At 52.2% G+C, this 141,555-nt stretch overlaps 2 protein-coding genes, 1 pseudogene and 7 gene segments (V, D, J or C); 8 read left to right on the plus strand and 2 right to left on the minus strand.

The window, feature by feature from the left end:
• Positions 1 to 32,935: 32,935 nt before the first annotated feature.
• On the minus strand, positions 32,936 to 33,922 carry LOC120380423 (olfactory receptor 10A4-like). Its single transcript, XM_039498180.1, has one exon. The coding sequence runs from the start codon at positions 33,920 to 33,922 to the stop codon at positions 32,936 to 32,938; it is 987 nt and encodes a 328-aa protein (XP_039354114.1).
• A 12,722-nt stretch (positions 33,923 to 46,644) lies between these two features.
• LOC120380424 (olfactory receptor 6X1-like) lies at positions 46,645 to 47,618 on the minus strand. Its single transcript, XM_039498181.1, is given in 2 exon segments — positions 46,645 to 47,096; positions 47,099 to 47,618. Coding segments are annotated over 2 exon segments (972 nt in total).
• Positions 47,619 to 61,260: 13,642 nt separating this feature from the next.
• Positions 61,261 to 62,321, plus strand: LOC120380425. The segment is given in 2 exon segments: positions 61,261 to 61,334; positions 61,797 to 62,321. Coding segments are annotated over 2 exon segments (474 nt in total).
• A 1,104-nt stretch (positions 62,322 to 63,425) lies between these two features.
• Positions 63,426 to 64,192, plus strand: LOC120380768 (annotated as a pseudogene).
• Positions 64,193 to 71,040: 6,848 nt separating this feature from the next.
• LOC120380769 lies at positions 71,041 to 71,617 on the plus strand. The segment is given in 2 exon segments: positions 71,041 to 71,124; positions 71,208 to 71,617. Coding segments are annotated over 2 exon segments (456 nt in total).
• Positions 71,618 to 78,677: 7,060 nt separating this feature from the next.
• On the plus strand, positions 78,678 to 79,565 carry LOC120380770. The segment is given in 2 exon segments: positions 78,678 to 78,769; positions 79,147 to 79,565. Coding segments are annotated over 2 exon segments (468 nt in total).
• Positions 79,566 to 92,460: 12,895 nt separating this feature from the next.
• On the plus strand, positions 92,461 to 102,756 carry LOC120380771. The segment is given in 3 exon segments: positions 92,461 to 92,548; positions 93,001 to 93,110; positions 102,448 to 102,756. Coding segments are annotated over 3 exon segments (462 nt in total).
• A 27,985-nt stretch (positions 102,757 to 130,741) lies between these two features.
• Positions 130,742 to 133,746, plus strand: LOC120380772. The segment is given in 3 exon segments: positions 130,742 to 130,853; positions 130,947 to 131,257; positions 133,627 to 133,746. Coding segments are annotated over 3 exon segments (477 nt in total).
• A 2,378-nt stretch (positions 133,747 to 136,124) lies between these two features.
• Positions 136,125 to 138,968, plus strand: LOC120380773. The segment is given in 4 exon segments: positions 136,125 to 136,170; positions 136,259 to 136,418; positions 136,822 to 136,957; positions 138,948 to 138,968. Coding segments are annotated over 4 exon segments (363 nt in total).
• Positions 138,969 to 139,277: 309 nt separating this feature from the next.
• Positions 139,278 to 139,938, plus strand: LOC120380469. The segment is given in 2 exon segments: positions 139,278 to 139,399; positions 139,495 to 139,938. Coding segments are annotated over 2 exon segments (387 nt in total).
• Positions 139,939 to 141,555: the final 1,617 nt, after the last annotated feature.

A 141,555-nucleotide genomic window follows, 5' to 3' on the forward strand; every position in this document is an offset into this window, starting at 1 on the left:
CGTTCAGAAGCCGGGAGGGGAGAGAAGCACCAGAGCCCTGACCCTGGTCCATGCAGAAGCTGGGAAGGGAGAGAAGCACCAGAGCCCTGACCCTGGTCCCTGCAGAAGCTGGGAGGGGAGAGAAGCACCAGAGCCCTGACCCTGGTCCCTGCAGAAGCCGGGCGGGGAGAGAAGCACTGGGGCCCTGACCCTTTGTTGTGTATGTGGTTGTCATGGTTTTTGTTCCTATGACAACTGAGATAGTTTATTAGGGGATAGCCTGGCTGGCTTCGGCCGGTTGGGTGAGCTCTGTATATGTAAATAAAATGGTAGTTTTGTCAGCTGTCTGCTCTCTGGTCTCAAGTGATTTCTCCTAAACCGGCTGCCCCGAGGGATATAACACCCTGGTCCCTGCAGAAGTTGGGAGGGGAGAGAAGCACCTGGGCCCCGACACTGGTCCCTGCAGAAGTGGGGAGGGGAGAGAAGCACATGGGCCCTGACCCTGGTCCGTGCAGAAGCCGGGATGGGAGAGAAGGACCAGAGCCCTGACCCTGGTCCCTGCAGAAGCTGGGAGGGGAGAGAAGCACCAGAGCCCTGACCCTGGTCCGTGCAGAAGCCGGGATGGGAGAGAAGGACCAGAGCCCTGACCCTGGTCACTGCAGAAGCCGGGAGGGGAGAGAAGCACCAGAGCCCTGACCCTGGTCCGTGCAGAAGCGGGAAGGCGAGAGAAGCACCAGAGCCCTGACCCTGGTCCCTGCAGAAGCTGGGAGGGGAGAGAAGCACCAGAGCCCTGACCCTGGTCACTGCAGAAGCTGGGAAGGGAGAGAAGCACCAGGGCCCTGACCCTGGTTCCGTGTAGAAGCCGAGAGGGTAGAGAAGCACCAGGGCCCGGACCCTGGTTCCATGCAGAAGCCGTGAGGGGAGAGAAGCACCAGCGCCCTGACCCTGGTCCCTGCAGAAGCTGGGAAGGAGAGAAGCACCAGGCCCTGACCCTGGTTCCTGCAGAAGCCGAGAGGATAGAAGCACCAGGGACATGACCATGGTCCCTGCAGAAGCTGGGAGGGGAGAGAAGCACCAGAGCCCTGACCCTGGTCACTGCAGAAGCTGGGAAGAGAGAGAAGCACCAGGGCCCTGACCCTGGTCCCTGCAGAAGCTGGGAGGGGAGAGAAGCACCAGGGCCCTGACCCTGGTCCATGCAGAAGCCGGGAGGGGAGAGAAGCACCAGGGCCCTGACCCTGGTCACTGCAGAAGCTGGGACGGGAGAGAAGCACCAGGGCCCTGACCCTGGTCGCCGCAGAAGCCGGGATGGGAGAGAAGGACCAGAGCCCTGACCCTGGTCCATGCAGAAGCCGGGAGGGGAGAGAAGCACCAGGGCCCTGACCCTGGTTACGTTCAGAAGCCGAGAGGGGAGAGAAGCACCAGGGCCCTGACCCTGGTCCCTGCAGAAGCCGGGAGGGGAGAGAAGCACCAGAGCCCTGACCCTGGTCCATGCAGAAGCCGGGAGGGGAGAGAAGCACCAGAGCCCTGACCCTGGTCACTGCAGAAGCTGGGAAGGGAGAGAAGCACCAGGGCCCTGACCCTGGTTCCGTTCAGAAGCCGAGATGGGAGAGAAGCACCAGGGCCCCGACCCTGGTCCCTGCAGAAGCCGGGAGGGGAGAGAAGCACCAGAGCCCTGACCCTGGTCCATGCAGAAGCTGGGAAGGGAGAGAAGCACCAGGGCCCTGACCCTGGTCCGTGCAGAAGCTGGGAGGGGAGAGAAGCACCAGAGCCCTGACCCTGGTCCATGAAGAAGCCGGGAGGGGAGAGAAGCACCAGAGCCCTGACCCTGGTCCCTGCAGAAGCCGGGAGGGGAGAGAAGCACCAGAGCCCTGACCCTGGTCCATGCAGAAGCTGGGAAGGGAGAGAAGCACCAGGGCCCTGACCCTGGTTCCGTTCAGAAGCCGAGAGGAGAGAGAAGCACCAGAGCCCTGACCCTGGTCCCTGCAAAAGCTGGGAGGGGAGAGAAGCACCAGAGCCCTGACCCTGGTCCATGCAGAAGCTGGGAAAGGAGAGAAGCACCAGGGCCCTGACCCTGCTTCCGTTCAGAAGCCGAGATGGGAGAGAAGCACCAGGGCCCTGACCCTGGTCCCTGCAGAAGCCGGGAGGGGAGAGAAGCACCAGAGCCCTGACCCTGGTTCCGTGTAGAAGCCGAGAGGGGAGAGAAGCACCAGAGCCCTGACCCTGGTCCGTGCAGTAGCCGGGTTCGGAGAGAAGCACCAGAGCCCTGACCCTGGTCCGTGCAGAAGCCGGGTTGGGAGAGAAGCACCAGAGCCCTGACCCTGGTCCGTGCAGAAGCCGGGACGGGAGAGAAGCACCAGGGCCCTGACCCTGGTTCCTGCAGAAGCCGGGAGGGGAGAGAAGCACCAGAGCCCTGACCCTGGTCCGTGCAGAAGCCGGGAGGGGAGAGAAGCACCAGAGCCCTGACCCTGGTCACTGCAGAAGCCGGGAGGGGAGAGAAGCACCAGAGCCAAGACCCTGGTCCCTGCAGAAGCTGGGAGGGGAGAGAATCACCAGAGCCCTGACCCTGGTCCATGCAGAAGATGGGAAGGGAGAGAAGCACCAGGGCCCTGACCCTGGTCCATGCAGAAGCCGGGAGGGGAGAGAAGCACCAGAGCCCTGACCCTGGTCACTGCAGAAGCTGCGAAGGGAGAGAAGCACCAGGGCCCTGACCCTGGTTCCGTTCAGAAGCCGAGATGGGAGAGAAGCACCAGGGCCCTGACCCTGGTCCATGCAGAAGCTGGGAAAGGAGAGAAGCACCAGGGCCCTGACCCTGGTCCCTGCAGAAGCCGGGAGGGGAGAGAAGCACCAGAGCCCTGACCCTGGTCCCTGCAGAAGCCGGGAGGGGAGAGAAGCACCAGAGCCCTGACCCTGGTCCATGCAGAAGCTGGGAAAGGAGAGAAGCACCAGGGCCCCGACCCTAGTCCCTGCAGAAGCCGGGAGGGGAGAGAAGCACCAGAGCCCTGACCCTGGTTCCGTGTAGAAGCCGAGAGGGGAGAGAAGCACCAGTGCCCCGACCCTGGTCCGTGCAGAAGCCGGGTTGGGAGAGAAGCACCAGAGCCCTGACCCTGGTTCCTGCAGAAGCCGGGAGGGGAGAGAAGCACCAGAGCCCTGACCCTGGTCCCTGCAGAAGCTGGGAAGGGAGAGAAGCACCAGGGCCCTGGCCCTGGTTCCGTTCAGAAGCCGAGATGGGAGAGAAGCACCAGAGCCCTGACCCTGGTCACTGCAGAAGCCGGGACGGGAGAGAAGCACCAGAGCCAAGACCCTGGTCCATGCAGAAGCTGGGAGGGGAGAGAAGCACCAGAGCCCTGACCCTGGTCCATGCAGAAGCCGGGAGGGGAGAGAAGCACCAGAGCCCTGACCCTGGTCCGAGGAGAAGCCGGAAGGCGAGAGAAGCACCAGAGCCCTGACCCTGGTCCGTGCAGAAGCAGGGAGGGGAGAGAAGCACCAGGGCCCTGACCCTGGTCCCTGCAGTAGCCGGGAGGGGAGAGAAGCACTGGGGCCCTGACCCTTTGTAGTGTATGTGGTTGTCATGGTTTTTGTTCCTATGACAACTGAGATAGTTTATTAGGGGACAGCCTGGCTGGCTTAGGCCAGTTGGGTGAGCTCTGTATATGTAAATAAAATGGTAGTTTTGTCAGCTGTCTGCTCTCTGGTCTCAAGTGTTTTCTCCTAAACCGGCTGCCCCGAGGGATATAAGACCCTGGTCCCTGCAGAAGTGGGGAGGGGAGAGAAGCACCAGGGCCCTGACCCTGGTTCCATGCAGAAGCCGGGAGGGGAGAAAAGCACCAGAGCCCTGACCCTGGTCCCTGCAGAAGCTGGGAAAGGAGAGAAGCACGAGGGCCCTGACCCTGGTCACTTAAGAAGCTGGGAAGGGAGAGAAGCACCAGGGCTCTGACCCCGGTTCCGTGTAGAAGCCGAAAGGGGAGAGAAGCACCAGGGCTCTGACCCTGGTCCCTGCAAAAGCTGGGAGGGGAGAAAAGCACCAGAGCCCTGACCCTGGTCACTGCAGAAACTGGGAAGGGAGAGAAGCACCAGGGCCCTGACCCTGGTTCCATGCAGAAGCCGGGAGGGGAGAAAAGCACCAGAGCCCTGACCCTGGTTCCGTGTAGAAGCCGAGAGGGGAGAGAAGCACCAGGGCCCTGACCCTGGTCCCTGCAGAAGCTGGGAGGGGAGAGAAGCACCAGAGCCCTGACCCTGGTCCATGCAGAAGGTGGGAAAGGAGAGAAGCACGAGGGCCCTGACCCTGGTCACTTAAGAAGCTGGGAAGGGAGAGAAGCACCAGGGCCCCAACACTGGTCCCTGCAGAAGTGGGGAGGGGAGAGAAGGACCTGGGCCCTGACCCTGGTCCGTGCAGAAGCCGGGATGGGAGAGAAGGACCAGAGCCCTGACCCTGGTCCCTGCAGAAGCCGGGAGGGGAGAGAAGGACCAGAGCCCTGACCCTGGACCCTGCAGAAGCCGGGATGGAAGAGAAGTACCAGAGCCCTGACCCTGGTCCGTGCAGAAGCCGGGATGGGAGAGAAGTACCAGAGCCCTGACCCTGGTCCGTGCAGAATCCGGGAGGGGAGAGAAGTACCAGAGCCCTGACCCTGGTCCGTGCAGAAGCGGGAAGGCGAGAGAAGAACCAGAGCCCTGACCCTGGTCCCTGGAGAAGCTGGGAGGGGAGAGAAGCAGCAGAGCCCTGTCCCTGGTCCCTGCAGAAGCCGGGAGGGGAGAGAAGCACCAGAGCCCTTACCCTGGTCCGTGCAGAAGCGGGAAGGCGAGAGAAGCACCAGAGCCCTGACCCTGGTCCCTGCAGAAGCTGGGAGGGGAGAGAAGCACCAGAGCCCTGACCCTGGTCCATGCAGAAGCTGGGAAGGGAGAGAAGCACCAGTGCCCTGACCCTGGTCCATGCAGAAGCCGGGAAGGGAGAGAAGCAACAGGGCCCTGACCCTGGTTCCGTTCAGAAGCCGAGATGGGAGAGAAGCAAAAGGGCCCCGACCCTGGTCCCTGCAGAAGCCGGGAGGGGAGAGAAGCACCAGAGCTCTGACCCTGGTCCGTGCAGAAGCCGGGTTGGGAGAGAAGCACCAGAGCCCTGACCCTGGTACCTGCAGAAGCCGGGAGGGGAGAGAAGCACCAGAGCCCTGACCCTGGTCCGTGCAGAAGCCGGGATGGGAGAGAAGCACCAGAGCACTGACCCTGGTCACTGCAGAAGCCGGGAGGGGAGAGAAGCACCAGGGCCCTGACCCTGGTCCGTGCAGAATCCGGGAGGGGAGAGAAGCACCAGAGCCCTGACCCTGCTCACTGCAGAAGCCGGGAGGGGAGAGAAGCACCAGGGCCCTGACCCTGGTTCCGTGTAGAAGCCGAGACGGGAGAGAAGCACCAGGGCCCTGACCCTGGTCCCTGCAGAAGCTGGGAGGGGAGAGAAGCACCAGAGCCCTGACCCTGGTCCATGCAGAAGCCGGGAGGGGAGAGAAGCACCAGAGCCCTGTCCCTGGTCACTGCAGAAGCCGGGTTGGGAGAGAAGCACCAGGGCCCTGACCCTGGTTCCGTGTAGAAGCCGAGAGGGGAGAGAAGCACCAGGGCCCTGACCCTGGTCCGTGCAGAATCCGGGAGGGGAGAGAAGCACCAGAGCCCTGACCCTGGTCACTGCAGAAGCCGGGAGGGGAGAGAAGCACCAGGGCCCTGACCCTGGTTCCGTGTAGAAGCCGAGAGGGGAGAGAAGCACCAGGGCCCTGACCCTGGTCCCTGCAGAAGCTGGGAAGGGAGAGAAGCACCAGGGCCCTGGCCCTGGTTCCGTTCAGAAGCCGAGATGGGAGAGAAGCACCAGGGCCCTGACCCTGGTCCCTGCAGAAGCCGGGAGGGGAGAGAAGCACCAGAGCCCTGACCCTGGTCACTGCAGAAGCCGGGAGGGGAGAGAAGCACCAGGGCCCTGACCCTGGTTCCGTGTAGAAGCCGAGAGGGGAGAGAAGCACCAGGGCCCTGACCCTGGTCCCTGCAGAAGCTGGGAGGGGAGAGAAGCACCAGAGCCCTGACCCTGGTCCATGCAGAAGCCGGGAGGGGAGAGAAGCACCAGAGCCCTGACCCTGGTCCGTGCAGAAGCGGGAAGGCGAGAGAAGCACCAGAGCCCTGACCCTGGTCCGTGCAGAAGCTGGGAGGGGAGAGAAGCACCAGGGCCCTGACCCTGGTCCCTGCAGAAGCCGGGCGGGGAGAGAAGCACTGGGGCCCTGACCCTTTGTTGTGTATGTGGTTGTCATGGTTTTTGTTCCTATGACAACTGAGATAGTTTATTAGGGGATAGCCTGGCTGGCTTAGGCCGGTTGGGTGAGCTCTGTATATGTAAATAAAATGGTAGTTTTGTTAGCTGTCTGGTCTCAAGTGATTTCTCCTAAACCGGCTGCCCGAGGGATATAAGACCCTGGTCCGAGGAGAAGTTGGGAGGGGAGAGAAGCACCTGGGCCCCGACACTGGTCCCTGCAGAAGCCGGGAGGAGAGAAGCACCAGAGCCCTGACCCTGGTCCGTGCAGAAGCGGAAGGCGAGAAGCACCAGGGCTCTGACCCCGGTTCCGTGTAGAAGCCGAGAGGGGAGAGAAGTACCAGGGCTCTGACCCTGGTCCCTGCAAAAGCTGGGAGGGGAGAAAAGCACCAGAGCCCTGACCCTGGTCACTGCAGAAACTGGGAAGGGAGAGAAGCACCAGGGCCCTGACCCTGGTTCCATGCAGAATCCGAGAGGGGAGAGAAGCACCAGGGCCCTGACCCTGGTCCCTGCAGAAGCTGGGAGGGGAGAGAAGCACCAGAGCCCTGACCCTGGTCCGTGCAGAAGCCGGGATGGGAGAGAAGCACCAGAGCCCTGACCCTGGTCCGTGCAGAAGCCGGGAGGGGAGAAGTACCAGAGCCCTGACCCTGGTCCGTGCAGAGGCGGGAAGGCGAGAGAAGAACCAGAGCCCTGACCCTGGTCCCTGGAGAAGCTGGGAGGGGAGAGAAGCAGCAGAGCCCTGTCCCTGGTCCATGCAGAAGCTGGGAAAGGAGAGAAGCACCAGGGCCCTGACCCTGGTCACTGCAGAAGCTGGGAAGGGAGAGAAGCACCAGGGCCCTGACCCTGGTTCCGTGTAGAAGCCGAGAGGGGAGAGAAGCACCAGGGCCCTGACCCTGGTCCCTGCAGAAGCTGGGAGGGGAGAAAAGCACCAGAGCCCTGACCCTGGTCCATGCAGAAGCCGGGAGGGGAGAGAAGCACCAGAGCCCTGACCCTGGTCACTGCAGAAGCTGGGAAGGGAGAGAAGCACCAGGGCCCTGACCCTGGTCCCTGCAGAAGCCGGGAGGGGAGAGAAGCACCAGGGCCCTGACCCTGGTTCCGTGTAGAAGCCGAGAGGGGAGAGAAGCACCAGGGCCCTGACCCTGGTCCCTGCAGAAGCTGGGAGGGGAGAGAAGCACCAGAGCCCTGACCCTGGTCCCTGCAGAAGCCAGGCGGGGAGAGAAGCACTGGGGCCCTGACCCTTTGTTGTGTATGTGGTTGTCATGGTTTTTGTTCCTATGACAACTGAGATAGTTTATTAGGGGATAGCCTGGCTGGCTTCGGCTGGTTGGGTGAGCCCTGTATATGTAAATAAAATGGTAGTTTTGTTAGCTGTCTGCTCTCCGGTCTCAAGTGATTTCTCCTAAACCGGCTGCCCCGAGGGATATAAGACCCTGGTCCCTGCAAAAGCTGGGAGGGGAGAAAAGCACCAGAGCCCTGACCCTGGTCACTGCAGAAACTGGGAAGGGAGAGAAGCACCAGGGCCCTGACCCTGGTTCCATGCAGAAGCCGGGAGGGGAGAAAAGCACCAGAGCCCTGACCCTGGTTCCGTGTAGAAGCCGAGAGGGGAGAGAAGCACCAGGGCCCTGACCCTGGTCCCTGCAGAAGCTGGGAGGGGAGAGAAGCACCAGAGCCCTGACCCTGGTCCATGCAGAAGGTGGGAAAGGAGAGAAGCACGAGGGCCCTGACCCTGGTCACTTAAGAAGCTGGGAAGGGAGAGAAGCACCAGGGCCCCAACACTGGTCCCTGCAGAAGTGGGGAGGGGAGAGAAGGACCTGGGCCCTGACCCTGGTCCGTGCAGAAGCCGGGATGGGAGAGAAGGACCAGAGCCCTGACCCTGGTCCCTGCAGAAGCCGGGATGGGAGAGAAGGACCAGAGCCCTGACCCTGGACCCTGCAGAAGCCGGGATGGAAGAGAAGTACCAGAGCCCTGACCCTGGTCCGTGCAGAAGCCGGGATGGGAGAGAAGTACCAGAGCCCTGACCCTGGTCCGTGCAGAATCCGGGAGGGGAGAGAAGTACCAGAGCCCTGACCCTGGTCCGTGCAGAAGCGGGAAGGCGAGAGAAGAACCAGAGCCCTGACCCTGGTCCCTGGAGAAGCTGGGAGGGGAGAGAAGCAGCAGAGCCCTGTCCCTGGTCCCTGCAGAAGCCGGGAGGGGAGAGAAGCACCAGAGCCCTGACCCTGGTCCGTGCAGAAGCGGGAAGGCGAGAGAAGCACCAGAGCCCTGACCCTGGTCCCTGCAGAAGCTGGGAGGGGAGAGAAGCACCAGAGCCCTGACCCTGGTCCATGCAGAAGCTGGGAAGGGAGAGAAGCACCAGGGCCCTGACCCTGGTCCATGCAGAAGCCGGGAAGGGAGAGAAGCAACAGGGCCCTGACCCTGGTTCCGTTCAGAAGCCGAGATGGGAGAGAAGCAAAAGGGCCCCGACCCTGGTCCCTGCAGAAGCCGGGAGGGGAGAGAAGCACCAGAGCTCTGACCCTGGTCCGTGCAGAAGCCGGGTTGGGAGAGAAGCACCAGAGCCCTGACCCTGGTTCCTGCAGAAGCCGGGAGGGGAGAGAAGCACCAGAGCCCTGACCCTGGTCCGTGCAGAAGCCGGGATGGGAGAGAAGCACCAGAGCACTGACCCTGGTCACTGCAGAAGCCGGGAGGGGAGAGAAGCACCAGGGCCCTGACCCTGGTCCGTGCAGAATCCGGGAGGGGAGGGTAGCCCCAGAGCCCTGACCCTGGTCACTGCAGAAGCCGGGAGGGGAGAAGCACCAGGGCCCTGACCCTGGTTCCGTGTAGAAGCCGAGACGGGAGAGAAGCACCAGGGCCCTGACCCTGGTCCCTGCAGAAGCTGGGAGGGGAGAGAAGCACCAGAGCCCTGACCCTGGTCCATGCAGAAGCCGGGAGGGGAGAGAAGCACCAGAGCCCTGACCCTGGTCACTGCAGAAGCCGGGATGGGAGAGAAGCACCAGGGCCCTGACCCTGGTTCCGTGTAGAAGCCGAGAGGGGAGAGAAGCACCAGGGCCCTGACCCTGGTCCGTGCAGAATCCGGGAGGGGAGAGAAGCACCAGAGCCCTGACCCTGGTCACTGCAGAAGCCGGGAGGGGAGACAAGCACCAGGGCCCTGACCCTGGTTCCGTGTAGAAGCCGAGAGGGGAGAGAAGCAGCAGGGCCCTGACCCTGTTCACTGCAGAAGCTGGGAAGGGAGAGAAGCACCAGGGCCCTGGCCCTGGTTCCGTTCAGAAGCCGAGATGGGAGAGAAGCACCAGGGCCCCGACCCTGGTCCCTGCAGAAGCCGGGAGGGGAGAGAAGCACCAGAGCCCTGACCCTGGTCACTGCAGAAGCCGGGAGGGGAGAGAAGCACCAGGGCCCTGACCCTGGTTCCGTGTAGAAGCCGAGAGGTGTGAGAAGCACAAGGGCCCTGACCCTGGTCCCTGCAGAAGCTGGGAGGGGAGAGAAGCACCAGAGCCCTGACCCTGGTCCATGCAGAAGCCGGGAGGGGAGAGAAGCACCAGAGCCCTGACCCTGGTCCGCGGAGAAGCGGGAAGGCGAGAGAAGCACCAGAGCCCTGACCCTGGTCCGTGCAGAAGCAGGGAGGGGAGAGAAGCACCAGGGCCCTGACCCTGGCCCCTGCAGTAGCCGGGAGGGGAGAGAAGCACTGGGGCCCTGACCCTTTGTTGTGTATGTGGTTGTCATGGTTTTTGTTCCTATGACAACTGAGATAGTTTATTAGGGGATAGCCTGGCTGGCTTAGGCCAGTTGGGTGAGCTCTGTATATGTAAATAAAATGGTAGTTTTGTTAGCTGTCTGGTCTCAAGTGATTTCTCCTAAACCGGCTGCCCCGAGGGATATAAGACCCTGGTCCCTGGAGAAGTTGGGAGGGGAGAGAAGCACCTGGGTCCCGACACTGGTCCCTGCAGAAGCCGGGAGGGGAGAGAAGCACCAGAGCCCTGACCCTGGTCCGTGCAGAAGCGGGAAGGCGAGAGAAGCACCAGGGCTCTGACCCCGGTTCCGTGTAGAAGCCGAAAGGGGAGAGAAGCACCAGGGCTCTGACCCTGGTCCCTGCAAAAGCTGGGAGGGGAGAAAAGCACCAGAGCCCTGACCCTGGTCACTGCAGAAACTGGGAAGGGAGAGAAGCACCAGGGCCCTGACCCTGGTTCCATGCAGAATCCGAGAGGGGAGAGAAGCACCAGGGCCCTGACCCTGGTCCCTGCAGAAGCTGGGAGGGGAGAGAAGTACCAGAGCCCTGACCCTTGTCCGTGCAGAAGCCGGGATGGGAGAGAAGTACCAGAGCCCTGACCCTGGTCCGTGCAGAATCCGGGAGGGGAGAGAAGTACCAGAGCCCTGACCCTGGTCCGTGCAGAGGCGGGAAGGCGAGAGAAGAACCAGAGCCCTGACCCTGGTCCCTGGAGAAGCTGGGAGGGGAGAGAAGCAGCAGAGCCCTGTCCCTGGTCCATGCAGAAGCTGGGAAAGGAGAGAAGCACCAGGGCTCTGACCCTGGTCACTGCAGAAGCTGGGAAGGGAGAGAAGCACCAGGGCCCTGACCCTGGTTCCGTGTAGAAGCCGAGAGGGGAGAGAAGCACCAGGGCCCTGACCCTGGTCCCTGCAGAAGCTGGGAGGGAAGAAAAGCACCAGAGCCCTGACCCTGGTCCATGCAGAAGCCGGGAGGGGAGAGAAGCACCAGAGCGCTGACCCTGGTCCATGCAGAAGCTGGGAAGGGAGAGAAGCACCAGGGCCCTGACCCTGGTCCCTGCAGAAGCCGGGAGGGGAGAGAAGCACCAGGGCCCTGACCCTGGTTCCGTGTAGAAGCCGAGAGGGGAGAGAAGCACAAGGGCCCTGACCCTGGTCCATGCAGAAGCTGGGAAGGGAGAGAAGCTCAAGGGCCCTGACCCTGGTCCCTGCAGAAGCTGGGAGGGGAGAGAAGCACCAGAGCCCTGACCCTGGTCCCTGCAGAAGCCAGGCGGGGAGAGAAGCACTGGGGCCCTGACCCTTTGTTGTGTATGTGGTTGTCATGGTTTTTGTTCCTATGACAACTGAGATAGTTTATTAGGGGATAGCCTGGCTGGCTTCGGCTGGTTGGGTGAGCCCTGTATATGTAAATAAAATGGTAGTTTTGTTAGCTGTCTGCTCTCCGGTCTCAAGTGATTTCTCCTAAACCGGCTGCCCCGAGGGATATAAGACCCTGGTCCCTGCAGAAGTTGGGAGGGGAGAGAAGCACCTGGGTCCCGACATTGGTCCCTGAAGAAGTGGGGAGGGGAGAGAAGCACCTGGGCCATGACCCTGGTCCGTGCAGAAGCCGGGATGGGAGAGAAGGACCAGAGCCCTGACCCTGGTCCGTGCAGAAGCTGGGAGGGGAGAGAAGCACCAGAGCCCTGACCCTGGTCCGTGCAGAAGAGGGAAGGGGAGAGAAGCACCAGAGCCCTGACCCTGGTCCCTGCAGAAACTGGGAAAGGAGAGAAGCACCAGGGCCCTGACCCTGGTCGCTGCGGAAGCCGGGAGGGGAGAGAAGCACCAGGGCCCTGACCTTGATTCCGTGTAAGAGCCGAGAAGGGAGAGAAGCACCAGAGCCCTGACCCTGGTCCCTGCAGAAGCCGGGACGGGAGAGAAGCACCAGAGCCCTGAGCCTGGTCCCTGCAGAAGCTGGGAGGGGAGAGAAGCACCAGGGCTCTGACCCTGGTCCGTGCAGAAGCGGGAAGGCGAGAGAAGCACCAGAGCCCTGACTCTGGTCACTGCAGAAGCTGGGAAGGGAGAGAAGCACCAGAGCCCTGACCCTGGTCCCTGCAGAAGCTGGGAAAGGAGAGAAGCACCAGGGCCCTGACCCTGGTCGCCGCGGAAGCCGGGAGGGGAGAGAAGCACCAGGGCCCTGACCTTGGTTCCGTGTAGGAGCCGAGAAGGGAGAGAAGCACCAGAGCCCTGACCTTGGTCCCTGCAGAAGCCGGGACGGGAGAGAAGCACCAGAGCCCTGAGCCTGGTCCCTGCAGAAGCTGGGAGGGGATAGAAGCACCAGGGCTCTGACCCTGGTCCGTGCAGAAGCGGGAAGGCGAGAGAAGCACCAGAGCCCTGACTCTGGTCACTGCAGAAGCTGGGAAAGGAGAGAAGCACCAGGGCCCTGACCCTGGTCACTGCAGAAGCTGGGAAAGGAGAGAAGCACCAGAGCCCTGACCCTGGTCCATGCAGAAGCTGGGAAGGGAGAGAAGCACCACGGCCCTGGCCCTGGTTCCGTTCAGAAGCCGAGATGGGAGAGAAGCACCAGGGCCCCGACCCTGGTCCCTGCAGAAGCCGGGAGGGGAGAGAAGCACTGGGGCCCTGACCCTTTGTTGTGTATGTGGTTGTAATGGTTTTTGTTCCTATGACAACTGAGATAGTTTATTAGGGGACAGCCTGGCTGGCTTAGGCCAGTTGGGTGAGCTCTGTATATGTAAATAAAATGGTAGTTTTGTCAGCTGTCTGCTCTCTGGTCTCAAGTGATTTCTCCTAAACCGGCTGCCCCGAGGGATATAAGACCCTGGTCCCTGCAGAAGTTGGGAGGGGAGAGAAGCACCTGGGCCCTGACCCTGGTCCGTGCAGAAGCGGGAAGGCGAGAGAAGCACCAGAGCCCTGACCCTGGTCCCTGCAGAAGCTGGGAGGGGAGAGAAGCACCAGAGCCCTGACCCTGGTCCCTGCAGAAGATGGGAAAGGAGAGAAGTACCAGAGCCCTGACCCTGGTCCCAGCAGAAGCTGGGAGGGGAGAGAAACACCAGAGCCCTGTCCCTGGTCGCTGCAGAAGCCGGGAGGGGAGAGAAGCACCAGAGCCCTGACCCTGGTCCGTGCAGAAGCGGGAAGGCGAGAGAAGCACCAGAGCCCTGACCCTGGTCCCTGCAGAAGCTGGGAGGGGAGAGAAGCACCAGAGCCCTGACCCTGGTCCCTGCAGAAGCTGGGAAAGGAGAGAAGCACCAGGGCCCTGACCCTGGTCACTGCAGAAGCTGGGAAGGGAGAGAAGCACCAGGGCCCTGACCCTGGTCCATGCAGAAGCCGGGAAGGGAGAGAAGCACCAGGGCCCTGACCCTGGTTCCGTTCAGAAGCCGAGATGGGAGAGAAGCACCAGGGCCCTGACCCTGGTCCCTGCAGAAGCTGGGAAGGGAGAGAAGCACCAGGGCCCTGACCCTGGTTCCGTGTAGAAGCCGAGAGGGGAGAGAAGCACCAGGGCCCTGACCCTGGTCCCTGCAGAAGCTGGGAGGGGAGAGAAGCACCAGAGCCCTGACCCTGGTCCGTGCAGAAGCTGGGAGGGGAGAGAAGCACCAGAGCCCTGACCCTGGTCCGTGCAGAAGCCGGGTTGGGAGAGAAGCACCAGAGCCCTGACCCTGGTCCGTGCAGAAGCCGGGATGGGAGAGAAGCACCAGGGCCCTGACCCTGGTTCCTGCAGAAGCCGGGAGGGGAGAGAAGCACCAGAGCCCTGACCCTGGTCCGTGCAGAAGCCGGGATGGGAGAGAAGCACCAGAGCCCTGACCCTGGTCCATGCAGAAGCCGGGAGGGGAGAGAAGCACCAGGGCCCTGACCCTGGTCACTGCAGAAGCCGGGAGGGGAGAGAAGCACAAGGGCCCTGACCCTGGTCCCTGCAGAAGCTGGGAGGGGAGAGAAGCACCAGAGCCCTGACCCTGGTCCATGCAGAAGCCGGGAGGGGAGAGAAGCACCAGAGCCCTGACCCTGGTCCGCGGAGAAGCCGGAAGGCGAGAGAAGCACCAGAGCCCTGACCCTGGTCCGTGCAGAAGCAGGGAGGGGAGAGAAGCACCAGGGCCCTGACCCTGGTCCCTGCAGAAGCCGGGCGGGGAGAGAAGCACTGGGGCCCTGACCCTTTGTTGTGTATGTGGTTGTCATGGTTTTTGTTCCTATGACAACTGAGATAGTTTATTAGGGGATAGCCTGGCTGGCTTAGGCCAGTTGGGTGAGCTCTGTATATGTAAATAAAATGGTAGTTTTGTTAGCTGTCTGCTCTCTAGTCTCAAGTGATTTCTCCTAAACCGGCTGCCCCGAGGGATATAAGACCCTGGTCCCTGCAGAAGTTGGGAGGGGAGAGAAGCACCAGAGCCCTGACCCTGGTCCGTGCAGAAGCGGGAAGGCGAGAGAAGCACCAGAGCCCTGACCCTGGTCCATGCAGAAGCTGGGAAAGGAGAGAAGCACCAGGGCCCTGACCCTGGTTCCGTGTAGAAGCGGGAAGGCGAGAGAAGCACCAGAGCCCTGACCCTGGTCCCTGCAGAAGCTGGGAGGGGAGAGAAGCACCAGAGCCCTGACCCTGGTCCCTGCAGAAGCCGGGAGGGGAGAGAAGCACCAGAGCCCTGACCCTGGTCCGTGCAGAAGCGGGAAGGCGAGAGAAGCACCAGAGCCCTGACCCTGGTCCCTGCAGAAGCTGGGAAAGGAGAGAAGCACCAGGGCCCTGACCCTGGTTCCGTGTAGAAGCCGAGAGGGGAGAGAAGCACCAGGGCCCTGACCCTGGTCCCTGCAGAAGCTGGGAGGGGAGAGAAGCACCAGAGCCCTGACCCTGGTCCGTGCAGAAGCCGGGTTGGGAGAGAAGCACCAGAGCCTTGACCCTGGTCCGTGCAGAAGCCGGGATGGGAGAGAAGCACCAGGGCCCCGACCCTGGTCCGTGCAGAAGCCGGGATGGGAGAGAAGCACCAGAGCCCTGACCCTGGTCCGTGCAGAAGCCGGGAGGAGAGAAGCACCAGGCCCTGGTCCCTGCGGAAGCTGGGAGGGGAGAGAAGCACCAGGGCCCTGACCCTGGTTCCGTGTAGAAGCCGAGAGGGGAGAGAAGCACCAGGGCCCTGACCCTGGTCCCTGCAGAAGCTGGGAGGGGAGAAAAGCACCAGAGCCCTGACCCTGGTCCATGCAGAAGCCGGGAGGGGAGAGAAGCACCAGAGCCCTGACCCTGGTCACTGCAGAAGCTGGGAAGGGAGAGAAGCACCAGGGCCCTGACCCTGGTCCCTGCAGAAGCTGGGAGGGGAGAGAAGCACCAGAGCCCTGACCCTGGTCCGTGCAGAAGCCGGGTTGGGAGAGAAGCACCAGGGCCCTGACCCTGGTTCCTGCAGAAGCCGGGAGGGGAGAGAAGCACCAGAGCCATGACCCTGGTCCGTGCAGAAGCCGGGATGGGAGAGAAGCACCAGAGCCCTGACACTGGTCCGTGCAGAAGCCGGGAGGGGAGAGAAGCACCAGGGCCCTGACCCTGGTCGGTGCAGTAGCGGGCAGGGGTGAGAAGCACCAGGGCCCTGACCCTGGTTCCGTGTAGAAGCCGCGAGGGGAGAGAAGCACTAGGGCCCTGACCCTGGTCCCTGCAGAAGCTGGGAGGGGAGAAAAGCACCAGAGCCCTTACCCTGGTCCATGCAGAAGCCGGGAGGGGAGAGAAGCACCAGAGCCCTGACCCTGGTCACTGCAGAAGCTGGGAAGGGAGAGAAGCACCAGGGCCCTGACCCTGGTTCCGTGTAGAAGCCGAGAGGGTAGAGAAGCACCAGGGCTTCTGACCCTGGCCCCTGCGGAAGCTGGGAAGGGAGAGAAGCACCAGGGCCCTGACCCTGGTTCCGTGTAGAAGCCGAGAGGGGAGAGAAGCACCAGGGCCCCGACCCTGGTCCCTGCAGAAGCCGGGAGGGGTGAGAAGCACCAGAGCCCTGACCCTGGTTCCGTGTAGAAGCCGGGATGGGAGAGAAGCACCAGAGCCCTGACCCTGGTCCGTGCAGATTTCGGGAGGGGAGAGAAGCACCAGAGCCCTGACCCTGGTCCGTGCAGAAGCCGGGATGGGAGAGAAGCACCAGAGCCCTGACCCTGGTCCGTGCAGATTTCGAGAGGGGAGAGAAGCACCAGAGCCCTGACCCTGGTCACTGCAGAAGCTGGGAGGAGAGAGAAGCACCAGAGCCATGACCCTGGTCCGTGCAGAAGCGGGAAGGCGAGTGAAGCACCAGAGCCCTGACTCTGGTCCGTGCAGAAGCCGGGAGGGGAGAGAAGCACCAGGGCCCTGACCCTGGTCCCTGCGGAAGCTGGGAGGGGAGAGAAGCACCAGGGCCCTGACCCTGGTTCCGTGTAGAAGCCGCGAGGGGAGAGAAGCACCAGGGCCCTGACCCTGGTCCATGCAGAAGCCGGGAGGGGAGAGAAGCACCAGAGCCCTGACCCTGGTCACTGCAGAAGCCGGGTTGGGAGAGAAGCACCAGAGCCCTGACCCTGGTCCGTGCAGAAGCCGGGATGGGAGAGAAGCACCAGGGCCCCGACCCTGGTCCGTGCAGAAGCCGGGATGGGAGAGAAGCACCAGAGCCCCGACCCTGGTCCGTGCAGAAGCCGGGAGGGGAGAGAAGCACCAGGGCCCTGACCCTGGTCCCTGCGGAAGCTGGGAGGGGAGAGAAGCACCAGGGCCCTGACCCTGGTTCCGTGTAGAAGCCGCGAGGGGAGAAGCACCCGGGCCCGGACCCTGGTCCCTGCAGAAGCTGGGAGGGGAGAGAAGCACCAGAGCCCTGACCCTGGTCCATGCAGAAGCCGGGAGGGGAGAGAAGCACCAGAGCCCTGACCCTGGTCACTGCAGAAGCTGGGAAGGGAGAGAAGCACCAGGGCCCTGACCCTGGTCCCTGCAGAAGCTGGGAGGGGAGAGAAGTACCAGAGCCCTTACCCTGGTCCGTGCAGAAGCCGGGTTGGGAGAGAAGCACCAGGGCCCTGACCCTGGTTCCTGCAGAAGCCGGGAGGGGAGAGAAGCACCAGAGCCCTGACCCTGGTCCGTGCAGAAGCCGGGATGGGAGAGAAGCACAGAGCCTTGACTCTGGTCCATGCAGAAGCCGGGAGGGGAGAGAAGCACCAGGGCCCTGACCCTGGTCCCTGCGGAAGCTGGGAGGGGAGAGAAGCACCAGGGCCCTGACCCTGGTTCCGTGTAGAAGCCGCGAGGGGAGAGAAGCACTAGGGCCCTGACCCTGGTCCCTGCAGAAGCCGGGAGGGGAGAAAAGGACCAGGGCCTTGACCCTGGTCCGTGCAGAAGCCGGGAGGGGAGAAAAGGACCAGAGCCCTGACCCTGGTCACTGCAGAAGCTGGGAAGGGAGAGAAGCACCAGGGCCCTGACCCTGGTTCCGTGTAGAAGCCGAGAGGGTAGAGAAGCACCAGGGCTTCTGACCCTGGCCCCTGCGGAAGCTGGGAAGGGAGAGAAGCACCAGGGCCCTGACCCTGGTTCCGTGTAGAAGCCGAGAGGGGAGAGAAGCACCAGGGCCCTGACCCTGGTCCCTGCAGAAGCCGGGAGGGGAGAGAAGCACCAGAGCCCTGACCCTGGTTCCGTGTAGAAGCCGGGATGGGAGAGAAGCACCAGAGCCCTGACCCTGGTCCGTGCAGAAGCCGGGATGGGAGAGAAGCACCAGAGCCCTGACCCTGGTCCGTGCAGATTTCGAGAGGGGAGAGAAGCACCAGAGCCCTGACCCTGGTCACTGCAGAAGCTGGGAGGAGAGAGAAGCACCAGAGCCATGACCCTGGTCCGTGCAGAAGCGGGAAGGCGAGTGAAGCACCAGAGCCCTGACTCTGGTCCGTGCAGAAGCCGGGAGGGGAGAGAAGCACCAGGGCCCTGACCCTGGTCCCTGCGGAAGCTGGGAGGGGAGAGAAGCACCAGGGCCCTGACCCTGGTTCCGTGTAGAAGCCGCGAGGGGAGAGAAGCACTAGGGCCCTGACCCTGGTCCATGCAGAAGCCGGGAGGGGAGAGAAGCACCAGAGCCCTGACCCTGGTCACTGCAGAAGCTGGGAAGGGAGAGAAGCACCAGGGCCCTGACCCTGGTTCCGTGTAGAAGCCGAGAGGGTAGAGAAGCACCAGGGCCCTGACCCTGGTCCCTGCGGAAGCTGGGAAGGGAGAGAAGCACCAGGGCCCTGACCCTGGTTCCGTGTAGAAGCCGAGAGGGGAGAGAAGCACCAGGGCCCCGACCCTGGTCCCTGCAGAAGCCGGGAGGGGTGAGAAGCACCAGAGCCCTGACCCTGGTTCCGTGTAGAAGCCGGGATGGGAGAGAAGCACCAGAGCCCTGACCCTGGTCCGTGCAGATTTCGGGAGGGGAGTGAAGCACCAGAGCCCTGACCCTGGTCCGTGCAGAAGCCGGGATGGGAGAGAAGCACCAGAGCCCTGACCCTGGTCCGTGCAGATTTCGGGAGGGGAGAGAAGCACCAGAGCCCTGACCCTGGTCACTGCAGAAGCTGGGAGGAGAGAGAAGCACCAGAGCCATGACCCTGGTCCGTGCAGAAGCGGGAAGGCGAGAGAAGCACCAGAGCCCTGACCCTGGTCCCTGCAGAAGCTGGGAAAGGAGAGAAGCACCAGGGCCCTGACCCTGGTCCCTGCGGAAGCTGGGAAGGGAGAGAAGCACCAGGGCCCTGACCCTGGTCGCCTCAGAAGCCAGGAGGGGAGAGAAGCACCAGGGCCCTGACCCTGGTTCCGTGTAGAAGCCGAGAGGGGAGAGAAGCACCAGGGCCCTGACCCTGGTCCCTGCAGAAGCCGGGAGGGGAGAGAAGCACCAGAGCCCTGACCCTGGTCCGAGCAGAAGCCGGGAGGGGAGAGAAGGACCAGGGCCCTGACCCTGGTCCCTGCAGAAGCTGGGAAGGGAGAGAAGCACCAGGGCCCTGTGGGAGAGAAGCACGAGGGCCCTGACCCTGGTCCCTGCAGAAGCATGGAGTGGAGAGAAGCACCAGAGCCCTGACCCTGGTCCCTGCAGGAGCCGAGAGGGGCGATAAGCACCAGAGCCCAGACCCTGGTCCCTGAAGAAGCCGAGAGGGGAGAGAAGGACCAGAGCCCTGACCCTGGTCCCTGCAGAAGCCGAGAGGGGAGAGAAGCACCAGGGCCCTGACCCTGGTCCCTTCAGAAGCCGGGAGGGGAGAGAAGCACCAGAGCCCTGACTCTGGTTCCGTGTAGAAGCCGAGAGGGGAGAGAAGCACAAGGGCCCTGACCCTGGTCCCTGCAGAAGCTGGGAGGGGAGAGAAGCACCAGAGCCCTGACCCTGGTTCCGTGTAGAAGCCGGGAGGGGAGAGAAGCACCAGAGCCCTGACTCTGGTCCGCGGAGAAGCCGGAAGGCGAGAGAAGCAGCAGAGCCCTGACCCTGGTCCGTGCAGAAGCAGGGAGGGGAGAGAAGCACTGGGGCCCTGACCCTTTGTTGTGTATGTGGTTGTCATGGTTTTTGTTCCTATGACAACTGAGATAGTTTATTAGGGGACAGCCTGGCTGGCTTCGGCCGGTTGGGTGAGCTCTGTATATGTAAATAAAATGGTAGTTTTGTTAGCTGTCTGCTATCTGGTCTCAAGTGATTTCTCCTAAACCGGCTGCCCCAAGGGATATAAGACCCTTGTTCCCGCAGAAGCCGGGAGGGGAGAGAAGCACCTGGGCCCCGACACTGGTCCCTGCAGAAGTGGGGAGGGGAGAGAAGCACCTGGGCCCTCACCCTGGTCCGTGCAGAAGCGGGAAGGCGAGAGAAGCACCAGAGCCCTGACCCTGGTCCCTGCAGAAGCTTGGAAGGGAGAGAAGCACCAGGGCCCTGACCCTGGTCCATGCAGAAGCCGGGTGGGGAGAGAAGCACCAGGGCCCTGACCCTGGTTCCGTGTAGAAGCCGAGAGGGGAGAGAAGCACCAGGGCCCTGACCCTGGTCCCTGCAGAAGCCGGGAGGGGAGAGAAGCACCAGAGCCCTGACCCTGGTCCCTGCAGAAGCCGGGAGGGGAGAGAAGCACCAGGGCCCTGACCCTGGTCCGTGCAGAAGCGGGAAGGCGAGAGAAGCACCAGAGCCCTGACCCTGGTCCCTGCAGAAGCTGGGAGGGGAGAGAAGCACCAGGGCCCTGACCCTGGTCCATGCAGAAGCTGGGAAAGGAGAGAAGCACCAGGGCCCTGACCCTGGTCACTGTAGAAGCTGGGAAGGGAGAGAAGCACCAGAGCCCTGACCCTGGTTCCTGTAGAAGCTGGGAAGGGAGAGAAGCACCAGGGCCCTGACCCTGGTCCCTGCAGAAGCCGGGCGGGGAGAGAAGCACTGGGCCCTTTGTGTTGTTTGTGTGTTGTTGGTTTTCATGGTTTATGACTATGACAACTGAGATAGGGGGATAGCCTGGCTGGGGCGGGCGGGGCGGTGAGGGTGAGCTATGTATATGTAAATGTAGTTTTTGTTTTCTGCTCTCTCTGCTCTCTGGTCTACTCCTACCTAAACCCGGCTGCCTGGAGGATATAACCCCCCTGGCTGAAGAATTTGGGGGATGAAGCACACCAGGCCCCGACCCATGTCCCTGCAGGAGAGGAGAGAAGCACCAGAGCCCTGACCCTGGTCCGTGCAGAAGCTGGGAAGGCGAGAGAAGCACCAGAGCCCTGACTCTGGTCACTGCAGAAGCTGGGAAGGGAGAGAAGCACCAGAGCCCAGACCCTGGTCCCTGCAGAAGCCGGGACGGGAGAGAAGCACCAGCGCCCTGACCCTGGCCCCTGCAGAAGCTGGGACGTGAGAGTAGCACCAGAGCCCTGACCCTGGTCCGTGCAGAAGCTGGGAGGGGAGAGAAGCACCAGAGCCCTGACCCTGGTCCATGCAGAAGCTGGGAAAGGAGATAAGCACCAGGGCTCTGACCCTGGTCACTGCAGAAAATGGGAAAGGAGAGAAGCACCAGAGCCCTGACCCTGGTCCATGCAGAAGCTGGGAAGGGAGAGAAGCACCAGGGCCCTGACCCTGGTCCCTGCAGAAGCCGGGAGGGGAGAGATGTACCAGGGCCCTGACCCTGGTCCCTGCAGAAGCCGGGAGGGGAGAGAAACACTGGGGCCCTGACCCTTTGTTGTGTATGTAGTTGTCATGGTTTTTGTTCCTATGACAACTGAGATAGTTTATTAGGGGATAGCCTGGATGGCTTAGGCCGGTTGGGTGAGCTCTGTATATGTAAATAAATTGGTAGGTTTGTTAGCTGTCTGCTCTCTGGTCTCAAGTGATTTCTCCTAAACCGGCTGCCCCGAGGGATATAACACCCTGGTCCCTGCAGAAGTTGGGAGGGGAGAGAGAAGCACCTTTCCTGACCCTGGTCCAGAGAAGCACCAGAGCCCTGACCCTGGTCCATGCAGAAGCTGGGAAAGGAGAGAAGCACCTGGGCCCTGACCTTGGTCCTTGCAGAAGCCAGGATGGGAGAGAAGGACCAGAGCCCAGACCCTGGTCCCTGCAGAAACTGGGAAGGGAGAGAAGCACCAGAGCCCTGACCCTGGTCCCTGCAGAAGCCGAGAGGGGAGAGAAGCACCAGAGCCCTGACCCTGGTCCATGCAGAAGCCGGGAGGGGAGAGAAGCACCAGAGCCCTGATCCTGGTCCATGCAGAAGCCGGGAGGGGAGAGAAGCACCAGAGCCCTGACCCTGGTCCATGCAGAAGCCGGGAGGGGAGAGAAGCACCAGAGCCCTGACCCTGGTCCATGCAGAAGCTGGGAAGGGAGAGAAGCACCAGGGCCCTGACCCTGGTTCCGAGTAGAAGCCGAGAGGGGAGAGAAGCACCAGGGCCCTGACCCTGGTCCCTGAAGAAGCTGGGAGGGGAGAGAAGCACCAGAGCCCTGACCCTGGTCCGTGGAGAAGCCGGAAGGCGAGAGAAGCACCAAAGCCCTGACCCTGGTCCCTGCAGAAGCCGGGAGGGGAGAGAAGTACCAGGGCCCTGACCCTGGTCCCTGCAGAAGCCGGGCGGGGAGAGACACACTGGGGCCCTGACCCTTTGTTGTGTATGTGGTTGTCATGGTTTTTGTTCCTATGACAACTGAGATAGTTTATTAGGGGATAGCCTGGATGGCTTAGGCCGGTTGGGTGAGCTCTGTATATGTAAATAAATTGGTAGGTTTGTTAGCTGTCTGCTCTCTGGTCTCAAGTGATTTCTCCTAAACCGGCTGCCCCGAGGGATATAACACCCTGGTCCCTGCAGAAGTTGGGAGGGGAGAGAAGCACCTCGGCCCCGACACTGGTCCCTGCAGAAGTGGGGAGGGGAGAGAAGCACCTGGGCCCTGACCTTGGTCCTTGCAGAAGCCAGGATGGGAGAGAAGGACCAGAGCCCAGACCCTGGTCCCTGCAGAAACTGGGAAGGGAGAGAAGCACCAGAGCCCTGACCCTGGTCCCTGCAGAAGCCGAGAGGGGAGAGAAGCACCAGAGCCCTGACCCTGGTCCATGCAGAAGCCGGGAGGGGAGAGAAGCACCAGAGCCCTGACCCTGGTCCCTGCAGAAGCCGAGAGGGGAGAGAAGCACCAGAGCCCTGACCCTGGTCCCTGCAGAAGCCGAGAGGGGAGAGAAGGACCAGAGCCCTGACCCTGGTCACTGCAGAAGCTGGGAAGGGAGAGAAGCACCAGAGCCCATAGGCGCCGACTTATATGGGGCTCTGGGGCTTTAGCCCCAGGAATATTCCCAAGCAGGGGCTCTGCCCCACCAATGTTTTCTCCCCTGCTTGGAGCGCAGCCCCCGCCTCCGCCGCCGCCGTCACCACGGCTGGAGCTTCCCCCCTTCCCGCCCGGCAGGGTCGGTTCTAGGCACCAGCCAAACAAGCTGGTGCCTAGAGCTGGGGCCCCAGCTCATCCTGCCGCTGCGAGCCGAGAAGCGGCCCGTCCCCTGCAGCAGGGCGGGTTCGCGCTCCCGTCTCCGCTTGGGGGAGAGGGATGGCCCCTTACCGGTAGCGCGGCCCCGCCTGGCTGCAGAAGACGGGCCGCTCCTCCTCCGCTTGTTCCCCGGGTCCTAAACAGCCCGGCAGCAGCTTGGCTGGGGGGGCTGAGCCCCGCCCCGCCCCGCTCAGAGCCGCGTGGTCAGGGGGCGGGGCTACAAGCTCCGGGCCGAGCAGGGGCTGCTGAGCTCAGCCTGGAGCTCATGGCCCCGCCCCCTCCCCACACGGCTCTGAGCGGGAAGAGCTCAGCCCCTCCGAGCATGCGGCTGCCGCGCGTGAGCCGCGGGTGAGCAGCCGGGAGGGGGTGGCTAAGGGGCAGGGAGTCCCGGCGACACTCAGGGGGCAGGGAGGGGGGGTTGGATTGGGGGGGTCTCAGAGAGGTGGTTGTCAGGCACCCCCCGACCCCATTACCCCCCAGCACCTGGGCCCCAGCCCTGACCCCCAGCTCCAAGCCCAGCCCCACTGAGATGGGCACCCCCAAACCCATCCTCCCACCCAGCCCTGACCCCAGCTCCAAGCCCAGCCACTCTGAGGTGGGCACCCCCAAACCCATCCTCCCACAGCCCTGACCCCAGCTCCAAGCCCAGCCCCACTGAGATGGGCACCCCAAACCCATCCTCCCACCCAGCCCTGACCCCAGCTCCAAGCCCAGCCACTCTGAGGTGGGACACCCCCAAACCCATCCTCCCACCCAGCCCTGACCCCCAGCTCCAAGCCCAGCCCTCTGACCTGGGCACACCCCTGCCCCATCCCCTCACAGCCCTGACCCCCAGCTCTGAGCCCAGCCCATCTGATCCGGACATCCCCCTGTACCCATTCCCCCCACAGCCCTGACCCCAGCTCCGAGCCCAGCCCCGCTGATACGGACACCCCTGTACCGATTCCTCCCACAGCCCTGACCCCAGCTCCAAGCCCAGCCCCTCTGATCCGGACATCCCCCTGTACCCATTCCTCCCACAGCCCTGACCCCCAGCTCCGAGCCCAGCCCCTCTGATCCAGACACCCCCCGGGCCCCATTCCGCCCACAGCCCTGACCCCCAGCTCCGAGCCCAGCCCCTCTGATCCGGACACCCACCTGTACCCATTCCCCCCACAGCCCTGACACCAGCTCCGAGGCGAGCCCCTCTGAGCCAGACAACCTCCGACCCCATCTCCCCACAGTCCTGAGCCCAGCCCCTGTGAGCCAGGCACCCCCCAGAGCCCAGCTCCCCACCCAGCCCTGGGCAACAGCAGCACCACCTCCAGGCAGTGACAGCCCATTGGCACCAACCATCACCCAGCAACAGCCCATTATGTAATTGCAAATGTAGACAGACCAGTAAAGCATTTAATGTTTTTAAATAATGTATTTGGTGTATTTTCAAATTATTACAAATTAATTTTCACTAGTTATTTTTTACATTTCCAAATACATGTTACTATAGTATTGCAACTTTTTTTTATGGAAGGGGCCCCCAAAATTGCTTTGCCCCAGGCCCCCTGAATCCTCTGGGCGGCCCTACCCAGTGTGTGTGAGGAGCCGGGGAGGGAGGGAAACGGGGTCCCCTGGAGCCGAGCCCGGGCTGCGATGGCGGCGAGGGGCTCCTGGAGTGTGTGAGGAGGTGAGCGGCCGGCTGGGTTCGTCGGTGCTGAGCAGGTAGCCCCGCAGCCGGAGATCCTTGCCTTCCCTCCTGCCGGGGCTGGGCCAGGGCACCGTGAAGCTGAAGAGCAGCAAGTCCGGGAGGCTCTCCAGGTCCTCGGCTGCCAGCAGCCAGACAGTAAAACAGAAGGTTTATTAGATGACAGGAACACAGTCTAAAACAGAGCTTGTAGGTACAGAAAACAGGACCCCTCAGTCAGGTCCATCTTGGGGGGTGGGGAGCCCAGACCCAAGTTCTGGGCCTCTCCCAATTTCCCCAGCCAGCTCCAAACTGACACTCCCTCATCTGGCCTTTGTGTCTCTTCTGGACAAGGAGGCCACCTGATCTCTTTGTCCCCAACACCGTCAGTTGGCACTTTGCAGGGGAAACTGAGGCACTCACACAGTATTCAGAGAAAACATTAAGAACATTCCCACTTTGTCACAACAGGTGCAACAAAATTTAATACTGTATATTAAAGCAGGCAAGTGCTGCTTCTGACTTTCCACTTTTAATTGACCCTTGTAATCTTGTAGTGCTGACGCATTGTAGCTTCATTTTATATCAGCTTACAGGGTGAGAGCGGGGGGGGACACCACCATTTTGGGCCCCACCAAAAATTATACGAACCTGCCGCCTATGCCTTTATCTATCAGGTTTATGGATTCAACCACGATGTTCTGGAGGCCTATGAGACAGAAAAGATGTACACTGAGAAAGAGTATGGTAGGCTCACAAGCTAATGAAGGAGATAGAGAATTTCTGAGATTGGCAGAGTACATGGTTTCCCAGGCTAACTAGTTTGATGTATCTATTGCTGCTTATATAACAAACTATACTTGGGGAAAGAGCTGGTCCCCAAATAATTGTCTTTGCTCGATATTCACAAACAAACAACACCTGGCTATATACGTACAGCTCCTCCCATCGCTTTCTTAGAACACAGTGAGCACAACTAGAGAGGTCCCAAACTAGTTACAGAAATGTTACCCTTTTTTCTAGACATTATACAGTCAATAGGCAGACTGGGGGCCAAATCCAGACCACAGGACGCTTATGAACGCACCCCAAAATCTTTTTATTTACTTTTTCTTATTATTGTTATTTTGTTATTATTTTCTCTGGCATGTGAACCTTGACTATACCTTGATCAAGAAACTTTGACCTTGACAAAAAAAAATGGACCACCCCTGCTATAAAGGAATTACATGGGCCTCATCACTCTTGTATCACAGATCCTCGTTAATATTAGTGGATTCTCACAGCACCCATGTGAGGTATTATCTGAATTTTACAGATGGGAACTGGGGCACAGCTTAGACGAAGTGACTTTCCCAAGATCACACAGGGAGTTTGTGTTTGAGGGAGGCGCTGAATTCCACATCTCCCAAATCATAAGATACTCTCTTATCTATTGAGCAACATTTCCTATCCCTGGACTAAGACTCCCGTCTCTGCCATTCCCATATTGCTAAACGGGCAGGGTTACTCACTACATCCCAACTATCCAGGAGTAGGATTCCAGGATGTTCCCAGGATGGAGAATCAAGATCTAGCATGTAAAAATTGGAGATCCCTTGTCACAGAAGATATAATGATAAGTTTGGATTTTCATGCTCATCTAGGGGATCTTCTTGCTTAACTACTATGAATTTTAATAGACTTCTGTATTGTCTCAGGGGCTTTGCAAATCTCAGCCAATGCAGGCAACAATGTGGCAAAAGGAAGCTGACATCAGCAAGATTCCCTGTAGGTAGAATGACATAAATTGTGTCTTCCAAAGTCACTTAAATGTGAAAAGAGTCAGAGAACTTGTGGCTGAGCTCAAAGGAGAAAGACCTTTTCTTCCTTAGGATGACACTTTTCAAAGCTGCCTACATGGTTTGTTGGAACGGGGCATCCAAATGAATCCAAGATAAATTAGCCACCACCAGACCAGAACTTTGAGGAACTTACACTGTGCAGTTATCATGTTTTAATCATTTCCTTCGCAGGGTATTAGGCCTGTAGCAAACAAAGATCTGTTGTAACGCAGGTGTAATTAACTTCTTTCATATAACAAGAAAAAGTATTTTTCCTATTACATTCGTTTTCCCATGAGAATTTTTTCCAGCATAGAGAATGTAAACAAATACAAGACAAACTAAAATAAAATGTCATGGTTTAAGCCTAATGATTTACATCTGAAAGATTTACCTTTCTGCTGCAGTTGAAACTTGAAAGTTGTGATCTTACAACAAAAGAAAACAAACATTTCTCCTTCTCAGGCTGGTCTTCACTCCCTTTATGAATAATACTGGGGGAGTGTTCTGTCATTGGGAGACTGGCAACACTCCTGGGAGATAATGGAACCAGCTAAGAAATCTCAGAGGGGATTGTATTTGCAAACTGATGCAAATAACATACAGAGGTTTGTTTTCTTGTAAAGAAAAAGGCAGCTTCTACCTTGTCACACTGATAATGGATTTGACTCTCATTCACACTGTTAGACTGATCAGTGGGACTTCAGCCCTCAGATTGGGGTGTGTGTGTGTGTGTGTGTGTGTGTTTGGCAGTTGTAGCCAATTAGTGTATTTTATCATTCACTTATGATTGTGTTATTTGGTCTTATGGTCAATTCATCTGTTTTTTCATATCTAATCAATGTACGTTCCATTGATTTAGATTGTAGGATTATAGGAGTAAAAGACTGACAAGTATTTATAAGTGTGTATTAGGTATATACGGAATGAAAGTCCTATGGGGTGAGGCCTGTAAGATTTAAGCTTAGCCAGACTAGGCCGTAGGCTTAAAAATGCTTGACATGAGAGGGGGACCTCAGAATAACCCTATGGTAGTTAGGTCACAAGATTACTGTAAAAGATGTGCCAATAAGTGATGCCACACAAAACCAGACTACAGCTACACTACAATATTATGTTGGAGTATAGCCACCACAGTAATCACATTGCTTGTGCGTGTCTACACTTTGCTCTTTGTGTCAGTGTTGCACATCCACACCAGCAGGGCTTGTATCGATTGTACGGTCAGTGTGGGGCATTGTGGAAGCCAGTAACAGTCTGTGTAAGCAACACAGTGTCTACATTCACACTGCGTCAACCTATCTCCATTGAAGTTGATTCTACACTGCTCATGGAGGTGGAGTTATTAAGACGGTGTAGCAGGGCAGCTATGTCAGTGGTGGTGAAATGTAGGTTTAGACATTTGTAAAGTTGACCTAACTCTGTAGTGTAGAACAGACCCTAGATTGCAACAAACAGTAACGTATTATCCCAAATCAGGAGACATCTGATTGTATCATCATGGAATGTCCTGACAGCAGGGTACATGTTGTGTGTAGATGCTAATGAGAATAAGTGGAGCTAAGAAACAACCTATGAAAAACAGGGCACCCCAATATTCATGGGCTGTGAAAGTACAAACAATGAACAGAGGATTGAAACTCTCATGTATGAGCATAAGGTATTAGGTGTGGCCAAAACAACAATATGAAAGATTCTCTGGTTGCGTAAATGTGGGAAGAGCCCAAGGAGTGGCCCCGTGGGATGACCTTCCACAGGAAACCCCAGCAGGGACCATTTCTCTACAAATGATCATCTGCTGGGAGGTCCAGTGGACCCTGGAATATCTTAGACTGTAGTAACCAATCCTCAAAGTCATTGGATGGTGTAACTCTGCCTTAGTGGGTCACGACTAAGAATACCAAATACAGGACAAGCTGTCGAGAAATAAGGCAGATACTGCCAGTATTTGGGATGTATTTCTTCCGTAAGATATATCAAACCAGCAACAGCATTAAACTTCTGTTTCACCATATTGGCTAACAAGAAATCAGAAAAGCAGCTTCCTGAGGCATTCCAGTCTTATATCCTCACCAAAAACCCTGGATTCATAGATAAGTGGTTCTTTACAACCAGTCTCATCAAATAAAAGGTTCTTCTGATCCCAAAGGAACAGCTGCATATCCAGGTCAATATATAACTTACCCAAAAACAACACCGTTCCCAATCCCTTAGTATGTAAAATCTAAAGGTTTATTTATAAAAAGGAAGAACGAAAGATGAGAGTTAAAACTGGTTATAGGAAGCAAATACATGCAGACATGAGTTCAATTCTTGAGGTTCAGATACATAGCAGAGATGATGAGCTTTGTAGTTGCAAAGAGTTCTTTCAGAACTAGTCCATAGGTTATAGTCCAATGTCCATATTCAGAGTGACTCCAGTTTAGGACTGGAGAGCTCAATATTGTATCTTACACTTCCCCTGAATGAAGCCTTAAGCAGATCTGAGATAAAAAGGATCAGAACCCAAGGTAAACAATAGACTCCTGGGTAAACAATAGGCTTTTCATGTCATCTTCTGTTTTCTAAACACCCCCAGTAATCAGTTACACAAAACACAGGGAAATGTATCCACCAAGCAGTTTATCACAAACTTTAAAGAGATCTGTAGACCAGCGGTTCCAAAACCTGTTCCGCCACTTGTGCAGGGAAAGCCCTTGGTGGGCCAGGCCGGTGTATTTACCTGCCGCATCTGCAAGTTTGGACGATTGTGGCTCCCAGTGGTTGCGGTTCGCTGCTCCAGGCCAATGGGAGCTGCTGGAAGTGGCGTAGGCCGAGGGACTTACTGACCGCCCTGCACAAGCAGTGGAACAAATTTGGGAACTACTGCTATAGACAATGACATTATTACACCTAAGATTCATCTAAATGTTAATATTCCCTTTTGATCTCTGAATTAGTATCTATAGTGATATACAGAAACTGTCTATTTACCTGGCTAGCATTTACAATACACACAATTAGTACAATATAGGTTTGCATTTCAAAGTCCTACTCTAGCTACCATGAATGGCCATACTCACCATTCCCAGGCCTTTCAAACATGTCTTCAAGAGTCGGCTTTAGGTTAGCTAGACAGCTGGCTCTTTAACCCTTTCTGAGCATGAGGTATATTTTGTATAAGATTTCTTGCAATTATATAACAGTGGTAGCAATAACAATTTGCATGAGTATATTTTAAATAGACAATCTCACCCATGGATTTTTGTAGGATTTGTATATACCCGGGCAACTGTAACTTTCCATATTGCTTTAATAAAATTTGTAGTACAGATAAGACTCAGTACTTGTGATTGAGGCTGGGGTCACTATCCTTGGTCTTCATGTGTTTTTTACTCTGTTGAGCGTGAAACTGTAGCAGCAGGCGCTAAACCCCTGGTAGTTTAATGTAAATTACTAAATTCAATTTAAATAAATAAATAACTAAGGCTATGCACGGGTGTGGGGTGGGTTGTGGCTGACAGCTGCCCGCTCCACCACTGGAAGAATTCTCAGAAGGTCATCTCCCTGGGGACACCTTTGTGCTTTCTGAAAATATCCACAAAGCTACCTCGCTATCCTCCTCCAAATTTCTCCTTCAAAGACTCCTTGGCCATCTTACCTGCAAAAAACTTGACACTGTTTGGGCACCTGGTGTTCTGAAACCACTGTCTATTAGACTGACCATTATAGTCTCCTGGTTTCCTTTTGTTCCCCATTTCTCCGTCTATCTCCACATCTGTTCTCTTGGACTCTGAGTGTGATCACTTTGGGGCAGGAGGATATTGTTTTGTTCTGCCTAACACTGGTCCCGGTCCATGATCCATGGGCTTCCTGGTTGCTATTGCAACACAAATAAATAAATTAATTAAATAATAAGTTACCAAAGTTAACTCCCACATAAGGCCTTTTTAAGGGTTTAGCCGAGAGCTTTTAAAGAGCTGTCAATGAATGTGTCTGCCCAAGTCTCACTGAATTTGGATTGGAGTTGGGTGAATATTTTCTTCAAGCCACTTGATAGCCATCATCTTAAATGATATTTAGGATAAGATCTTAAAAGCTACCAAGGAGATGACGGTATCCAAGTCTTTCAGTCATCTTTGTAAATCTCAGCCTTATGAGATGCAGAGGTCTTTAACTAGTTCTCCGTATTAGCGTCAAGTGTTTCACCACCTTCTAAGTGGTCCCTCCAGGTCAAGGGAAGGATCGTCATTATGGGATTGATATACATGGAAGCTGTGCTTAAAATACTATTGACTGAGAAGCTGTGGTTAATGGTTTCTAAAGTAACTAGCGATTTTATTTGTCAGGGGCCAAACTGTGTGTTTGTTGAGATTCTGCCCTCTGGAAATAATCCACGTTAGGTGTATCAACCAGACAAGCAAAAAAAAAAAACGAGGCCTTTGAACTCACTAGGCACTTTGAACAATCTTGGTCTCTGTTTAAACACCATTACGGTTTGATGTTCATAATGGCCTAGAAGTATTAGGCACCCAATGCCCAGGAAAAGTCAGTGAGAAAGGGGCCTCTAACTCCCTTAAGCACCTTTGAAATCTCTCAACCACCCAATCATAATGATTGTCTTTTTTAGATAGAGGGAAAGAGATGGATAGAAACACACAGAGTCAGAGAGAGCATCTAGAGACCTCACCAAGTTCAAAGCCACCCTATGCAAACTTGTAAGAGGAGATTTTCAAAAGCCTAAAAGGAAGTTAGGTATCCAAATCCCAGTTGAAGTCAAGAGGAGTTTGCTCTCTCTTTCTCTGGAATTTGTATGGCCCCCTGTAACAGGTTGGGGACTCACCACCTGGTACCACCTGCTGGTGACTCTGGGAATTAGCTCGGTCCAGTGGAGCACCTCCTCCTGGTGGTGTCCCGTCCACTGTTCTGCCCTCAGTTGGCATCTCTGGACCCACGTTGCTCCCTGCTCGGCGGCGTCCTCTGGCAGTGCCCCCTAGTCCATCCGCACCCGCTTCCGGGGGTTGGTGCTCAGCAGTCCTACACCCCAGCCACCACGTCCAACCACACCCTCTGAGTCCAATCCCTCTCGTCAGGGATCTGGCGTAGTCTGTAATGGCCGCTCCCTACAGCCGGAGGCTGGCTGTACTGCAAGGGGGGGACCCAGGCCCACCCTCTACTCTGGGTCCCGGCCCAGGGACCCTCTGGCAGCAGCCTCGCTGTCCTCCTTATCTCCCCTCCGCTGTCTGTTTCCCTGGGCCGCTTCCCCTCCAGTCCCTTGCACCCGCTAGGCCCTTCCCTTCCCTTCAGGGCCTGCAGCCTGGCAGGCTCCGGGCTAGAGCTCCCTAACCTCCCCAAGCCTGGCCAGCACTGCGCTGGTCACGGTGCTAGTCTCCACCCTTGGAGACTGACCTTCCCCTCTGGAAGGCCTGGGACAGACTGACTGCTCCCTTCCTGGGCAGCCTTCTTATAGGCCTGAGCCTGGCCCTGATTGGCTCACAATAAGCCCTTCCTTGATTGGCTCCCTGTCTGCACAGGCACCCTGGCCTGCGGCAGCCCACATTCTCCAGGAGTGGGGCAGCCGCCCCACTACAGGCACTGTGAGAATTTTTAGGAGAGTCAAAGGAGAATGAGAGCAGATGATCAGTTAAAATGCAGGAATTCTGCAGAGGGTTTAACGAAATTCAGAACTACCCAAACCTACGGAGCTCATTTGTGGTCAGCATTTTTTGGTGACTTGTGGGGATACATTTTAGACAGTAGCTTTCTCTTTTTCAAGCGTAAAGAACTTGTATGTTGTGAAGGCTATTTGTTTAAGGAAAATCCCCATGATGGAACACTGAAGGATAATAAGAATAAGAAAAATAAAGTTTCAATTGAAACATTATTGTTATTATTATTATTACTTTCTTAACATAACATCATCTGATTACTACATCATTTAAACCATCATTAGTAGTGTAAAAACCCACCACATTTGCCTTGAGAATTAATCAGAGAGAGAGAGAGAGAGAGAGAGAGAGAGAGCAGTCCCAAGTTTTATTGACACATGCTTCTGTTGTAACCTCAATGGATGCCAAGACTGGAGAGATAAGAACAATTAGGGTAGCCTAAAAAATCCACCATATCTTGTTTTTACATTAACCAGACAGACAGGTGAATATCAGTCTTCAACATGTATTGAAAGATGCCGCTGATACAACCCCTGTGAAAGACAACTTCTGAGAGAGGATGAAATCCACCTCTCTGTGAAGGATCTACACAAAGGCTACAGGCCACTTCTTTTACACTTCACTGCTGAAAACAGGACCTCGGTGGGGAAATGAGTGATACAGATGCCTTAGATAGACCCTCCGCCCTGTGAGGAAATTCACCATTTCCAACCTCCTGCTTCTTCCATTGATGTCAATGGGTTATAAATGCAGTTGAGTTCAGTAGGAACTGGATGGGTTCTGCTCCATTGGCTCCATTTCCCCAGGCAGATCTAGGGTCCATCCATCCCTGAGTCAGGGCTTGCTTGGCCCAGCTCCCCTTACTCGTACAGGTAGCTCTTCCTGACAGCAGGTGTCCCGGTATTTAACAGAACTGGTCTAGTGGGTAAGGGCTGCCTGGACGAGCTGTGGTTCAGAGCATCACACCAGGAGATGAGTTCCCATTAGCTTGACTTGATTGCAATGTACAATAACTACACACAAAATAGTTTGCTATTTGTTCTGAAATTCACAGCCTCACTAGCAGCTTTCCTCAGAGCCTCCTTCACCTCCCTGTTTCTCAGGCTGTAGATGAGCGGGTTGGCCAGGGGAGTCAGGATGGTGTAGAAGAGAGAGAGCGCTTTGTGCAGGTCTCTCAGTGTGCCGGTGTCTGGCAGCAGATAGACAAAGATCAGGGTCCCATAGTAGAGTGTAACCACAATGAGGTGGGAGGAGCAGGTGGAAAAGGCCCTTTGCCTCCCAGCGGTGGAAGGGATTCTGTGGATGGTGGCGATGATGCACACATAGGATGCCAGGGTTAATAGGAAGGGAGGCAGTGTTAATATGGAGGAGAACAGGAAGGTCACAAGAACCATCGGGTGGGTGTCACTGCAGGACAGTTTTACTAACGGGGCGTAATCACAAAAGAAATGGTCAATTTCATCGGGGCCACAAAAAGTCATTTGTGATATCCAACATGCCGTGACGGTGCAGGCCACAAACCCACTTATCCAAGATCCAGCTGCCAGGCGGAAGCAGACACTGCCATTCATAAGGGCTGCATAATGCAGTGGTTTGCATATCGCTAAATACCGATCATAAGACATTGCTGATAAGAGACAACATTCTACAGCTACCAGGGAACCAAAGAAATCAAGTTGTGCTACACAGCCAGGGACAGAAATGGTCCTGTCCCCAGTCAGGAGACTGGCCAGCATCCTGGGCAGGATGGTGGAGCTGTAGCAGGTCTCCAAGCAGGACAAGTTCCCCAGGAAGAAGTACATGGGGGTGTGAAGATGTTGATCAGCCACAACTAGCACAACGATGAGGACGTTCCCTGCCACGGTCACAACGTAGATCACCAGGAACATCAGGAAGAGCAGGGTCTGCAGTTCAGGGAGATCCCCGAATCCCAACAGGATGAATTCTGTGATGGACGTTTGATTTCTCCAGTCTCCAGTCCACTTCTCCATGTCTGCCATGGGCTCTATCAAGACATATAATTAAATAAATATAACCTATGGAATATGACATGAAAAAGGCAATTTGAGGTTTTGTGGTGTCATTGTAATTTTGTTGAAGTTTAAATGCAGCCATGGATGAGTTTTTCCAGGATCTCTGCTTTTCCAGGCATCTGACCTTTGTCCTGCCAAAACCATCAACATAGATACTGTAACCCGGAACCTGTAGCCGGGCTAGTACCTCAATTATCCGCTGTTATGCTGTGTAGTCTAGTGCTGTGGGTGAAATCTGGGAGTCGGAAAAGTGGGGTTCGATTCCTGACTCAATGTGACCTTGAGAAAGCCATGTAGCTCTGTACCTCAGTTTCCACAGCTGTAAAGTGAAAACAATGGTGCCTTGTAAAGTGGCTTGTCATCTTCTAATAAACATAAATATTTAACGTCTTCCCAGTGCTCTGAGACCATTGACAGCTTTCTATACACACTCACAGGTAAAGGCAAACACATCTTGTCACACGGAGAGCTGATTTTTATACCAGTGTCTATGTTAGTAAAGAGCAGTATACAAGTGTTTAGTTAAGCATGTCTGTATTAGTTTAAGTGCTTGCTTATTCCTTCTTCATATTTGTGAGAAAAAAAATTGTTTTACTCGGCTCAAACTGTAAACTCATGTACAATAGGTTTTCTTTTTTCGTCAGGAACTGAGAAAGCGCTCTGAGAAACGAATGAATGAATATGCAGAGATAGCTAGATACACAGATAAGCCAGACAAAGTGTGTGTGTGTAGAGGGTGGGGAGTATGAAGTGACTTGCCTCCAAACTTTAATTAACAATAATCTAGAGCAGTGGTTCTCAAACCTGGGCCGGCACTTGTTCAGGGAAAGCCCTTGGCGGGCCGGGCAGGTTTGTTTACCTGCCGCGTCCGCAGGCTTGGCCGATCACGGCTCCCACTGTCCGCAGTTCACTGCTCCAGGCCAATGGGGGCTGCGGGAAGTGGCATGGGCCGAGGGATGTGCTGGCCGCCCTTCCTCCAGCCCCCATTGGCCTGGAGCAGCAAACCGCCACCAGTGGGAGCCGCGATCGGCCAAACCTGTGGACGCAGCAGGTAAACAAACCTGCCCGGCCCGCCAGGGGCTTTCCCTGAACAAGTGGCGGCCCAAGTTTGAGAACCACTGATCTAGAGGACTGTTTATGCAGTGAGCAACTGCGGAGACACAAATTCACATAAATCTTCACCGATACCAGCCACGTCCATTCAGGCTAGTCCTGAATAAATCCAGGGTGTTTTACAATCTAAAATTGCCTCGTCAGGGCATGTCTCATCGAAAGACAGTGGTTCTGCTATATGTTATTCACTACAGTGGCTGCTCAAAAAACTACCAAACAAACATTTTCACTAAAATTCCTAAAACCAAATGTTTTTGGCTGACAAAGTTATAAATCCCCAAATTTAAAGCCCAAACTGAAAATTATTCAACCATAATATGATTTTTTAAAATCGTTTGGGGTTGTTTTTCAATTTTTTTCCCAATGAAATACTGAATTTTTTTTGCGAAATTGGACACATCTTGTGAAAATTATTATTTCCTTGAGAACCCAATTTTCCATCAACTAAATGCTAACAGAATTTCCTCTACCAGCCCTAGTAGGTACTATAATGTAAGGAGAAAATATTTATTAGACAGAGGTGAATTGGAATGAGAACACTCATAATCTTACATTGTCTTTTACCTTCTGGAAATTTGATAAGTTTGTCATTCCTCCAACACTGGTATAAGAAAAACTTGGGATCTCTGGGGTGACCTCTTCAAACAACCTTTCAGAGACCCAGGATACAGATTCTCCAGTCTGTCTCTGATCCCCAAATTCTGCACGGATCTCAGGAAAGAGATTTATATTCCTATGAGTCACTCTTCAACAATAATTCTGATCACTGGCCTGGCAGAGTTGGCTTGGATCTGTTATCAAAAGGCAAATGTCTGCCCTGTTCATTATATGAGGGAGAAAAGTATCCCTGGAGAATAATGCTGATGGGAATTTTCAACTGTTGTGAAGGTAGAGTTAATAATATAGTTATTTTTAGTCCTTACATTCAACAGGTATAACAGAGAGGGGAACTCAATGGGATGGTGTTGGAGACTATCCTCAAAGGAGATCTCTCTCTTTACCAATTCCATGGAATGCTTGGTGTGATCAGTCGTCCGCCTTCTCCACTATCCTGTCTCTGACAGTGACCAGTACCTGCTGCGTTCGATGAAGGTACTAGAAAACTTGCAGAAGACAGTTATGCAACAAAATGCCTGCACGGCATGTCCCCTGGTGACCTCTTTTCTTAGGCTTCCCTAGCTATAAGATGGGGATAATCACATTTATTAGTGACACTATTGGAAGTGGTGAATTGCTGTGAGGATTGATCAGTGGCTATTTCTTCAGGACGAGTAACTGAATCCAGTGAAATTTGAACTCTGTAGAGAAAAAAATCATGTCAGGATATACCCAGTGTAACACATGGAATCAACTGGCCAGATCCCCAGATAGTGATTTCAGTGAAGCAACACAGAGTTGTCAGCTGCGGGTCTAGCCTGATGGGGTCGCACTGGTGTAAAGCAAGAGTTAAACCACTGTAGTCTAACAGGAATGACATTTGAATAGGTTTCTGTATGGCTATATTCTCCTTTCCCTCACTCCACATGTACAGTTATGGTGGGTCTAGGTCTCTTCTCACCAGGACCGGCTCCAGCAGTTTTGCCGCTCCAAGCAGACGGAAAAAAAAAGCCGTGATCACGATCTGCGGCATTTCAGCGGGAGGTCCTTCGCTCTGAGCGGGAGTGAGGGACCCTCCGCCGAATTGCCACCGAATAGCTGGACATGCTGCCAGGGCCGCCCAGATGGGGGGGGCAAGAGGGGCAATTTGCCCCAGGCCCCGGGTCCCGCCGGGGCCTCCACGAGAGTTTTTCGGGGCCCCTGGAGCAGGGTCCGTCCCTCCCTCTGGGGGCCCCGGAAAACTCTTGCGGGGCCGGGGCCCCGGAGCTTCTGCCGCTCCCGGTCTTCGCTGGGGGGTCCTTCCGCTCTGGGGCGAATTACCGCCAAAGCGGGACCCGCCGCCGAAATGCAGCCCGGTTTTCGGCGGTAATTCGGTGGCGGGGGGTCTTCGGGGCACTTCCGCGGCGGATCCCGGAACGGAAGGGCCCCCCCGCCGCCAAATTGCCGCTGAAGTGGGGGCCCCCCGCTGCCGAAGACCCCTGGCCCCCAGAGTCCTCTGGGCGGCCCTGAATGCCGCCCCTCTCTGGAGTGGCCACCCCAAGCACCTGATTGCTAAGCTGGTGCCTGGAGCCAGCCCTGCTTCTCACTCGCCCCAGTGTAAATCAGCAGTAATCCAATTGCAGTTAAGGAGGCTGATTCTTCAGGGGCTCACCTTGGTGTTAATCCGGAGTGACTCCACTGAGGTCAGTGAACCATATTCTCCTCTCACTCATCCTGATGTAAATCACGAGTAACACCATTGAAAGTCATGAGGCTTGGTGTTCCGCTCACACAACGCACTGTGAAATAGGAGTACCTAATGAAATCAGCAGACCCAAATTTATTCTCACTTATGCTGGTGCAAAATCAAGAGGAACTCAAGTGAAGGCACTATAGTTAAATTGATACGTGAAAACTTTTCACAGAACAAGACGTTAACTCCCACCTTCTAAGCTCCTGCCCCCCCCCCAAAAAAACAACAACCCACAACTGATATGGGAACTTCAAAGAATTTCTACATTCTGGAATCAAAATGTTACATTTCCATTTGTTGACCCAAAACTGAATGTTTTGTGACATCGACCTCTGTGTCTGTCAGAGTCACTGCAGTATCCCATGGGAACTGCAGTTCCAAGTCCCACATGTTTCATTCTCCTCTGTGGGCCTTCCTCTCTGGCCAGACTACATCTCCCATGGTGCAATGTGGTGTCTCGCTGTGGCTGAGCTGCTGCAGTGGATCATGGGATGTTGTGGAGAAGGAAGTCCATAACTTTACCCTTGTTCAATGCTCGACAGACATGTGGCCTGGTTCCTCACTTGCTCGTCACCTTTTAGGAAGGGCTGAGCACCAGAGCAGGTTGAAAAAAAGTTCCATCAAAACATTTTTCACTGAACAAGAGGAAACATTCCTCCCCCCACCCCCCACCCCAAGCAATTTTGTCCAAATGTGTCCTTGTTTTTCCAGGCAGCTCTAGTTAGCACTTGGCATGACTGGATCATCTAGTCAGTCTTGCTCTTTAATTAGGTCAAACTTTGCATTTTGTTTGAATGAAATGAGGACACTAGCTACTATTATGGCTTGTGGAAGCGAGTTCTATTCCATGCTCACTCTGTCTCTCTGTCTGTCTGTTTGCAGTGGTGTTGTAGCTGTGTTCGGCCCAAGAGAGAGACAAGATGGGTGAGGCAATATCTTTGTTTGGACCAACGTCTGTCGGTGGAAGGGACAAGCTTTCGAGCTTCACAGAGCTCTTCTTCAGGTCTGGGGAAGGAAAGCAGAGTGTCTGAGCTAAATACAAGCTAGGACAGATTTTTAAGCATAAGGGGTTTGCACATGCTGTAGGAGACCACTTAAAACTGAGTGCGCAATTAAAGATTACGAGGCAGCAGGGTGTGTTACAGTGTCTCTGTGGAGTCCATGGTATTTAGTGTCTAGCAGAGTTATGAATTTAAGTTCCCAGGCTTACCTTTTGGGGGGTGAGTACTGACAGGTTGGACTTGGACTGATCGCATTGTGAAAAGTGTTCACTTATGGGTTTTGTCCATTTTTCTGTGTGAGTTCACCCGAGGGCATCGTGATTGTCTGGTTTCACCCTCAGTGTTATTGTCTGGATATTTTGTGCACTGGATGAGGTACACCACATGTTGTGTGTAGCACTCATGAATCTTGAAAGATTCGTTGTGGGAAACATTGATCATTGCTGCAGAGGAAATATGGCTGCAGGTTTTGCATCTGTTGTTCTGGCAGAATCTGGTGCTGCTTCGAGTTGGTGTGTCCTGATCTGTGGTGAACGTGCTTCTGATGATGATTTTGGGGAGGTTGGGGGGTTGTCTGAAGGCCATAACAATCTAACCCTCACTTGCCCACTTAATTTTCAGTGGTCTCCCAAAACATGTGTTTACTCCTTATGCTTAAAAATCTGTCCCAACTCCTGTCAGGCACCAGAACGGAAGCAGGAAGCCCATCTCTCATGGACATCCCCCACACCTCCCAGACAGCACTGGAGGAGGATGCCATGTGAGTCAAACGCATAGGGGCAAAGATCAAGACCATGTGCAAGGGAATGCAGTAGACAAGGACATGGAGTCTGGGACTGGGGTGGGTGGGAATAGAAACTGGGCCTGGAAAGTTGGGGGTAGGGAAGAGAGACTGGGACCATTTTGGAAAGAAGACGGGGTCTGAGAGCTGAGGGGAGAGATTGGGGTTGGGAGCTGAACAAAGAAACTGGTATTGGGACCTGATGAAAGGCAGGAAGCAGGGAGATCAGGTACAATGAATGAAGATGTAGGGGTCTCAGACTGGCTGGACAAAGAGACTGGAGCCAGTGGGGAATGGGCAGAGCATTCGGTGAGGAGGGAAAACACACCTGATGAGAATCTGGGGTTCAGGGAGAAAACTGGGACCCGCTGGGCTAAGAGACTGGGACAAGAAGCCAGGAATTGGGGAGCCTGGAACATGGAGCCTGGCGGTGGTGGGTGACATCAGAGGAGGAGCCCAGAAGGGAGAAGATCTAGTACTACTAATAAGATCTAGTACTACTAATAGTACTACTACATACAGAGACGCACACTCATGGAGGTTTCACTGATGTGATGAAATGCAGAGGCATGTGATAAATTAGTATAATATGCAGCGTTGGCTCCCTCACCTGTGGTCTGGTTTCACCTTAAACACGTTAGCTTGAATATGTGGATTCTGAGAAACCCATGAATTTACTGACAGCTTTCCTCAGGGCCTCCTGGACCTCTCTGTTTCTCAGGCTGTAGATGAGCGGGTTGGCCAGGGGAGTCAGGACAGTATAAAAGACAGAGAACGCTTTGTTCGGGGCTCTTGGTGAATTGGTATCTGGTAGCATATCAAGGTCCCATAGTAAATTGTAACCACGGTGAGGTGAGAGGAGCAGGTGGAAAAGGCCTTTTGTTTCCCGGTGCTGGAGGGGATTCTCAGGATGGTGCTGATAATGCAAACATAGATGTCAGGGTTAATACAAAGGGAACCATGGAGAAGGCTGAGGAGCATATGAAAGTCACCACCTCCAGCCCCCAGAGATTGCTGCAGCTGAGTTTTATTACTGGGGTGAAATCACAAAAGCAACTGTTGATTTCATTTTAGCTGCAGAAAGTCAATGGTGACATCAATATTATCACCATGGTGATAGCCAGAAACCCACTCATCCAAAGCCCAGCTGCTAAATCTAGGCATAACCTACCATTCATGATGGCTGCTTAAAGTAGCAGTTTACATATGGCTAAATTCCAGCCGTAAGCCATCATGGATAAGAGAGAACATCCCGTACACACCAGAGAAACAATGAAATAGAACTGCCTGACACAGCTGCTAACAGAAATGGTTCTGTCCCCAGTCAGGAGACTGGCCAGCACCCTGGGCAGGATGGTGGAGCTGTAGCAGGTCTCCAAGCAGGACAAGTTCCCCAGAAAGAAGTACATGGGGGTGTGAAGATGCTGATCAGCCACAACTAGTGCAACAATGAGGATGTTCCCTGCCACGGTCACAACGTAGATCACCAGGAACATCAGGAAGAGAAAAATCTGCAGCTCCAGGAGATTCCCCAGGGGATGAATTCCATCACTGTTTGATTTCCCCACTCTGCAAAGTCCATGAACTGTACGTAGAAAAAATTAAACAAAACCTATAAAATTGATGAAATTAGAATTTTAATACAGGGTCAATAATTAAACCCATAAATATTCAGAACCCTCCCCCTTTCCCTACTGATCACTAACACATGTGTGAGCTGAGAACCCAGTGAACATGCATGTCCTGATGCCACCATAAATGCACTGCTGCATTTCATTAGCCACCGACCCTGTTGCAGTCTCCATTTCTTCAAACCCTAATTCTAAGGCCCTGTGGGATTAGAACTGGGCCTATAGGCCACAGGGGGCTGCTGACAGTTCCACATTGCCACTGGAAGCTTAGGCTAGAGGAGTCTCTGAAGCTAGGCAATGCAGGAAGTACCACCTGGTAGGGCCTGAGTGGTGGCCCCTCACAGCTCAGTGATTGGCTGATACTGGCTGAGTAACAACGCTGGGTGCCTGTCTTCTCCTGCGCCAGACCCAGTCTGATGTAGATCCTAGACTCTGGCTTGTGGCCCTGGTTTGTCGGTGATTTTGCTGTCTATAAACTGGTGCCTGGCCCGGACTTCCTGCCATTCTGACTGGACTCACTCCCAGTGTCAATGCTCGCCACCTGATTATGATTTTGCAGCTGATGTGTGGGCACAGTCTGCCCACAGCCCAGCCCTGATACTAACTCTGGTCTTAATAGTATCTTACAGACACCTTTATTCAACTTTTTTCCCATTTGTTCGGCTAGAATCCAAACTTGTGTTGAAACAAAGCAAATCTAAACTCAACCTCCTTTCTTTCGGATTGTAGGACAAGGTGCAGATTTTCAAAAGTATCTGAAGCCTGTTAAGGACCTAACTCAATCCATGGGATCATGTACTTTGCATGTGTAAACACTTCTGAAAATCCCACACTGGGTACCTAGCTGCATCTTTAAGTGCCATTAAACTCCTTTGAAAACTGCACTCAGGCCTTCAATTAGTGTGTATTGTCAGAGTCCAAGAACTATGCCAATGTACACCCGCTGGAGGCCTGCCCATTAACGTCAATGGAGCGCCTCGGATTCACATCACCTGGCCAACTGATTTCCAGAGTTACGCTGCTTTACACCAGGTGCTCCACTGACGGGGGTGGCATTGACCCTGTGTATTTAAAAATGAGACAATCCGTGTTTAAGCAGCTCCGCCTGGTGGCAGAACTCTACCTCATTTTCTTCTTGATCTTCCCACTTGCTCTGCTCCCATTGCAAATACAAACCAGTAGGACATACCAGTTAACAGGCAAAAGCACACGCAAGCCATTGCTGTCGCCCTTCTTAAAGAGCAAGATATTGATGTTTGAATCGTAACCTTTAATTATGTACCTGTGACACTGATGTTCCCCACTGCAGCTGCAGGAGGCTGGAGAACCCCATGATGATGAACTCAGTGTGGGCAGTTTCGTTTGCCATTTTCTTCAGAGCTGAGGGGGACGACTCGAAAGGGAATAAATGTAAGGAATGAGGCCGAGGTTTCAAAGCAACCTAGAGAATTTGGATGCCCATTCCTTATTACAGTTTATGGGAACTGGGCATCTAAATCCCTTCGGTAGCTTTTGAAAAACTCAGATTTAGGTTGGTTGTGAACTAGGGCAGAATATTTTAGGGGATAATTTCAGCTTAAATTGTGCAATATAAAGCCAGGAAAGTGTGTCTCTTCATGTGTGTATTTGTGTTTGATTGCATGATTGTGTTTGTTACTGTATCTGGTTGTGTGTGTTCGTTTCTGTGAGAGTTTTATTGTGTATATATATGATTGAGTGGATGGTTTCAGAACACACATAATGTGCAGTGGCAGTCATCTGAAACCATCCACTCAATGTGCCGCGGCAGTCAAAAAAACGAACAGAATGTTAAAAATCATTAAGAAGGGAATAGATAAGACAAAAATATTATATTGCCTCTATGTAAATCCATGGTACGCCCACATCTTTAATACTGTATGCAGATGTGATCGCCCCATCTCAAAAAAGATATATTGGAATTGGAAAAGGTTTAGAAAAGGGCAACAAAAAATGATTAGGGGTATGGAACGGCTGCCATATGAGGAGAGATAAATAAGACTGGGACTTTTCAGGTTGGAAAAGAGACAGTTAAGGGGGGATATGATAGAGGTCTATAAAATCATGACGGGTGTGGAGAAAGTAAATATGGAAGTGTAATTTACTCCTTCTCATAATACAAGACCTGGGAGTCACCAAATTAAATTAATAGGCAGCAGGTTTAAAACAAACAAAAGGAAGTATTTTTTCCCCACACAATGCACAGTTAACCTGTAGAACTCTTTACCAGAGGATGTTGTGAAGGCCAAGACTACAAAAGGGTTAAAAAAAGAACTAGATACATTCATGGAGGACAGGTCCAAAAATGGCTATTAGCCAGCATGGGCAGAGATAGTGTCCCTAGCACAGGGGCTTGGTCTGAACTTCTGTCTTCTTTATTGGTAGATCTAGCATTTGTGGAATAGTTAGATTTACATTTTGAATACTATTTCCATCCATTCTAATCTAGTTCCCATCCCCAGCTTCAACACAGAAGTTCCTGCTTGCCACTTCCAGACATCTCCCTCAACTTCATTTCTCTCTCATGTTTCTTGTTTCTCATGGTGTAAATATAACCATTTCTTCACCGCTTATTTCAGTGCTTTCCCTTGGGACTCAGCTGGCAAAGAGCCTACAAATGTCCCCTAGGATGAACTTGCAGAAACTTTTTCATATGCAAAGACTGGGCTGAATTTTCTCACTGAAAACCAGAGAAAACTCTTTGAAACCATGTACATTTTGTCCCAGCTGAGTTTGCATCCCATCTTTCTTCCATTTAACATGTCAGAAACATTTCCTTCTGCCATGGAGTCACAGTCCAGCGCTCTCCTACAGCTCCACCACAGACCCAGGGAAGATCCCTTTAGAGTGTTACCCCTCTGCAGGGTCATGCTATCTCGCTGGGATAAGCCCTTTGATGCCACTGCCTCCTGGGAGTGCACCTGTGAGCCTGCAGCCCACCTGCCTCTCTCCAGGAGCTCCCCGCAGTGAGTCCACTCAAACTGGCAATGGAACCCAACCCTTTTCAGGCTGCAGCGACTCTCCCACAGCACTGCCAAAGCGAAGCATTCATTGGAAGTCTGGAACACAGTGTAGAAAGTTCTTGGATACCCTCAAGAATAGAAAGTTAGAGCATAGTCCAACTGGGGCTGTCCCAAGTCCAGGTGGGCTCAGACCCCTCTGTCTCCAGTATAGAAACGTTCCTTCTTCCAGATGACCACTCGATATCACCTCCCCAAAGGCCCCCTCCCTCCTTTGCCTTCTTTCCCAGGCTCTCTCTCCTCAGCTCTTTGTTCTCCCTCCGGCTACAACTGGCTGGGGTGAACCTTAGGGTCAGCAGCTGCTCAGTTACAAAGTGTCCAGGCTGCTAGGCAGGGTCACACATAGGCCTCTGCAACAACAAACCCCCTTTCCTACCACCTGGTTCAATATGCAGCACACAGGGGAAACTGAGGCACACACCGTATTCATGCCAAACATAAAGAAATCCCCCTCACCTTCCACTGCAGAGCTCTGTTCATACCTCTGAGTCATGACCCACTGTCCTCTTGCTATTTTAGCCATGGCCAATTCCCCATCTCAGCTGATGCCCTTCAATCCCCATCCACAGGCTCCTCCATTCAAGCACTAGGCTCCCAAACCAAACATTTCTGCTGATGCCTCTCAATCCCGACCCACAATCCCCCTGATATTCCAGCCACAGACTCTCCACCATCCCCAGCTTTTAATGCTCCTCAAGTCCTGACCTGCAGCCCCCTTCTAGTCAACCCTGAGGTGTCACACACACACCCAGCTCTTCAAGGAAAAATGGTGAAAGTGACGTGCGTTACTGACGATTTGTGGTTGGACACTGAGAGAGCTTTGGGTTTTTGAATCTCAACTTCTCTGCCATTAAACAATTATTGTCTGACCCCCACCTCCATAATTTCCCCAGACTGTGCACACTGAAATAGATAAACTGAGAATATATTATTGCCCTTATATAAATCCATGGTACGCCCACATCTCAAATACTGTGTACAGATGTGGTCTCCTCACCTCAAAAAAGATATTCTAGCAATAGAAAAGGATCAGAAAAGGGCAACTAAGATGATTAGGGGTTTGGAGAGGGTCCCATATGAGGAAAGATTAAAGAGGCTAGGCCTTTTCATCTTGGAAAAGAGGAGACTAAGGGGGGATATGATAGAGGTATATAAAATCATGAGTGATGTGAAGAAAGTGGATAAGGAAAAGTTATTTATTTATTCCCATAATACAAGAACTAGGGGTCACCAAATGATATTAATAGGCAGCAGGTTTAAAACAAATAAAAGGAAGTTCTTCACGCAGCGCACAGTCAACTTGTGGAACTCCTTGCCTGAGGAGGTTGTGAAGGCTAGGACTATAACAGCGTTTAAAAGAGAACTGGATAAATTCATGGTGGTTAAGTCCATAAATGGCTATTAGCCAGGATGGGTAAGGAATGGTGTCCCTAGCCTCTGTTTGTCAGAGAATGGGATGGATGGCAGGAGAGAGATCACTTAATCATCGCCTGTTAGGTTCACTCCCTCTGGGGCACCTGGCATTGGCCACTATCGGTAGACAGACACTGGGCTAGATGGACCTTTGGCCGTTCTTATAAAAATTAAAAACAAGCTTAAAACCCATCATCTTTTTGTGCAACTGGGAAAATTTAAATTAAAATAAAAAAAATGCTTATAAAAACAGCAATCAAATACTGCCACACCTACATATTCAGGAGGTCAGAATAGAGGATGTGGTGGGTCCTTCTGGCCTTCAACTTTTTGACCAAAATCAAAATGAAAAGTTTTGATTTTACCAACAAAGGTCATTTGACCTGAAACAAGACAACTTAAAAAAAAAAGTGTCAGTTTGAGAAAAGTCAAACAAATATCCTTGATTTTACAATTAAAAAAAAGTCATAAAGCAGGTGACAATAGTTAAATAACGGATGAAAACCATTTGTAAATAGGGCTGGCTGGAAAATAAGATTTCTGTTTCACAAACAATGTCAAGGTTTTGATATTTACTTTGGTTCTGCATCAGAATGAAAACTGGAGTATTCAAAAATTTTCCTTAAAAAACAAGAGGTGCAACTCAGACTAGCCAATAGTTCAGCAGTTCTTACATGGGAGTCCCAAGTTCAAATCCCTGTTTCTATCAGGCCTGGCACCAACTTGAACTGGGGTGGGGAGGGGATCTCGCATCCTAGCCTGGGCTCGGCTATAACTATCTGGTCTCTGGTTTTGAGCAGAAACAGCTCCTGAAGCTGAGAGTTGTTGCCAACAACAGTTTCCCTGAAAGGGATCATTTCTGTGTACAATTCAGGAAGGATGTTGATAAATTGGAGAGAGCTCAGAACAGTCACAAGAATGATTAAAGGAGCAGAAAACACTCCTTGTGAGACACATTCAAAGAGCACAATTTATTTAACTTAACCAAAAGAAAGTTAAAGGGTGACTTGATTATAGTATATAAATATCTATATGGAGAAAAAATATTTAATAATGGGCTCTTCAATCTAGCAGAGAACATGATCCAATGGCTGGAAGTTGAAACAATACAAAGAAATAAGGCATGTGTGTTTAACAGTGAGCATAATCAGCCATTTGAACAATTTACCAAGGGTCTTGGTGGATTCACCATCACTGACAATTTTTAAATCAAGATTGGATATTTGTTTAAATGATCTGCTATGGGAATTGTTTTGCAGAAATTCTCTGGCCTGAGTTATACAAGGGGTCAGACTAGATGATCACAAAAATCCCTTCTGGCCTGGGAAATCTATGATTTAGATCAGTTAGGGGTCAGGTTCCACTGAGTCCAAAGAAGCTAAACTAATTTATACCAGCTGAGCAGCTTTCCATCTCATTCTTCATCAAACACTTTTTTGTACACACTGCTTTTTTCAAGGCCTCTTTGACTTCCTTGTTCCTCAGCGTGTAGATAAAGGGGTTCAGGAGGGGAGTGACGACCGTGTTCAGCACAGAAACCACCTTGTTCAGCTCCAGTGAGGAGCCCACCTTTGGCCTCACGTACATGAAGATGACGGTCCCATACAGTATAGAGACCACCGTGAGAGGGGAGGCACACGTGGAAAATGCCCTCTGCCTCCCGCTGTTGGAAGGGATCCGCAATACGGCCGATATGATGAAAACATATGATATCGTGGTGAAGGAGAAGGAGCTCAAGAGAACAAAGGCAGCCACTGCAAACACTATCTGCTCTAGGAAGCGGGTGTCGGCACAAGCCAACTTCAGCAATAGGGCCACATCACAGTAGAAGTGGTAATGAGGTTTGGACCACAGAAGGGGAGTTGGCAAACCAGGATGGTCTGCAGGAAGACAGTCAAGAAGCCACCCAACCATGACCCCAGGGCTAGCCGGAGGCATAGCCCATGGCTCATGATAGCTCCATAATGTAAGGGGTCACAGACAGCCAAGTATCGGTCAAAGAACATGGCAGCCAGCAGGAAAAACTCGGTAGCACCCAGGAAGAAGTGGAAAAAGGCTTGTGTCAAGCAGCATGGGAGGGAGATGGACCTCGTCTGGTTCAAGAAATTAGCCAGCATCTTTGGCACCAGCGTGGTGATGTACCAGATCTCAAAGAAGGAGAGGTTCCCCAGGAAGAAATACATGGGGGTGTGGAGACGAGGCTCACAGATAACAATAACAATGATGAGAACATTCCCGACGATGGTGAGTATGTACATGAGCAAAACCACCATGAAGAGAGAGATCTGCAGTTCTAGGGACACAGGGAACCCACGGAGGATAAATTCCATCACTAAGGTTTGGTTTCTGACGTGCATCGTTTGTAGGGAAATTCTCACTCTGATCCCCTTTGCCTGTAACAAATCATAAAATTATTTTTCAGGGTGACCTGCACTTGACCCCTCTCAGTCTCTGGGTTATGTCTTCATTGTATTTTTTTTAAATCTAGTGTGTTCTTAACTCAGTTAGGTAACTTGGGTTCAAATAACAGCGAAGACACAGCTTAGCAGCTCAAGGCCAAGGCCAAGGTACAAGCTGACTAAACCTACAGGCTTTAAATCAAGCTGAGTTGGGTCCAGGGCCGATGCAAGGAAGTTTCGTGCCCTAGGCAAAACTTCCACCTTGCGCCACTCCCCCACCCAGCCACGCCCACCCGCCCCTCCCACCAGAGAACCCCCTCACGGCAGCTAACCCAGCCCCCCACCGGGGGAGCCCCCCTGGTGGCAGCTACCCCCCTGCAGCTAACCCCGCCCAGGGAGCCCCCCCATGCGGAAGCTGACCTCGCCCCCTCCGCGGCAACTAACACCACCCGGGGAGCCCGCCCCAGTTCTCCTCTGCTCCGCCTCCTCTGCTGAGCCTGGGAGGGGAGGAGAATTAGTGCGGCGTCGGCATGCTCAGCGGAGGAGGCAGAGTGGAGGTGATCTAGGGCGGGGAGTTGTTCACCTGTGCACCCCCCTCCCGTTACTGCAGGTGGCCCTCCCCAGCTCACCTCCACTCCATCTCCTCCTCTGAGCAGGCTCTTAGGCACCCGCAACCACAAGCCACCCTAGGCAGCCGCTTAGTTTGCCTAGTGGTTGCACCGGCCCTGGCTGTGCCTCCATTGCTACGTTAGCGTTAAGAATACACCTCTTTTCATTTGTGACAGTGAAGACGACATGCCCTCGGGGTGCAAACCCTCCAGTTACGGGCCCTGTGCCTTCGTCTTAGGCTAGAGCCCTGCGGTTCTTCCACTCTTCAACCAAGGGCTTGTATACACTTAACATTGCAGCTGCAGCGCTTCAGCATAGACACGAACTATACCAACGGGAGGGGTTCCCCTGTCCGCGTGGGTAATCCGCCTCCCCGAGAGGCGGGAGCTAGGTCGACGGGAGGGGTTCCCCTGTCCGCGTGAGTAATCCGCCTCCCCGAGAGGCGGGAGCTAGGTCGACGGGAGGTTCCCCTGTCCGCGTGGGTAATCCGCCTCCCCGAGAGGCGGGAGCTAGGTCGACGGGAGGGGTTCCCCTGTCCGCGTGGGTAATCCGCCTCCCCGAGAGGCGGGAGCTAGGTCGACGGGAGGGGTTCCCCTGTCCGCGTGGGTAATCCGCCTCCCCGAGAGGCGGGAGCTAGGTCGACGGGAGGGGTTCCTGTCCGTGGGTAATCCGCCTCCCGAGAGGCGGAGCTAGGTCGACGGGAGGGGTTCCCCTGTCCGCGTGGGTAATCCGCCTCCCCGAGAGGCGGGAGCTAGGTCGACGGGAGGGGTTCCCCTGTCCGCGTGGGTAATCCGCCTCCCCGAGAGGCGGGAGCTAGGTCGATGGGAGGGGTTCCACTGTCCGCGTGGGTAATCCGCCTCCCCGAGAGGCGGGAGCTAGGTCGACGGGAGGGGTTCCCCTGTCCGCGTGGGTAATCCGCCTCCCCGAGAGGCGGGAGCTAGGTCAACAGAAGAATTTTTCCATTGACCTAGAGCTGTCAACATGGGGACATAGGTCATCTTAACACCACCGTTCGGGAGGGGGGGGCTTCACACCTCTGACCAATTTAGTTAAACTGACCTAATGTTCTAGCACCCACCAGGCCTGAGTTCCACAGACCAGTGCCCCATCCCATGCACTGTCTGAGATTGCTCAGCATAATTGATTGGATTTGACCCCCCTCCAAGCCTTCCATTCAGGAGCTGTGACCAGCCTGTGTGTGTACAGCGACTCAAACAGCCTCATCCAAACGGATTAGAGCGGCGCAGGAAATTGTTTTGCCATCACATGAATATTTTCAAGATTTAACAAAAAATCCAGCTCCTTATAAAGATGAAGCCACAATGTTTCAAGTTTGATTTTTAAAACTAAACAGAGACAGACGGACAGTGAGAGATAAACCTCAGTCTCTTATACAAAGTGGAACATTTCCAACAGGAGAGAGAGGCTGTATACACCTGTGGTTAATGCACTTGCCTTAGATGTAAGAGTGCCTGGTTCAAACCCCTTCTCCAAATGAGCCAGAGCAAAAACTTGGACCTGGGTGTCCCACATCCCAGCCAAGTGCCCTAATCACCCACCAGTTCTCAGCCTCATGTTTCCTGTTCTGCGGTTTCAGCCAGAAGTTTCCTCCTGGACCTGAGAAACCTTCCCAGCAAAACTTCTGTGGAAACCAACCCTTTCCCACAAAAAGATTTGGTTTCAACAACTTGGAATGTTACAATGAAAAGCTGTTTCATTGAGAAATTCCTGACCTGCTCTACTCAACAGTAGGAATGAAGCATAAAAAGAGAAAAGAGGTTTCAACACAAACAGTATCTACATGTCTCCCCCCCCCCAAAGCTTAGGTCGCCCTTACTCATCTCATGTATCCCCCACTTCCCAGACTGGGGGAATGGCCGAGATCTCTGCCTCTCTCTCGAGCTTCAGGGCCTCCAGTTTTTCTCCACCCCAAAGTTTTGTTTCAGATTCCCACCAGGATTTCCCTCGCCATTGGGTCATTCCAGGGGTATTGAACTCAGCATGGTCACATATGGGAAAGCAAGTGAGCTTCAGAGGGGACAGTACTTATCAGTAAATGGATGGCTATTGGCGACGGAGAAGGATAGGTTAGACCTTCACCTTCACTGACTGCAGTGGAACTACATGGATTTATACCAACTGCAGTCTGATCCACACTATTTAAATATGATAATCCAGAACTCAGGTCTGTCTATCCCCATACACACACAATCCATCCACCTACTTTTCCAATACACACTCATCTCTTTCTTCTCATAGATTAAGAGATGAGTGTCTCTCTCTATCTATCCATCCATCCTCATCGGAGGTGGTCAGGAATTTCTTGACAGAAAGTTTTCTTCGTCAGAGAATGCTGTTTAATCAAAACTGAATTTTTTTTATTGGAAGCATCTCAGTTTCAATTAATTAAATTTTCATGGGGAAGATTTCTCAGGTCCTGGATGGAATTTCTGGTCAAAACCACGAGAGAGGGAGAAAGCAAGGCCTAATATGAGCCAATACCCTACTGGTTAGGACACCTTTGGGTGGTATAGAGGAGACCTAAGTGAAAATCCTTATTCAGCCTTATTCACAGCTGGGACCTAAAGCTGTCTCTCAGCTGCGTGTTCCAGCCACCTGACAGTTCTGGATTGGGTCTCCGTTTTTAATGGAAATGTTTGAAAGATCTCAGTGTGAAATAAAATAAATTCTAACTATACATACAACATGATGGGGGCTAATTTAGCTACAACGAGTCAGGAAAAAGATCTTGGAGTTATCGTGGATAGTTCTCTGAAGATGTCCACGCAGTGTGCAGAGGCGGTCAAAAAAGCAAACAGGATGTTAGGAATCATTAAAAAGGGGATAGAGAATAAGACTGAGAATATATTATTGTCCTTATATAAATCCATGGTATGCCCACATCTCGAATACTGTGTACAGATGTGGTCTCCTCACCTCAAAAAAGATATTCTAGCACTAGAAAAGGTTCAGAAAAGAGCAACTAAAATGATTAGGGGTTTAGAGAAGGTCCCATATGAGGAAAGATTAAAGAGGCTAGGACTCTTCAGTTTGGAAAAGAGAAGACTAAGGGGGGACATGATAGAGGTATATAAAATCATGAGTGATGTTGAGAAAGTGGATAAGGAAAAGTTATTTACTTATTCCCATAATACAAGAACTAGGGGTCACCAAATGAAATTAATAGGCAGCAGGTTTAAAACAAATAAAAGGAAGTTCTTCTTCACGCAGCGCACAGTCAACTTGTGGAACTCCTTACCTGAGGAGGTTGTGAAGGCTAGGACTATAACAATGTTTAAAAGGGGACTGGATAAATTCATGGTGGCTAAGTCCATAAATGGCTATTAGCCAGGATGGGTAAGAATGGTGTCCCTAGCCTCTGTTCGTCAGAGGATGGAGATGGATGGCAGGAGAGAGATCACTTGATCATTGCCTGTTAGGTTCACTCCCTCAGGGGCACCTGGCATTGGCCACTGTCGGTAGACAGATACTGGGCTAGATGGACCTTTGGTCTGACCCGGTACGGCCTTTCTTATGTTCTTATGTTCTATTTTTCCAAAAAGAGAACAGGTTTTCCATCCAGCCCAAATTCCCCTTAAACACTCATCTACCTCTGTCCAGCATCCCATATACACTTACCTGTCTGGATGAATGAATGTTTAGAGTCTAAGTGTTTTCTGTTCCCTGTAATATGGCAAAATAATTCAACACAATATACTCACATTATATTTTTATTCTTTTCTATTTCTCTTTATTGAAGAGAATTTCCTGAGACGTTATCTCTTGGGGAACCTTTAATTCAGAGCTAGTCACACAAAGTGCAAGATGGTTCTTCGAAGAAAATACATTGAAAATGTCATTCAAAACTGAAAGGAGCTATGTCACTGAACTGGTGATAAATTCACACTGATTATTTTAAACATATCCTTGAATTTCATGGTTTATGGATCTGCCCTTGTCTCAATGCATCAGGATTTGAGTACAGAGCCTCACGCAAAAGCAAACAGTGAGTACAAACAGATCAGTTTCACCATGTATCTGTTGAGAATATTTCATTTTTAGGCAGGCTGAAATACATTTAAATAACTCACCTGAGAACCAGCAACAATGGAAACCGTTCAGCTACAGATTCCTTGCAGTTCTACTTGGACACTCAATATAGTAGATCCTTAGTGGTGTGAATACTAACTACGGCAGCAAAACTCAGAAGTACAACAAAAAGCTGCTCATCTAGCTGCTCAGCAGTGTAAGGATATGGTAGGGTGACCAGAGAGCAACTGTGAAAAAATGGGACAGGGTGGGGGGGTAACAGGAGCCTATATAAAAAAAGTCCCAAAAACCAGGACTGTCCCTATAAAAACAGGACATCTGGACACCCTAGGACACGGGACTATAGCATGGACCTGTGTCAGAGTGATAGGCTCTGGTTGTTAATGTTTGCAGAACACTGAAGATTTAAGGTGCGTTATACCTGGCAATCATTGTTACCTTTATATGGCACCTCATTACCATTTATCCTCAGCTTGAAGACTTCACCTGGGAATTGAAAATTAGATCTTCATTTTCTGCCTGTGTGTTAGGAGAAACAAACAATGTAAAAATTTAGTCTCCACGGGAAAAGAGGGAGGATCGGTGACTGAAAATCTTGCATTGGATCAAACATTCATTTGGGGGTTGACATAAGTAAACTATGAACCATCAGCTAATAAGAACTCCCCCCCCCCGCACCCTTGGACAATTTGCAAATAGCAAATGAGTAGAACCATAATGAGCTTGCAATACTAGTTTTGCCCTTGGGGGGGGTTCACTGAGCACTGAAGCAGACTTTCTTGGATTCTGCTTGTTAAGTCTTATTATTGTTTGATGCAGTTTCATTGCCTTGCTATAGTGCAAACCTTTCCATGTAACTACAGTATCAAATCTCACACACCAGCTTTTCTGGGTTACTCCCCGCCCCCCCCCCTCCCCCCCAAGTTCATTAGTGCTAAGGATGGAAAGTTCACACTTTAGGAAGATCCCACTCACACACTGTTTATAGAGAACGAATGAAATGCTACACAGAACATTCTACATCAGTTTAATATGTTAAGGCCTGAAGGGACCGTTAAACAATCTCATCTAACCTCCTGCATAACCCAGTTATTTAACCCAACAGTTTGTCTTCGGCTGAGGCACATCCTCCGGAAAAGCATCTAGGTGGAGCTGAAGACCTCCAGGACCAAACATAAGCCAAACCAGAACAAGCCTGATTTACACTGAAATCAGAGCGGTGGCAGAGGGTTTAACAACCTGTAGGGGAGTGGCCTCACCCCTGTGGCGCCTCCTGCTGGTCACCCATGGGAATTAGCTCTTCAAGCATCCTGGAGTGCCCCCTGCAGGCTGGTGATCTGCCTTACTGCTGGCCCCCATGTCCCTCCCAGGACCCCAGGACCCCTTTCTCTGGGCTGCTGCCTCTCTTGCAGTGCCCTCCCACCCACTAACCCCACCTCACCTCAGCGTAAGGCTACTGCCAGTCCCCATCTAGCCCCACTCCCTGGGGCAGACGGCAGTGTAAAAGCCACTCATCACAGGCAAGGGGGGTTTGGACCCACTGCCTCTCTCTATAGCTGGGCTGCCCCTCTGCAGCCCCGGTACTGGTCTTAGGCCCTCAGCTAGGCCCAAAGCCTGGGGCTTTCCTAGGCCAGAGCTCCCCAGCTCCTCTAGCCTTCCCCCAGCCCTGCACCACTCCCAGGACCCTGCTCAGCTCCCTGCAGCCAGGCCCTTCTCTCTCTACCAGCAGAGAGACTCCTGAGCTTCTGGCTGCCCTGGCCTTTTTGTAAGGCCCCCTTAGTCTGCTTTAGGTGTGGCCCCAGCTGCAGCCACTTCCCCCCATCAGCCAGGGCTTTGCTCCCTGCCCCAGCCCCAGCCCTCTGCAGGGCTTTTCCAACCCCTTCAGGCTGGAGCGGATGCTCCGCCCACTGCATAACCCTTTTGCAATGGTTTAACTAACTCAGTATAAAATCCCACCTCATGTTAAACCTGCACAACTCTATGCAAACACACTCTAGAGAGTTACTGTTCTGAGAGGCTTTTGCAGGCTGGGCTATTTATCTGTCCCGCATCACTGTAGAGTCTGAGCGCCGCACAGCCGTGCGTGCATTTAGCCTCTCCACAGCCCTGGGAAGTACGGCAATTCTACTATCCCCGTGTAATAAATGGGGACACTGAGGCACAGAGACCCAGGGTCACAGAGTTGGGGGTTGAACAGGGAACACATTCCCCATCTCCCAAGCCCTTGGGTAGATCCCAAACCAAGACAGGATTCATCTGAATTCAAAGCTCAGTCACAGTATCCCCTTACACAGCTTGTTACTGGGCTATTTCCCTCCTCTCTGCAGCAGAGAGATAGGAAAGGAGCATGTGTGAACCTTTCCAGACCTTTAAATGGACACCAGAGGGAGGCAAAGGACTAGACAAGAGGATGGGGCTGCTCTGTTTCACAGCGATACAATTCACACCTGTTTTTGTTCTGCAGCAGAATTCATACAGAGGAAACCCCCTCGCATTGGCCACATCCTCTCCTAGCCCCGCAGGCTTCCCACAGCGGACAGCGCTCCTGAAGTCAACGGGTTTTTGCCCACTCCACAAGCCCAGAGTTTGATAGTGAATCCCATTCACCCCCTACTTTCCATGTTCTCTGTATTCATTTTACTCCTACACGGACAGTCCTTATTGGCATGTATTTATAGTTCGGAGGATGCTTGAAACCTAACTGAAGTGCTCTATGCAAATCCAGTGACAAGCCAGCCTATTAAAAGGCAAGCAAACAGGAATATTCGCTGGGAGAATTGGTACCCAAGTCATTCTCCACGAAGGTGTATCTGAGCTCTTAGAGGCATATATCCCAAATCTGCAATAGGATTCCAATCATTCTCTGGTTTTCCCTTTCAGAAATCTTTTCAGGTCAGCATTTTTCTTCCTTTTTTTAAAGTTTAGTTTATGCAAAACCGGAAATTCTGGCAAAGACTTTCAGATGTTGGTGCTGAGAATTAAGATTTTGACTTACTTTGGAAGCACAATTGCCATTAAAATGAATGAGAGGTGCTTGACCAATTGCCACCATATGCAGCTTTGAAAAATCATTCCCTAGGGCTGGTATTTTTCCAAAGGAGCCTAGGGAACTTATGCACCCAAATCCCACTGAAAGTCGGTGAGAGTTAGGTGCCTAAATGCCTTACACTACTTTGAACATCCCAATGCTAAATCTTCATTTAGACGTATAATTGACTCCACCAGCTTCCATGGATTTACACTAGAGCTGTTTTGGGCTCAAGCAATTCTGAAGACATTTGCTTATTTAGATGCCCAATGTGAATTTAGGGCCAGATTTTTAAAGCTATTTAGACACCTAAATGTGCAGATAGACACCTTTGAATAATCACACTAGGCCCCTAACACCTGGCCCTCACTTCTTTCAATGTGAGTTAGACACCTTGGTGGAAACCCCACTAGGTCTCTAACTACATCTTTAGCCCCATAAAGACCTTTAAATATCAGCCCTTAAGGAGGCTAGAGTAAAAAGTTTGAAAGTGATTACATGAGTTAGGTGCACAAGTCCCAATGAACGCCAATGGGATTTAGGCTTCTGAGTCTTTTAAGTGCTGTTAGAAATTAACTTTAGGCCCAATGTTGGGATTTCCAGAGACCCCAAGGGTGTTAGACACCAAAATCCTATTGATTTCAATGGGATATGGACATTCAACTTTTCGGAAGTTTGACACGCCCAGCCCCAAGAAATGAAAATCTTGGATACATTTTTTCAGAATATTAACTACCATAATTCTGTCTTTATAGGGATCAAGGCAGTTGTATAACTAGCAGAGGCGGGAGAGGATGTGAGAAAACTGGGAGACGCTCTCCGCTTCTCCTGCAAAGGCTCTGGGTTCACCTTCAGCAGCTACTGGATGAATTGGGTCCATCAGGCTCCTGTGAAGGGACTGGAGTGGGTGTCCACGGTTACCAGTGACGGCAGCCAAGCCTACTACTCCCCGGCTGTTCTTGGGAGGTTCACCGTCTCCAGGGACAATCCCAGCAGCCTGTTGTTCTTACAGACGGGCAGCCTGAAACCTGAAGCCACTGCCGTGTGTTACTGTTCCCGACACACAGTGAGGAAAACCAGGTTATTGTCCTTGCAAGAGCACATCAAGCATGTGTTAGCAAAGGGAGCGGCGGGGGAGCAGAAATACTGAAGAAGCTGAAAGGTTTTTAGTAGGATTATGGCAGGAAAAAGAAGTCACTGAGCAGAGAACAAATCCTGTTTACACCAGCAAGGGAAAAATAAGTGTAACTCACTTTTAAACGTCACAGAGGTAGATGCCTTTTTCTAAAAAAATCTCTGACCAGGTGAAGTGCCCACATGATAGCAGCAGAGGGCTGAGAATGAAAAATGTGATGGCTATTCCACATGTGGCAGCAGGGGGGTGGGAATTATCAAGGAAGAATAGATAGAAATATTTGTGGAAAACCTTTGGGGAGCCCATGGGGGACTGGGAGATATAGGAAGGCTGTGAAAGATGCCAGGAGGGCCTAGAATCCTGTCAAGATTTCACGGTGGTGCCTTGCCTCTTCGCTTTCTGGAAGGGAGGAGAAGTCAGCAGCCCTTGACTTAGTCCAGAAATAAAGCCCTGGAAACTTGAGCTTCAATTTCCAGAGGAGCCTAAGGGTGGGAGATGCCTAACTTTGCATACGGAGTGTCTAAATCTCTTCTAGCCCTTTGAAAATTCCACCCTCTGAAGCCAACCTGAACAGTTGAAAACTGAATCCTGAGATTTATAGATTTCAAAGCCAGAAGGGACCATTAAAATAATCTAGTCTGATCTTCTGCATAGCATAAGAACATAAGAATGGCCATACTGGGTCAGACCAAAGGTCCATCCAGTCCAGTATCCTGTCTCCCAACAGTGGCCAATGCCCGGTGCCCCAGGGGGAATGAACAGAACAGGGAATCATCAAGTGACCCATCCCCTGTCGCCCATTCCCAGCTTCTGGCAAACAGAGGCTGGGGACACCATCCCTGCCCAGCCTGGCTAATAGCCATTGATGGACCTACCCTCCATGAACTATCTAGTTCTTTTTTGAACTCTGTTCTGGTCTTGGCCTTCACAACATCCTCTGGCAGAGCTCTACAGGTTGACTGTGTGGTGGTGTGAAGAAATACTGCCTTTGGTTTGTTTTAAACCTGCTGCTTATTAATTTAATTGGGTAACCCCTAGTTCTTGTTTTATGAGAAGGAATAAATAACACTTCCTTATTTACTTTCTCTGCACCAGTCATGATCTTAGAGACCTTTATCAAATCCCCCCTTAGTCGTCCCTTTTCCAAGCTGAAAAGTCAGCACAGGCCAGAGAACCTCACCCAGCGATTCCCATGTCAAACCCATAACTTGTGGTCGAGTTAGAGCATACGATGAACCGAGAAACAGCAGAATTTCATGGGGAGGGGGCTGATGGTTATTTTGTAGTCATCCTAATGCAAATGTGAGTTCCTTTTTCTCTATTAAAGACTGCCTGGAACAGTTTCTTTCTGACGAAGGCTACCCATTGCTATTGCCTTCTCCTCCTGCCAGATATTTTGCTGTTGTTCATATACACCACCATGTGTATCTTCGTTTGTCTCTCCATACTGCTGAGCTGCTGTGTGGGTAGGTAGAGTTGTCTGGCACCCGGAGAAAATCCTCTTCCTGGCAAATGCTTTGTATGATAAAGGATTTATGAACTACAACACCCGAGTAGTGACAGCACCTTGAGCTCCACTAGGGTCTTCAAGGGTACCTCTGCACAGCCTTTTGGAGTAACCTTCCAGCCTGGATCCACAAACAGCCTTGGGAGGGGCCACAGCAGCTCAGCTCCAGCCCAAGCTGCACCTACAAAGTGCTGTTTATACAGCTATTTTTACAGAGCTAGTGTGAACCCCACTAGTCCTAGTCTGCAGAACCAGGCTGGGAAGCTCACTCCAAAATGCTGTGTAGATTGACCCTTAATGGGTTTTCTTTAAGGAAACTTTTTCTGGCTTTTTTCTAGCCACATATTCACATGAACGAGCTATTCATCCACCCATCCTCCCGCAGTCTCTCTCTGAAATCTTCTAAAATATCTATCTTGCTGTCATTACTTCGGCACTATCTGTCTATCTCCAAAACGTGTCTTTATATCTTCAGTTGTCCAGAGCCAAGTGTCCTTGATTCAACCAATTGCTGAAGTTAAAAGGCCGGGAGAGTCCCTGAAACTGCCTTGCAAGTTCTCTGGCTCCAATTTCACCAAATATTGGATGCAATGGGTCCGGCAAGCTGGTGAGATTGGACTGACCTGGATCGGAGAAGTCAGCACAAATGGGGTATCAACGAACGTGCTGCAGTCTCTTCGGCCACGGTTCAGCATCACAAGGGATAACACCAACAACATGGTTCACCTAGAAATGAGGAACTTGCAGGCGGATGACAGTGCAACGTATTACTGTGCTGCCCACTGTATCGCAGGCTAGTACAAGAACCCAGAGGCTAATGCCACTCAATCTACAGCAGAATCCTCAGCATTAGGATCTTCTATTATTGAGCTGTAAGCCTGGCCCAAAGGACGTTGAGTCAATGGGAGTCTTTCTATTGACTTCATTGGTCCTTGACTCAGATCCATTATGTGCATAGATTTTTAAGGGCAGAAGGAACCATTAGTTCATCTAGTCTGATCTTCTCCATAACCCAGGCCAGAGAATTTCACCTAGTTACCTCTGGATTGAGCCCAATACTTTGTGTTTGACTAAAGTATCTTCCAGAAAGGCATCCTCTCTTGATCAGAAGACCTTGAGAGATGGAGAATCTGCCATTTCCTTGTTGCAAAAGTTAATCATCCTCCCTGTGTCAAACATTTGGATTTCTACTTGGAATGTCTGGCTTTAAATTCTAGTCATTGGTTCTTATGTCTTTATCCAGAATGTTAAAAGATGCCTTTAGCTCAGTGGTTCTCAAACTGGGGCCACCACTTGTGTAGGGAAAGCTCCTGGTGAGCTGGGCCGGTTTGTTTACCTGCCCCATCTGCAGGTCCAGCCGATCGCAGCTCCCACTGGGCACGGATCGCTGCTCTGGGCCAATGGGGGCTGCTGGAAGCGGCGGCCAGTAAGTCCCTCGGCCCACACTGCTTCCCACAGCCCCCATTGACCCGGAGCAGCGATCCGCAGCCAGTGGGAGCCAGGATCGACCGGACCTGTGGACGAGGCAGGTAAACACACCAGCCCGGACCGCCAGGGGCTTTCCCTGCACAAGCGACGGCCCCAGTTTGAGAACCACTGCTTTAGTTCCTGATATTTTCTCCCCAGGAAGGTACTTAGCCTGAAACATCAGCAGTCTCTTACCACTCATAAATTTGATCCTGTGAATAGGGTACTGGAATATGAGTTGGCTTGGCAGAGTTCAAGTTTTATTTTGCTATAATTTCAGGTATCAATATTTATTTTAAGGGTTTTTTTGTTTGTTTTTTTTATCTAAATGTTCACAGTTGGGCGATTGGACACATTAAATAATAGTAGCTGTTGAGATTCAAAAAGTTAAAGAGTTAAACACAAATGGTCAACATCCTGTCAAAATATACAATGTAACGATTCTTAAATCAAACTAAGTTCACAAGCAGCATTTCTCTTACTTTGCCTAGCTGTAAATTTCAGCTATTATCAATGGAAATATTTTTGATCTGTGTGTGCACAGTGAATACAACATTTACTGATAAAAGTCTAATACTTCCAAACGTAATTAGGAGGCAGGAGAATTCTTGTCTCTGCCATGCATGGGCTCTGAGATCTTGGGAAACTCGCAGAAAGGGACCTCTTGGGTCATTGAGTCCAGTTCCTTCTCTCCCAGGCAACCCCATCACATAACCTGGCTCATAAATTCATCAAGCTCCATCTTAAAACGACTTAGTTATTTTGGCCTCACTATCTCTAGTGGGAGGCTGGCCTAGACCCTCACCCCTTTATTTCCCGTCGAAATGTGTCCGTGGTCAGTTTGTCTCCATTTGTTCTTTGTGTCCCTTTACCCGTAATAGTTCTTCTCTCTCCTCGGTGTTGGCCCCCACCCCGGATGTATTTGTAAGCCTCTGAACTTCTGTTTTCCCTCCCATCCCTTGTCTGTTCACAGCATAAACTCTTTGGGATGGGGAATATCTATGTACATATTAGTGCCTAGGTACAGGGGGTCCCAGTTTCTATTAGGCCCCTAGGTGCTACCATAATTCAAACTAATTCTGTGGGACAAAGCCACACCTTCTGCCGATGTGAATTCTGCTAACATTTCCTCGGTGAAATCTACCATACCACTTCTGATGGACATTGTTAGTTAGTCACCAGTTATTCATGCAGTACTTACATGGGGATCAGCCTCAGATCTTTGAGAGGATGGTATAAGAACCACTCCCTAGGCAGATGTGGTATAATCTGTCACTAAATAGGTCTCATCCTGGTGTCTAATAATTAGAGATTGGCTTAAACTCTGAAGCAAGAGGCTTAACAGCCCGTCCAGATTTTCTGTTGCCATTATGTATGATAATTCTGGACACTTTTCTGCTTGAAGAGTTCAAGGTTGCAGTTTATGCACTGGTCTGAGAGCCAGGGGAAGCCAGGTTCATTTACAGAACTCTAGTCTGACAGATACCATGTGTGGCCTTAGATGAATCATCTGTGCCTTGGCTTCACCCATCTGCTAAAGGAGGAGAGTAGTTTGTATTTGCAGCACTGCCCCACAGATCTCTTTGTGCAGGACAAAAGTGAAAGGGTCTGTTCCCTGCACAGAAAATTTTGCTATGTCACATCTAATCTAGTGCTTTCCAAAGTGCATCAGACAAACTCCGCCCTGTCATGCTCCGTGACTTTTAAGGTTACAGCACTACCCATATGCAAATGAGGTAGGGCCATTTCCTCTTTAAAACCTCAGTGGGAAATGTCACCAGCAAAAGGCATTTGCTTCCTTTTCCTCCTCAGACGCTCTTATCCAAGCAAGCATGACCCCCTTGCTAAGCTTCCTCTTCTTAGCAGCTGTGTTAGCAGGTAAGAATGAGCAAAGGCATCTTATGTTGTCTGCAGGATTGGAGCACTCCATTTCCATTCAAATGAGTGGGAACTGGCATTCAAATCCCCTAGGAGACATAAAAATAGCATTAGCAGAAGTCAGAGTAGTGGAATTAGTATTAACGTGGACATTCCAGTTGATATTAGAACAGCAGTATTTCAAAGAGCCAGATGAGACGGGGTCTCTCGTGATAGCCCCTATACAAAGCGAGCTGTAAGCACTGTCCCCACTAAGTGCCTAGCTTTGGATTTTCAAAGCTGCCTGGGGGGTTGGCCCCACAATTCCTATTTATATGAGTGGGACTTGGACAGCCGTATGCGCTGGCTGGCTTTGAAAATCTCACCTTGCCTAGACAAGGCAGAGTAAGGGCGGGTGTCTGGCAGGGTGGGGGAAATGTGGGGCAGCTAAAGGACTCATTAATTCTTGCTCTTTATCAGCAGGTGTCTGGTCCGAAATCCAGTTTGTCCAGTCTGGGGCAGAAATCAAAAAGCCTGGAGAGTCTATGAAACTGACCTGTAAAGCATCCGGCTACACATTTAATGAGTACCGAATGAGCTGGGTCCGACAGGCTCCCGGGCAAGGACTGGAGTGGGTGGCATCCATCAGGACAGATACTTTCGAGACCTTCTATCCCCAAAATCTGAAAGGGCGAGCCACCATCAGCGTGGACGTCCCCCTCAGCACAGCATATTTGCAAATGAACGGCCTGAAATCTGAAGACACCGCTGTGTATTACTGTGCAAGGGGCACAGTGAGAAGAGACACATCCCTGCCATTCAGAAACCCTGACAGAAAGGGCTCACTGTTGCTGACAGTGGTATCAAAAATGCAGTGCCCCCCAAATGCCCTAATGTCACAGCAAATCTAAAGCCCTGATCCTGGAAACACTTACACACATGCTTACCTTTACTCACATGAGTAGTCACATGGGCTGGGCTTCTCTGTGGGATTTAAGGGAGTTAGATACCCAAATCCTACTGAACCTCACAGGGTGTTATGTGCCTAGTTCCCTTGGGTTCCTTTGCACTTCCTAGCTCCTGAGTTCAATGGAACTATCCACCTGCACAAGGGAAAGTGTTGATGCCTAAGGGCTAAATTCACAAAACCCCCATTCCGCTGCTGCCCAGTCCTGTAGGCACCGAAGCTTACCCAGCGCCTGAATTCTCACTGTGAAGTTCACTCGGCCCCGGTGCGGGCTGGGATTGTGAAAGGAGGCTCAGGGTACTGAGCTCATAAATACCGTTTATTTCAGTGTCTAGCATCCTTAAGCGCCTTGGTGCTCCTAGCTTTGTGATCTCCCCGTCCACCTACGCAAAACCGAACGCACAGACGCAGAGCCAAGGAGGTGTTGGGAAGAAGTTTCCCCTCGTGTGCAGCGTATTCTAGAACGGGCTGCAAGAGGGTCTCATGCACGTTCCTCTGAAGCAGCTGGTGCTGGAGAAAATAGGGTTGGACCGTCGGGTTCTCCCATTTCTTGGGACGTTTCTCCTGAATTCTGTAACCCCTTTTGCCCCCCATCTAGTCCATCCTCAGTGCACCTCAGAACTAGTCCATCCTCAGTGCACCTCAGAACTAGTCCATCTGTTCCTTTCAACACAGGGCACGTGTACGTCTTATACATTCCAGCCAGCAGGGCAAAGATTGACAATAAAGCTCAGGTACCGCAAGGAGCTCTAATAGGACATGTTGGAGTTAAGTTAAGGTGGAGTGGAGGTTCTCTGTTCCCTCCACCAAGCACAATGACCTAGGGGAGTTAGGTGCCCAAATCCCATTGTACGGCAATGGGAGTTGAGGGCCTAAAGCTCTTTACTCCCCTAGATCTCAAGAGTTGCTTTCTGTGCCTAAGACGACTGAGCCCCATGCAGAAGAACAGACGAGATGAGGCGGAAGAGCAGTGGGACCACGTAACAGACATAATCGGGCTGACAAGCCACAAGATGCACCAAGCCAGCCCTTGCTCTTCAGCCTGCGGGACTTTTATGTCCACTGCACTGTCCACATGCAAATGAAGAAGGGGCATCGCCTGTTTAAAACCTCAGTGACAAAACTCACCTGCAAAGGCCATTTGCTCTCTCTGGCTCCACAGAAGCTGCTGTTTGAGAACGGCAACCATGGCCCCTCTGCTCTGCTTGCTCTTCCTGCTAGCAACTCTCACAGGTGAGCATGTCCGAAAAGATCTCTGAATTTCTCCTAAGCAGTGTTATGGTAGCCCGCAGCGACCCAGACTGACATCGAAGCCCCGTTCATTGGGCTCTGTGCAGACAGACAGACACTGTTCTTGCCCTAAAAAGATTAAAATCTAAACAGACAAGGCAGATAAAGGGTGGGAGAAAGACAGGGTTACTATCAATATTTTACAGAAGGGTTTTTTGAATTACAAGGGGAAAGGTGGAGAAGGCAAAAGATTCTTAAGCATTTTTCCTGTTTATCCACAGGTGTCCGGTCCCAAATCCAGTTTGTTCAGTCTGGAGCAGAAATTAAAAAGCCTGGAGAATCCGTGAAGCTCACCTGCAAAGCGTCCGGTTACACATTTACTGACTACTCCCTGAGCTGGGTCCGACAGGCTCCGGGGAAAGGCCTGGAGTGGGTAGCAAGGATTAGGACTGACAATTTCAACACTTTCTACCCTGAGGCTCTGAAAGGGCGAACCACCGTCAGCGTGGACACCTCCATCAGCACAACGTATCTCCAGATGAACAGCCTGAAATCTGAAGACAGCGCTGTGTATTACTGTGCAAGAGGCACAGTGAGAAAAAACACATTTGTGGCCATTCATAAACCCCCCTGAAAGAGGAAGTCATTGCTGACTGTGGCATCAAACATGCAGAGCCCCTAAAATGTCCTATTGTGTCACAGCAAAACTCAGGCTCCCATCCTGGAAACACTCACACCCATGCTGACCTTTACTTGCGTGTGTAGCCATATTGGCTGGGATTCTCAATGGGGCTGGAAAAGCCTAGTGTAAGAGTCATGGCCTCAGAGGTATGCACAAGAGAGCTCCTGAAATAGCCTATTCCATGGACAATTTTAAAGCAAGTCACGTAGTTCCCTAAAACAGGGAATCTCCCGTTGGAATCGAAGGTTATATTACCTCTGTTATCGGCACTGGTGCGACAGCTGCTGGAATGCTGTGTCCACTTCCAGTGGCTGCAGGTCAAGAAGGATATTGATAAATTGGAGACAGTTCAGAGCAGCGCCAACAGAACGATTAAAGCTTTAGACAAACCTGCCTTAGAGTGAGAAACTCCAGGAGCTTAATCTGTTTCATCTCAGCAAAGAGAAGATTAAGGGGTGACTTGATCGCATTCCAAGCACCTAGATGGGGAAGAGAAATTGGATAATGGGCTCTTCAGTGCAGCAGACAAAGGTACAACAGGATCCAACGCTGGAACCTGAAGCTAGGCAATGTCCAGCTGGAAATAAGGTGATGTTTTTAAATTGATATTGAGGTGAATTAACCATTGGAACAACTTATCAAGGGTCATGGTGGATTCTCCATCACTAGCAATTATCGTCTCTATGATTCTATGTCTTTTAAAAAATAAATAAATGAAAAATCCAACAAGGGAGATTTAGGTCAGATATCAGGGGAAAAAATTTTTCTAAGAAGCAGCATATCTAACTATCACAGGTTTCTCAAACAGGGGTCGCCGCTTGTGGAGGGAAAGCCCCTGGCAGGCCGGGCGGTATGTTTATCTGCCCCATCCGCAGGTCCCGCCGATCGCGGCTCCCACTGGCCGCAGTTCGCTGCTCCAGGCCAATGGGGGCTGCTGGAAGCAGTGGCCAGTAAGTCCCTCGCCCCCGGCCACTTCCAGCAGCTCCCATTGGCCCGGAGCAGCGGTCCGGTGCCAGTAGGAGCCGCGATTGGCTGGACCTGCAGACGGGGCAGGTAAACAAACTGGCCTGGCCCGCCAGGGTCTTTCCCTACACAAGCGGCGACTCCTGTTTGGGAAACCCTGAACTATCAGCATTGGAACCGGTTACCTAGGGAGGCTGTGAAATCTCCATCACTGGAGGTTTTTAAGAACAGATGAGGAAAGCTTCAACTAGGGGTGGTCTAGGCATATCTAATCATGCCTCGGTCGCTCGGCTATATGACCTCTTGAAGTCCCTCGTCCAGCCCTACCTTTCTAGGATTCTCTGAGTTTCTTGTGCTCTGTGACTGAAGCAGAAGGCAGTCAGAATATTTCACTTCCTTTAGTGACTTTCTCCAGTGGAGGATCCCATGAAGGTACTTGCATTGGCCTGAACCACTGTGGAATCCCATATCGCTAGCACAGTGATACAGGCCGGTGACTTCAGCTGTCAGGCTACTGATGTGCAAATGCACCAGGTTATTGGAGGCGTCTCTGGAGATGGTGAATTGAGGTAATACGGGGTACCTGCACTATCTATACTGGAGACCCACTGCAGTCCCTTCCCAGGAGCACGACGGATCCAATCCAGCCAGTTGTTACTGATGAAGAAGCCAGAGGCCTTACAGGACAGACGTACAGAGTCTCCAGGCTCTCTCACATCCCCTCCAGACTCTACCAGCTGGGCCTGTGACTGGGCACCTGAGCGGGGGAACAAAGTGTTGGGAATCGCATCTGGAATTTTCAAAGGGTAAAGTCAATGGAACTAGATACCCCACTCCCTAAGTCCCCTTTGATAAATACCGGTCAACATTCATGTGAGCCCTGCTCCAAACCCCACTCAGACCAATGGAAGTCCTCCCCTTGCCTTTAGTGAACTTTGCACCAGGCCCATAATGCACAATATTGCCAAATATCCCTATAAAATGCAGGAAACCATAATACCTTTAAAGGCCACTAGACTGAAGAGACAATTCAGCCAAAATATGTTGTTGATGCTGGATGAAGAGCTCATGGTGTCTAGACCCCATTAGCTGCCCAGACCCCTCCTTGTGCCCCAGCCATGCAGGTGCACAGATATTAAAGGACTTTGGCAGGGCATTAAAGATATGAATTTGCAGCTCTTCTTTTCATAAGCCACGTTTTAGCTCTAGTCCTCAAGCTGTTTTGGGTATTTCTATTGTTCACACACGTCGCCTCTGCTTAGACATGTTAGACGTCTTCAAGTCAGCAGGGCCAGATGAAATACACCATAGAATACTTAGGGAACTGGCCAAAGAGAACTTCACCATTGACCATTATCTCTGAGAACTCGGAGGAGGACAGGAGAGATCCCAGAGGGCTGGAAGAGGGCAAGTGGTACCTCTCAATAAAAAGCAGAATAAGGGAAACGGAGGAATTATAAACCACTAAACTTAACTTCTGTACCCAGAAAGAATGGAGCAAATAATCAATTTGCAAGTATCTATAAGATAAGGTGACAAGTAACAGTTAAAATGGATTTGTCAAGAACAAATTGTGTCAAATCCACCTCAGATTTGTGGATGGGTGGGGGAGAGGTGGGAGCAGTAGATGTGATATATCTCAGTTTCAGTAAGAAATGTGATACTGTCCCAGGCGCCTTCTCAGAAGCCAACTAGGGAAATATAGTCTGGGTGAGCCTACCATAAGGTAGGTGCACAGCTAGTTAGAAAATGTACTCAGATGGTAATTCTCAGTGATTCGCAGTCAAGCTAGAAGGGCACATCGAGTGGGGTCCCACAGGGATCTCTCCTGGGTCTGGTTCTATTCAATAGCTCCATAAATGACTTGGATAATGGCAGAGAGAGTACATTATAAAGTTTGCAGATGACACCAATCTGGAAGGGGTTGCAAGCACTGTACAGAACAGGATTAGAATTCAGAGTGATCTTGACAAACCAGAGACATGCTCTGAAATACATAGGCTGCATCCACACTCACTGCCTGTGTAGCTAAACCCAGCAGCGAAAGGCTCTGGCAGGGGGAGGAGCAGTAAATTCCTTCCCAACCCCAAATATCGGTCAGTTGGACCCTGAGCATGTGGGCAAGACCCACCAGCCAGAGCCCTGGGAAAGAATTCCCGGTAGTAACTCAGAGCCCTGCCCGTGTAGTGTCCCATCACTGCCCATTGGGGATATTTGCTACCAGCAGTTGGAGATGTGCCTACAGTGGCATGTGGCCATCTCATCATACCCCCCCCCCTCATAAGCTTATCAAGCTCGGTCTTAAAACTAGTTGGGTTTTTTGCCCTCCCACTTTTTTAGTATTAATTCTGGCTGAGATTTTCAAAGTCCCTCAAGGCATTTCGCTGCCTGGTTTATATTAGGAAGAAAGGCAGTTTGGGAAATCTTAACCTGGAAACCTAACTCCTATAGTTACCTCGTCTTCCCTCTCTCCGTCCTACCCCTTTGTTTGCTGCCTGGCTTTAAAGGCTTTTCGAACTGCCTCATGCAAATTAAGTAGGGCAACTTCTCCTTTCAAAAGCCAGAGAACGTCTCCTTCTCTGGCACACCCCAAGTACCCTCCTTCGGGCTGCATATCTTTGTGTGTTCCAGTAGATTTCTGATTCACAAATACATACCATGTGTTTCATTTTTCTTTCCCTGCTGGCAGCTCTCTCAGGTAAGAACCTCAGGGGCACCTGGGATAAAAGAAGGAAACAAATACAGCCAAAGGGAACATTCAGTTCAATCTTTGATTCTCCAGAGCACGGAAGAACGTGCTTAGATGCTTTGCTGAATCCTAGTCTCAATCTTTAATATTTGTCTATTTGCAGGTGTCTGGTCACAAATCCAGTTAATCCAGTCTGGAGCAGAAGTTAAAAAGCCAGGAGACTCTGCAAAACTCTCCTGCAAAGTGTCTGGCTACACGTACACTAGCCACGGTATGCACTGGGCAAGGAAGGCTCCAGGAGAAGGACTGGAATGGGTCTCTTCAATTACTGACGGGGCTGGTGACACCACATACTACACAGACTCGGTTAAAGGACGATTCACCATCTCCAGAAACAACACCCAGAACCTGCTGTTCTTGCAAATGACTGGGCTGAAGCCTGAGGACACAGCTGTGTACTACTGTGCCAGATGGGGTGGACACAGTGACGGAGAACGTACCCTTGTTCATTCAAAAACTCCATAGTGGGAGATTCCAGTTCATCTCCAGGCCACCAGATGGCAGCAGGGGTCTACATTACCTGGCATCCCCTAAAGACATCACCACAGCTGAGGGTGACATCTGTCCTACGTGCAAAGACATCTGCAGTGGATAAAACATCGTTTGCTGGGCTAATGCGAGAATGCTTTTCTCTCCTGCTGAACATTTCAAACTTACCCTTTATTGAAATTTTCAGGAGAAAAATTCAACTCTCCATCAATGAAAAGGTTTATTTATTTTTGAGGAAAGCGGACCCTTTCTGCAAACATCTTTGTCTAGTCAAAACCCCAATTCCCTTAAAGTTTTGATGGAAAGATTTTGGCCTTTTTCCATAGAAGGATTCTGCTTCAGTAAGGTAAGGAGCAGACAGACAGACAGACATGTGTACATGTTGATATTATTCTTACCTTTTCTACCTACTCCCCCAGACCTACTCCTTTTCTTGTGTCCTTCACCTCTTGCATCTTTCCTTTGACCACGTCCCTGATCCTGCAAGTGGAAGTCAACAGGGCTCCAGAATTTGGATCATCTTGAAGGATTGAGATAAAGGCCCTGATTCAGCAAAGCACTCTGCTTAGCATTTCCAATGGACCCCAAGCGTCCATCTCCAGGGGGATAAAAGCCCCAGGGCACGACCGTGGCTGGTCTAGGTCAGCTGGCTGGGGCCACAGGACTAAAAATTGCTGTGTAGATGTTGGGGCTGGGGCTGGAGCCCGAGCTCTGGGACCCTCCATCCTCGCCAGGTCCCAGAGCTCAGGCCCAGCCTGAGACTCAACATCTACACAGCAATTTTTCAGCCCCAAAGCCTGAGTCAGCTGACCCAGGCCAGCAGTGGGTTTATCCCTGTGTAGACAAACCCGAATAGAATCAGAAACCCAGATCCTATTGACCATAAGAGTTGCCATTCTGGTTCAGACAATGGTCCACCTTGCCCGGTATCCTGTCTCTGACAGGGCCAACACCAGAGCTTCAGGGGGAGTGTACGTAACAGAGCAATTATGCAGTGCTCCATCCCTGACTTCCACTCCCAGCTTCAGGTTGTCAGAGATTTAGGGTCGTTGCATCCCTGAGCATCTCAGCTAAGAGTCATTGATGGACTTATCCATGAACTTATCCATTTTTAACCCTGTTTAGTTTTGGCCATCACAACATCCCATGGAAATGAGTTCCACAGGTTAGCTGTGTGTTACACGTGGAAAAGTACTTCCTCTTCTTTAGTATTAAACTTGCTGTAGTAAGAGGAGGCCCTGAGATATAATCTTGGTATCAGAGGCCTGGTTTGAGGCCTAAGGCCTGAACTAAGATAATGGTCAAGACTTTGCTAACATAAAGCAAAGTTAAGCTGTGAGCCAGAGGCAGGCCCTGCTCACAGAAGCTGGCAAGGAAAGGGACTTACTGGCCGCCGCTTCCAGCAGCTCCCATTGGCCCGGAGCAGTGATCTGTGGCCAGTGGGAGCCGCGATCAGCCGGAACTGCGGACGGGGCTGGTAAACACACCGGCCCGGCTGGCCAGGGGCTTTCCCTACACAAGCGGCGACCCCTGTTTGAGAAACCCTGTTCAAAGGGAATTAGGGGAATTCAACCACAAACTACCTTGAATTTTAGAGAGAGGCACCTTTTGAAAATCCATTCTTAACCCTAAACCGTACAAAGATCTAAGCACATGAGGCTTGATTTCTAAAGCACACCAATGTATTGCACATTGATTGGTCTGTAATGTGCACCCATGTTCTGTAGTGCACTTTAATGTAGTACTATCCTCCAGGAATGTATCTAGTTCTTTTCTGAAGTCTATAACAAGGTTCAAAAAAGAGCTAGATAAGTTCATGGAGGACAGATCCTCAGTGGCTATTAGCCAGGATGGGCAGGGACGGTGTCCCTGGCCTCTGTTTGCCAGAAACTGGGAATGGGCAACAGGGGATGGATCACTTGATGATTCCATGTTCTGTTCATTCCCTCTGGAGCACCTCGCATTGGCCACTGTCAGCAGACAGGATACTGGGCTAGATGGACCTTTGGTCTGACCCAGTCTGGCTGTTCTTATGTTCTTACTGTTTCAAACAGAAATGAGAACCCTGCAGAGCACATTACTCCACCCTCTGGACAAAGCTTCTAGTTAAATTTACTCATACGAATAGTCCCATTTAATTAGTAAGATTACTGACATGCCCAAAGTGCAGCACATTGCTAAATCTCTGTAGAACAGAGAGGATGGATGGTCCAGTGGTTATAACTCACCTGCAATTTGGGAGATGTTGCTTCAACTCCCTGCTCTGATACCAAATTTCTGTGTGACCTTAAGCAAGTCACTGTCGCTCAGTGCCTCAGTTTCCCCACCTATACAGTAGGAATGACCCCTCCTATTTCAAAGACGTACTGGGAGGATAACTGCATTACAGATAGTGAGGTGATCAGATTCTACAGTGATGGGGCCATACAAATAGTGGAGAGAGAAATTTGGGGCACACCTCACTCCCTGGGCCGGAGTGCATGGACCTCTCTGAGTTTATCATGCACGTTCCCAGCCTTACTCCTTCTGAGTAGCTGGTTTTATACATTGGAGGGTGGTGCAGCCTCCATATGCAAATGAGGAGGGAGCCCCTTTTCCTTGTCAAAAGGCAGTGACGGGCCCTCAGTGGATGCTCTTTGCAGCAGTCACTGTTCTGCTACTGCAGGGGAGCTGAGAAGAATAGCCATGACCTGTTGGGTCAGTTTTCTCCTCTTGTTGGCAGCTCTCCCAGGTAGGTGAATTTCACTGGGACAAGGCGCGTGAGGGAAACCAGAAGTAGCCACAAGAATTCTCACCCGGCTTCTTTCTCCACAGGGGTGAAGGCTCAGATCCAGCTGGCCCAGTCTGGTGCAGAGGTGAAGAAGCCGGGGGAGTCTGTGAAGCTGTCCTGTAAAGGCTCTGGTTACACATTCACTAGCTATGCAATCAGCTGGGTCCAACAGATTCCCGGGAAAGGGCTGTTTGATATCGGCTGGATTAGCACCGATACAGGGGCACCAACCTACAGGGAGAATTTTAAAGGGAAAGTCACCATGACTGTGGACAAGCCCCTCAGCACGGCCTTTCTGCAAGTGAGCAGCCTGAGGGCTGAAGACACTGCAGTGTATTATTGTGCCAGATACACACAGAGAGAGAAACCTCATTCGGGGTCATTCAGAAAAGGGAACTGGATTGAAGTTACAGCCAGTGGCCTGGCAAGGAGCAGGTGTCTCTTCCTCCCCTGAAACGCCAGAGCTACATCCACAGACCCACTTCCCGTCCGCAGGGAACAGTTACAAGCATGATGCAGAAGAGCACGATACAGACACTGCAGTGAGCTGGGTGCTGGGAACTACCAACACAGTCACTGTTTGTATCACTGCAGCACCGAGGAGCCCCAGACCCCAGTGAGGAGCCTTGTGCTCAGCCCTGCCCCAAGCCAGCCCCGGAGCAGGGCAAACCCTGCCGGGCGGAGCAGTGAATAGTTTCAGTTTCTTTTACTTTGCCAGTAATGAATAAAAACAACCAAAATCAACCCAGGGTTTAATAAACTGGATAACGAAACACGTGACAAATAATGTAGCTAGTGAACAGAGACACACGTCCCAGAGGGTGGCAGCAACGTTCCACCAACGCTTTAAAACGCAGGATCTTTTCAGAGAGGCAACGTGGGTGAGGGGAGACCTTTGAGTGCACCAGCTTCTGCTGGGGAAAAGCTGCCAGGCTACACAGAGCTGAGCTGAGGCAGGGCCCGGTGTAGCGGGGAAGCTTGTCTCTCTCGCCAGCAGCAGTTGGTCAGTAATAGGTATCACCTCACCCACCTGTGTCTCCAGTATCCTGGGACCCACACAGCTACAGCAGTGCTGCAACCAATGGACTGTCTCTTTTCACGTTTTATCAGCCTCTGTCCTGCATTGCGGCTCGAATCCTCAGCGCCAGATCCTGCTTCCCAGGTGGCTTTTCCCTTCCTGCTTCACCCGGGGGCAGCGCTACTGCTATGGATCCAGAGGCAAACGTTTCCCATGAATTTTCTCCCTTTACCCAGGTCATTCCGAGCCATCGCACAAGAACTGGGGGCAGTCAGTGAAATGGAAAAGGTCAGCAGGTATTTACACATGACACACAACGCAACTAAACAGCGGACTTTGTTAATAAGACAAACCATCAAGACCAAGAACTTAAGAAGATTCAGAAAAGGCCTGGATAGTTCTATGGGTAAGGAGAGTATTCAGCGTGATGATAACATTGAAAGGCTCATTAAACCTCAAGGTTTAAGCCCGTCTGTAGTGTAGATAAGGGTGAGATGTGGGGGGCAGACTGTCCCACTCCTGCCTACAGAGTTATCACCTCTTCCTTTGAAGCATATTATGCACCATTGCCAGAGAAAAGGTAACAGCCTAAATGGGCCTTGGATCTGATCAGTCTGGGACTCATGTCTCCCAACATCTCTGGTATCTGAGCACCTCACAATCAAAGCTCATTTAAAGTGCCGAAGCCTTGTGCTCAGGGGCGATCATCAGCCTATGGGGCCTTTTGTGTCCTTTGTGACATCAAAATGCTACATGCAAATCTCCAGTCCTGGTTCCCTGTTCATATACAGAGCTCTGCTCCCCTCCTCCTTCAGTGAGGACGTTCATCCGGTGACACTCGTGCCTGGACTCTCGCCCAGCTATGAAGTTGCTACTCATCTCTCTTCTTGCTTTGGTTTCCCTTACAAGTAAGGCTATGGGGAGTGCTGCAATAGTTTGTTCATTTAGTTAAAGGACTATACGGTGTTGAATTCATTTCTCTCTTTTTCACCAGGTGTCTCTTCTCAAGTGACACTCGTTCAATCCGGCCAGGGATTGCTGAAACCGTCAGAGACTCTCAAACTGACCTGTGCTGTGTCTGGGGTCTCCATCACTGATGGGTGCTGCTGGTGGCACTGGGTGAGGCAGCGTCCAGGCAGAGCATGGGAATGGCTGGGGCTTATCAAGAATGACGGAAGTGTAGTATACTCCCAGTCCTTCCCAAGCCGGCTCACTGTCTCCAGAGACACAGCCAAGAACTCCTACTATCTACAGCTCGGCTCCATGACTAATGAAGACACTGCCATGTATTACTGTACAAGACACACACTGAATAGAAACCAGCGAGGGCTGGGACAAAAACAGGAACCTCCTCTGAGCAACCCACCCTGCAGAGCACACGCTGCCAAACGCATCGCCAAAGGAGCTGTTCAGACACCTCCATCCCACTCACACCGACGGAAGCAGAGACACTTTGACCCTTGCAGAATTGAGCCTTTTAACGTACCTGTGGGACAAACCATTGCAGACACTTAGCTCCTACCTGCCCCAATGCTGCGCCCCTGCAGCCTGTGCCGGTGGGCAGAGAAAGCCCGATCCACAGCCAGTGTGAATCAGCTCAGCTTTCCTGGAGCCAACGCGCCAAGTGCTCTAAGGATGTAAATAGGTGTAATTTCATTGACGTGAATGGGCCAGATCCCATTCAGCATAACTCAGCCCAGCTCAGCTAACGCCAGCGGGCTGGCCATGCGGCCAGTGTCATCAGCCAGAGCTCCTCTGGAGTCCAGGGGGCAGCGGGTAAATCCGCAGAACTGGATTTGTGCCGGTTTTCACCAATTAAGGCACTTTTCCCAGCCTGATCTTGTGTTTCAAAATATTTTGACTGTGGGGTGAAATTCATAAATTCATAGACTCTAGGACTGGAAGGGACCTCAAGAGGTCATCAAGTCCAGTCCCCTGCCCTCATGGCAGGACCAAATACTGTCTAGACCATCCGCGATAGACATTTATCTAACCTACACTTAAATATCTCCAGAGATGGAGATTCCACAACCTCCCTTAAAAAGAAAAAGAAAAGAAAATCAAGACTGAGACATTTCTATCCTACAGCCTGGCTAAGTCGTGCTCTGACCAATTTCCTGGTTCCACATTGAGACGCTGACACAGGAAGGGAAAGAGGAAGATTGCACAAGAGTTACAAGCAGTTTGTGCAGCTGCATATTTCTGTCTGGATTTGTATCCCTGTGCAGAGGTGGGCTCAGTGGAGACACCAAAGCCAATACCCAGAGGGACATCCTGGAGCTGTGCTGACTAAAGCTTTAGAAAAGCTCTGGCTATCAGTGCTCTAGGTGCAAAAGAAAAACAACTGGTCATTTCCCAGGCTCATGTGCTTGTGTGTCAGATGCGAACACCACGGTACTAGGGAAGTCTGAATTCTAAATTCTCTCCCTATTGAATGAGTATTAAATCCTCGGAGGAGCACCAGCCCCCACCCACCTCCACCTTCACACACAGAAACCCAAATGATAGAAATGAAACTAACTGGAATTATTACATAAAGCTGTTGGCTCTCCTTGAAACGCCTCTGTGTGCACTAGTGGTTAGGCAGCTGGATTGGGAGCCAGGAGACGGATTTTTCCCCAGCCTCTGTCACTCACCTGTTGTTGGGCAAAGCCCTGCCATGATCTGTGCCTCTATTTCTCCCTTCCCCCCTTCCTTAGTTACAGTGGGATTTTCAAAGCCCAGTAAAAAATTGGGATTCTCAATTCTTATTCATTTGGGCCTCCAAATCCCTTAGGAGGCTTTGGAAAAAATCTCATCCTGGTAAGAGCTTTGTGCAAGGGACGGTCTCACAGGGGCGAGGCCTGACACTCAGCTGGGTCCTCTTGGTGTTATTGTAACACAAACAATATTAGCCTGAAACCTTTTCTATCAGTGACACGACAAGTGGAAATCCACCATTCTGAGCTCAACCTTAAGTTCACTTTTTCTATCTAGATCATTATATAGACCCCATCAACCCAATATCACAGCACCTCAAATATTATTTTTTCTTTCTATCCCTGAACCCCTGTGACGCGATATCTCCTTGTTACAGGTGGAAACCTGCAGCATTAGCGCCCAGATTTTTCAAGGCATCTCCGTACTTGATCATGAGATTCAGGCTCCTAAATCAATTAGGCATCGCACTGCTGAACGCAGCAGTGCCGCCACACCTTGAAAAATCGCAGCCTAGATACCTTGAACACTCTGGTCTGTAGCTGCCTGAAGAATCACATAGGCACCTTGTGGGATTTTCAGAATAAGCTGGGTGCCTAACTCCCATAGATTTCAATAGAAATTAGGTGCCTTGGTGCTCTTAAAAATCCGACTAACTACCTTTCTGCATCTTCATTTGCCTCCATATTTTTAATAGCTGGGTCCAGGCCTCAATAAATCAAGGCTGGGAGTGGTAGATGACCTGAGACTTAGGTGTCCAAATTGCACTAAACCAACAACAAATAATGAAATCAGTGTCCCTAACTCCTTTAGGTTCCTTTCTTAGAGTCAGAGATTTCAGGGCATAGTCTGAGCTCCTGCATAACACAGACCAAAGGATTTTTACCAGTTTGAGACTCTCAGCCTGTCTGGTTCTACGCTAACAATTGACTTCCCATTGCAAATTATACCTGTGACATACATTTTCACCCATATCACTGCACTGATGTTAACCCGTAGAGGTTGACGTGCATTCCTTTAGGCCAGGTCTTCTATTTCAAACCTTCAGTTTGTAAAGGTGTGAATTAAACAAACAATTATTTTCCTGCAAGTGTATGTGTGAATCAGCCCTCAGCCCAGTGCTTGAACCACAGCCCATCCAGTTGCTCTTTATACACCACAAACAAGCCATGCAAATTCAGGAGGAAGCCGCCTGTTAAAAGCCAAGGCCCCTAGAGACACTTTCCAAACTGCAACGTTTTCTGCAGCCCCTGAGTCTAGTTCTCTTCATTCACCATCATGCTCTCCCCATGGAGATCTCTTCTCTTGCTCTCTGCTCTCTCAGGTGTGTTCCTGTTCCCTGGAGTTATATCAATAAACAGTTACATTCTATATTGTACTATGCACTGGGTACATTCCTGGCATGTTTGGTGTTCACAGGTGTCCGGTGTGATGTGGAGCTGGTGGAGTCTGGTGGTGGATTCAGAAAACCAGGAGTCCCTAAAACTTTCTTGCAAAGCCTCTGGGTTCACTTTCAGCAACTCCTGGATGGACTGGGTGTGTCAGGCTCCCGGGAAAGGGCTGCAGTGGGTAGCCAGCATTAGGCAGGATGGGGGAGATAGCTACTATACAGACTCGGTCAAAGGCCGATTCACCATCTCCAGGGACAATCCCAACAACCTGCTGTATCTGCAAATGACTGGCCTGAAGACCAAGGACACCGCCCGCTATCACTGTGCAAGAGACACACAGTGAGAAGAAATCCAGTCACAGCCATGCAAAAACCCCTGGGGGCAGCACAGAGAAAGCCTGTCACTTGCTCACAATTAAGAATGAGATTTTTCCAAGTTGCCTAAAGAAGTTATCGGGGGTTCTCAAACTTCATTGCATCGCAACCCCCTTTTGACAACAAAAATTACAACACTTCCCCGGGGCGGGGAGGGGGGGGGCAAAGCCTGAGCTAACCGGAGCCCGGCTGCTCCAGGCAGGGGAGCCAAAGTTGAAGCCCAAGGTCTTCAGCCCAAGACAGGGGGCCTGTAATCTGAGCCCTGCTGCTCAGGGATGAAGCCGAAGCCTGAGACACCCCCCCTCCTCCTCCACACACGGGAGCAGGGCTCGGCCCACAGCTTCAGCCCCGGGATTTGTCCCCAGGACCCAGCAAGTCTAATGTCGGCCCTGGCAACCCCATTACAATGAGGTCACAACCCACTTTGGGGTTCCGAACCACAGTTTGTGAACCGCTCACTTATCTGGCAATTCCAGTTACTTTGGTGGCTTTGAAATTCTTAGCCTAAGTGGCCAACTACAAGCCAAGTTGGCATTCTTGGTAATGCTTAACATTCCTTTGTTTTTCTGTTAATTGTTAGGACGCCCACAGACATTCCTACATACTTCATATATTGAAGAGAACTCCCTGGATTCATACAAGCGAGGGCCAGGTCAGGACATTACAAGAATCTAGTGTTACCTCCTGTTTGTGTATATAACACGAACATTATAGATAACATCTATCACCTGTTCACTGAATGTTCACATCAAACCTTCTCATTGCTACACTAAGGAGGATGGGTGTGAAGCCAAACTTCCAGAGAGAAATTTCCAACCCTGATATTCTATGATTCTATGATTTCTTATGAAGAGGACAGATGGATTTTTTGCAGTACAGTGAAAAATCCGTGGAAAAAGTTCTAAAATCAAATCAGCCTTTAAAGAAACTTCCTTACCTCATGGTTTACAGGAGACAAAAATGACTAAGTTATATAAATCTAAAGGAAGACCAGGGGGAAATGGTTTATATGTTTACATAAGAACATAAGAACATAAGAACATAAGAAAGGCCGTACCGGGTCAGACCAAAGGTCCATCTAGCCCAGTATCTGTCTACCAACAGTGGCCAATGCCAGGTGCCCCTGAGGGAGTGAACCTAACAGGCAATGATCAAGTGATCTCTCTCCTGCCATCCATCTCCATCCTCTGACGAACAGAGGCTAGGGACACCATTCTTACCCATCCTGGCTAATAGCCATTTATGGACTTAGCCACCATGAATTTATCCAGTCCCCTTTTAAACATTGTTATAGTCCTAGCCTTCACAACCTCCTCAGGTAAGGAGTTCCACAAGTTGACTGTGCGCTGCGTGAAGAAGAACTTCCTTTTATTTGTTTTAAACCTGCTGCCTATTAATTTCATTTGGTGACCCCTAGTTCTTGTATTATTATGAAAGGGACGGGCCCACATGGTGGCAGCAAAGTGTCATGTTTGATTATGAAACGTTTCTTCCCAAAGACTGAACCTGGGAACAATCCCAAGGAATTACTGACCACAGCACCGAAGGCTGGAATGTTCAAAGTGAAGGATTGCTCACAAAATCCCTTTCCAATCAGTGGGAGCTGAGTACCCAGCGCTCCTCGGAGGTTTTCGAAATCACAGCTCACATCCGTACTTCACCAGTGAAGGGTGCTAGTGTTTACACATTCATTGATTCTGGGTTATTTCGGTTTCATATCCACCAGGTGTTACACTTTGGTAACCCACAATTAGGCGCCTTAACATTCAAGTTTACCAGTATCTGTAAGCTCACACTGAAGTCCCCCTTACGTCAAAGTGATTTTAGTGTTTTCCTGCTTTGGGGCCCAAATTATATTAACATGCTCTAGCGTCCTCCATGACTGGGTCCCTCTAAACTCCGAGGTCATTTATTTGTAACGGCGGGTGAAGCTGGGATTTAGTCAAATGATTTAGCAACACCCACATGCAAATGAAGTAGGAAAACTGAGTGATAAAGGAGAGCAGGCAACCCTCACCGAAGAGCTGCCAGCAAACGAAGGGTTACTGCTTTGCAGCCCCCCAGGTTGTTGTGGAGAATGAAAATGATCTGTCTGGGGTTCTTCGTCTTTTTGGCAGCTTTCTCAGGTGAGTGGATGAACCCACAGGTGTTTGGTTAGGACAGCTGGGCTAGGGCAGGGAAGATGGTTTTAAGGCAAAGACATAGCAGTGGGATTCAGGGATTCTGGATTCCAAATCCTAACTCTGAACAAATCACAGTGTGGTATCTAGTGGATTTGGATACCCAATTTTCATTAATCTTTAATGAGAAGTAGGTGTCAAAATCTCAACCATGGGGATAACTGTACTTCCCTACTTCACAGGAGGGTGGTGTGGATGAATTCATTATTACACACAAGCAGATCAGAAACTGTTGTGAGGAGGACAACAGAGGACTTTGATAAACCTGGGATGAGGAAGAAAACAATAGAATTAACTGGGTTTTTATCATTGTTTATTTATAGGCGTCAGCTCCCAGATCCAGCTGACCCAGTCTGGGGCAGAAATCAAGAAGCCTGGAGAGTCTGTGAGGGTGACATGTAAAACCTCCGGCTACACCTTTACCAGCTATTACATGCACTGGGTGCGGCAGGCTCCCGGGAAAGCACTGGAGTGGATCGGATATATCGCCCCCAGTAGTGGTGGCACTGGCTATGCCCAGGCCTTCCAGGGGCGATTCACCATCACCAGGGACACCTCCATAAGCACGGCCTATCTGCAGCTGGGCAGCCTGAGAACCGAGGACACGGCCACGTATTACTGTGCTAGGGACACAGTGACACAAACCACAGCTACAGCCATTCAAAAACCCTCAGTGAGAGAACCCAGGTCTCCTGCTAACACTGGAGCCTTTAGTCACCCCAGAGAGCGTTTGCCCATGTAAACAGACAGGGGGTAATTTCCCCCAAACTCTTAGGCTCCTAACTCACTTAAACAAAGTTTGCAGATGGTACTAAACTGCTCAAGCTAGTTAAGACCAAAGCAGATTGTGAAGAACTTCAAAAAGATCTCACAAAACTAAGTGATTGGGCAACAAAATGGCAAATGAAATTTAATGTGGATAAATGTAAAGTAATGCACATTGGAAAAAATAACCCCAACTATACATACAACATGATGGGGGCTAATTTAGCTATAACGAGTCAGGAAAAAGATCTTGGCGTCATCGTGGATAGTTCTCTGAAGACGTCCACGCAGTGTGCAGAGGCGGTCAAAAAAGCAAACAGGATGTTAGGAATCATTAAAAAGGGGATAGAAAATAAGACTGAGGCTCCCACGCTGTCCCGCTGGCTGAACACCATGCGGACACTTTCAGAGCAGCAGCAGCGCTGGCTGAAGACGCCAATCAGGGACACTCACCAGCGCCAGACCTGCCAGCGCCAAGAGTGGCTCACCAGCACCCTGCTGCTCACCCCCTCACTTACTCTTCCTCCAGGGAATGCTGCTTCCAGGTGACCGGCAATTCAGCCACTCTGCTCCTTCTTGCTGCAGCACATCAGTTGCCTTGCTCTGTTAATCAGTAAAAGGTCCAAAGTCCTGCAAATGCAGGTTACACCGTGCAGTCAATCAATCCCAGGCACAGGTTACAACAGTTAGTGCAGCAGCCAATCAGTGTGGCCATTCAGGTGCAGGCACAGGCCGCAGGGTCAGGTGTTTGTCAGTGAGCAGATATCAGGCTGCAGGAGCTGGAGCCTGCAGCTGGATAGGGGCCATCAGGCAGCAACACTACAATGCACCAGAGGGAAAGGCTGGCAGAGGAAAGAGCAGGGCCAAAGCAGAGAGGAAGCGCGAGGCCTCCCCGAAAAGAGAGTGGGAGATGGCCAATGCAGATGGGCGTTACCCCCTGGAGGCCCCGCCTGCTGATGAGGGACAACTAGCGCAATCTGGGGCACGAGGAGGACAGGAGGCAGAGGAGGGGAGAGGAGGGGGAGGAGGAGAGGGGGGATGGGGAGGGAGGGGAAGAGAGGGGGGGAGAGGGAAAGATGGGGGGAGGCTGAAAGGAGGAGGAGGGAGGAGCAGAGGAGGAGCAGGGCCAAGCCAGAGAAGGACCAGCAGAGGCAGCAGCCAGCAGTGTGCAGCAGCAGCTTTTAGGGACAAGTAGAATAAGCGGAGGAAGGGGGTCTGGGTGGAGATGTTTGTTGTGGAGATGGGTCTGGTGGAGCCATATAGATCTGCATGTGATGTGCCGTGTGAATGCGCCGATGTATGTCTCAGCATCAGTTCATAATCTGCTTCAGTTATTATTCCAGCTATCAGCGCAATGTTAATCCGTGTCCCCGGTCAGAGTGGCGTGCGTTGTCCGCACCACTTCGGCCAGGGGGCCTTGTGGCTCGAACACAGCCACGCCCGCCCAGGGTCCCACAGAAGGACATTTCGCAGCAAAAGCACCCCTGCGTCCTAGTGACTCGCAGTAGGGAAACATCTTCCCCTCCCTTCTCCAAACAAAAAATGTTGACAATTTTAGTGGAGAGACTAAGGGAATCCCTAAATCTGCATCTTCACTTTAGTGGAGAGATAGCTCCAGAGGACCCAGAGCACACCTCACCCCTCCTCTCACCAGCCCTCCCCTCACTCCCCCCTCCTCCCACTCTTCTGTCCTTTCCCTTTGGGATTTTTAATTTTAGATGTGACTTGCAAGTGAGAACTTGAAAGTCCAGAATCCTCAGTGTTGAGAACTGGGAGGAGAGATAGTGGATACAATAAATGTTGTGTTAAATGTTACTGTTGTTGTGATGACAGTGACCTTGTGTGTGTACACAGAGGCTTCAAAAACTGAGAAAAAAAAAAAAAAGAAAAAAAGATCAGAGAAAAAAAGAAAAAAGCTGAAAACTGCTACAGAGTCTGCAACAGAGAGATGAGAAAAAGAAGCAGAGAGAAGAGAAGAAGGAGACAGGAAGGAAAAAGAAGGCCAAGCCAGAAAGCGAAAGCGCCTGGAGCGCTGAGTGCTGCAGCGAGTCTACTAAGTCCTCGTTGCCATGCAGAGCGCTGCTACGTTGCTACTCCCCACCACCGTCCTTGCCTTTCCCCCCCTGCCCCCCGTCTCAACTGCCTTTCCCCCCTGTCTACCCAACCCCCACCACCCCCCATCCCAGCCCCCCCCACTCCCCCAACCCCACCACCCCCCCACTCCCCCACCACCCCCCTCCCACCTACCACCACCCACTACCATGCCCCCAGTACCCCCTCACCATGCATATGCACCCACAAGACATAGCACAACAAAACTTGCAACCAGACATGGCACTTGCAACCAACCCACTCACACCTCTTGCTTGTGCACCCTGTGTGTCTTGTGTCTGTCTGTCCTGTTGTGTCTGTCTGTTTGTTTTTCAATTTTTGTAAAACAATTTTTAGCTTTTGTCTTAGAAAATACAGATAGTGATATAAATAGTACAGTAAAGAAAGTAAGGTAAAAAAAAGAGCAATTATAATAGTATTATATAATAATATAATATCAGTGTAAGCAGAGGCAATTTGCAAGGCAGCATTAGCAACAACATTGGCACAGGCTTTCTCAGCCTTCTTTTCTCCCCTCAAGGCTCCCCCTATCCTTGAAGCCCTCTATTAGCCCCCCTCTCCCCTGCTGCTGGCTGTGCCTATTCAGCCTCCAGACTTGAACCTGGTCAGGACATGAACTGAATGTTTCTTCCCTTCACAAATATTATGGAAATATTATGAGGTATTTTAAGCGCAGGGGGATGCTGCTTCCCCCTTTCCCAGCTTCAGCTTCCCATACAAACATCTCCATAAAGCCCCAAAAGCACAGCCCACAGTCATTCTCATCATCAGCCTGTCTCTGCTCAGCCTTCCTGCCGGTCCTTGCTCCTGTCAAGCTTTTCCCTAGGGGTTTGGGTTTCATTGGTATGCAGGCAGGCACAGATCACAGGATCACAGTGGGCAGTGGGACATCCCATCATCCCCCCTCTGTCTCTTCCTGTCTGTCCCTGCCTGCTTCCTCCCTGATCTGTCTGAATCGTGCATCCTGCATGCATCTGTCCAGCCCAGGCATGCCTCCAAATGAAACGCCGCGGTGATCCACAATGCCCCAGAGAACCATAGAAAAGAAGGAGAACCATAGAGAAATACCATTGCCAGGGGGGGGCCAGAATGCCAATATGCGTCCCAATAGCCTCCCCTCCCACCCATCCACAGCCCCATTTGTGCCCCATGCCATCCCCACCACACGTCCTCCCAGAGTCACAGTCTTTCTTAGCAGGATGAATACTTGCCTTGCAAACTTGCAAATCAAAAAACGATTCCCACCAACTTCCCAACCTCAAACTGGTCCCACACCAAACTGGTTCTCTGGATGATTGTATCTTCCAGATTTTGCCATAGCCACCCATTTTTCCGCACCAGGGCAGCTCTCAATCTTGCTTCCTGCGCCGCAGAGAGTGGAGGCGAGCTCCACACAAGTCCATGAAACTCAGTTTTCAGCATCTAGAAGTTCTGCAGCCACTGCAGACTTCCCCAGACTCCCCCACATGTGATATCCCCACCTTCATGTGCTAAAGCCGCCCGCCAGCTGCGCCGTTTCAGCGGTGCTGAGCATGAGCACTCTAGTAGTCACACGCGGCAGACAAATCCATATTGATATCATCGCCGATCATCTCCGGACACCTCACAGACACTGGGAGCTGAAGGACCAGCTCGGTTGCCAAACGCTGTGCTGGGTGGTGTCATCTCAGCAGGTCCTCTCCAGATCGGGCTCCCATCGCGACAGAAACGCGATTCACAGAGAGTAACAGAAAGACACTCACAATGGCGCCAAAGCGCTGGAAATGAATGATGAATGATGTGCACCATGCGCGGGATGCAACAGGCGGCAGGAAGACGGAATGACCCGACCCCTTCCCCCCCTACTTCCCACCGCAGCGCCAAACAAAAAACCAAACGGGTGTTCTGTGGGATAGCTGCTGCCAATGCACTCTCTCACTAGCACTGGAAAAGTGTGCAGTGTGTGCCCACACTGCAGCGCTCATAGCTGTGTCAGTGCCACACCCAGCGCGCTGGCCCTTACACAGCTGCATGAGCAGCGCTGTAACTCCCAGCGCTGCAACTTGTAAGTGTAGCCAAGCCCTGAGAATATATTATTGCCCTTATATAAATCCATGGTACGCCCACATCTCGAATACTGCATACAGATGTGGTCTCCTCATCTCAAAAAAGATATACTGGCATTAAAAAAGGTTCAGAGAAGGGCAACTAAAATGATTAGGGGTTTGGAGAGGGTCCCATATGAGGAGAGATTAAAGAGGCTAGGACTTTTCAGCGTGGAAAAGAGGAGACTAAGGGGGGACATGATAGAGGTATATAAAATCATGAGTGATGTTGAGAAAGTGGATAAGGAAAAGTTATTTACTTATTCCCATAATACAAGAATTAGGGGTCACCAAATGAAATCAATGGGCAGCAGGTTCAAAGCAAATACAAGGAAGTTCTTCACACAGCGCACAGTCAACCTGTTGAACTCCTTGCCTGAAGAGGTTGTGAAGGTTGGACTATCACAGGGTTTAAAAGAGAACTGGATAAATTCATGATGGTTAAGTCCATTAATGGCTATTAGCCAGGATGGGTAAGGAATGGTGTCCCTAGCCTCTGTTTGTCAGAGGGTGGAGATGGATGGCAGGAGAGAGATCACTTGACCATTACCTGTTAGGTTCACTCCCTTTGGAGCACCTGGCATTGGCCACTGTCGGCAGACAGGACACTGGGCTGGATGGACCTTTGGTCTGACCCAGTCTGGCCGTTCTTATGTAAACCTCATTGTAAGTAGATTTTTCTTCTGTCTCCTAAGTCACGTCTCAAAATATGAATTAGGCTCCTGTGACACCGTCACCTGTCACAGCAGCAAAACAGTCCTGGGTGAAAGGCCTAAGCCCCAGGCTATGGAGTATTTTGGAGAGGGGTCTTTCAATCTCTCCTCATCATGCTATTCCACCATGGCTAAATTAATACTCATTTTGTCTGAAAGAGAATGGGATGTGCTGGGGGTGTCTGTACCCCAAATGTCACCCTCCCCTTGACAGTGGAAGATATGGTCTCAAATCCCAGTCCCAAATCTGGCCAGGGTAGGGGGGGGAGGGGAGAAGAGAACTGGATGTGCCATGTCCCAGGCAAGTGCTCTAACCACTAGGCTAAAAGCTAAGGGAAGCACCAACAAATCCTTCTCTGGCACAAGGGGGCTTGAGCGTGTTTTTGTACATAAACAGCTGGGGCCACCTGACTCCAGGAGGGGCCTGTGAATTCCAACTGGATTTGTGCGCCTAACTCCCTTGAACAGGTGGGATTTAGGACCCAACCCCTTAACAGCATTTCCTAGGCAGTAGGTCAGGCAGATCCCCACTCATTGTGCTGGCTTCTGCAGATCCCCCTATCAAGCCCCTAACTCTCCTCTACACATGCATGTTACCTCTAGGGCAGACCCCCCTGCCCGGATGGGGAGTTCTCCTCTCACACCCCTCTGCTGGCTCCTTCTCAGCCACAGGGGCCACTCCCAGCCAGTGTCTTCTCCAGGGTCTCCCACTGGGCCCCCTGGGTCTGAGGCCATCACACAACATTTCAGCCCCCTTCCAGACGGCAACTCTGAACCAAGGGTCCTTTCCCTCTCCTGGGCTTCACTTCCGTCCCTCCCCTTGGTGAGGGTACTGGGCCCCTGGGCTCCTCCCACTGGGAATTCAAAGTTCCACTTAAACCAGCCTTCCACCCTTCATGGGCTTCTAGCCAGGGCCGGCTCTGGCTTTTTTGCCGCCCCAAGCAAAAAACAAAAAGATTGTGCGGGGGCCGGAGCGGCGAAGGGGTGGGAGGGAACAAACCTGCCAGCCAGCCGAAACAGCAAAGGGTGGGGGCGGGAAACCTGCCGGTCGGAGCGACAAGGTGGGGGGTGGGGGAAACAAACCTGACGGTCGGAACAGCAAAGTTGGGGGCACGAAACAACCCGCCTGGCTGGCGGAGCAGCAAAGGGAAGAAAAAACAAAAAAACAAAAAGAAAAAAAAATCCCTGCGGGGCGGCGGGAGCGTGGGTGCAGGGGGACTCCCAGCCCTGCAGACCCCGGGCAGCGGAGTGCACACCCCAGCTGCGGGGGGGGGGAGAGAAGGGGGCAGCCAGGGCTTCCTTAAGTGGGGCGCTCGCCATGTGTCCCCTCCCTGCGCCGCCTGCTGGGAGGGCTCCGTGCCGCTCCTGCGGGCAGACAGGGAAGGACGCGGGCTGCGTGCTGGGCTTGCTGCAGCCCTGGCACCGCTCCCAGCAGAGCGCTCCCCTCCTCTGAGCTGCTGCCTCCCTACAGGGCGGCAGGAGCAGCAAACCAAAAAGAAAAAAACCTGCAGGGGCAGCGGAAGCGGCAAAGCGCAAAAAAAAAAAAGGATTGGGCAGAAGCCGCCCCTTGGAATCTGCCGCCCCAAACACCAGCTTGCTCGGCTGGTGCCTGGAGCTGGTCCTGCTTCTAGCTCAATCCCTGGTCCTCACAATCGCTACCTCAGGGCTCCTTCCCTCACGAGGGCCCCACCACAGGAGTTCACCCCACTCCCATAGCTCTGCTTTCTGATCACAGCCTGTCCCACACTAACTAGACCTTCCTCCAGCATCTCTGCCTAGATCCCCTCCATGGGCAAGGGCGGCTCCAGGCCCCAGCACGCCAAGCGCGTGCTTGGGTCATGCCGCGGGGGGCGCTCTGCCGGTCGCCAGGAGGGCGGCAGGCAGCTCCGGTGGACCTCCCGCAGATGTGCCTGTGGAGGGTCCGCTGCTCCCGTGGCTCCGGTGGAGCATCTGCAGGCACGTCTGTGGGAGGTCCACCGGAGCCATGGGACCGGCGACCGGCAGAGCACCCCCCATGACGTGCCACCGTGCTTGGGGCGGCGAAATGGCTAGAGCTGCCCCTGTCCATGGGCCAGGCAGGTGGAGGTGCCTAACCCAGGGGGTGAGATTGCACTGGGTGGCAGGGTCTTAAAGTTCGGAACTCCAGGCCTCATCCTAACTTCTCTTTATGGATCTAATGCCTAAAGAGGCTGATAGGCTCTTACTGGGATTTCCAACTGATTTATCCCATGTTCCTAAGTGATTTAGAAGCATGGGACTGATTGAAACTCACATCGCAACAGAAACTTTCACCCAAACCCCTACACTGATTTTAAACCTTTATGATTTCAGTATGGATCCCGCATTCCCAATTCAAAGTGTGTCCAGCTTCAATCTTACTGCACTTTTGGGAGGTGTGAATTCAACAGAGGATGTCGTTATTTCACTGTGTTTGTGAGCCAGCCAGCCCTGGCTCCAGAGCTTTAACCACAAGCCCATCTAGTCCCTCTTTGTGTGCTTGAAACAAAATCCTGCAAATCCAGGCTTCTGTTTGAAGCCTGAGCTCCTACACACACTTTCCAAACTACCTCCCCCTTTCTGCAGCCCCGAATCTATTTCTCTTCATTCATCACCATTACCAGGAGCAACTGCTCTGGATTTCTTCTTTTCCTCCTAGCGCCCTCGGGCGTGTTCTTCTTCCAGCAAAATATTTCCAGAAACAGAGTTACAATGTATTTATTGTACGGATGCCTTGGTTGCATTACTTGCATGTTGGGTGTTTGCAGATGTCTAATGCGATGTAGGGCTGGTGAAGGACTCAAAAACCAGGTGTCACGGAGTGTGGGGGAACCAGGCCCTGCACCCCCTGGCTCCTGCGATTCACCAGGCCTCTCAGCCAGCCAGTAAAGCAGAAGGTTTATTTAGACGACAGGAACACAGTCCAACACAGGTCTTGCAGGCACAGATAACCGGATCTCCCCGGTTAGCTCCATCTGGGGGGCCTCACAGCCCCCCCCCCCCCCGGAGATCAGAGCTCGGTCTCCCTGCTCCCCTCTCTTCTTCAGCCCACTCCCGTCTCCCAGTCCTCTCCGGCCCCTCCTCTCTCCTCCGCCTCCTTCCTTTGTCTCCCCTGGCCAGAGGTGTCACCTCCCCTCCCCCAGGCCCAGCTCAGCTCACCTTTTGAATTCCTGCATCTTCACCTAAACCTCTGGCTCTCCCCTCCCCCACACAGACAGTCTGTGCTTCCTACTCCATCACACCTCTCCCCCCTCCGAGACTGAACTGAGCGGGGTCACTCCAGCCAGTGACCTGGGGAAGTTTGGACCCACCTACAACCTTGTGCCGCCCGTGCCCTCTCCCCACTCCAGTACCCCTGGGGTGCACGCTGGGCTGGGGCCTTCTCCCCACATTCCAGTCTGGGGGGCTGTGATTCAGAGCCCCCCTTCTGACCCTGGCCCCCCTCTGGACAGGCTCCTCGGGGCGGGGCAAGGGTCTTACAGCCATCTTCCCCCTGTCCCGGGCCTTCCTCCCCCTCTGGCAGGGGTCACAGGAGCGGCAGTGCTGCCGGACATGGGCAAAGACCCCAGGCCAGTAATAGTTCTGCAGCAGCCGCTGCTGGGTACGCCAGGCTCCCGGGTGCCCTGAGGGGGGAATGTCGTGGGCCTGGCACAGCAGCTGGTGGCGATACTCCTGGGGTACCACCAGCTGCCTCCTGATCCCCCCTGACTCCATCTTCCCTGGGGGAGCCCATTCTCGATACAGGAGCCCCTTCTCCCACAGGAACCTTTTCCGGCCACCTCGTCCCATGGTCTGTCCCCCCCCCCCCCGAGGTTGGCCAGGTTCCTTATCCTCCGCAAGGAGGGGTCTTCCCGCACCGCGGCCTGGTACTCAGCCGCTGGGGCAGGGGCGGGGATCTGCTCTCTCTCACCGGCTGGGTCTGGGCCCACAGCCTCTCTGGGCCGTGTCCCTGGGCGTTCCCTCCCTACCGGGTCAGGGTCCGGTGTCTCGGCCAGAGTACTTTCCCCGGGGTCAGGGTGCAGAGCCCTGCGTCGACTCTGACTACGGTTCACGGCCAGGGTACCCTGGGTGTTACTTGGCCAGTCCTCGAGGTCCCCCCCCATTAACACCTCTGTGGGCAAATGTGGGTGCACCCCCACGTCCTTGAGGCCCTCCTTGTCCCCCCACTTTAGGTGCACCCTCGCTACAGGCACCCTGAATGGGATCCCGATCACACCCCTCAGGTTCAGGTAGGTGTTGGGCACCATCCGATCTGAGCCCATCACCTCCGGCCGGGCCAGCGTCACCTCTGCGCCCGTGTCCCAGTACCCAGTGGCCTCCTTCCCGTCTACCTCCAGGGGAACAAGGCACTCGCTCCGGAGGGGTAGTCCCGTGCCCACCCTGTAAACCCCAAACTCAGGGCTGGGAGCATCCAGCCCCTCGGAGGGGTCAACCCGGGGCCCCCCTCCCTCCTTCGCAGGGGGTACGCGGCCCGCCCCCCTTTTGTGCGAACGCTGCCCCTCATCCGGCTGGGTCTCTACCAAGTTGACCCAGTGTGGGGTTGGTCTGCTCAGTTTGTCCCGGAGCTTGGGGCACTGGGCCCGTACATGGCCCGGTTGGCCACACTGATAGCAGCCCATGTCTCGTGGTTCCCCTCGAGGGGGATGGCTGGACCTGATGCCAGATGTTTCCCTTTGGTGGGGGCCCTCCCTCGGCTCCTTCTGGGAGGTCCCATGGTGACTCTCTCTCTCTGTCGAGGCAGACCTGCTACTTCGAGACGCCTCCCTATTATCCCCTGCCCGACTGTCCATGTATTGGTCAGCCAGCTGGCCTGCATGCTGCGGGTTCTCCGGCTTCCGGTCCATCAGCCACTGCTTCAGGTCAGCTGGGCACTGATCATACAGGTGCTCCAGTATGACTAGGTCAAGCAGGTCCTCTCTGGTTTGAGCCCCAGCCATCCACTTGCGGGCATATCCCTGCGCCCGGTTGACCAGTTGCAGGTATGTGCCCTCCCGGGTCTTACGTTGACTCCGGAACCTCTTCCGGTACATCTCCGGGGTCAGCCCAAACTCGCGGAGCAGGGCCTCTTTGAACAGGTTGTAGTCTCTCGCCTCCGCCCCTCTCATTTGGCTGTACACCTCCACGGCGGTGGGGTCCAGTAAGGGGGTGAGGCACCGGATCCTGTCTGCGGGGTCAACCTGGTGCAGCTCGCAGACATTCTCAAAGGCCGTCAGGAAGGTGTCTATGTCCTCCCCCTCCTTACGCCGAGCCAGGAAGTTCTTATCGAAGCTCTTTGTAGGCTTGGGCCCCCCCTCACTCACCACAGCCGGGGCCTCCCTGCTTTTCAGCTGGGCCATGGCCAGCTCATGGTTGCGCTGCTTCTCCTTCTCCCTCTCCTCGAATTCGCGTTGCTTCTCCCTTTCCTCGAATTCGCGTTGCTTCTGCTTCTCCTCCAGCTCACGCTAGCGTTGTCTTTCCTCATATGCCCTCTGTTCCTTACGCTCCTCCATCTCTTTCAGTTTGATCTCTCTCTCCAAGTCCAGCCGCCTGTGCTCCACGGAGGCCGAGCGTCGCCGGGACGATCCTCTGCTGGCCGGGGGGGTCACGGTGCCCTCGGTAGCTGGGCTCCTCCTCCCCCTCCCCCTAGGCCTAGGGGTGGGGGGTCTCGAGGATCCCTCAGCGGCCGGCTGACCACTCCCAGCGGGTCCAGACACTGGTGCCTGCGCTGCATCTGCCCGGCTGCTTCCCTCAGAGACAGGGACCGGTTCATTCCTGCGATCTCTCTCCTCCAGCCGGGCAATCAGCTGGGCCTTGGTGAGCTTCCCACAGCGCAGCCCCCTCTGCTTGCACTGCTCCACCAGCTCACACTTGCGCTGCGTGGCATACATCTTCCTGCTGGCCGCTCGCAGGCCGGGGTGCTCGCCGCTCCCCACGGGTTCCAGGGGGACCCCTAGTGTGCCAGGCCTTGAGGTCACCACTTCTTTGCCAGGGTCGAGCTGCAGACTCCTCCGCCCCTGGGATCGCTCGCTGTGATCCCTCGGGGGACCCTGTTACTGCAAAGTCCTGCTCTCTGGCCACACTCGCCCAAGGGTTAATCGCCGCTTCGTTTTACTGCTCCCCAGTCACTTACTGCAGGAAGCGCCGTCCGCGGGGTGCAGTCGATCCCACCTCTGCCACCAGTTGTCACGGAGTGTGGGGGAACCAGGCCCTGCACCCCCTGGCTCCCTGCGATTCACCAGGCCTCTCAGCCAGCCAGTAAAGCAGAAGGTTTATTTAGATGACAGGAACACAGTCCAACACAGGTCTTGCAGGCACAGATAACTGGATCTCCCCGGTTAGCTCCATCTTGGGGGCCTCACAACCCTCCCCCCCCCGGAGATCAGAGCTCGGTCTCCCTGCTCCCCTCTCTTCTTCAGCCCACTCCCGTCTCCCAGTCCTCTCCGGCCCCTCCTCTCTCCTCCGCCTCCTTCCTTTGTCTCCCCTGGCCAGAGGTGTCACCTCCCCTCCCCCAGGCCCAGCTCAGCTCACCGTTTGAATTCCTGCATCTTCACCTAAACCTCTGGCTCTCCCCTCCCCCACACAGACAGTCTGTGCTTCCTACTCCATTACACCAGGAGACTCCTGCAAAGACTCTGGGTTCACTTTCAGCAGCTACTGGATGACATGGGTTCCTCAGGCTCCGGGGAATGGGCTGCAGTGGTTATTTTATCTGACATCAAGTAGGATACAAGTGAAACGTAGGACGCAGACTCAGTCAAAGGGGATTCACCATCTCCAGGGAGAATCCCGACACCCTGCTCTGTTTGCAAATGAGCAGATTGACGACACTGCCCTGTATTACTGAGCTAGAGACAAAATGAGACAAAATCCATCCACAGCCAGACAAATTCCCAGGTGCAGCACAGAGAGAAGTTTTCACTGGCTAACATTAAGAATAAGATTTCCACGCTCCCTAAGGGAGTTAAATGCACCATTTGAGTTTCCAGCTCCATTAATTGGCTTTGAAATTCCCATACCTGGCCAGCTGCTAGGCAATTTCTCATTGCTGGCTGTGCTTGTAATTGTTTCTTTGTCTGTTAATTCAGACAGACCAGAGCAAGACGTCTGTACATACAGAGCAAACTGAACAGCACTTCTTTCAGTCACTCGTTCTAAACCACTTAGGTGACCAGCTTATGCGCCGCAAGCCTGGGAGGCGGGAGAAGTGAAGTAGTGACAGCGTGCTCAGGGTGGAGGTGGAGCAGGGGTGAGCTGTGGGGGGTATCTGAGGGCGGAGGGTGGGGAGCTGCTGCAGGGGGGACGCTTCAGGGTGGAGGGGGGAGCTGCTGCAGGGGGGCGCTTCAGGGCAGGGGCTAGGGCGCAAGATGGAAGTTTCACCTAGGGCGTGAAACATCCTTGCTTCAGCCCTGTCCATGGCAGCAAAATGTTGTGCGTAAAAATGGGCAGTAATATTTCATAAAAAGTAAAACCGAAAACACTCCTGAGGATTTTCTCCTCTGGTACATAAGGCCGGGATTTTCAAAGCCAGGATTGAGTCACAAACCAGACCTGTGAAAACATTGTTAAGTGAGAACCCAGCACTCCTAGGGGGTTCTGGAGATCACAGCTCACCTGCACATTTCACCACAGTACAGTTCTCGTGTTCATAGCTTCGGTTAGTGCATATTTTTTCATACCCTGGGTTATTTCATTCTAGTAACCCAATCTCCTGTATCGTCACATTCCAGCTTCCTGTTTATCTCTAAACTCACACCGAAATCCCATTGTTAACAGCATGTTTCCTGCTTTCCTGAACTGGGGCATGAATTCCATTGCAATGGCCCCATCAGTCTGTCACTCTGGGTTCTGAGGTCATTTATTTGCCAAGGTCAGTACAGCTGCGGTTTATTCAAATGCTTTAGCAATGACCACATGCAAATGAAGCAGAAAAACGTCATGATAAAGGAGAGTGACTGATCCTCACTGGAAATCTGCCGGGCAGCCAGACAGTTTACGGTTGTTGCACCCCACAAGGTGGTTGGGTAGAATTAAAATGACATGTCTGGGGTTCCTTGTCCTTTTGGCAGCCTTCTCGGGTAAGTGGCGTAAACGTACAAGCAGCTAGCTCGGACAGCAGGTGGAGCGTCGGATGGTTTTATGGCTTAGATAGAATTATTGAGTCCCAGTCTTCTGTGTTTGAATCCTGTTTCTTTAACGTGTCTTGAAATCAGTAATTTAATGTGAAAAGTTACCTAAGGGATCTGGGTGCTAAATTCCTGTTGGTTCTACTGGGAGCTAGGTGTTGAAATCCCTTAGGCATTTGGAAAATCCCAGGCTGAATCTCCATGTGACTCAGTTTCCTATTGGTAAAATGGGGATAACAGCACATCCCTATATGGTAGGGTATTGTGGGGATAAATTCATAAGTACATAAGGAGCTCAGAGAATTCTACGGTGGGGGGAGCAATAGAAAGATAAATCTGGGAAGAAAAGGGAAAAAAGAGAGAAATTAATCATATTTTTCTTCGTTATTGTTACTCATTTTCAGGTGTCAGCTCCCAGATCCAGCTGACCCAGTCTGGGGCAGAAATCAAGAAGCCTGGAGAGTCTGCGAAGGTGACATGTAAAACCTCCGGCTACACCTTTACCAGCTATTACATTAACTGGGTGCGGCAGGCTCCCGGGAAAGGACTGGAGTGGATCGGATATATCGCCCCCAGTAGTGGTGACACTGGCTATGCCCAGGCCTTCCAGGGGCGATTCACCATCACCAGAGACACCTCCATAAGCACGGCCTATCTGCAGCTGGGCAGCCTGAGAACCGAGGACACGGCCACGTATTACTGTGCTAGGGACACAGTGACACAAACCACAGCTACAGCCATTCAAAAACCCCAGTGAGAGAACCCAGGTCTCCTGCTAACACTGCAGCCCTCAGCCACCCCGGGGAATGGTTACCCCTCTGAACAGACTCTGGGTAATTATCCCCAAGTGACTTAGGGTCAGTGAAAGCTAATGGGATTTAGAACCTTAAGTGCCTAAATCACTTTTCAAGATATGACTCTGTTCCCGGGACACAGTCAGATTTAACTGGAGGAGAAGGGGGCCAGAACCATCCCAGCCCTTGGAGACGCTGGGTGTGCCAGGAAGAAGCTGCAGGAAACGTGTGTCTGCCACAGGATTGGACCCGTTTCCAGGGCGTTGTCCCCCTGCCTTCACCCCCAGCTCCGGGAGGGAAGGGAGCCCTGGCTATCGGAACCTGTTAGCGACCCTCGCTGGGAGTGAGAGGAGGAGCCGAAGGACCCACCACACACAGGCTCCTTTAACTCCGTGTGTGGGAGGAGAGAGCCCCGGGGGAAGGGCGGTACCCAGGTAGTGCAGAGTGGGGGAGGGTAGAGTGGGGGAGGAGGGGGTGCTGAAAAGAAAACCAGGTCATTGGTCACTGTATGGTGTCCCAGTGCAGAGAGGCAGCCCCGAGAACAATCACACTGACTCTGGGCTCACAGGCTGGGGCTTCCCTTCTCAAAGAGAATTTGGATACTTCAGGAGGATTTTGGCTGCCTCTGTTTTTGGTTGCTCAAGCTGAGACACCCTAAAAGGGACAGATTTATCAAGGGAGCCAGGCATGTGCCATCGGCAAGTCCAGCCCCTGTTAAGAGGTCTCAAGTAGGACATCCCAGAAGAATGTGCCAGTACTGATGTTTTGAGTGTGTGAAGGAAAAATAAAGCTGCGATTTTGAAATCTGCCTAGATTTGGATGGCTACACTCTTAGCAATGGATATTAATATCAGTTCGCTCTTTGTACTCTCTTTGTCAAAGATTTTGTATTCTCCAGAAGAAAACCATTATCTAGGAGCTAAATACTACAATGCAACAAAAAATACATCTTGTGACGGGCTGGATCACAGAAAACCCCTTGGGAACTTCCAGCTGATGTGTTGAGACGACTTCTGCCCCTGCTTTCCTGCCCCGGCAGCTTGGGACTTCAGTGCCCTGCCTGGTTTGAGCCAGACCCGCTAGCCTGCTGCAAACCCAGACCCAGCTCTGAACCACGGCCCCTAACAGCTGCAGCCTCAATTGAAAGCAGCTTACAGACGTGTTCTTGTCTTTAACACTCAGATGCCCAGCTCCCAAGGGGGTCCAAACCCCAAATAAATCCATTTTACCCTGTATAAAGCTTATACAGGGTAAACTCATACATTGTTTGCCCTCTATAACACTGATGCACGGCTGTTTTTCCCCCACCCCCCATATTAATAGAGACTCTGGGTTAATTAATAAAATCACTTTTTATTTATTAAATACAGAAATTAGGAGTTAAGTGGTTCCAGGTAGTAACAGACAGAACAAAGTGAGTTACCAAGCAAAATAAATAGCTCACGCAAGTCTATGTCCAACACAGTAAATAAACTGAATAGATAAAACCTCACACTCAGAGGTGTTCCAGTGAGCTTCCTTTTACACACTAGACTCCTTCTAGTCTGGGTCCAGCAATCACTCACACCCCCTGTGGTTACTGTCCTTGTTCCAGTTTCTTTCAGGTATCCCAGGGGTGGGGTGGGGTGGAGAGGCTCTCTCTTGAGCCAGCTGAAGACAAAATGGAGGGGTCTCCCAGGGGTTAAACAGACTTTCTCTTATGGGTGGAGACCTCTCCCTCCCGCTGTGTAGAATCCCAGCTCTAAGATGGAGTTTTGGAGTCACATGGGCAAGGCACATGTCCATGCATGAGTCAGAATATACAGGTAGCAGCCATAGTTCACATGCTCCCCTGAACGTCCTCAGGTTGACTTCTTATGTGTATTGGAGTTTTTCCAAGATGCATTGTCCATTAATTGTTTCTTGATTGGGCACTTAACTTGCAAATTCTTTTCCAAAGAAGCTGCCCAAATGCCTTACTAAGGCTACTTAAAATGAAACCAGTACACAGCCAATATTCATAACTTCAAATACAACAAGGACACATGCATGCAAATAGGAGGAATAGATTCAGTATATCATAACTTTTACAGAGATATGTTACATGGCATATGTAGCATAAGACATATTCCAGTTATGTCACATATACATTCATAAGCATATTTCCATAAAGCCTTATGGGGTGCAACATCACACATCTTTTGATTCACTGGCTAGAGCGCGGGTAGGCAGCCTATGGCACGGTGCCGAAGGCGGCACACGAGCTGGTTTCAGTGGCACTCGCATTGCCCAGGTCCTGGCCACCAGTCCGGGGAGATCTACATTTTAATTTCATTTTAAATGAAGCTTCTTAAACATTTTAAAAACCTTATTTACTTTACATACAACAATTGTTTAGTTCTATATTATAGACTTATAGAAAGAGACCTTCTAAAAACATTAAAATGTATGACTGGCACACGAAACCTTAAAATTAGAGTGAATAAATGAAGACTCGGCACAGCACTTCTGAAAGGTTGCTGAACCTTGGGCTAGAGACTGGACGGGGGACTGTAAGGAGTCAGACTCACCCCTGTGGCGCCTCCTGCTGGTGACTCTGGGGAATTAGCTCTTTCCAGCGTTTGGAGCGCCCTCTGCAGGCGGTGATCCCCCTGTCTTCTCCTGGCCCCCGTGTCCCTCCCAGGACCCCAGTGCCCCTTTAACCGGGTTTCCCCTTCCCAGGGGAACCCCCACCCTACTATCCCCACTTCACCTCAGTAGTGGCTACTGCCCAGTCTCTATCTAGCCCCCGTTCGCTGGGGCAGACTGCAGTAGCCAGCACTCATCATCGGCAAAGGGGGTTTGGACCTGCTGCCTTGGCCTACCCCTAGGTTGCCCCCTGCACCCCCCCCAGTACCTTTTGCCCTATGCTAGGCCGCAGCCTGGGGCTTTCTAGGCTGGAGCTTCCCCAGCTCCTCTGCCTTTCCCCAGCCCTGCTTCACCCTAGGTACCTTGTCTAGCTCCGTGCAGCCAGGCCCATCTCCCTCTAGAAAGAGAGAGAGACTGTCTGGGCTCCCGGCTCACAGCCTTTTATAGGGGCCAGCTGTGGCCTGATTGGGGTGTGGCCCAGCTGCGGCTACTTCCCCAATCAGCCCAGCTTTGAGAGCAGCAGCTATCAAGTCCTGCCAGGCCACTTTTAAACCCCTTCAGACCAGGAGCAGGGATCCACCCTGCCACAGGGACGTAGAAGGTCCTGTATGTATTCCTGCTCTGTGTTTGTGCAGTGGCTAGGGCCATGGGTTCCTGATCCCTGATTGAGTGGGGTGGGATGGGGGGGGGGGTGGGAAGGTCCTACACAAAACAACCAAACGAGAGTCCGGAATGAAACATTTCTACCTTACAGCCTGGCGGAAACATGCCCCAAGCAATTTCCTGGTTCCACATTGAGACGCTGACGCAGGAAGGGAAAGAGGAAGATTGCACAAGAGTTACAAGCAGTTTGTGCAGCTGCATATTTCTGTCTGGATTTGTATCACTGTGCAGAGGTGGGCTCAGTGGAGACACCAAAGCCAATACCCAGAGGGACATCCTGGAGCTGTGCTGACTAAAGCTTTAGAAAAGCTCTGGCTATCAGTGCTCTAGGTGCAAGAGAAAAAGGATGGGTCATTTCCCAGGATCCTGTGCTTGTGTGTCAAACGAGAACACCACGGGACAAGGAAAGTCTGAATTCTAAATTCTTTGTTTTGAATGAATATTAAAGAGTCTGTGGAACACCATCCCCCACCCACCCCCAACACACGAGAAAATCCAAATGATAGAAATTGAACTCTCACTGCATTATAAAGCAGTCGGCTCTTTGAATTCTGCTGTGCGCACTAGCGGCTGGGTGCCTGGGTTGGGAGTCAGGAGACAGGGATTTTTTCCCGGCTGTGTCACTCCCCTGTTGCTGGGCAAGTCCCTGCCATCAGCTGTGTCTCTATTTCTCCCTGCCCCCCTTTCATTACCTGGGGTGGGGTTTTCAAACTCCAGTAAATGATCTGGATTCTCAATTCTTATTAATCTTGTCAAACAAATCCCTTAAGAAGCTCCAAAAAAAAATTCAGCCTTACATTGTAGAGATCTTTTTGCAAAGGACGGTCTCACAGGCACGAGGCCTTAAACTCACTGGGTTCCTCTTAGTGCTACTGATTAATGATCTGGGGGATGGTGTGGACTGCACCCTTAGCAAGTTTGCAGATTACACTAAACTGGGAGGAGTGGTTGATACGCTGGAGGGTAGGGATAGGATACAGAGGGACCTAGACAAATTAGAGGATTGGGCCAAAAGAAATATGATGAGGTTCAACAAGGACAAGTGCAGAGTCCTGCACTTAGGACGGAAGAATCCCATTCACTGCTACAGACTAGGGACTGAGTGGCTAGGCAGCAGTTCTGCAGAAAAGAACCTAGGGGTTACAGTGGCTGAGAAGCTGGATAAGAGTCAGCAGTTTCCCCTTGTTGCCAAGAAGGCTAACAGCATTTTGGGCTGTATAAGTAGGGGCATTGCCAGCAGATCGAGGGATGTGATCATTCCTCTCTATTTGACATTGGTAAGGCCTCATCTGGAGTACTGTGTCCAGTTTTGGGCCCCACACTACAAGAAGGATGTGGAAAAATTGGAAAGAGTCCAGCGGAGGGCAACAAAAATTATTAGGGGGCTGGAGCACATGACTTATGAGGAGAGGCTGAGGGAACTGGGATTGTTTAGTCTGCAGAAGAGAAGAATGAGGGAGGATTTGATAGCTGCTTTCAACTACCTGAAAGGGGGTTCCAAAGAGGATGGATCTAGACTGTTCTCAGTGGTAGCAGATGACAGAACAAGGAGTAATGATCTCAAGTTGCAGTGGGGGAGGTTTAGGTTGGATATTAAGAGAAACTTTTTCACTAGTAGGGTGGTGAAGCACTGGAATGGGTTACTTAGGGAGGTGGTGGAATCTCCTTCCTTAGAGGTTTTTAAGGTCAGGCTTGACAAAGCCCTGGCTGGGATGATTTAGTTGGGTTTGGTCCTGCTTTGAGCAGGGGGTTGGACTAGATACCTCCTGAGGTCCCTTCCAACCCTGAGATTCTATGATTCTATGATTCTACTGTAACACAAACAATATTAGCCCGAAACCAGAGGTGAAAGTAAGCCGGTATGGTCCGATACGGCGTACCAGCAAGAGCTGATTTAAAGGGCCGAGGGCTCCAGCCGCTGCGGGGAGCTCCGGGCCCTTTAAAGCGTCGCCGGAGCACTGCCGCCCCGGGGTAGCGGCGGCAGGGCTCCCGCAGTGATTTAAAGGGCCCAGAGCTCTGTGGTGGCTGGAGCCCTGGGCCCTTTAATTTGCCCCTGAGCTCCCAGCCGCCTCTGTAGCTGGTAGCTCCGGGGTGATTTAAAGGCCTCGGGGCTCCCAGCCACAGCCGGAGCCCCAGGGCATTTAAATATTGAAAGGCCACGCCTCTTCCGGGTGAGGCCACGCCTCTTCTTGTTGGGCCATGCCCCCGCTCAGGACTCCATTGTACTGGTATGTCCTTTTTCTATCAGTGACACAACAGGTGGAAATCCACCATTCGGAGCTCTCTCTTAAGGGCTGAATTCACTTTTTCGCTGAATAGTTTCACAAACCTCATCAACCCAGCACTGCAGCACCTCAAACACGAATTTATCCTCCTAGCCACGAAACCCTGCGATGGGGAGAAGTATCATTCTCTCCTTTTTACAGGTGGAAAACAGCTGCACTAGGGCCCAGGTTTTACCCGGTATCTCGGTATTGGAAGATGGGATTCAGACTCCTAAATCAATTAGGCATTTCAAGGCTGAGCACAGCTATGCCTGAACACCTTCAGAAATCTAGGCCTAATGGTATTCAGGTTCCCAAAGAATCAGATCAGCCGTTCATGGGATTTTCAGAATCAGCTGGGTGCCTGACTCCCATAGATTTCAATAGAAGTTAGGTACTTAGCAGGATGTTAAGAGCACCTAGGCACCTATCTATTTAATAGCCAGTCCCAATATAGAAAGGCTGGGACTGGCAGAAGACCTCAGATTTAGGTGTCCAGATTGCACTAAAACAACAACAAAAGAAATCAGTGTTTGTAACCCTTCTGGGTCGCTTTCTTAGAGTCAGAGTCTTAAGAGCCTAGTCTGAGCTTCCGCATAGCAGGCCAGAGGATTTTACCAGTTTGAGACTCTCAGCCCGTCTGATCCCAAGTGATTTCTCACTGCAATTTATACTTTTTCCAATCAACTTTCACCAAAATCACTACACCGCTGTTAAACCTTTGAGGTTGACGTGCCAGACTCTCTGTGGGTTGCTTTAGCCCAGCTGTTCTATTTCAAGCTTTAGTTGGTAAAGGTGTGAATTAAACAAACACTCGCAGGAAAACAAATATATGTATAGACCAACCCTACGTCTAGTGCTTTAACCACAAGCCCATCCAGTTGCTCTTTGTACACCTCAAACAAGCCATGAGGCAAATTCAGGGAGGAAGCCACCTGTTTAAAGCCAAGGTGCCTAGAGGCACTTTCCGAACTACAGCCCTTTCTGCAGCCCCTAAGTCTAGTTCTCTCCATTCGCCATCATGCTCTCCCCATGGAGATCTCTTCTCTTGCTCTCTGCTCTCTCAGGTGAGTTCCTGTTCCCTGGAGTTACATCAATAAACAGTTACATTCTATATTGTACTATGCAATGGGCACGTTACCGGTATGTTTAGTGTTCACAGGTGTCCGGTGTGATGTGATGCTAGAGGAGTCTGATGGTGGACTCAAAAAATCAGGGGAGTCCCTAAAACTTTCTTGCAAAGCCTCCGGAAAGGCTGCCACTTGCTCACAATTAAGAATGAGATTTTTCCAAGACTTATCAGGTGTTCACAAACTTCATTGCACCGGGACCCCCTTCTGACAACAAAAATGACTACATGACCCAGGAAATGGGACCAAAGCCTGAGCCTACCGGAGCCCAGCCGCACTGGGCATGGGGGCGGGGCACAAAGCCGGAGCCTGAGGTCTTCAGCCCTGGGCAGGGGGCCTGTAATCTGAGCCCTGCCACTCAGAGCTAAAGCCGAAATCTGACCCCTGCCACCCAAGGTAGTGGGGCTCGGGCTCCAGCTTCGGCCCCGGGGGGTGGGGATTGGGCTGCTGCTTCAGCCCTGGGATTTGGCCCTGGGCACCAGGAAGCCTAACGCCAGCCCTGGCAACCCACTTTGGGGTCCCAAAACACAGTTTGAGAACCACTGAGTTAGATGCACATTTTGCAATTTCAGATCACTTTGGTGTCTTTGAAATTCTTAGCCTAAGTGGCCAACTACAAGCCAAGTTGGCATTCTTGGTAATGCTTAACATTCCTTTGTTTTTCGGTGAATTGGTAGGACGCGCACAGACATTCCTACATACTTACTACATCCAACAGGACTCCTTACTTTGGAGGGCCGGGTCAGGACATTACAAGCATCTAGTCTCACCTCCGGTTTATGGACAACACATACCTATAACATCATAACACCTGCTAATGGACTGTCCCTATCAAACCTTCTCATTGACTTCACACCCATCCTTCCTAGTGCAGCAAGCTTCCAGATAATAGCAGTGAAAGGTGCTTTGGAGAGAAATTTCTTGTGACTAGGCAAACGGATGGACTAAAGGAAGAAAAAGGGGAAATATTTTCTCTGTTTATCAGACCCACATGGGGGCAGCAAAGTGTCATGTTCGATTATGAAGCATTTCTTCCCAAAGACTGAACCCGGGAACAAACACAAGGAATTACTGTCCCCAGCACAAAAGACTGGAATGTTCAAAGTGGGGGTTTGCCCACAAAAAATTCCTGCTGATTTGAAAGGGGGGAGTACCCAGTGCTCCTCGGAGGTTTGGGAAATCACAGCTCTCATATGTATTTCACCACTGAGAAGCACTAGTGTTTATACTTTTATAATTCTATGTTATTTCAAGTATCAGAGGGGTAGCCGTGTTAGTCTGGTTCTGTAGAAGCAGCAAAGAATCCTGTGGCACCTTATAGACTAACAGATGTTTTGCAGCATGAGCTTTCGTGGGTGAATACCCACTTCTTCGGATGCAAGAAGTGGGTATTCTTGCATCAGAAGAAGTGGATATTCACCCATGAAAGCTCATGCTGCAAAACGTCTGTTAGTCTATAAGATGCCACAGGATTCTTTGCTGCTTCTAAGTTATTTCAGTTCCAGATCCACTGGATATTACCTTTTCATTCCCAAAATTAGGCACCTTAACACACCAGTTTACCAGTAACTTTAAGCTCATAGTGACATCCCCCTGATGTCAAAATGGCTATAGTGCTTTCCTGGATGGAGGACCAAATTGCATTAACATGCTCTAGTATCCTCCATGATTGTGTCCCTCTAAACTCTGAGGTCATTTATTTGTGAAGGTGGACGAAGCTGAGGTTTAGTCAAATGACTTAGCAACACCCACATGCAAATGAAGTAGGAAAACTGAGTGATAAAGGAGAGCAGGCAACCCTCACCGAAGAGCTGCCAGCACACGAGGGGGTTCCTGCTTTGCAGCCCACCAGGTTGTTGTGGAGAATGAAAATGATCTGTCTGGGGTTCTTCTTTTTGGCAGCTTTCTCAGGTGAGTGGATGAACCCACAGGTGTCTGGTTAAGACGGCTGGGCTAGGGCAGGGAAGATGGTTTTAAGGCAAAGACGTAGCAATGGGATTCTAGATTCAAAATCCTAACTGAAAAAATCACAGTGTGGAATTTTAAAGCCACCTAGTGGATTTGGATACCCAAATTTCCTTAAGATTTAATGGGAAGTAGGTGTCAAAACCCCTTAAACGTGGGGATAACGGTACTTCCCTACTTCACAGGAGGGTGGTGCAAATAAATTAATTAGAAGATCAGAAACTGCTGTGAGGAAGGCAACAGAAGGATTTGGATACACCTGGGAAGAGGAGGAAAACAATGGAATTAATTGGATTTTTATTGTTTTTTTATTGACAGGAGTCAGCTCCCAGATCCAGCTGACCCAGTCTGGGGCAGAAATCAAGAAGCCTGGAGAGTCTGCGAAGGTGACATGTAAAACCTCCGGCTACACCTTTACCAGCTATTACATTAGCTGGGTGCGGCAGGCTCCCGGGAAAGCACTGGAGTGGATCGGGTATATTAATCCTAGCGATGGTGAAACTGGCTATGCCCAGGCCTTCCAGGGGCGATTCACCATCACCAGGGACACCTCCATAAGCACGGCCTATCTGCAGCTGGGCAGCCTGAGAACCGAGGACACGGCCACGTATTACTGTGCTAGGGACACAGTGACACAAACCACAGCTACAGCCATTCAAAAACCCCCAGTGAGAGAACCCAGGTCTCCGGAGAACACTGGAGCCTTTAGTCACCCCAGAGAGCGTTTGCCCATGTAAACACACAGGGGGTAATTCCTCCCAAAACTTCTTAGGCTCCTAATTTGTTTACACCTCATTGTCAGTAATTTTTTCTCCTGTCTCCTAAGTCACTTCTCAAATATGAATTGGGCTCCTGTGACACAGTCATTTGTCACAGCAGCAAAACAGTCCCGGGAGAATGGCCTAAGCACCAGGCTATGGGGTATTTTGGAGAGGGGTCTTTCAATCTCTCCTGTTCATGCTGTTCCACCATGACTAAATTAACACTCATTTTGTCTAAAAGAGAATGGGATGTGCTGGGGGTGTCTGTACCCCAAATGTCACCCTCCCCTTGACAGTGGAAGATATGGGCTCAAATCTCTGCTCCCACATCAGGCTGGGGTACGGGGGGAGGGGAGAAGAGAACTGGATCTGCCATGTCCCAGGCACGTGCTCTAACCACTAGGCTAAAAGCTAAGGGAAGCACCAGTGAATCCTTCTCTGGCACAAGGGGGTTTGGGTGCATTTTTGTATGGAAACAGCTGGAGCTCTTGACTCCAGGAGGGGCCTGAGAATCCCAACTGGAGTTAGGCAACTAAGTCCCTTGAACGGGTGGGACTTAGGACCCAACCCCTTATCAGCATTTCCTAGGCGTTAGGTCAGGCCGCTCACCACTCATTGTGCTGGCTTCTGCAGATCCCCCTATCAAGCCCCTAACTCTCCTCTACACATGCATGTTACCTGTAAGGCAGCCCCCCCGCCCGGATGGGGAGTTCTCCTCTCACACCCCGGGTGGCTCCTTCTCAGCCAGAGGGGCCAGTCCCAGCCAGTGTCTTCTCCAGGTTCTCCCACTGGGCCCCCTGGGTCTCAGCCCATCACACAACAGGTCAGTCCCTTCCAGAGGGCAGCTCTGAACCAAGGGTCCTTTCCCTCTCCTGGGCTTCACTTCTGTCCCTCCCCTTGGTGAGGGTACTGGGCCCCTGGGCTCCTCCTTCAGGGAGTCCATATGCCACTTAAACCAGCCTTCCACCCAGGGCCACCCAGAGGATCCCAGGGGCCTGGGGTCTTCAGCGGCAGGGGGCCCCCCGCTTCAGCAGTAATTCGGCGGCGGGGGGTCCTTCTGCTCTGGGACCCGCCGCGGGGACCTCCCTGCCGCCAAATTACCGCCAAAGCGGGGCCCACCGCTGAAGTGCAGCCGGGTCTTCGGCGGTAATTTGGTGGCGGGGGGGGGTCCACAGGTCTTCAGGGCACTTCGGCGGCGGGTCCCAGAGTGGAAGGACCCCCCGCTGCCAAATTACCGCCGAAGACCCAGCTGCACTTTGGCGGTGGGCCCTGCTTCGGCAGTAATTCAGGGGTCCTTCCGCCCCGCAGCGGAAGGACCCCCCAGCAGCGAAGACCGGGAGCGAAGAAGCTTCAGGGCCCAGGGCCCACGAGAGTTTTCCAGGGCCCTGGAGTGAGTGAAGGACCCTGCTCCAGGGGCCCCGAAAAACTCTCGGGGGGGGCCCTGCTGGGCCTGGGGCAAATTGCCCCACTTGCCCCCCCCCCCGGGCAGCCCTGCTTACACCCTTCATAACCTTTTAGCTCAATCCTCACAAACCCTTCCCTCACAGGGCCCCAGCACAGGAGTTCACCCCACTCCCATAGCTCTGCTTTCTGGCCACAGCCTGTCCCACACTAACTAAACCTTCCTCCAGCAACCTTCCTGGATCCCCTCCCGCTAGGCCTCTCCCCACTACTGAGCTCCCCGCTCTGTTGGAGCAATGCTCAGCCTCCCTCCCCAGCACGGCTGGGCTCAGGAACTGGGCTAATGAACCCCCATTACACCCAGCTGGGGTCACTAATGAGCTCCTATGTTCCCAGCTCACCAGTGCGGCTGAGGAATAGCTGCTGAGTCAGGGGCCAGGCAGAGCCCAGCTTGCCTCAAAAGGCCCCTCAGCCCGTGACATCTGCCCAGGTGTTTCATAGGGGCCGGAGGTGCCTAACTCGGGGGTGGGATTGCCCTGGGTGGCAGGGCCTTACAGGTAGGAACGCCAGGCCTCAGCCTAACTCCCCTCGGTGGGTCTAGCACCCAAAGAGGCAGACAGGCTCTTACTGGGATGTTCAGGTGATTGAGCCTGTAGCCATGTGAGGACTCACTGGCCTGGCACCTCCTGATGGTCATCTTGGGAATTAGCTCTGCAGCATACAGAGCGCCTCCTGCTGGCCGGTGTCTCACCTGCCACTGGCCCCATGTCCCTCCCGGTGCCCCTTTACCTCAGGGTTCTGCCCCCCCCACAGTACCCCACAATCTGGGTCTCCCCTCCCAGGGAACCCCCCACCCTCTATCCCCACCTTGCCTCAGTGGCTACTGCCAGTCACCATCTAGTCCCAGCTCACTGGGGCAGACGGCAGCCTGTCATGGCCACTCATCATCAGCCAGGGGGGTTGGACCTGCTGCCTCTGCCTAACCCTGGGCTGCACCTTTGCAACCCCAGTACCTGTTTTGGCCTTTGGCCAGGCCTGCAGCCTGGGGATTCACAGGGCTGGAGCTCCCAGCTCCTCATGCCTTTCCCCAGCACTGCTCTAGCTCCAGTACCCTTCTCTCAGGCAGCCACGTCCTTCTCTCCCAAGAGCTAGAGAGAGACTGGCTCAGCTGCTGGTTCACAGCCCTTTCATGGGGCCAGCTGTGGCTGCTTCCCCATCAGCCTAGCCTTTACTCTCAGCCATAGGCGGCAGGTTCGTATAATTTTTGGTGGGGCCCAAAATGGTGGTGTTCCCCCCCCACCCCGCTCTCACCCTGTAAGCTGATATAAAATGAAGCTACAATGCGTCAGCACCACAAGATTACAAGGGTCAATTAAAAGTGGAAAGTCAGAAGCAGCACTTGCCTATTAATACCTAATATACGGTATTAAATTTTGTTGCACCTGTTGTGACAAAGTGGGAATGTTCTTAATGTTTTCTCTGAATACTGTGTGGGTGCCTCAGTTTCCCCTGCAAAGTGCCAACTGACGGTGTTGGGGACAAAGAGATCAGGTGGCCTCCTTGTCCGGAAGAGACACAAAGGCCAGATGAGGGAGTGTCAGTTTGGAGCTGGCTGGGGAAATCGGGAGAGGCCCAGAACTTGGGTCTGGGCTCCCCACCCCCCAAGATGGACCTGACTGAGGGGTCCTGTTTTCAGTACTTACAAGCTCTGTTTTAGACTGTATCCATGTCATCTAATAAACCTTCTGTTTTACTGTCTGGCTGAGAGTCACGTCTGACTGCGGAGTTGGGGTGCAGGGACCTCTGGTTGCCCCAGGACCTGCCTGGGCAGACTCGCTGCGGAAAGTGCACAGTGTGGAAGGGCATGCTGAATGCTCCGAGGTCAGACCCAGGAAGGTGTAAGCTTCTTGCCCTGGAGACAGTATGCTCAGAGAGGAGGCTCCCCCAGAGTCCTGACTGGCTTTGTATGGAGTTGTTCCAAAGCATCCCAGCATCCCCTTCCACACCATGCGCTTCCCAGAGGTCTGCACAGGCACTGACACTCCCTCCTCTGGCCTTTATCTCTTTTCCAAGCATTAGGAGGCCACCTGATCTCTTTGTTCTCCAACACCTTCAGTTGGCACCTTGCAGGAGAGTGGCCCAGGCCATCAGTTGCCTGGAGGCAGGGTGTCGGCCATTCTCTGTGCAGACGGCATCACACTGGCCCTCTAGGGCTTTACAACAATCACACCCCCTTATCCCACCATCTAGAGCCTTAAGAAATGCATTGGGGAAACTGAGGCACACAGACAGTATTCAGAGAAAACACCTGTATACGACCAGTTACATACTTTGAAGGGTGTAAAATAATCAAATATTGTGCTAAATACAATGATACTCCAAACACCTTCAGTTGGCACCTTGCAGGAGAGTGGCCCAGGCCATCAGTTGCCTGGAGACAGGGTGTCAGCCATTCTCTGTGCAGACAGCATCACACTGGCCCTCTAGGGCTTTACAACAATCACCACCTCCTTATCCCACCATCTAGAGCCTTAAGAAATGCATTGGGGAAACTGAGGCACACAGACAGTATTCAGAGAAAACACCTGTATATGACCAGTTACATACTTTGAAGGGTGTAAAATAATCAAATATTGTGCTAAATACAATGATACTCCAAACTGACCACCAAATTTAAGTTGCATGTTTTTCCCCTCAGGTGAGGGTTCTGGGGTGGGGCTGGGGATGAGGGGTTCACAGTGCAGGAGCGTGCTCGGTGCTGGGGGTGCAGGCTTTGGGGTGAGGCAGGGCTGAGGATGAGGAACTTGGGGTGCAGACCGGCTGCCCCAGGGCTAGGGCCAGAGAGGACTCCCCATCACCACCACTGGCAGCAGCAAGCTCCAGGGGAGGGTCCCCTCCTGCCCCCCATGGCACACACACTCTGCACATGCTCCTAGAGCCCCTCTCAGGTCCAGAAAGCTCACTCCCCTCCCCTATGATGGGTACTGGGGGGGGCACAGGTGGCCTTCCATGTTGCTGCCCCTCACCATAACTTCACTGTGGATGGGGGATGGGGCTGCCCCTTGCCCAGCATGGGGCAGAAGTGGGGTAGGCAGGGTGGTGGCTGGCTATGGGGTGGGGGAGCAGGGTGTCAAAATTCACCCAAGCCCCAGCTGCTCAGGTCTAGGAAGCCTCCCTCTCCCATCCCTCCTGTGGCGGGTGGGTTGGTGGGTGTTGGGGGAGGGGGCATTGCCTTCACATGTGGCTTCCTGCCTCCCCTGTGCAGCCTGCTGTGCCTCACTGGGGGTAGGAGTAGGGGCTGGGACTGGGGCTGGGGGGGAATCATAGGGTCAAACACTCACGGAAGCCCCAACAGGCAACAGCTGCTAAGGTGAATGTCTGTCTGTCTCCTGGCCCGTTTGTGTCTCCTCCAGGTAAGGGCAGGAGAGGAGAGGGGAGGGGAGGCCCCCTCCACTCCCCTCCCCCTCCTGAGTGCTTCAGCAGTCGTTAGCACATTCCTCTTATGCTAATACTTAGCACATTCCTCTTATGCTAATGCTGCAGCCCTTAGGCTACCGGCAGCAGCAGCAACTGTGAGCTCTCTTTACATTCAGGCAGGGAAACTCTGGGAAGGGGAAAAATCTAATATTTCCAAATATTGGTGGAGCAGAGCCCCTGATTATGAATATTCCAGGGGCTTTAGCTCCAAGAGCCCATATAAGTTGGCGCCCATGCTCTCAGCCCCAGCCCTCGCCAAGGGCTGGCTTCTAACGCTTTCAGGGCCGGAGCGGGGTGACAGCCCTGCTACAGAGCCAATGGTGAGGTCCTGTGGATCCTCCCCTTAGGCTGGGGGGGGGATCCGTAAGCATGGGGTGGGCTTCCGCCCGTCCAGGTCCCAGGAACCCAATAGATACAGAGCCAATGGTCCTAAATGATTTAGGAGCACACAGGTCTTATTGAAAGTCAAATCTCACCATGAACATTCACCCAAACATCTAACCTGAATTTAGAGCTTGATGATTTCAGTGCCTGTCTGGGTGTGTGTCCCGCATTCCCACTTCAGAGTGTGTCCTGCTTCAATCTTACTGCACTTTTCGGAGGTGTGAATTCAACAGAGGATGTCGTTATTTCACTGTGTTTGTGAGCCGGCCAGCCCTGGCTCCAGGGCTTCAACCACAAGCCCATCTAGTCCCTCTTTGTGTGCTTGAAACAAAATCCTGCAAATCCAGGCTTCTGTTTGAAGCCTGAGCTCCTACACACACTTTCCAAACTACCTCCCCCTTTCTGCAGCCCCGAATCTATTTCTCGTCATTCATCACCATTACCAGGAGCAACTGCTCTGGATTTCTTCTTTTCCTCCTAGCTCCCTCGGGCGTGTTCTTCTTCCAGCAAAATATTTCCAGAAACAGAGTTACAATGTATTTATTGTACGGATGCCTTGGGTACATTACTTGCATGTTGGGTGTTTGCAGATGTCTAATGTGATGTAGGGCTGGTGAAGGACTCAAAAAACCAGGTTTCAGAGTAGCAGCCGTGTTAGTCTGTATCCGCAAAAAGAACAGGAGTACTTGTGGCACCTTAAAGACTAACAAATTTATTGTAGCATGAGCTTTCGTGAGCTACAGCTCACTTCTTTGGATGCATAGAATGGAACACCAGGAGACTCCTGCAAAGACTCTGGGTTCACTTTCAGCAGCTACTGGATGACATGGGTTCCTCAGGCTCCGGGGAACGGGCTGCAGTGGTTATTTTATCTGACATTAAGTAGGATACAAGTGAAACGTACGACGCAGACTCAGTCAAAGGGGATTCACCATCTCCAGGGAGAATCCCGACACCCTGCTCTGTTTGCAAATGAGCGGATTGAAGACACCGCCCTGTATTACTGAGCTAGAGACAAAATGAGACGAAATCCACCCACAGCCAGACAAACTCCCAGGCGCAGCACAGAGAGAGGTTCATTCAGACAGACCAGAGCGAGTCTGTACATACAGAGCAAACTGAACAGGACTTCTTGGAGTCACTCGTTCTAAACTGAGAAATGAACATCTCGTCCGATCCCCTTGTCACAGAGTGTGGGGGAGTCCGGCCCTGCACCCCTCCTCCTGGGACTCACAGTGATTCTCAGCCAGCCAGTAAAACAAAAGGTTTATTGGACAACAGGAACGCAGGATACAGCAGAGCGTGTAGGCACAACCAGGACCCCTCAATCAAGTCCTTCTGGGGGTGCAGGGAGCTTAGATCCCAGCTTGGGATTCCCGGCATTCAACCACCCAGCCCAAAACCGAAACTGAAAAACCCTCTCCAGCAGGCCCCCCTCCTTTGTCCAGCTTCCGGGCAAAGGTGTTGACTCCCCGTCCCCCCTGCCTGGCTCAGGCTACAGGCTCAGGTCCTGTCCATCACCTACAGTCATCCCCTGCTCTCCCATTCACTGTGCAGACAGATAAAACCTTCTTCCTCTGCTGCTGTGACAAGGATGGCTCTGGGATCCTAGCCTGCCAGATCACAGAGGTGACAGACACATAAACCGCGGGGAGAGGGAAAGAGAAAAGATGTGACTTTTAGAGAGAGATTTTCCATGGGGTTAATAGAAATCTCCACAGTCGCATTCATAAGAATATAAGAACATAAGAGAGGCCGTATCGGGTCAGACCAAAGGTCCATCTATCCCACCAATGCCAGGTGCCCCAGAGGGAGTGAATCTAACAGGCAATGATCAAGTGATCTCTCTCCTGCCATCCATCTCCATCCTCTGACGAACAGAGGCTAGGGACACCATTCTTACCCATTCTGGCTAATAGCCATTTATGGACTTAGCCACCATGAATTTATCCAGTCCCCTTTTAAACATTGTTATAGTCCTAGCCTTCACAACCTCCTCAGGTAAGGAGTTCCACAAGTTGACTGTGCGCTGCGTGAAGAAGAACTTCCTTTTATTTGTTTTAAACCTGCTGCCTATTACCGTATTTATCGGCGTATAACACGCACTTTTTTCCCCTGAAAATAGGGGGCAAATGATGTGTGCGTGTTATACGCCGATATAACCTTAAGAAGCCATGTACCCAGGGCCGGCTCTAGGCTCCCGAGCAGCGCGGCCCTAGCCCCCGTCCCCCCCAGCGGCGCGGCCCAAGCCCCCACCCCCCGAGACCCGAGCGGCGCGGGCCCCACCCCCGAGACCCAGCCGCGGCCGAGCCCCACCCCGAGACCCAGCGGCGCGGCCAGCCCCACCCGAGACCCGGCGGCGCGGCCGAGCCCCACCCCCGAGACCCGGCCTGCGGCCCGAGCCCCACCCCCGAGACCCGGCCCGCGGCCCGAGCCCCCACCCCCCGAGACCCGAGCGGCGCGGGCCCGAGCCCCCCCCCGCCCCGCCCCGGCTCACAGCGCAGCAGCCGCATGGCTCCGGAGGGGACTGAGCTCTTTCCCGCTCAGAGCCACGTGGGGAGGGGGCGGGGCCGCAAACTCCAGGCTCAGGTCAGCTGCCTCTGCTGGGCCCGGAGCTTTATTTGAAATTTAAGTTTTTTTCCTGAAATTTCCCCCTTAAAATGAAGGTGCGTGTTATACGCCTGTGCGTGTTATACGCCGATAAATACGGTAATTTCATTTGGTGACCCCTAGTTCTTGTATTATGGGAATAAGTAAATAACTTCAAAATCTAAATCATCATTCAAAGAACAAAAGGACGGCTATTTTCTGGCTGACAAGACACAAAACACTCTCCAGCATTAAAGAAAGCTAAAGCGAGGTCCGTGACAGCAAATGTCATGTGTGAGAACGGGGAGAAATGTTTCATAAACACTGACCCCGGAAACACTCCTGAGGGTTTTCTCCTCCGGTACATAAGGCCGGAATCTTCAAAGCCAGGATTGGGTCACAAACCGAGCCTGTGAAAACATTGGGAAGTGAGAACCCAGCTCTCCTAGGGGGTTCTGGAAATCACAGCTCACCCGCACATTTCACCACAGTACAGTTCTCGTGTTCATAGCTTCGGTTAGTGCATATTTTTTCATACCCTGGGTTATTTCATTCTAGTAACCCAATCTCCTGCATCTTCACATTCCAGCTTCCCATTTATCTCTACACTCACACCGAAATCCCATTGTTAACAGCATGTTTCCTGCTTTCCTGAACTGGGGCATGAATTCCATTGCAATGGCCCCATCAGTCTGTCACTCTGGGCTCTGGCTATGTCTTCACTACTCGCCGTATCGGTGGATAGCAATCGATTTCTTGGGGATCGATATATCGCATCTCATCTAGACCCACGGCTTCGGTGGAGCATCCACAGACATGCCTGCAGGAGGTCCACCGGAGCCGCGGGACCAGCGGACCCTCCGCAGTCACATCTGCGGGAGGTCCATCAGAGCCGCAGGACCGGCGACCGGCAGAGCGCCCCCAGCGGCGTGCCGCCCTGCTTCGGGTGGCGAAATTACTAGAGCCGCCCCTGGACTTTGGTCAGCTCAATGGCCGGGGGGGCGGCCACTCAGCACAAACAGAAAGGAAGCGGGGGGGGGGGAATCCAGCAGGGGGACAGCTGTAACAGACACGCTCCAACTTCACACCCCTGAGCCAGCAAGTCAGAGCGCTTTCACTTGCCAGTGTAGACAATCCCTGAGACTTAATTCAGTGAAACATTTGACACAGAACCCCTCAGAACCAAATAATCCCCCATCACTGTATCCGAGTGCAGAGAGTCTCCCAGCACTTTCCCAAGTTACCTTATCTGCTGCTGGCATTCCCTGGATTTTTTATTCTAGTTTTTTCTTCTCGTTTTTAGAGCAGATGTTTATTCTGTTGGATCATCGGACTTCCACCCTGACTGAATGTCTGGTCTAGTGTCAAAACTTTGTTTTGAGTCAATCCACCAATGGTGGAAATATTGGTGGTCAGACCAATAGTTCACCTGATCTATTATCCTGTCTTGTGAACGTGGCCAATGCCAGGTGCTTCTAAGGAAATGATCAGACCAGGCAGTGACTCACTGAACCATCCCATTGCCCACTCCCAGCATCTGGCAGTCAAAGGACGGTTTAGGGACAAGCAGAGCATGGGCCTGCATCCCTGGTTATCTTGGCTAATAGCCAGTCCACTTATCCTGAGGGACTGAGCTAATTCTTTGTTAAACCCACTCATAGTTTTTCCTTTCAAAATCTAATGGACACACATCTACAGCCCCAAGATACCTTGACAACCACAAGAATTGTAAAATCGTGAGTTATGCACCCTCGAGTCAAGACATTGTAATAAATAAATGAGATCTTTTTTGTGCCTCTTTGGTCCTGAGCCCGTAGGGTGCAGTAAGGCCAGTTCCAGTGCCTTGAGCCGAAACACCTGAACGAATCGTAGTCTGCCCTCACACTCCCAAACATTTCATAGACCTGGGGCCATATCTACAGTTTAAGTGTGGGTTAACTCATGTTATGTCACCATAGAGTCACTACGGTTACTATGTCACTGGTGTGCATGCCTCCTGGACTCCTTGCCTCAGCAGCCGTGAGCACTTGTATAGATTCGAGTGCGGTGCACCATGAATAGATCTCCCACTGTCCACCACAAGGCTAACAGGTCCGGCCCTTCGCAGCTCTCAGGAACTGCTAATGGTAAGAATTCACTACCCGCAGCAGCGAGAAGTCCAACTTTGCTAAAAAAAAAAAAGGCCATGGGATGTAGCTGATTCCTACAGAGGAATCAGCTTCATCACATTGCAGTGTTACAGGTAGCACATCCCTATAGTTTGCAGTTTCATACACATATGTGTGTGTGAAAATACTACCTGTAGGACCATGCTACCCACAGCAGCGAAAGGTCCAACTTTGCTAAAAAGGGTATTTCAAGCAGTCACATGTAAATCCAACCTGGTAGCTTTCTTTAACAGTGTAACGAGCCTACAAGCAGTACTTGTGGTATATCTTGCCTTCAGTGAGGCTTTTGATACTGTCTTCCATGACCTTCTCATAAACAAACTATGGAAATGAAACCTAGATGGACATAACAATAAATAAGATGAGCATAACAAGTGGGTTTCCCCAGGGATCAGTTCTGGATGTTTCTATTCAAAATCGTAATGATTGAGATAATGGCAGAAATATGATAACAGTTTTCAAGCATGTACAAACAAAGTAGCATCTTTTTACAGAAGCTGTTTCTTACAAGTGCGGCTCCCACTGAATAAGACAGGGCCCCATACTCCCCTGATCGTTCTGTGAAAGTCCCACCATAAATTTAACGTAGAATTAAGATTTGCTCTAGATTTAGAGTTCGAGTTAAGGTTTAAGATCACTAATAGGGTTAAATTTAGAGTTTAGATTCGTGGGGCGAGGGAGACACTGGATCTGATTGCTGTGTGGAGGGAAGGGTTTGTATAGGCAGAGCTCTGGACCAGCAAAAGAACCACTGAGATCTATGCCAAAATCACACAGGACATGGTGGATAAAGGCTGCACCAGGGACACAGAGCAATGCTGCGTGAAAGTAAAAGAGTTTAGACAAGCCGACCACAGGACAAGCTGGAGAACAGCCGCTCTGGTTCTGAGCCACAGACATGGGAGGCTGATGACATGCAGCCATAGCCACCCTCATGAGGCAATGGGACCCAAGCGCAGAATTCCAGTCTGCTGCAGGGACTGTGGGATAGTGCATCACTCCTTGAGTCGATGCAACCCCTGGCAGTGAGGATGTGCTCCGTCGGTCACAGCCACCTAGTGGGCAGCTGCAAAATCGGATTTGTTAAATCGGATGCTCAAAGTCAAATTAAATAAATTGACCTAATGTTGTAGTGTAGACATGCCCTTATCAGCCACACAAAGTAACTGAGTTCCTTCTAGGAAATAATGAATGTGTCTTATAAGGAGCGGAATATGCAAATAGGCGTGAGAGTTTCCTCTTTAAATCTGACTCCCTCACTTGCACGGCTGCACCCGACAGACAATCCGCAGCCCCTGTCTCTGGGCACTCACCAGACAACCCCCCTGAGAACTCTCCTCTCCAAACACGGGACAATGAGGCTTTGGTTGTATCTCGTTCTCATTGCAACAGCGTTTGAAGGTATTTTCTCCCTTCCCGTGTGTTGTAGCGTCAGACGGGAGATTGTTATTCTGCTGCCCTAGATACTAATGTTCCCCGTAATTCATCTTTATCCCCAGGTGCCCGGTCCCAGGTGCAGCTGGTGGAGTCCGGAGGGGATGTGAAAAAGCCCGGAGACTCTCTCCGCCTCTCCTGCAAAGCCTCCGGGTTCACCTTCAGCAGCTACGGCATGAGCTGGGTCCGCCAGGCTCCCGGGAAGGGGCTGGAGTGGGTCGCCTACATGTACAGCACCAGCATATACTACAGTGACTCGGTAAAAGGGCGATTCACCATCTCCAGGGATGATCCCAAGAGTGAGCTGTATCTGCAAATGACCGGCCTGAAGCCCGAGGACACCGCCCGCTATTACTGTGCGAGAGACACGGTGGGGGGAATCCCGGCAGGGCTCGTACAAAAACCCGAGCGGCAGAACCGCCCTTCCGCCATGCGCCGCGCGGGGGCAGCACTTCCCCAAACAATCCTGCACCGGGCACAGGAACTGGAGCTAAAACCAGAGTGAAGAACAGATCTGTCCTCGGGTTTCAGATCACTGTATCCACACGCACATGACCATGTGTCCATAACAACGGGGCCTTCTTGACTTTACCATGTTCCACTGTGGCCCTTAGCAGACACTGAAGTGAAAATGCGCAGCTCAGCAGAGAAATATTTGGGGATCAACTGTTCTAGGTGTAATAACCAGGACCTGGATTTTCCGAGGTGCCTAATTGTGCTGGGTGTTAAACACCCTGTTGCAATCAGGGGCGGCTCTAGGCACCAGCAAAACAAGCTGGTGCCTAGGGCGGCAAAATCTAGGTGGCGTCCCCTGCGGCCGGGGGGGGGCGGCAGGCTGGGCCGGCGGACTTGCCGCAGTCATGCCTGCGGCAGCTCAAGCGGAGCCGCCGGACCCGCGAACCGTCCGCAGCCGCGGGAGGTCCAGCCGAGCCACGCGGGACCAGCGGTCCCTCTGCAGTCATGCCCGCGGGAGGTCCGCTGCTCCCGCGGCTCCGGGGCGCCTCCCGCGCATGACTGCTTGGGGCGGCCAAAAACGTAGAGCCGCCCCTGGTTGCAATGTGTTGGGAACTGGGCACTAATGGTCTTACATTCCTTTGACAAATCACCCACTGCCACCACGGCTCTAATACCTTGTGAAAGCGCCGCTCGGGTTCCGAACCCCTCTGGCATCGATACAAAACAGGTTTTCACCCGATGCTGCTCCGCTCGCTGACCGAATAGCCTCCTCTCCAGAGCCCTGATCCGAACTCCGCTAAAGGCTCTAGTCTTTCTAGTCCCTGGAACAGACCGTAGCTCGGCCCTTACACCTGGAGGGATGGGAGCGGATTCTCGCCAGCTTTGTGCGGCTGTGTGGTCCGATGGCTCCGCACTCGCTGGGCGCTGCCCAGACACAGAGTTATCACCAGTCCGACTCCCTCTCCTAGAGCCCCAGGCCAAATACCTCCAAGCATGCAGGGACAGGGGTTGTGCCTCTCCTAAAAGAAGGGGAATATGCAAATGAGGGAGACAGTTTCCTGTTTAAATCTGTGCCTTTCTCTGCCCAGGCTGTGCCCAGAGACACAATCCGCAGCCCCTGGGTCTGTGCAGTGACCAGCCAGTCCCTGAGAACTTTCCCCTGCTGCACCGGGAACATGAGAGTTTGCACCCACTTAGTTTTCATTGTAGCAGCTCTGGAAGGTAGGTTTCCCCCTGAAAACCCTGCAGTATGAGTTATTGATTCTAATGCTACTGTGTTTTTAATCTGTCTTTATTCCCAGGTGTCCGGTCCCAGGTGCAGCTGGTGGAGTCCGGAGGGGATGTGAAAAAGCCCGGAGACTCTCTCCGCCTCTCCTGCAAAGCCTCGGGATTCACCGTCGGAGAGGACTCAACGAGCTGAATCCGTCAGGCTCCTGGCAGGGGCCTGTCGTGTATTTCTCATGTAAGCTACTGGGCCGGCAGTACTGTAAACCCCGCCAGCTTGTCCAAGGCTGATTCACCATCTCCAGAGATGTATCTGCAACTGATCGGCCTGAAGCCCGACGACACCGCCCGGTGTCACGTAGTGTGGGGGAGTCAGGGCCATGTACCCCTCTTCCTGGGACTCACAGTGACTCTGAGCCAGCCAGTAAAACAGAAAGTTTATTGGACAACAGGAACGCAGGCTACAGCAGAGCCTGTAGGCACAGCCAGGACCCCTCAATCGAGTCCTTCTGGGGTTCAGGAAGCTTAGTCCCCAGCTTGGGATTCCCTGAATTCCAATCACCCAGCCCAAAACCGAAACTGAATTAACTCCCTCCAGCCGGCCCCTTCCTTTGTCCGGCTTCCTGGGCCAAGGTGCTGACACCCCTCCCCTCTCCCAGACTCAGGTTACAGGCTTAGGTCCTGTCCCTCACCTAAAGCCATCCCTGGCTCTCCCATCCCCACACAGACAGTCCCTACTCCATCACATCGGTATCACTGTGCGAGAGACACAGTGAGGGGAAGCCGGGCTGAGCTCAGACAAAAACCTCCCATTGTGGTCAGTAGGGAAAGTCCCAGCTGCTGCGTGGCCACACTTGCGAGTTAGAGCGCATTAAAGCAGCTCTGGGCGCTCTAACTCAGGACACGTCCACACTGGCAAGGCACGTAGAGAGCTTCGACTCCACGGCTGGTGCACTCCTGGTTCTCCACCTTGGCGAGTGGAATCACGTTTGATGCACCCCTGCTGGAGCGCCGCGGAGCCAGTGTGGATGCCCTGGTCTATTAATGCGCTCTGATCGGCCTCCAGAAGTGTCCCACAATGCCCGTTCTAGCCACTCTGGTCATCACTTTGAACTCTACTGCCCTGGCCTCAGGTGACCAACCCTCAGACCCGCCCTTTAAATTCTCTGGGAATTTTGAAAATCCCCTTCCTGTTTGCTCAGCCAGGCGTGGAGTGCTCTCAGCGCATCTTTCCAGGTGACCAGGCCTCCACGTGCCAGGCTATCCTCAGTATGGAGCAATGGCGAGGTGCTGGACCTCGTCAGTGTCTGGGGGGAGAAAGCTGTCCAGTCCCAGCTGGGCTTCAGCCAGAGGAATTACGATGCCTTCGGGCAGATATCAAGGGCCATGATGGAAAGGAGTCATGACCCGGACGCACTGCAATGCAGGGTTAAAGTGAAGGAGCTGCAGAATGCCTGCCACAAAGCCCACGAGGCAAACAGCTGCTCTGGTGCTGTCCCCACGACCTGCCATTTCTACAAAGAGCTGGACGCGATACTTGGGGGCAACCCCACCTTCACTCCGAGTACCACTGTGGACACTTCAGAGCCCAGTGCAACAAGGCGGGAGGAGGAGGAAAGCGGGAGTGAGGGTGCTGAGGAGGAGGGAGGCAGCCCGGCAGCCCTAGATGCATGCAGCCAGGAGCTGTTCTCAAGCCAGGAGGAAGGTAGCCAGTCGCAGTGTCCGGTGCTTGGGGAAGAACAAACACCAGAGGAGGTGCCCGGTAAGCAGCTTTTATTTTGGGAAGGAAGTTATTCGCAGGGCCGCCCAGAGGATTCCGGGGGCCCGGGGTCTTGGGCGGCGGGGGGCCTTGCTTCGGCGGTAAGTCGGGAGCAGGGGGGTCCTTCCGTTCCGGGACCCGCCGCCAAAGTGCCCCAAAGACTCATGATGGGGACCCCCCGCCGCCGAATTGGGACCCGCCCCCGAAGTGCAGCCCCCACCGCAGGTCTTCAGGGCACTTCGGCGGCGGATCCTGGAATGGAAGGACCCCCCGCCGCCCAATTACCACTGAAGATCCAGCAGCGGGTCCCGCTTTGGCAGTAATTTGGAGGCGGGGGGTCCTTCTGTCCCGGGGAGGAAGGACCCCCCGCCAGTGAAGACCGGGAGTGAAGACGCTCCGTGAGCCTGGGCCCCATGAGAGTTTTCCGGGGCCCCCGGACCAAGTGAAGGAGCCCGCTCCAGGGCCCCTGAAAAACTCTCCTGGGGGCCCCTGCTGGGCCCGGGGCCTGGGGCAAATTGCCCCACTTGCCCCCCCCCCAGGCAGCCCTGGTTATTCGGTGCGAGCTCTCGGGGCGAGCTCTTGAGGAGGGTTAGGGCTGCATGCCTGCCTAGCTGCGGAATAGGGAGTTGATGTGCTCTCTCACATCGCGGTAATCGGCCTCACTGATCTCTTCAAAAGTCTCATGTAGAACTTGGGCAATGCGCTTGTGCAGGTCTCTTGGGAGAGCCGCTGTGGTCCTTGTCCCAGTCAGGCTAACGTGTCCAGGCCACTGTGCCGTGAGGGGCGGGGGGACCATTGCGGCACACAGGCAAGCTGCATATGGGCCAGGGCGGAAGGCGCATTGCAGTAGAAGATTCTCCCTTGCTTCCCAAGTCACCCTCAGCAGTGAGATATCTTCCAGGATGAACTCATCCTGTGGAAAATGTGGGGACAGTGTTGAGTATAGGGGCCCCCTGCCACTGTTGGCTCTCCCCATGGCACAGAAACCCAGAGGATAGTACGGCTGTGAAACAATCAATCCGCCTTGACCCTGTGCTTACTCACCATTTTGGGGCTCCTGTGGGTTATGTGCACTCGCTTTGGGATGGGCAAACTATGCTATAGTGTAGACTGTGCTGGACCTTAAGTATGGGGGAATCATTGCTCTGTCTGGTGTGAACAATGCTGCCTCTGTTAAGAGTTGCATTTTGCCTTTACAGATGCAACCTTGAAACATCAGTCGTCTGTGTTATCACCAGCCGAGAGGCTCCTAAGAATTAGGAAGAGGCCATGTAGATGCAAAGAAGACATGCTGCGTGAAGTAATGCAGCAGTCCCTTAATGAAAAGCTAAAAGCACAGGAGTGGAGGGAGAGTGAAAGGAGAATTCACCAGCAGAATGAGGAGCGACGGCACAAAAGCACGGTGCTCCAACAGAAAAGCACGGAGTGGCTGATAAGCATCATGGAGCACCAAGCAGACTTGATCCAGATGCTCGTAGCCATGAAGGCAGAGCACTACTGCCCCCGCCCCACCTCGCAGCCCTTGTCCCAAACTCTTTCCTTTGTGCCCCCATGTCACCTCCAACCCACTTTCCCCAACATCCGGGTTCTTATCACCACCAACTGCCTCCAACACCTGTAGCTTCACCACTCAGACCTGCAAACTACGACCCTTCCCCACTGCACTCAACCCCCATCACCATGAATTAGCCAGCCTGAAGTGCAGCACTCACTGCTCAGCACTCCAGAGCTGAAGGCTGAATAGGAGAAGAGGACATAAACAAATCTGTGATTGTACCATTCCCCACCCCACCCCCTTCCCTCATTCCACACAGCACAGATGTGTCATGCCCTTTCTGTTTCCCAAGCAGTTGTGTTTCTTTTCAATAAATGAATTTTCTTTTCAACAAATGGATTTTTTGGCTTTGAAAACATTCTTTATTATTGCATAAACTAGAAGATACCTTAGCCCAGGAAAGCAACAGGCACTGCAAGTCAGTGTAGCAAGCACAGATTCCTACTAACATTGGAGCCACTGCACATATTCAGCTCCCATGCAGGGCACCAGGCTTTACTGGTCGCTTTCAGCCTCAAATTGCTCCCTCAAGGCATCCCTAATCCTTGCAGCCCTGCGCTGGGCCCCTCCAATAGCCCTGCTCTCTGGCTGTGCAAATTCAGCCTCCAGGTGCTGAACCTCTGAGTTCCATGCCTGAGTGAATCTTTCACCCTTCCCTTCACAAATGTTATGGAGGGTACAGCACATGGATATAGCGGCTGTGACTGCGGAGATGTTGTCATCGGCCAGGTCCAGCTTCCCATAAAGCGAGCACCAGCGGCCCTTTAAATGGCCAAAAGCACACTCCACAGTTGTTGATCATGCAGAAATGACATTGAGTCTTTAACAGGCGAAGGTCCATGACCTCACTAATATTGGGCAACACCCTTCATTCCTCAATCCCACCAATAGTCTCACTATAATTAGTCAGATTTGGTATTTTATCCATGTCTAGGAATCTGCCCAGGGCTCTACTACTAATCTGATAGCTCGGAGAGATTTCGGCGTCAATCACAATTGATGACCCTATGAGGGAAGCATCCTCTGCACCATAATTAGCTCCGGTTTAGCGATAACTCCGTTGCAAACTGGTGAAGACATTTGCATTGATATTTTGAGCACCAGCCCAAAAGTTTCCAGCATCAGGTTTATGAACACAGGGCGTGACACAAATGATGTTGTACTTAGTGGGGTGGCGTCCACTGAGTTGTAAAGGCCTTTTGCATCAGGCCCTCCAAGGATTAAAGTTGTTTTTCGAACACTAGACATTTTTAAAAAAATCTCAGCCCTAGGCTGTGTACAGGATGGTCTCACAGGCACGAGGCCTTAAACTCAGCTGGGTCCTCTTGGTGCTATTGTAACACAAACAATATTAGCCTGAAACCTTTCCTATCAGTGACGCGACAGGTGGAAATTCACCAGTCTGAACTCAGCCTCAAGGGCTGAATCCATTTTTTCTAGCTGGATAGTTACACAAACCCCATCAATACAGCACTGCGGCACCTCAAACATGAATTTATCCTCATATCCATGAAACCCTGTGAAAGTAGAACGAATTAGATTGTACAAATAGAATGGATTAAAGAAATGCTGTATGTTCCTTTAAGCAGGAATAAGGAATGTTGAAATATAGTTCTCAGGAAGAGAAACATTGAAGTATGAAACAATGGGTCCACTTAAGCTAATGGTGGGACATTAACAAGAGACCCGTAATAGTTAGTAAGGAAATAAGATACGTATATCTAGCCCCAGGTAAACTTATCAGTTCTGCTTCCTTTTGTTATCTTGTTCAGTTTGCATCCTTTTATCTGTATAAATAAGATAGTTTGAGTCCTGCATGGTGCTCACATTCTCTGGGTGTATTAGCAGAGCGCTTTGCTAAAAAACAGAGTGGTCTGACAAACAGAGTGATCCTGAATCTGACTTTGACACCTGCAATGGGGAGAAGTATCATTCTCTCCTTTTTGCAGGTGGCAAATGGCAGCACTAGGGACCAGATGTTACCAGGTATCTATGTATTTGAAGGTGAGATTCAGTCTCCTAAATCACTTTGGCATTTCAGTGCTGAGCACATCAATGTCTCAACACCTTGAAAAATCTGGACCTAAAGGCCAGTTTGTCAAAGTATTTAGGTGACAGAAAAATCAGACAGGCCCTTTGTGGGATTTTCATAATCAGATAGGTGCCTAACTCCCATAGATTTCAATAGAAGTTAGGTACTTAGCACCTATCTGCTTCTTTATTTTCCTCAATATTTTAAATAGCCAGGCCCCAATAAATAAAGGCTGGGCTTGGCAGATGACCTAAGGTTTAGGTGTTCAAACTGCACTACAAAAAAAAAATTAAATGAAATCAGTGTCCCTAACTCGTTTAGGTCACTTTCTTAGAGTCAGGGATTTCAGGGCATAGTCTGAGCTCTGGCATAACACAGGCCTGACAATTTTATCAATTTGAGACTCTCGGCCTGGCTGATCCTATGCTCCCAAGTGACTTCCCATTGCAAATGATCCTTTTGCCATGAATTTTCCACCCCAATCAGTATATTGAGGTTAAGCCTTTGAGGTTGATGTGCCAGGCTCTGTGTGGATTCTTTAGGCCAAGGGTTCTCATTCAAGCTTTAGTTTCCAAAGGTGTGAATTAAACAGATACAATTATTTTTCTGCAAGTGTGTGTATAGACCAACCCTGAGTCCCGTGCTTTAACCACAAGCCCGTCCAGTTGCTCTTTATACACCACAAACAAGCCATGAGGCAAATTCCGGGAGGAAGCCTCCTGTTTAAAGCCAAGGTGCCGAACTACAGCCCGGTCTTTGGCGGTAATTCGGCGGCGGGGGGGCCCTTCCGTTCCGGAACCCGCCGCCAAAGTGCCCCGAAGACCAGCGGCGGGGGCCCCCCTCTGCCGAATTACCGCCGAAGACCGGGCTGCGCTTCGGCGGCGGGTCCGGCTCGGCGGTAATTCAGCGGCGGGGGGGCCCCACCACGGGTCTTCGGGGCACTTCGGCGGCGGGTCCCAGAACAGAAGGGCCCCCCCGCCGCCGAAGACCCCGGGCCCCCGGAATCCTCTGGGTGGCCCTGCTGAGCGGAGGGAGCTGAGCTCAGCGTGGAGCTCCCAGCTCCGCCCCCTCGCCACGTGGCTCGGAGCGGGGCAGAGGTCAGGCCCCGCCGGAGCCGCGCTGCAGCTGTCGAGCGAAGTTCTTGGATGCGCTGAGGCTCCGGGTGACGGGGTGAGCCAGGGCTAAGGGGCCGGGGCCGAGGGGGTTGGCTAAGGGGCAGGGAGTCCCGGGGACAGTCAAGACTGAACGAGGGGGTGATAGAGGTTGGGGCAGTCAGGGGACAGGGAGCAGGGGTGGGGTCCTGGGATGGTAGTGGAGGGTATCTGGGGGACGGTGAGGGGGCAAGGAGCAGGATGGGTCAGGGATTCAGAGGGGGGTGGGCAGTCGGGGGGCAGGAAGTGGGTGGGGATCAGATAGGGGGCAGGGCCAGGCTGTTTGGGAGGCACAGCCTTCCCTACCCTAAAGCTCACTCAGCAGTTTGAGGCTTGCAGAAGAGCCAAGCTGTTAGCTTTTCCATTAGGGCTCCCATCCCTTTCACTTCTCAAATGCCGAGTTATAGTCTATATTTAATTTCAGTGCCATAGGGGGATTGATGTCAGGGGAGGGGAGCTTCATTTAAAATTAGCCACTGGGGGAGGGATCACATGAGAAAGGCAATATCCTACACCACCTACCTCCTTCCCAAGCCTACCAAGGGAGACCCCCCCCCCTACATTTCATGAGGCTCCAGAGGGGTTAATTCGGTGGTTCTCAAATTTTGTACTGGTGACCCCTTTCACATAGCAAACCTGTGAGTGTGACCCCCCCCTTATAAATTAAAAACACTTTTTATATATTTAACACTATTACAAATGCTGGAGGCAAAGCAGGGTTTGAGGTGGAGGCTGACAATTCGCGGCCCCCAGTAATAACCTCGTGACCTCCTGAGGGGTCCTGACCCCCAGTTTGAGAACCCTTGGGGTAATTTAATTTTAACACCTTATGTCCATTCACATGCATGTGCTATTTTGAGCATTTCAGTTCTCACAACATAGGCTCATCCCAGACAAACCCACAGTAACCGTCCCCAGTTTGTGAGGGACCCCATGGAGCCAGTCTCTAGGAAACAGATAAATGCATGGAGGTTAAGTCCATTAATGGCTATTGGCCAGGATGGGTAAGAATGGTGTCCCTAGCCTCTGTTTGTGAAAGGGTGGAGATGGATGGCAGGAGAGAGATCACTTGATCATTACCTGTTAGGTTCACTCCCTCTGGGGCACTTGGCATTGGCCATTGTCGGTAGACAGGATACTGGGATGGATGGACCTTTGGTTTGACCCAGTATGGCTGTTCTTATGTTCTAAGCTAAATGAACCCAAAGTTATGGAGACAGCTATGAGTCAAGGAAGCCAGCAGAGTATCAGAAACCTGGAAAAATCTCTGACTGGATGGGCTCAGGCATTTGGTCACAAGCTGAGGTGGTTCAAAAAGTTTTGGATTTTTTTTAAGCAGATTTTTTTTATTGTTTCTTTAAACAATGAAACACAGCAAGCAGCAGATATTTGGCCACACGCTTCTGAAACCCCAAACCATATTCAGGTTATGACAGACTAATTTCAGCTTTTCAATTAAAAAAAACCACAACAAATTTTAAAGGAAAGCAGACGTCCGTGATTTTTTTCTGCTTTTTAAAACTCCTAATTTTCAATCCAGAAACAGTTTTGATGGCACATATTTGTCCAACCCTTTTAATGAGCCTTAGTGCCTTTTAGCACTAGTTGATGCTGAGAACCAGTGATACCTTGTAAAGAAGTTTTCTCAAAACTGGATTTGTGCCGAGCTGCCCCTGCCTCTGCTGGCCCCTTTTCAGCCACAGGGGCCAGTCCCAGCCAGTGTCTTCTCCAGGTTCTCCCACTGGGCCTCTGTCCTGGGTCTCAGCCCATCACACAACAGCTCAGGCCCCTCCCAGGGGCAGATCTGAACCAAGGTCCTTCCGCACCTCCTGGGCTTGACTTCAGTTTTCCCCACACACACTTGTGAGGGCACTGGGCCCCCAGGCTTCTCCCTCTGGGAGTCTGTGACAGGGTTGGGACTCACCGCCCAGCGCCTCCTGCTGGTTGTTTCTGGGAATTAGCTCAGTCCAGTGGAGCGCCCTCTCCTGGTGGTGTCCCCCGGCTGTCTTGCCCCTGGTTGGCGTCTGAGCCCACATTGCTCTCCAGCTCGCAGTGTGTTCTTCAGGACCACTGACCTCCAGCAGTGCCCCTCAGTCCATCCACACCGTGTGTGTGTGTGTGTGTGTGTGTGTGTGTGTGTGTGTGTGTGTGTGTGTGTGTGTGATCAGCAGTCTTTCTACACCCCAGCCACCATGCCCAACCACACACCCGAACATCTAATCCCTCTCGTCAGGGATCTGGCAAAGTCTGTGATGGCTGCTCCCCGTGGCCGATGGCTGGGTGTACTGCAAGGGGGGAAGGGGGAGACCCAGGCCCCCCCTCTACTCTGGGTCCCAGCCCAGGGACTGTCTGGTGGCAGCCTCATTGTCCTCCTTCTCTCCCCTCGTCTGTCCACTTCCCTGGGCCGCTTCCCCTACGGCCCCTTGCACCCGCTAGGCCCTTCCCTTCAGCTGGACTTGGCCCCATGGTTATATCTATGTGCTGTGCCCTCCATGATATTTGGGAAGGGTGAACTCTTCACTCAGGCATGGATCTCCGAGGTTCCACACCCGGAGGCTGAATTTGCACAGCCAGAGAGCAGGGCTATTAGAGGGGTCCAGCGCTGGGCTGCAAGGATTAGGGATGCCTGAGGGAGGAATTTGTGGCTGAAAGCCACCAGTAATGTCTGGTGCCCTTCAGGGCAGTGAAGTGCAGTGGTTGTGTTTACCGCACTGACTTGCAGTGCTTGTTGCTTTCCTGCGATAAGGTGTCTTTTGCTTTATGCGCTAATGAAATATTTTTTCAAAGTAAAAAAAATCCATTTATTGAAAACAAAATTCATTTATTGAATAAAAACACAGAAATGGCCAAGGGGGTGGAGTGGGGAACGGTTCACACACAGACTCGCGTATGTTCTCCTACCATGCTCTGGAATCCTGTCTGCAGTGATGTGCACTGAGTGCTGCACTTCAGGATGGCTGCACTTCATGGTGATGGGGGTTGAGTGCAGTGGGGAAGGGTCGTAGTTTTCAGGGCTGGGTGGTGAAGCTACAGGTGTTGGAGGCAGTTGGTGGTGATAAGAACCCAGATGTTGGGGAAAGTGGGTTGGCGGTGACAAGGGGGCACAAGGGAAAGGGTTTTGGGACAAGGGCTGTGGGGGTCGGGGGAGCACGGTACTGCTCTGCCTGCATGGCTATGAGCATCTGGATGCTCCATTATGCTAATCAGCTGATCTGTGCTTTACCGCCAGTGTGCTGCGTTTTCCTGATGGATCCTCCTTTTGCTCTCCCTCCACTTCTGAGCCGTTTGATTCTCATTTACAGAGTGCTGCATTACTTCCTGCAGTGTCTGCTTTGCGTTTACACGGCCTCTTCCTGAGTCTTCGCAGTCTCTCTGCCGGAGATAACATGGACGGCTGAGATCTCAAGGTTGCACCTGTAAAGGCAAAACGCAACACGTAACAGAGGCAGCATTGTTTATACCAGACAGAGTAATGATTCCCCCGCACTGAAGGAAGGCAAGCACAGTCCACACAATACCATAATTTGCCCGTCCCAAAGCAAGCACACATAACCCACTGGAGCCCCACAATGGTGAGTAAGGGGGACTGATTGTTTCAGGGCTGTACTGTCCTCTGGGTTTCTGTGCCTTGGGGAGAGCCAGCAGCTGCAGGGGGCCTCTACACTGAACACGGTCCCCACATTCTCCACAGGAGTTCGTCCTGGAAGATATTTCACTGCTCAGGGTGACAGAGAAGCAAGGGAGGGTCTTCTACAAGAATGCAGCTTCCGCCCTGGCCCACATGCAGCTTGCCTGCGTGCAGCAATGGTCCCCCTACCCCTCGCGGCACAGTGGTGCGGTCACATTAGCCTGACTGGGACAAGGACCAGGGTGGCTCTCCCAAGAAACCTGCGCAGGGGCATTGCCCATGTTCTGAATGAGACTTTTGAGGAGATCACTGCAGGGCTGCGGGGGGGGGAGGGGAAATTGGGGCAATTTTCCCCAGGCCCCACAGGGGCCCCCACGAGAATATAGTGTTCTATAGTATTGCAACTGTTTTGGGGGAAGGGGCCCCCAAAATTGCTTTGCCCCAGGCCCCCTGAATCCTCTGGGCGGCCCTGGATCACTGAGGCCAATTACTGTGATGTGAGAGACCACATCAATGCCCTATTCCACATCTAGGCCCCAAGAACCCGCACTGAAAACTTTGTTCCCCAAAAAGAGCTGCTTACCGGGAACCTCCTCTGGTGCTTGTCCTTCCCCAAGCACTGGCCACCACGACTGATATGCTGGAGGGTAGGGATAGGATACAGAGGGACCTAGACAAATGAGAGGATTGGGCCAAAAGAAATATGATGAGGTTCAACAAGGACAAGTGCAGAGACCTGCACTTAGGAGGGAAGAATCCCATGCACTGCTACAGACTAGGGACCCAATGGCTGAGCAGCAGTTCTGCAGAAAAGGACCTAGGGGTTACGGTGGACGAAAAGCTGAATATGAGTCAACAGTGTGCCCTTGTTGCCAAGAAGGCTAATGGCATTTTGGGTTGTATAAGTAGGGGCATTTCCAGCAGATCGAGGGATGTGATCATTCCCCTCTACTCAGCACTGGTGAGGCCTCATTTGGAGTACTGTGTCCAGTTTTGGGCCCCACACTACAAGAAGGATGTGGATAAATTGGAGAGAGTCCAGCGGAGGGCAACAAAAATGATTAGGGGGCTGGAGCACATGACTTATGAGGAGAGGCTGAGGGAACTGGGATTGTTTAGTCTGCAGAAGAGAAGAATGAGGGGGGATTTGATAGCTGCTTACAACTACCTGAAAGGGGGTTCCAAAGAGGATGGATCTAGACTGTTCTCAGTGGTAGAAGATGACAGAACAAGGAGTAATGGTCTCAAGTTGCAGAGGGGGAGGTTTAGGTTGGACATTAGGAAAAACTATTTCACTAGGAGGGTAGTGAAGAACTGGAATGGGTCACCTAGGGAGGTGGTGGAATCTCCTTCCTTAGAGGTTTTTAAGGTCAGGCTTGACAAAGCCCTGGCTGGGATGATTTAGTTGGGTTTGGTCCTGCTTTGAGCAGGGGGTTGGACTAGATACCTCCTGAGGTCCCTTCCAACCCTAAGATTCTATGATTCTAGGACTGACTGCCTTCCGCCTGACTCAAGAAGAGCTCCTGGCTGCATGCCTCAAGGGATTCCGGGGTGTCTCCCCCAACCCCAGCACCCTTGCTCCTGCTTTCTCCTCCTCCTCCACCACCCTTGTTGTGCTGGGCTCAGAAGTGTCCATGGTGGTTGTTGGAGTGCAGGTGGGGTCACCCCCAAGTATCACGTCCAGCTCTTTGTAGAAATGGCAGGTTGTGGGGGTAGCACCAGAGCCATGGTTTGCCTCACAGATTTTGCGGTAGGTGTTCTGCAGCCCGTTCACTTGAACCTGACACTGCACAGTGTCCTGGTCATGGCCCCTTTCCATCATGGCTCTTGATATCTGCCCGAAGGTATCGTAATTCCTACAGGTGGAGCGCAGCTGGGACTGGACAGCTTTCTCCCCTCAAACAGTGATGAGGTCCAGCACCTCGCCATTGCTCCACACTGGGGATCACCTGGTGCGTGGAGGCCTGGTCACCTGGAAAGATGCGCTGAGAGTACTCCACACCTGGCTGAGCAAACAGGAAGGGGATTTTTTAAATTCCCAGAGAATTTAAAGGGCGGATCTGACAGTTGGCCACCAGAGGCCAGGGCAGTAGAGTTTGAACTGATGACCAGAGTGGCTAGAACAGGCTTTGTGGGACACTTCTGGAGGCCAATCAGAGCGCATTAGGTGTCCACACTGGTGCCGTGGTGCTCCAGCGGGAGTGGATCAAACGTTATTCCTTTCGCCGAGGTGGAGAACCAGGAGCGCTCCAGCCGTGGAGTCAGAGCGCTCTACGTGCCTTGCCAGTGTGGACGGGGAGTGAGGATCAGCGCTCTAGGTGGCTTTATTGTGGTATAACGTGCAAGTGTAGCCAAGGCCTAAGACTCTTTCCTTACGCTAGACATTCCTTGCCCAAGTTAATCATGGCACCCAACCAGCTGCTGTGTCAGGAGTATCCATCCGTCGCTGCATCAGGGAACGACCCAAGGCCAATGAAGGTAATTGATGGACCCATTCCATTCATTCCCGTGATCTTTCCATCACACTCACAGTAACAGACTATTTTTTCTCTTAGATACATACAAGTCCCCTCCCCTCAATCACCCTCATATCTGAGCACCTCATACTTTCTATCTTATCTATCCTCCCTGCACCCCGCAGAAGGAGGAAAGTCCCATTATCCCCATTTCACAGCTGGAGAACTGAGGTACAGTGATGGGAGTTGGGTGCCTGGGGGGCTTTGGAAAATCCCACTAGACTCTAGATCCTTAAATAAGTGACTTGTTGCTTCGGGTGACACAGGAAGTCTGGGCTAGAGGAGCAAAAGGAGCCTCGGCTTTCACAGCCCCAGGTGGGCGCCCTGCCCCCTGAATCATCCTTGCTCGCTTCCTCGTGCCACTTTCTGAACCCACAGGCAGGTACATTGAGCTCTTGAAGTGAGGAAGTTTTCTGGGTCCCAAGGAGGGGGATATGCAAATACAGGACAGGTTCCTGTTTAAATCTCTCTCTCTCTCTCCCCCTCTTCCCGGGTTGGAGTCTGTCCCGAGCACCGTGGGTCTGTGCATACACCAGCCAACCCCCCTGAGAACTTTCCCCTCCAACATCCCGGAAAATTCTCCTTGCTGCGGCGTTGGAAGGTATTTTCTCACCGATCAATGTATTGAAGCGCGAGGGTGACGCTGCAATGGCTGTGATTTATAACATCGCTTCACTCTGGGTCTCACACCTTTCCCGGAACATGTGCTTCATGCGGCTGATTCTTCTCCCGTTCACTTACATTCGCTCCTTGAATCCGCTGCTGATTTTTATCGTATTTACTATTTGCCTCTTTTCCCTTCTCCCCCAGGGGCCCGCTCCCAGGTGGCTCTGACCCAGTCGGGGCCAGCGCTGAAGAAGGCCGGAGAGTCCCATACGCTGCAATGTGCCACCAGCGGGTTCGCTCTGAGCGGCGCCTGGATGGGCTGGGTCAGACAGGAGCCGGGAAGGGGCTGGAGGGGCTGGTTGAGTGTTATGATGAGTCAGAAAACCAGCACAACGCCTCCTCCATCCAGGGCCGATTCACAGCCTCCAAGGACAGCTCCAGCTTCTACCTGCACGTGAGCAGCCCGAGAGCGGAGGACACCGCCGTGTGTTAGTGCGCGAGAGACGCGCACAGTGCGGGGAAGCCAGTCCGGGCTCAGACAAAAACCTTCCTGGCAGCTGCAGAGGAAGTTCTCCGCCTGGGGGCGCTAATGAGTCCCAGACAGGAAGGAACCGCCTGATGGGCGCATCGGAGAGAAAGGGTCAGGGTAGAAATGCAGGTCCCCGGATTTCCAGGTATTTCCAGACCAGCAGCATTTCTAAATGCCCCGTATTCATCATTCCCTCTGGAATTGCTCTGTACGTCAGACACGGCCATGCAAAGAGTTCCTCTCACTCCCTTTTCTGTTGCAACCACGCACAAAAGAAAACAGAAACACAGAGAGAGAGAGAGAGAGAGAGACATCAATGTGCACATAAACACCCTAACACAGACACAGCGTGAATATACACACAAATAAACCCACTTACAAACCCAAATATGTATACCAACATATATGAACGCATAAACACTCCCACACTGTCACACAAACACACACTTAGTTCTTCAAGCCCCCATACAAACACCTATACACATCAACACACACACACAGTCACACAAGCACCCACACATACAAGTCCCCACACCTTCAAGCACTCACAGATATATATATGTGTGTATAGGTGTTTGTATGGGGGCTTATATACATATATATAAACACACGCAAATGCATACACAGAGAGAGAGAGAGACAGAGAGAGAGAGAGAGAGAGAGAGAAACAGCGAGCTCTCAGACAAGTTCTGGGAGTGTTTAAGGTGAAAATAATGGAATGAAAAGACTTAGCCAAATTCTGCTCTCACTGAAACTGGCCCAATGAAGAATCGGTGCCCTGAAGTAAATTCCAGTTTTATACCGAGTATCTGAGAACAGAATCTGACCTTGCATGGAGTGGGAACCATCCAACCAGTTTACAGAGATGGTCTCCTGCCCTCATCTACCCTTTACTGTGCTGTGCTGTGCCCGGAGCCCTGGGGCGAGTCAGTCAGATCCCTGGCAGCAGGAGTGTGTGTCTCTTATAAAGCGGGGACATGCAAATGAGGGAGACAGTTTCCTGTTTAAATCTGTGCCTCCCTCTGCCCAGGCTGCACCCAGAGACACAATCCGCAGCCCCTGGGTCTGTGCAGTTACCAGCCAGTCCCTGAGAACTTTCCCCTCCAGCACCAGGGAAAATGGGATTTTTTCTCCTTGTAATTTTCGCTGTAGCAGCTTTGGAAGGTATTTTCCTCCTCTGAATAACTGGCAGAGTGACAAGAATATTGTGTTACCGCTGTTTTTATACCGATATTAATGGCCTGTCTTTATTCCCAGGTGCCCGGTCTCAGGTGCAGCTGGTGGAGTCCGGAGGGGATGTGAAAAAGCCCGGAGACTCTCTCCGCCTCTCCTGCAAAGCCTCCGGGTCCACCTTCAGCAGCTACAATATCAACTGGGTCCGACAGGCTCCCGGGAAGGGGCTGGAGTGGGTTTCACGCATTTACACTGATGGGAGCCAACAGTTTTACGCAGACTCAGTGAAAGGCCGATTCACCATCTCCAGAGACAACTCCAACAACCTGCTGTATCTGCAACTGACCGGCCTGAAGCCCGAGGACACCGCCCGGTATCACTGTGCGGGAGACACAGTGAGGCAAAGCCGAGCTGAGCTCAGACAAGAACCTCCCCCTGCAGTGATCAGAGAAGCGGTTTGGTGTTGGGGGCGCCCAAGGCCTGTAAGTGACGATGAGATTCTGGGAAAGGGCCGAGCAGCAGCAAACCCTTTTATTGTTATTATTGTTCCTCTTCTTTGCTTTTACACAAGGTGAAGGAATTTATACAAGTTCCCGCAAAGCGCAGAACATTCTTAGTTGGGTCCCTGCCTCTTTCTTTCCTCTCCAGGGGACAAATTCTGAGCCCACCCCCAACCTGCCAGGGAGTCACAGATCCATAGACATAAAGTCCGGAGCAGGATGAGAAACTAGTCTGAGCTCCTGCATAACACAGGTCACAGAGCCTCAACCTGGTTCATTCCGGTTCCCTCTAGGCCCTTCTTCACTTCACCGTGCTGGGATACATTCATGGAGGTTAAGTCCATTAATGGCTATTAGCCGGGATGGGTAAGGAATGGTGTCCCTAGCCCAGGGTTTCTCAAACAGGGGTCACCACTTGTGTAGGGAAAGCCCCTGGCCGGCCGGGCTGGTGTATTTACCTGCCCAGTCCACAGGTCTGGCCGATCACTGCAGATCGCTGCTCCGGGTCAATGGGAGCTGCTGCATGTGGCATGGGCTGTGCAGTGATCCGTGGCCAGGGGGAGCCGCTATCAGCCAGACCTATGGATAGGGCAGGTAAACACACCAGCCCAGCCGGCCGCCGGGGGCTTTCCCTACACAAGAGGCGTCCCCCGTTTGAGAAACCCTGCACTAGCCTCTGTTTGTCAGAGGTGGAGATGGATGGTAGGAGAGAGATCGCTGTTAGGTTACCTGCTAGGTTCACTCCCTCTGGGGCACCTGGCACTGGCCATTGTCAGTAGACAGGATACTGGGCTGGATGGACCTTTGGTCTGACCCAGTCTGGCTGTTCTTATGTTGTTATGATTCCGCTTAGAGTCACCACTCTCAGTGACACGTTCCCACAGAAGGGCCCTGATCGCTCAGCTTTTGGCACTAGAACCCACCAACTTTCTTTGTGTGTTTGTTTTGTTTTCGGTTATTTGTCTAGTTAGTAGAATAATTTTTCACTTACGGTGGCTTTTCTTGCCCAAAGAGCATTTTCCTAGGAGAAAAAAAATCCTGGGTTAAACGAACAAATAAATAAATAAATAAATAATCCCTCCAAAATATTCATTTTCTGCTTTTAATAATAATACAAAAAGGAGAGAGAAAAAGAGAGGGAGGCTGCAGCGTCCGCTTCTCCCGTCCACCACCAGGGGGCAGCAATGGTGAAAAGAGCAAACAGCCCAGCCTGGGGGACAGGACGGAAAAGGGGCCCTGGAGGTTGGAAAACATCATTTTTTACCTCTGTACCTACACGGATCGCTCGTTTGCACACAGGATCTGCAGGTGCCCTTTGACTCCGCCTCGCTCCGGGTTCAACTTCAGTGCTGAGTCCGTTCAGCTCCTGGGCAGCGGCTGGAGCGCAGGGCCGGCTCTAGTTTTTTTGTCTCCTCAAGAAAAAAAGAATTGCACCCCCCCTTTTTTTCGGTGGCTTTTACACGTTTTTGCACAGCCCCTGACTTGCGTTGTTTTCCACTCTGCTCAGCAATGGCTGCTGATGGCTCTGTAACCTCATTCCAAGAGCAGCTCTTAGACTCAAAAGAAAGACGGGGCTTGTATTCGTTACATGGTCTATTGGGGGCAACTTGTCTTGTTAAAGGGGAATCTCTTTTGCATTTGCTCTTCTTTCAGCTCATGCCTCTCCAACTTCACTTCCCACCCAGACTGGAAGCGAGATCAGAGAGTTTCACTCCTTAAAGTCTAAAACCCACCAGTGTTTCTTTCCCCCACTTCTCCCTCCTTTCGGTAAAAAGCTCCTGGTGTCTTTCCCCTTCACCTTCATTGGAAGGAATGTCCTGCTCCTCCTGTAGCGAAGGCCTCACATGTCTAGGGTCAGGAAATATACCACAGATCAAAAGGGAAGAGTGTGGAGGGGGAGGGGAATTAGCACAACGGGGTCTGGGGGCACCACTCAGTCTGTCCCAGAGCCATGAAAAAACCTCACCCGGACAGTTCAGCTCCCAAATCCCTCTCCTCTTCCCCAGCACTAGCGGGGTTCGCATCCAAGCAGCTGTGAATTACACTCACTGCTGGGGATGTTTTTCTGTTTGTTGTTTTACCGCAGCCAGACAATAATCCGCACGAGTTACTGGAGGCTCCTTTGCTAGCAGGGCTGCACTTAAAGGCGCTTGGGTTTGGGAACCCCCCTCCCCCCGCCCCTTTGCGGCTCGGATCGCTCTGCAAAAAGACCAGAGGAAAGCAGCGGCCGGTCCTCAGCTGGTGTGAATTGACGTTGACTTCAGCTCCGACCATTCCCACCAGCTGAGGAGCTGCCCCCAAAGGTGGTTCTCAGCTACACCAGCGCGTGTGACACGGGCCCGGGACTATCTCCGCCACCCGAGGCCCGGATCCTGCTCTCATGAGAGAGAAGTCAGCACAGATCCCTGTCGATCCCTGCAGGACACTGTCGGATTGTGACAAGGGCAGCACCTGCCCGTCTCTCCGGGCTGCTTGGCAGAGGGGCTGTGTTCAGGGGGGGAGCACGCGTGGGGCCCTGGGTGCAAGTCAGAGCCACGGGCAGCAGCGCGGGAAAGCGCTCGGTTCTCAGACAGGCAACGAACACACGGGGGGAGTTCGCCTGGCCCTGACTCGCCTCGTTGTTCCCAGAGTAGCGCGGAACGAGCCCGGGATGGCGTCCGGTGTCGCCTTTGTTAGGAGTGTGTTTGAGTCTGACAGTTACGTTCATGGGAGTCTCTGCTTCTCCCAAAGCCGCCTGGGTGGAAGCAGCGGGGTGCTGCAGAAATACAGAGGCACGGAGAGAGGAGATCGCCTCTCCTGGAAAAGTGTCCTTACGCCCTGTCCCTCTGACCAGTCCTTGTTTCTTTAGAGTCAGGTCTTCTTTTGACACTGCTCTGTCAGACCAGGCGCCTTTGGCTGGGGCAGCCTGCTGCAGCCGTACAGAGCGACTGGGGAACTGGGCTCCAGCGGTGATGGTGGGGCGGAAATGGGGCGGGCTGCATCAGCCTGACCCCCTGTGTCCGCTGCCTATTTGTACGGACAGGTCCCCCTAGGTTTCCCTAGGAGCGCCCGGTCTGGAATCTCTCTCCATCCAGACACACGAGTGTGAAATAGCCTGAACTCTGTGTTAGCCTTGCCAAGGGCCAGTCCACGTTCGCTTAGAGGACAGGGTCGATGCACGTGGGATCCAGCTGTCAGGCTGAACTTCACTCTGGAGATCCACAAACCAGCTGTTTGTTCTCTCCCCTCAGGTGCCTGACTGCGTTCTGACATTATAAACCATCGCGGTTACAAGACAGCCCAGTGAAGGGACCCTGCATTGGCTGACACGTCTGTGTTAGCCCCTCTGTGCTCTCCTCTTCCCAGATGCGCTGGCCCCTCGCACACCCCCGAAATTCAGGACTGAGGGCTTCTGAGCTTGACACAAACTGGTTAGCTTGGAAACGGTACCGATTTCTGTTTAAACCCTACATGGATTGGCGCCCAGAGAGGCAAATCTGATTGGAAACAGTGAGGTCTGCGCTCAGAGAGGTTCTTGATTTCAGCTCCATTGGGATTTTGAGAGTGGCCCTGCAAACCCTTCCTAGCCTAGTAACCCTTACCCCACAAATTGTTCCCCCGGAGCCAGTGGGGTCAGTCCCATTAGTAGGGATGGCAAGATCTTAGAGAGAACTAGACCCTGCAGACATTTGTCTGATCCAGCCCCGGCTCTGTTCTCAGCACCTGAGCTCCTTCTAGCTTTCCATGTGCCCAGCTTCTCTTTTCTAGCGGGCCATTGTATAGTAAACCCCATGAAACTCAAGTAAGCACATTGGCCGGAGCTCTTTTCCTTGCAACACCGGAAAGCCTCAACTCCTGGAAGAGGATGGCCGGAATGCCACCCCTGCAAATGTGCCCCCCCTCCCCCACAAGCACATGCTTGCTTTGCTGGTGCCTAGAGCCGGTCCTGCACTTATCCTCATAACACAAGAATTAGGAGTCACTCAGTGAAATTAATAGACAGCAGTCTTAAAGCAAACAAAATGAAGTGTTTCTTCACACAAAGCACAGTCAACCTGTGAAATTCTTTGTCTGCCAGAGGATGTTGTGAAGGCCAAGACTATAACAGGGTTCAAAAAAGAATTAGATACATTTATAGAGGATAGGCCCATCAAAAGCTATTAGCCAGGATGGGCAGAGATGGTGTCTCAAGCCTTAGTTAAGCAGAAGCTGGGAATGGAAGACAAGGGATGGATCACTCTATGATTACTTGTCCTGTTCATTGCCTCTGGAGCACCTGGCATTGGCCACTGTCTGAGGACAGGACACTGGGCTAGATGGTCCCTTGGTATGACCCAGTATAGTGGTTGCTATGTTCTCCATTCATTTATCTAATTATTTTAAAATCGAATTTTAGTTCTGGCCTTCACATCATCCCATGGCAATGAGTTCCTGTGAAGAAACACTTCCTTAGGTTTGTTTTAAAACTGATGACTGTTAATTTCATTGGGAGACTCTAGTAAGAAAGAAAGAAAGAAAGAAAGAAGGGGACAGCTCACACAGCATTCGCTAATAGCTGGTTCATTTCCCTGCCCGGTTACACGGCTCTGAGAGAGTCACAGAGCTAAAGAGCTCGGGTGGTTTCAGCTCCTTTTCAAGGGTGATGTCGGAGTGTCTGATCTTTATGCAAATCTCCCAGTCACGGTCCCCGTTTAAATAGCAGCTCCTGGGTTCTCCCGGGACCCGCCTGCCCGGGGGCTGAAGTGAATTTCATTTTTGTCACATTTTCTGCCCTTTTCAAAAGATGGAAAATGTGCTGTTGCTCCTGGTGTTACTCGCCATCTCACCCTGTAAGTCAGGAGGAGAATTTTGGGGGAAATGATCGAACCCCGAGGAAGAGAGGTCAGGATTTAACTGTAACGTGTCCTGTCTTTGCAGGTGCCTGGTCCCAAATCCAGCTGTTCCAGTCCGGGCCCGGCGTGGTGAAGCCCGGAGAGCCCCTCTCACTGACCTGCACCGTGTATGGTTACTCCATTTCTTCTGGCTCCGACTGGGCTTTGATCTGGCAGGCTCCTGGGAAAGGCTTAGAATATATGGGGTATATATATGGGCCTAGCCAGGCAGGGCCGGCTTTAGGCCTATTCCACCAATTCCCCCGAATCGGGCCCCGCACCCAGTGAGAATCCCTTCTCTGGCTAGAGGCGCCTTTTTAATTTTTACTCACGTGGCGGCGCTCCGGGCCTTCAGCAGCACTTCAGCGGTGGGTCCTTCACTCGCTCTGGGTTTTCGGTGGCACTGTGGCGGTGGGTCCTTCAGTGCCACCGAAGACCCGGAGTGAGTGAAGGACCCACCGCTGAAGTGGAACCGAAGACTCAGAGCACCGCCCGGTGAGTACAAGCCCCATGTGTTTTTTGACGTGTTTTTTTTTTAAGTCATCCTTGCTGGGACCCCATTGAAACTGTTCGAATTGGGCCCCACACTTCCTAAAGCCGGCCCTGTAGCCAGGGCACCAACTACACCCCGGCATTCCAGAGCCAAATCACCATCGCCACAGACACCTCCAAGAACCAGTTCTCCCTGCATCTCCACTTGCTGACAGCTGCAGACACCGCCACCTATTACTGTGCCCAAGACACAGTGACACGGAGCAGAGCTGGACCCCAACAAAAAGGGGAAGTGGTTTCTATACACACATTCAGGGCATTTCCCACTCAGAGAGACACAGACAGGAATAGAGAAGCAGAGAGAACCCATAAGACCCAAGATTTCATAAAGTTCACAAAAGGAAATGATACCCTGATATTGCAGAACAGCAGTGAAACCAGGGGTGCTGGAACAATGTTTATAGTGGGGGGGTGCAGACAGCCATTGAACCAGACTGTTAACCCTGTATATCAGGAATCCACTTCAAGCCAGGGGGGTGACAGCACCCCCAGCACCGTTAGATCCAGCTTCTATGAGTGCAACAATGTCCCTTTTCACGGCAGGCAGGGCCGGCTCTAGGCACCAGCAAAACAAGTGGGTGCTTGGGGCAGCACATTTGCAGGGGCGGCATTTGGGCTTGTTTTTTTAACTCACTTCCTCCCCTCTCACAACCCTGTAGAAGCAGAGCCATGGAGCAGCTGAGAACCCCTGGGACCCTGTACTTCCTTGGTGAGCTCCCTGCCTATAGAGCCAGCCCTGGAGTAAGGAAAGAACTACATTTCCCAGCAATCCCTTGGCAGCTATCAACGGGAAAGGGAGGGGGAGGGAGTGAGGTACCTGAGCCATGCTGCAGCTTGCTGTGAATGGAAGGGGGTGGCACTGTGAACGGGGAACAAGTGTGCCCAGGGAGTAGAAGGCTCTGCCCCAGATATCCTCTTCAGAAGACATCTCCAGAGTGGATTAGGGATACTGGTGTGATCTCACTTAGCACCCACCCCCCAAATAGGGGCCGCTCTAGGCATTCTGCCGCCCCAAGCACAGCAGGCAGGCTGCCTTTGGCGGCTTGCCTGCAGAGGGTCCGCTGGTCCCGCAGCTTTGGGAGGTCGACCAAAGCCACGGGACCAGCAGACCCTCCGCAGGCAAGCCACCGAAGGCACCTGCCTGCCGCCCTCGCGGCGACCGGCAGAGAGCCCCCCAAGGCTTGCCGTCCCAAGCACGCGCTTGGCTTGCTGGAGTCTGGAGCCGCCCCTGCCCCCAAAGAAGGAATTAGTGGACTAAATGGACAGTTCCCCTCTCTATCTGAAGCCTAGGAAGGGAGGTACCTGGATCCCACTAGAGTTTAAAATGAAAAGTAAGGGAGGGGAGGCTCTTCTGGAGCTGGGCAGCTTTAGATACAGTACCAGGCACATAGGAGGATTTCCACTTATGAGCCATGGAAGCAGAAACTGACTTTTCCTTTCCAGATTTAGCTAATATTCAGACAGGGAATCTAGCACCTGCCTTCCAGATTTGAACACCTCAAAATTCAGGAGTGCTCAAGCTCAGTTTGGGCAGCTGTTACTTCATTTCTCCCAAATCAAATATGCTGATCCACTGTAGAAAAAGTAGGATAAAATTGAGCAAGAAATGCTTCCCAGTGGTTTTTAGTACTGGAATTGCTATTTTCAACAGCCATTGCCTTTTGTTTGATTGTTTGTTTGTTTGTTTGTTTGTTTGTTTGTTTGTTTAAAAGGAAGACAGTGATATCACATTGGCCAATTCCCCTTAGAAAGAAAGAGTGGAACAAACGAATAATAAAGGAACCTCAACTTGTCCTCATTTATGGAGGACAGTCTTATAATATGCATCCAGATATCCTCCAATCATGCAAGCTGAAAATTGTTCCACTTTACTGCAGCTCTGTAACTATATGGGAACCAGTCCTGTCTGTGTTCTGTGCACATCTAAAATTCCTGCTGAATGACCCACCCTGAAAGCGAGTTGCCAGTGACCCAGGGCTGGGACAGCAGGAGGGTGCAGGTTGAGGGGAGAGCCCAGGGCTGGGGCAGCAGGAGTGTGGGGGGGAGCCTAAGGCTGGGATGGGGGCAGCCAAAAATTGTCTTTCTTGGGGCAGCAAAAAACCTAGAGCCGGCCCTGCTTAGGAAAAGGGGAAGGTGCAAATGCGGCTACTCATCTCCCATGCTTAAAACCCCTCAATCCCCAGATCCTGAAGCTCTGGCACTGAGAAGCCGCAGCCGTGTGGGTTCAAGCAGTGAAGCAGTTATTTACCCTTTCCCCAAATACGCAAACCAGGAGTCACCAGATGAAATTAATAGGGGTCCGAAAGTCTAATGAGGATCCCAGCGCCCTGTGCGCGGCGCTGCACAGACACACAGGACGGTACAGTCTGACTCCTGCACTCGGAGCCCTAGGGCGAGTCACTCAGATCACTGCAAGCAGGAGAGTGTGTCTCTTATAAGGAGGGAAATATGCAAATGAGGAAGAGAGTTTCCTGTTTAAATCTGCGCCTCTCTCTGCCCAGGCTGCACCCGGAGACACAATCCGCAGCCCCTGGGTCTGTGCAGTGACCAGCCAGTCCCTGAGAACTTTCCCCTCCAGCACCAGGGAAAATGGGATTTTTGCTCCTTTTAGTTTTCTCTTTAGCAGCTTTGGAAGGTATTTTGCTCCTCTGAATAACGGGCACAGCTAGAACAATAGATGCCATTATCGCTGTTTATATACCAATATTTATAACCTGTCTTTATTTGCAGGTGTCCGGTCCCAGGTGCAGCTGGTGGAGTCCGGAGGGGATGTGAAAAAGCCCGGAGACTCTCTCCGCCTCTCCTGCAAAGCCTCCGGGTTCACCTTCAGCAGCGCCTACATGAACTGGGTCCGACAGGCTCCCGGGAAGGGACTTGAATGGGTCGCTCATATAAACCCTAGTTTGGGTACTGCATACCTTGATTCAGTGAAAGGCCGGTTCACCATCTCCAGGGATAATCCCAAGAGTGAGCTGTATCTGCAAATGACCGGCCTGAAGCCCGAGGACACCGCCCGCTATTACTGCGCGAGAGACACAGTGACACGAAACCGGTTTGTGATCATACAATAACCCAGGCTGCGGAATCGCGCTTCTCCCGGCAGCCGCGCGGGGGCAGCAGTGACACACACACCGCTCCGGGCTGGGACAGGAGACCCGGCACCCGGGTGAATGTAACACAAACCTCCCGGCAGTGTTAACCCTTCCGTTCCCGGGCAACGGGTCTCCCCTTCCTGCCCAGAGCCCCGCTGGGCCTGCGGCGCAGAGATCCCTCGCTTCATCTGTGAACCCCAATTCGGAGTGAGTCCTGTTCTGAGTCGCTCTCCCGTCGCTGACCTGGCGCGTTGGCTCCCACGGGGCCGTCTCGGTGTCAGACTCACAGGGCAGCGTCTGTCAGTGTAAACGGGACAAGCGCATTGGGGTTCGCATCAGACCCAACGGATGGAGCGAATTGCTCCTGGGGCCAAATCCTCCGCTGGTGTAAAGTCACCGCAGCTGCTTCCGCTAGACTCGAGTTACTCTGGATTTACACGAACTGGGGATCTGGCTGTAACCTGCCTTGATGGGTCACAACCGAGAACACCAAATTCAGGACAAACAGCTGAGAAACAGCGCAAATGCACCCTAAAACTGGTAGTTATTACCCCATAAGAGATACCAACCCAGCGACAAAACTAAACTGCTGTTTCACCACATAGGCTAACAAAGTTAGAAAAGCAGTTTCCTTGTGTTTTCCAGTCCTTGTATCACCACAAGACCCACTAGACTTAGAGATGAGCGGCTCTTTAAAAACACTGTCATCAAATCAATTCCAGATAACGTCACACCCCCAACTCAATACTGATGCAGGAAGGGCTGTCCCAGAGCTTGCTGGATGCATCATTGGCTATTCCCATTCTTGGTTCTGTTACTACCCAGTAGTAGAAGCATTACTGTGTAACGGAAATGGCTTATCAAAATCATGTTTGACTAAAAGAGGATGTTTCTTTGTAAGTTTCATTATGGAAGTAACAAGGTTATTGGATTTCTCTAAAAACCAAAGTAAAACTTGGTTAGACCAATATTGGGTTGGATCTGCTTTTGCAGCATAATTCTTGTATGTCTCACATGATCTTGCCATAAGCTAATTAAAATAGCTAATTTATTTATACAAGTTCTGGCAAATGTTTGGAACCCAATTAATATCAAGTCAATGTAGCTATTGTTATATCAAGTCAATTGTAGATCTAGTTGTGTAGATACACAACTAGTATCATACACAAGGGAGGGAGACAGTGGAAGCATTTATCACGAGACTGAGCCTGACTCGTGTAGGAAGTTGGGAATCACGGGGAGATTATTGTATTCAGAAGCGGGAACAAACTGGAGATGTGGGTACGGAGGATGGAATATTGGGGCTGCCTTATCTTAACATGTGGGGCTTATTGTGGATTTAGCCAATGGGTTCCTATGGGCAAATAGTGAAGAGGCAGCAGAAACTTCCACGCCTTCCATTAATGCTGTACGTAGGTGTGTGGCTGTAAAGGCCCTGGAAGGAGGGTAAGAAGAAGGAGACCCATGAGTGGAAATGTTTCCCAGGGATGGGTTGAAAATAAATTAGAATGTGGAAAAATTGACACTGAAGTTTTAATCCGAGGACCTGTCTGCCCTCCAAAGCGCCAGTACAAGTATCCTTTAGAAGCAGAGGAAGGAATAAATTCTACCATTAAAAGCTTGTTAGAACAGGGTGTTATTGTGGAAATGGCTAGTACTAATAATGCCCCGACGTGGCCTGTACCAAAAGGGTCTGGGA

Source organism: Mauremys reevesii, linkage group 13 (assembly GCF_016161935.1).
Source record: "Mauremys reevesii isolate NIE-2019 linkage group 13, ASM1616193v1, whole genome shotgun sequence".
NCBI classification, from domain to species: Eukaryota; Metazoa; Chordata; order Testudines; family Geoemydidae; genus Mauremys; species Mauremys reevesii.

Bases quoted from the DNA above. Each gene is read 5' to 3' on its own strand.
- LOC120380423 (XM_039498180.1), bottom strand. From the start codon at position 33,922: ATGGCAGACATGGAGAAGTGGACTGGAGACTGGAGAAATCAAACGTCC.